Source organism: Epinephelus fuscoguttatus, linkage group LG24, assembly GCF_011397635.1.
Source record: "Epinephelus fuscoguttatus linkage group LG24, E.fuscoguttatus.final_Chr_v1".
NCBI classification, from domain to species: Eukaryota; Metazoa; Chordata; class Actinopteri; order Perciformes; family Serranidae; genus Epinephelus; species Epinephelus fuscoguttatus.
Window position 1 is genome coordinate 17,673,246 of NC_064775.1, and position 108,879 is coordinate 17,782,124.

Below are 108,879 nucleotides of genomic sequence, written 5' to 3' on the forward strand. Positions count from 1 at the left end.
TTTTTTTTTTGTGGTGTTTTGTCAGTGACAAGTCACAGAAAGACAGTGTATTATAATGCAATAAAGCAAGTTGATGCAACATGTTTTTTTTGTCTTACCAAAAAGTTGCCATTCAACAAGAAATATTTACAGATTTGTAGATATAGATTATATAGGTTACATTATGTAAGACAAATCTGCATTTTATTCTCTCCATCCCCTGTGAATTGAAAAAATACATCTGTATATTTAATGAAATAATTGTTAATTTTCTAATACATTCAGTTTTTAATTGCTCAGTTGTCTCACTCTAAACAAAATATAACATTATTTATTATTTTTGTGCTACAAAGTGTGACAAAATTGCAAAAACTCTGAAAAAAAAAATTATGGATCAAAGAAAGATTGGTATTTTTATAAAGAAAAACTTCATGGAGAGAAGTGTGATCTTTTAATAACCAAAAATTTCCATGCAGTAAGAATTATAGACGCATTCTTACCACACTTGATCACTGCAGCCGGTCCTTCACAAATAACCTCGGTACGCATATCTGTCAAAACATCAGGAGATGAGGTCAGATCTTCCAATCCTAAAATCACCCTAACATCTTTAATGACATCTGCAGAACTATGCTACTGTACCTCAGCAAGTCCTCTGCGGTGCTTAAAAATACTCACTAGCGTTTGTGTTCTTACAGATGAAGGTGATCTGAATAAAGTTATTGTCAGAGAAACGGCACACAAACATCTCAGTATAGGGCGGGGACGGACTGCTGCGCTCCATTCCGTCACAGCTGGAGAAATATTAGAAAAGGTCAAAATATTGATTGGAAAACTAAATTTTAACTTCAACCTCAGCTTCACCTTCAACTTCAAATTAATTGTCACTGAGGGAAATTTGTCTTGCAGCAAGGTGAAAAAAATACAGAACACAGCAACATAGGTACATGAACGAAGAACGAAAACATAATAACAATACATTCAAATGATAACAGGAAGCTTGCCTTTGCTTAAACCACTAACACAACACACGCACGTGGTTGGATTTAGGCAACAAAAACACATGGTGGGTACAGTCGTACGGGAAGTTTTGTCTTACCCTCCCTGGTGAAAGTCAATGGTTGTTGGACCCATGCGCCTAAAGTCACTGCCCTCATGCAGGATTTCATTGACTTCAGAGTAAGACCAGATTTAGGGATATTCCCTTCTTTAGGTATTGCAATCACAAGAATGAGACAAACATGAAGTTACAGTGACCTTCACTTTTGACCTTTGACCACCAAAATCTTAAAGGTTCATCATTGAGTCCAAGTGGACAATCATGCTAAATTTGGGGAAAAAAAGAAAAGGCACTGTTGAGATAACACGTTTATGATAAATGGACAGACAGAAGGACAATCCCGAAAACATAATGCCTCCAACAACGGGTATGGCTCAGTCACATACTGGCAGATGGCAATTATGCCTCATGCATTTTACAGTTCTGCATTGAATCGACGCCGTAGATGCAGTGTAGGCTCCACGTCGACATAGAGCCTAAGCCGTAACCTACTCCAAAACCTAAGCCGTAGCCTGACGTGCACCTCCCCAGAACTGTAACTACATGTCGCAGTGACGCAGACCTCCGGTCTGTCACTGTATACTAACACCATTTCCCTCAGGGGAAACGGAGCTTGTATTTACTTTTAGTTCACAGATAAGAAACAATAAATTGTGAAGACACTAAAGGCTCCACTAAAATAGCATTTTATGTCTTGTGTGTGATTTATCCTTAAGGGATTTATACTTAGGGATTTATCCAGGTTTCATATGAGAAGAGGAAATCTCCGCTCGTCGCAAGGCTAATTTATACAGTGTAAAATGCCATAGGCTTGTGCTAATAACGTTAGCATTTTGTATTTGTTTGGAAAATGTGTTTAGTGTGACAGTTGTTTTGTCGGTGAACCTTGTGCATTGTAATGGAGTCAAACTGTGTGCTGTTACCTTTGTTGAATGTTGCCATTGTCCCTGGTTTTATATGAGAAGATGAAAAGATTGCTTGCTGCTAGGCTAATTCATACAATGTAAAATGCCATAGGCTTGTGCTAATAACATTAGCATGTTGTATTTGTGGGGAAAATGTGTCTGGTGTTGTCTGTGAATGCTGCGAGTTGTAGTGGGGTCTGCCCATTGGTCCAACAGCCCATTGGTCCGACATCCCATTATTCCGACCATATTAAACTCATTGTTCCAAAGTCCCGTTGTTCCGAAGTCATCACGATGCCCTGTGGTTAAGGTCTGGTTAGGTTTAGGCACAAAAACCACTTGGTTAGGGTTAGGAAAAAATCATGGTGTGGGTTAAAATGAAAAAGAAAGTAGCAAACACATAAGCCGTGAGCCTGCTTCGCCTCAAGCCTTTTCCAGCTGACCCAGAGCCGGTCGCGGCGCACCATCAAGGCAGAAATACACCCGCCGGGAGCCGTTCAGCACCGCGGAAAGCTCCCCACACAACCCCAACCCCAGAGTTAATAACAGGAGGTTATGGTGTTTCACTTTCTTCTCTCTATGACACTTGTATCTCGACCAGTAGCCTACTTTTGTTGCTTTGCTGATCCTCTATGGTACACAAATACAGTATAGCCCAGTATAATCACATATCGGAACAACGGGACGTCGGACTAATGAGAGGTCGGAACATTGAGAGGTCAGAACAATGCTACGGCACCGTTGTAGTGAAGCCAATTTGTGTACTTGTGTTTGAAGTTGTCTCTATTAAGCCATGTTTAATGTGTGTTTTGAATCAACTAAACTTTACAGCACTTCACAGAAACCTCAGCTGCAACTAGTGTTTTGGAGGTGTAACTGCAGAGTGACACAGACATACCACTGCACAAGTAAAAATGCTCACAACGGCATAGGCGACATGTGTAGGCTACGTGCGTAGGGTCTATGCAACACCATAAATCCTTAATTCTTTCTCAATCTACAAACTGAACTACTATAATAAACAGAAAACAAAAATTCTTACACAAGCTTGACCCTTTCAAACATGTCCGGGTGTATTCAGTTCTTACGTGAGACCTGGGCTGTCAGCATACTTCGGCACACCATGCTGCATGGACAGCGCTTGAGTCACTTTTCCTCCAGCTGAACATACAGAAAACATGGATCAAACAGCAAAATAGTAATAATTGGTGATGGTAGGAGAAGGATGGGAATGGTCAGGGTAAGTGGATGTGATACTACTTTAAAATATGAATAAATAATAGATAACACATGGCAGTGCAGCTCGCGTCAAAGTAGAGTTGTCCTGCAGCAAAACATTGTTAGTCATTTGACACACTTAGTCACACTTATAGAGCAAAGGTTCCCAACTTGGATGGGTTTGAGGGAGCTGAGAGATAATTGACAGGAGAGGAAAAGAGAAGAAAAGTTTCTTTTTTTTTTTTTTGTCAAATACTGGATAATATTATTTTTTCAAAACAAAATTATGAATGGTAGTTTACAAAATAAAGTTTACAGAGATAGATAAATCTTGACATTACACAACATATAGTTGAACATGCACAAAAAAAAAAAAAAAAAAAGAAAGTTACAAACAATAGTAAATTAAGGAAAGTAATGATATAAATTGTAAGAATTTACCATCAGATGTCCAACACCAACTTGCAGCCAGGACTAAAAGATAAAAAAACAAACATTTAAAATATTATGGATCCTATAAAGGACACAGTTAAGGAGTACTAAAGACAACAACAGGTCGTGTACTCACAGGCGATGATTGTCAATCTTGTTGAAAGCATTTTGTCAGCCGTAGCAAGTGATGATGAGACAGCAGACCTCAGCTCTTTATACAACGTCTTATTCATTTGGTTCCTATGAGCTCATACATCCTGAAGTAGGAGCGTGCTAAAACCAAACAGTGAACAGCCCTGGGGTTAAACAGAATTGAATTTAATTGCAGATAATTCTATCTACAATTAAATGTAGATATCCTAGCGTGACTAATACTTCAAAATATTATCATGTGTGTGTGTGTTCCTGGAGCCGTTTTATTGTATCCACTAAAGACAGGCCTGAGAAAATAAGTTTAAAGTCTGTCTTATGGTAGGATCAAATGTTTAATTTAACAGTTTTAACAATTTCTATTTAGAGCAAATGGAGTAATGGAAAGCACATTTACTCAAATATAAACAATGAGGTTTACATCTTACATTTCTTATCAACAACAAATCTCACGAGAAGTTGAAAGTCCACCTGTCAGTTCTTCCTTTTTACAGTGCATTTGTTCCAACTGGGCAACAATGGAGCTCTGTGGCACAGATAAGCTATGGGCTTTGGCTACATCAATTCATTGTTCATTTTGGTCTTTTCATGGACTTTGTTGAGGTTAGAAAAATATATGGGAGCTTCTCCAGTCAAACAATCCTACATTTGATCCATTTTGTGCTGGGGTCTGATTCCTGACTGTCCCAACTCCGCTACGGATCAGCAAACTTTCAGTTGCTTCTCTGGGCACGCTCTCCTCCTGTGAACAGTGAGTTCAACATCTGCCAGGGTACCATGAGCTAACACAACAGCAGCGGCCAACATCCAGCACCGAGCTGCACGGTCTCAACAAACTCACACCAACATTAAAACTGCTCAAAGCTGTTGATAGGACACCTCAAACTGTAAGGTCAATTATGACTCTTTCTATCATGATTTTTTTTTTAATCCATGGATGTTTAATATTTTAAAACTTTCCATGAGCCATAAATATGGCTGACGTCATCACAATGTAAAGTCTATGAGCCAAGTGGGAACTCGTGGGCAGGGTTAGTGAGAGAAACACGACTGCACATATTCAGTGGGCTGCATACCACAGAAATAAACCCAGAAGCTAGAGACCTTTTTGGCATATGAGCCAGGCCAGCAACTCCATTGGAATAAATAGGCGCCATCTTGCCATCCAGTATCTGAGTATTATTAATATCTATGGTGCTGGAAGATTCTCACAAACTGTCCCCACTACTTAGCACACACTCCCACACCTGCAGCTACAACCCATTTAGTCTGTGGTGTGGTTAAGTCAACAAGTTGTCAGTTCTGTGTGCCGAGAAGCTACCAAATTATTTGAATGTCTGCACTACACGCTATTCCATTGAAGGGTTGCAAATTAGCATCAGCCAAATGCTGGTGAAATATGTATAAGTGGCTGCGAGACTTGCTTCACACACTCATTAGCCAAAGAAAAACAATGGTAATCTATCGCAGTGGTTCCCAACTGGTGGGTCATGTAGTTGACTCACAAGTATTAGTTCTGTAAAAACACCTTATTTTTAAGTCTAATGAATTTCTGGCACAGAGCTTTTATTTTGAAGTTCAGTTTCTTGCTGTAGAGTGAGTGATGAATGGACAGCTACTTGAGAGAGACAGCAAACTAACTCAATGACATGGCCAAATGCACGTATGATGCAAAGGAGAACTCTTAGGAACAGTGTTGGGGTAACATATTACAGTAATATATTACTTTTTTAGCAGTAATGAAGTAATATAATGTGTTACCAACAGAAGACTTGGTAAACTTTTTTGTCCATCTGCCACTGTGACTGGTGGATTCAAAAACAGCCACAGTGGCAGATGGACAAAAATGTTTACCAACCCTGATTCATTCACTTCATGGGTATTGAATGAAGGATACTAATACTGATTTAAGGCTACTGTCATTTGTGCTGGGATTCTAATTTTTAGCCCTAGTGCTGTGGAAAGCCACAAATGTCCCAACAAAAAAAAGAGCTGTTTAGTTTCTTCATTTTTAATCTCTTGTTTTGTTTCATGGTGTTTTATGGACACACTTCTTAATAATATAACACTTCTGAATACTATGAGGCTCATTTCTATGACTGTCCACTCTTCTCCCATGATCATGACCTGCACATTTCCTCCTGGGTGTAATTGCTAAAACAGTCAGAGTGATAGCTCTTCATTATCATGTGGACATAGGCATGCAGTGATACACTTTACTTAAATAATAAGTCATACCTTTTTTTGGAATTTGTATATTACTAGATGTTTCAAACTTGGCTGAAATAATTTTTCATTAGATATTTGGAAACAGTCACACTTGGAACTGCTTCCAAGAGTGCCTGTGCTAACAGGAAGCTCACACTCTTTTCTGTTGTAACTCCTGTTGATGTGTTGAAAGAGTTTAAAGTGTCATTGTGATAATTATTTGTTGGTATTACATGTTTTAAATTCTTTTTTTTTACCTTCTCAGAGGAATGTTAGGCTCAGTCAACATGAGAGCACTGCATACTTGTTGCCTCTTCACTCCCATTAGCTGTCCTTCCCCCAAACCAGGACAACAACAAGGATGAAAAATTCTGTTTACCAAAACGTCTCGAATAATACTAAAATATTAACAACATGTATGAAACTGAGATGAGAGGTAACAAAAAAATACTCACCAAGGTCTCTTTTCTTACACAGAGCTGAACTGGAGGAATTTGTGTGGAGAATATTCACAGATGAACAGCACTGAGGTGGCCTTGGGCAGTCTGCAGTACTCCCACTCATTACACCTGCAGAAATATTACATCATGTGACAAACTGCGTATCCTTGCAGCAGATAGGGAATTCACAAGATGTGCACCTTAAGGTAAGATTGTTTTTATATAATCATATTGTTAGAGATTATTCAACCGTAGTAACAGTAGTATATTCATATGTTTTAACATTATGATTTTAACATTATTTACCTTGTGTTGTAGTTTTGGAAAATAATAAGTCAAACAGAAATAGTTCGAATCTTTTGAAGTGGGGCTGTATGAGGTACTTTTCCATAGTCAGTGTACTACCTACAGTTGCTGTTAATCGCCCCCCACCTAAGCTATGTACACTTTAAAAAAAGAAAGAAGAAGAAAATCCGCACACTGAATTAAAGCTCCCAGTAAGTTTTTAATGACTAAAAAAGCAACGTTTCGACCCAAATGGTCTTCCTCAGGCAACTTCAAAAGAATTCATTCTTTTGAAGAATTCATTCTTTTGAAGTTGCCTGAGGAAGATTTTCTTCTTCTTTCTGCATGGACCCCTATTATCCAGCACCTGACCTAAAGCAGGATTAGATGTGCGCACAACTACTCTGTCTTCTGTCACTTTAAAAAAAGATACACGGGGTTAGTGGATAACGTTTAAGTTTAAGTTTATTTCCTTTATTAATCCCCCTGAGCAGAAATTCAATGTTTTCACTCTTGCTTGTCAATTACACACAGGTCCGAAAGACACACACATGCACAAACAGGACCTATACATGCACAAAGTGGAGAGATGTCAGAGTGACGGGGCTGCCCTTGGTGAGGCGCCCTGAGCAGTTGGGGGGTTCGGTGCCTTGCTCAGGGGCACCTTGGCAGTGCCCAGGAGGTGAACTCTCACCTCTCCAGCCACCAGTCCACGCTCCATATTGTGGTCTGGACGGGGACTCGAACAGGCGACCCTCTGGTTCCCAACCCAAGTGGCATTAGATGTTGGGAAGTGTGGTTTTTGAGGTCAAAGCAAATTGTGTTGGTTGTATTAAACAAATTGAGTTTGTCAGATTATAAGTAAGGCCAGACTTGGAACTACATTAAAAATGCATGCAAATTGTTACCTTAATTTTGTGAAGATGAACCAGTGGATTTGCATAACTGTTCTACTGTGAAGTAAGGCAACAGCAAAACACATTTTAGCCACTTAAAAAAAGTAAAAAAAAAAAATAGTATCAGTTAGAGTGGATGCCATAATTAGAATATTTTTACTGCTTTACCTTTAACTTGCCATCAGCTGTGATTTCCAACACAGAGCAGAAACTGTTATATCCCCCTCCTCAAAGCCAGACTCCATTAAGAAAAACACTAATTTAACACCCCTGAACACAGGAGCTGCTGGTCTACCACTGCCTCAATCAGTTAGTGTGTTTATGTTATTGTGTGACTCTGGCATTTTAAAGGGTTAGTTCAGATTGACCAAAGTCACACAATTGCTCAAACAAACCTAACTGACTGAAGCAGTGGAAAACCAACAGCTACCTAGTTCAGGGAGGTAAAATGACTAATTTTGTCAATGGAGTCAGGTGGCTTAACAAGGGCATACATAGATGGGAACTGAAGCTGTTAACAAGTACTACTGCTTGCTTCTCCAAATTGTGAGCATGCTGACTGCCATCTCATGTAGGTAATACACTGACTATAGATAAGTGCCTTATACAACCCCACTTCAAAAGATCCAAACTATCCCTTTAAATTTCAGTTTTGATAGAGAATGGAGCTTTTTCTTGGTCTTGGTCTTGGTCAGTGGCGTAAGGTAGTTAAAGGAAATGGCCACTTTAGAATGAAATTACAGACAGTACTTACTGACCCTCATACCGACAAGAAGTCCAGTGTAGTTTTTTAATCCACAAAACTTGTTCGGGGTATAGGAGGATAACAGCTAGCTGGAATAACAGCTACACTTGAAGTGCATGGAACCCACATTTTGAAAATGTAATAAAACTCAGCTAATGTATTTCAAAAACGTCAGAACGGCTTGTCCGTCGTAATTCAAATGCCCCGAAGCCACGACATGCAAGATTGACTTGAAAAGATGTAATTTACTCCACTTTCATAGCATAATTTCTTACCATGGTCAATTAGCCTGCCCTGCAGGAGTGCTATGTTTACATGGCAACTCGCGCGAGACTAACTGATGACTAGTGGTGGTGCTAGTTCTCGAATCTCGTGTGAGTTGCCATGTAAACATACCCCGATACCCTGAACGAGTTTTGTGGATTAAAAAACTAGACTGGACTTCTTGTCGGCATGAGGGTAAGTAAGTACTGTCTGTATTTTCATTCTAAATTGGCCATTTCCTTTAATCTCAAATAAGCAAAGGAATCTTTTTAGGTGTTCCACTTTAGGTGTTTGTCATGAAAACAATTTGAGATTTGAAACCTGTAAACAAAGCTCTAATTTCTGTTGTATGTATGAAGGTAAAGCTTGTTTTAATGGGGCAATCTGTAAGATTTCAGTCCGGGTCAATCTGGCGACACCTGTACTTAGTGGTGGTAACAGGAAATGCCAGGCACAGACTTCTAGGGGCAGCAAAACAAACTATTGTCATTTTAATAGACAGTCATTCTATGACTAAATGTTATCTGGTATTATGCTGCTCGTGGCATGAGTCTGCAGACAGCAGAGCAAAGTAAAGGGAGTTGGTTAATTTACCTAATTAAGTTTGAGGTTTGCAGCCTGTCGCCGGCGGCTCTTCATCCAACAGTTCACTGTGGCTACTCCTTCTTGTTCCATTACTCGCTGCAATATTTCAAACTGATCCCCCATCAGAAAAGGTCTACCTTGACAAACTTGACAACGTAAACATTCTAAACAGGTCCCTTTGTATTTCCTGTTGGTATGTTTGTTAGCTGACAGGAAGCAAACAAGGACCAAAGCTGTTGGCCTGGCAACACAGTGGCAATGAAAAGTAATGTAATCTGTGACTGGAGGACTTGTCACCACAGCAACAGCTCCTCAAAGTCAAACCTGCCAAAAGCAGGATAAAGTCTGGGTGATCTGAAGCGTGCCTGGGTCCTTTCAAGTTCAGTCATCCATTAACTCAGCTCCACATTGGGTGGCACTTTCACTCAAAGTGGTGTCAGTGGATGAAGGTGTTTGACTAAAGTTGAGAAATCTCTTCAGGGGGAATATTCACATATGTGCTGACACTATATGCATTCAAACAAATGAACACTGATGCTTTTATGTCGTAGTAACAAATGACATAGCCTTAATGTCACTATTTAAAAATGACCATGCTTAACTAGTTTAGTTTAATATAAGTGAGCCTAAAAAAACATGATAGAGGAACTGAAATAGAGCACATTATTACAGAGAGTATAAAACATATAGGTAAGGTATTGGTTATTTATTCACCAGAACATGGCTCACTGACAAAAAAAGACAAAACAGTGCAAGGAATATATTGTTTTGTTTCTTAAGTCTATTGTATAATACAGTATTTACTAAGCAATTGATATTATTTCCATGACCAACATTTTTTTATTTATAAGCTCAAGCAGGTCCAATTTGATGTAAAACTTCCTGGTATGGCAGCACCGAACTATGAAGATTATTTAATGTCATGGAATTTAGCAGAGTGTCTGAAATCATGCTGAAGGCAAAACTGTCTCTCGGTGTAATTGCTTTTAACACTCCCACAATGAAAAGACAAGAATTTGTGACAAAGAGTACTAACTGCACACTGTTCTCAGCTCCTACAATGTCTTTTTATTCACTGTTGCCGTGCAACGTTTCAGTCAATCAGCTTTTCCTCAGGCACTTTTGTTTTATAATCTGACATATCATAAGTTCTCAGAGACTCCAACACCTTAGGCGCAAAGAAAAACAACAATTCATTAATAAGAAGGGCTCTGCTTGAATCAGATCTTAATTTTTTTAATTTGCTGGGATATCTTGAAAAAGAGTATTCCAATTATTCCTGCAGAAACAAATAATGACATTACTGGGCAGTCGCATTAATCGTGTAGAACAAACGTTGCAGAGCAGCATATTTCAGCATATTTACACCCTGCTTTTGTTCTCTTTGCTGAGATAATATCAAGGCCTCGTAGGTGTTCTAATACTAAAGTGATGCTGTGAAGGTGAAGCAGGGATCCTTAGAGAGTTGCTGATACCCACTGGAAAGACTTTTTCCTGCCCTCATCTGCCAACCTCCTCAGGTTGTGGCTGATTGCAACCAGCACAGGAGGGAAGAGTCATACCATCCTGGCAATACACCAATTTCACGGAAGTGGTGAAAGGTTCAGCCAGACGACCAAGATAGATGCCAGACAGAGACAACCCCCGGGCTCTCAGAAACACCGTACAAGCTTCTGAGTGTCTCCTACAAGGAATATAATACTGACCCTTTCTCCTCTATCACCATGGAACTTGGAGAAACTCTGATAAATGACAGCAGGGAAGGAAAAAGGAAAATCTGAAAGGAGATGATAGAAAATACCAACATGATGAACAACAGCAGGAAAGCACGGGTCACAATCTGCAGCCTCCTGGAAGACCAAATCACACTTCCCATGAATACAATGGTCACAGCAATCTCTGTTGCATTACAGTGCTGGTGGCCAAAACTGCTCTCGATCCACAGAGGAACACCGCAAATATGTGTTATAAGACCAACCACAACCAGTCAACCCTCTCACCAAACCTTACAACACAAGAATTTGAAACCAAAATGAAAAAGCTGAAACCCAGAAATGCAGCAAGGACTGAAGACATATTGACAGAAATGATACAACACCTGGGGCCTAACGCAGACCTGGCTCCGAGAAATGCTGAATGCATATATGACACAGAAGACAATACCACTTGCCTGGAGGAAAGCTGAAGTTGTCGCACTCAAAAAACTGGGCAGAGACCCATCGCCCCCAAAGAGCCACCAAAGACCAAGCTGTCTTCATGCTGGGTGCTGCTGCACTGGACAGCTACTTAACCTCACCCCAACACATCGAGGACGGATTTGTGCATGAACTAATAACTGGAACACCATCCATAGCCCTCTCCGCTACCTACCATGCTCTTCAAAACCATACAGTTGTCAAGGAACTAATGACCATGACTGGTGACCTTGACTTGTAACAAGTCATCAACATGGAACTCTAGAAACAGACTACATATGAAGCAGGGGAGGTGCAAGACAGTGGCAACAACATGGAACTACACAACAGAGGACATGTGCAGCTGTGGATCATTGAAGACCATGTTCCACCTGCTGGACTGTGCTGATGCTCCCGGGTGTTGCCCAAAAGACTTTGCAGAACCCACTCCCTCAGCTGTGGCCTGTACAAGATATTGGCAGAACCATATCTAAGATTGCAATGGACTCGGAAAGAAAAAGTCTACTAAAAACTAATGAGTGAGCTCTGACTGAGCATGACTCCAGGCTATATTGAAAAGCCAGATACAGGCATGATTAGTGTAGTGACTGAATACTCGAGAGTCTGACTGTACAGCTTTGATTACAACAGGGGTCATCTTTGACGTGGGTTGCTCCAGTAGTTAACCGGGTAGAGTGCATACCATTATGGCTTTCTGCAGCGGCCCGGGTTTGAGTCTTGCTCACAGCTCTTTGCTGCCCTAGCTTCCCCTTTCATTATTTCTTCCACAGTAAACATAAAACATGTCCCAAAAATATATTGGAAACATACAAACAAACAAAAAAATAAAGCACGAGTCTGTGAAACTGCTCCCTGTCTATTGCATCGTTTTACAAATATAAATTCAGAATAACAACCTCATGACTCATATGTCCACAGTTACTAAATATTACTTGGTGACCTAAAGTCCAATATTTGTACAAGTGCAGTGTATTTAGGAAAATAATCTTTGTCTTTGCTCAGTGTTAGCACACCTCAGGGTACAACAGCCCTTTGCAGACAAGTCTGAACAAGTATTTCCTGTGGGAAAAGTCTGAGTATATTGGCATAAGCAAACACAAGTGCATTTCAACACATGATACACATTGATATTCTGATCTGATACAATCTGGACTCCTTTTTAACACACCTAATTACACAGCTGTAAGCTCTTCATCTGGAAATGTTTTGCTTGGGAGTATCTTCTTCATGTTATATGTGAAAAATAAAATACAACAAAATGAAACAGTTTTAGTGGAAAACAAATTTTGTAAGTGTTGATGCTAGAATGGATGTTCCGGAGGAACGTCTATGTTTGAATCCCTCTGTGATTGGTTAGCTCGCAAAACGTTGTTTGTCCAATCATAGTAAACAAATGTTCAGTAAACAAGGGCAAGAAATCTCTGGAAAAAAATGACTAAGTCCATAGCTCCACATCCAGGGGTATGTGGACACTGGACAAAAGCTGACAGAGGGCTCTTGGAGGAAGATAACTGAAATGTAGAGATGTCCTGATTCGATCTCAAACATCAGCTTTGGAACTGATTAAGGTATTTGTTTTAAGTGATCAGTATTTGCTGTGTTAAGCTATACTGAGCCCAGTCTGATTGTATGTTTTAAGTCAGCTGTCATACAGGTGTTTTTACTGGCAAAGCTTTTATGCGTAGCAGCGCAATGAGTGCAGCCATCTCTCAGACTCTCTGCTATCTGTCTGTCCTCCACTCCACTGATCTCCTTGTTTGTCTAAGAGCAGGAGCTGAGCGTCGCCTGTGGCGAAACACCACACACTACGTACAACACCAAAATGCAGTATGAGACTGTTTATTTATTATTCCGCAGGCAGGGTCCATGCAACTACAGGTGCAACAAAAGCCCTGCAAGCAAAATGCTAGTAAGATTAACATAATATGTTAATGTAATTCACACAAAAGGTGTCTTAATGACAAATACAGTTAATTCAGGGTAACCCAGGCAAAGGCTGCACTGAAGTAACAAACACTGCAGAATACTTTTAAAGGAGAGAACATTTCCTTGAGGCCAAAAATATTACAGAGAGGGTTTGTTTTTTAAACTTTGTTTCGTAAAAAGTAAAAAAAAAAAAAAAAAAAAAATAGATTTAAAGTACAATAAGGAAGAGCTTGGATGCAGGCATTTTTCCCTTAAAGGTCCAGTGTGTAGAATTCAGTGGCGTCTAGCAGTGAGGTTACAGATTGTGTGTAGGTCAACTATGGTGCCTAAGCTAAAGCCAGTGTTTAGTTTATCCCTTCTGGGCTACTGTAGAGATATATCAGACTCTATAGAAGAGGACCAGCTAGTTGAGATATAAATAGCTCATTCTAAGGTAACGAAACCATGGCAATTTTTAGTTTCAGGTGATTATACACTAATAAAGACATAGTTATGAATATTATATGCAATTTCTGCCAATAGATGTCCCTAAATCCTACACACTAGACCTTGCATTGCAGAGCTATTCAGTTGTCAAGCGTATACACTGGACTGAATTTAATAACTTAAATCCGGACTGAGTATCAGCAGATACTCAATATTAAATGACTTGGATCAGGGTGGGGGACAAAAAGTCATGATTGGAATAAACATATAAAAGTTACCAGCCTGCTGTGCCCCTGCTGCAAAGTAGTCTCCTAGCCATGGGACGAAAAAGGGAAGAACCAAAGGCAGCGCTGGCAAGCTAAATAAAGTTCTTCTCGTGGAGAAACAGAAGCTGGACAACAAAGTGATGGAGATGAAAGAAAGAGTCCAGGTAACACTGCATGGAATAAGATGAAACAGATGAAACATGGTCACTAATGGATCCAGTTTCCTCTCTTCTTCTTCAGGTGGCGGATCAGAGCATTAATAACCTTGAAGATCTGCAGGACAAGTGCGACTTCAAAGCCAACACACTGAAGAGCAGAGGTGAGAAAAAATATCTGTGTTTAAAGTGTTATTGGGTTTGTGAGAGGTTATAAATGAGAAAGATTCTGTGTTTTTTGAAGTAATGATTAATAATGACCCTTTCAGGGCGGATGTCACAATGGTGTCAGTTTGTTAGCTGGAGGCAAAACTCGCCACCACAGGGCTGTAGGCTACATCGTAGTCTTAAAATGTGTTGCTGTGTTATTGGGTGCTAGAGACAGCTTCTCCCAGTTAGAATGAAGACAACTTCTCCCAGTTAGAATTCCTTCAGTGTTCATTGTTCAGGAGGTTTTTTCCCGGGAGCCAAATTATCCACAGAGGTCTAGCTGTACGCTGAACAAAGCAGTTCAAAAAAGTTTTTCTGATGCTGTTTGGCTTGTTGCGGAGGGGCTGCTAACTACAGTGGTTGGGCTACCATTGAAACAACATGGCCGTCTAAATAGACGAGGACCCACTCCCTATGTATGTATGTATGTCCCTCATTCCAAGGTAACAAAAAGACAGCAATTATTGAATTATAATTTTTAAATATATACTCCTGAATGCTACACACTGGAACTTTAAACAAAATTTACCCATTTTAAATTAAAATAATTAAATAGACAATCACTATGTAGCAGCCAATGTTAATATAGTAACGGACCACTACAAATAAATCAGTGTGTGGGAAAGACAAAAGTTTTTATAAGAACACCACAAATGAACTTAAAGTGCATAAGTTAAATTAATGTATTAAGCATGACTGAAACAACTGCAATTGTTCCAGCCACTTATATTCTTTTGTATTGTTATATCACTGCCCTACAGTTGTATGAATCACTGTCACGTCTTTATTCTTAGACTTTCTTTTTATAGCAACTCCAACTGTCACACGCATGCTGTCTCTGCCTGTCACACACACGGGCACACACACACACACACACACACACACACACACACACACACTCACTCAGAGACTCACACACATATTGGTTGATAACATTATCTAAAGGGCTTGGAGTGAGGGAGCTTGTGTGTGTGTGTGTGTGTGTGTGTGTGTGTGTGTGTGTGTGTGTGTAGGTCATGCATGGCAGCCCAAGAAATGTGACCTATCCGTGGTGGTGCAGCTGTCGTTCCCAACCTGAGGGAGTTGGGGGTAAAGCAGTGAGATGGGAGGGAGAGAGAGACAGATAACATGAGCTGATTAAAGTACTTAGAAGCCTAAAAAGGTTAAAAGTGTGTTTTCTTACAAAGAACTCAAAGGTATTTACTGTAAACACACCAGAGCAGAAGGCCTGAGAGGTTTGACATTTAGGAAGAAGGATCTCTCTGTCTCGCTGTCTCACCAATCTTCAGCGGGGTTAAAGCTGTTGAAAGGGGCCATGGCAGTGGCTGCTAATGCTACATGATCTAGGGTGGACTTACACCTACAGCCCGTGCTCGCTAAAGGACACGCAGAGACACGGGCTTTAGCAAATGATTTGAGATGAAATATTTTGTTCCATGGATCTTGTTACCTTAACTTGGACTTTGTGGGGATGTCCAAAGGGATTCTTTTCGACTTTAATGTCAAAAGTGAGGTAAGATGCATTTCTTTCTATTATCAAATAATGTCTATTTTAAGCCATGACATATTTGTTTGGATATCATGAGGCTGCATACACAGAAAATCCAAATGATGTATTCTCTAAGTAATTATGGCATTCCATTGATTGCCATTGTTTGATATATTTTCCTAAATATTACTTAAAACGATGAATGAAATTGCCGGGAGCCTAAAACCTGTGATCCGATACCTCTGTCAGTATTGTTTTCAAAAATGTATTGATATATATTGATTTTGAATATTTGATACAGTCTTAATACTCATTTTCGGCAGTATCAATACACCGGTACCAGCTGCGTTTTCTGCATCTTGTATTGTTAAAGTTTACGACAGTCATTCTGCTGTTCTCTGCTATGAACCAAGAAAAGATACGTCGTTGGTACAGAATATTGATATTTCTTAAGGTACTGTACCAAAGTTAGAAATGCCAGGATTGTGACAACTCCAGGACAAATACACAGCAGTGGTAACTTGTTCGTCACCACGGAGAGGAACTACTATGGAAACGGTGATCAAAGATATTAGTGAGTAGGAGATGGGAAGTCCTTTGTAGGGCCTAGTGTTGGGTATGAATGGAAACAAATCCAACATATAGTAACATCACCCAGATGTGAACCAGAGACCAGCTCCTTATCCCTGCTGCTTTCAAGTAGCCTTAGGAAGCAAAAGCAGAACGGTATACAATGTAGACGTTGCAGGTATATGAATGAAAACAACACTGGTAGGACCATCCTTCCAACCTCCTTCTAAAGATTTCTATAATTTATAACATTACAGGTTTCAAAACAACCCTGGCTAATGTGGGACCAGACACCAGTGGCGTCTTGACACTTTTTTTATAATGGGTTGAGGTGTCAGGACATGCCCTCTTCACTCCTTGAATTTTCACATCCTGGCTACCGTACAGTGTCTTCATATGTCTGTGTGTCACATTAGTTGTGTGCTACTGCCATCAAAATGACAGATACACCTGGTGTGTATGAGAAAATTAACGTAATACCTTGCTTTGCTGAAGATTTTTCCAACAGTTTAGTTCCCCTCATATGTTTGGGGGACTTGCAAGAGACGGATAAAGACTCAAGCTTTGTTAAACACTCGTAGACTTCAAGCCAAAGCAGTGATACCACTGATGTCTTAAGTAATTTTCTCAGAGTTGACAAAGCTCTTCAAGAGCAACATAAGACTTGATGCAACTGTTTTCACAAGTTGTCATTTTTATGGCTGGGATGTTATTATTTGCATAGCTGCAAAAGGTTGTTTGTCATAAATGTAACTATGAGTTAATTTACGCCATTTGAGCATGTAAACAATGACGTCATTTTATCTGATGAGCTCATTCTCAAGTAAACAGTGTCTGTAGTCAGACTGTAAAATATCTAAACATAACTTTGATGTCATTCTGATTGATGTTCTCTGGTCATTAGAGTCCCCAGTGCAACAGTCCAGATCAAACATCCTCTGTACTCCTTGTGAGCCCAGAGATATCTGAAGCAATGGAGTCTTTCAGAAGATGCCTTCAGTAACTGCAGCTCATCTTGATATCCCTGTTAATTACAAGATAAAGAATACAGTCTGTAAAGAAGTCTGAAAGAAATCAAGATGGCAGAACGCCCTGGATCCAGTCCTAATCTCAGCATCCCTTCCAAGAGGCCCAAAGTCACCAAGGACCAGATAGTTCCAGACGATGGGGTTGCAGTGCAAGAACCCACGCCGCCTGTTTTTATTCGTAAACTCCGTAAAGCTGCAGTAGGAACAAGTTGTGATATCCGACTAAGGGTGTCGGTGGCTGGATTCCCAAAACCTTTGCTGACCTGGTACCACAACGATGAACTCCTCCCTCCATCAGAAGCCCAGGACTCAGGCGGGTTGTGGATACGAGATTGCCGCACGAGCGACGCTGGCTTGTATACTTGCATGGCGACCAATGAGCTGGGAGAGGCAAGCTGCAGTGCTGTCTTGGCCATTATGGACCTAGGAGAAGGTAATCACAAGTAACTCAAATTAACACTTTGGTAATAGTTTCTTTTAAGGGTAACATTTTGTGGTCCATAGATGGCAGCAACATGTAATGCTTAAGGCATTGGCATGCTGTAAACAGATGTCCACTAAAAGTGCTTGTTTTTGCAACTGGCATGTTCAGATTGTTATTCTAAATGTCTGACAACATTATGGAGAGGATTCCTACAGAGACAGACCTTTTTGTTAAAGAGTAAGTTCCTGTTTGTCTAACCAGAAAAGGTCCTGAAATTACAGTAGCCAAACTACCCAGACTGCATTTTAATAAATGGTAATTTTATCATCGTAAAACACACTTCACTCAAAGTCAACAGGAGCAAAGTAAAACTCATAAAAGCTGTCTTGCTTCATTTTTTTACTGTTCCAACAATTGCCAACCTTGGTTTAGTTAAAACAATCCCTTAATTCACCCAGTTAGATGTGAAAACATGCTGGATCTAAACATGCTAAAATTACTGTTTATTTGAATGGAGTCTGGTGGGTTTGTGAGCCTGCCAGTGTCAAAAACAAGCACTTTTAGTGGCTGTAAATTGACGTTGTTCAGTTGCCCTGAGTGGTTACATTGCAGCCTGTTTCACCGCTGCTGGCTGCAGCAGTCACTTTTAATACTGGACATTTTTTCTTTTTTTTTTTTCTTTTAGTTTTCAAAGTGTGCTCAAATGAGCCGATCACTCATTTACAGTTTCCTTTTGTGTACAGAATACCAGTTGATTGACAACAAGCACTGGTGCACCAGTATATTTATAGAAAAAAAAATCTGTTAAACTAATTGCCATTCCTAAAACTTTGTCTGCCCTACTTCACATTGGATCCCTTGAAACATGATCCCAGACAAAACAATTGTGAATCCAAGATGTTGTTTTTATTATCAGACGGTAACCCTGTCTTCCAAGTCTGCAGAGCAGAGCTGGGGGATGCTTAAAATTAGCTTGTGGATGTAAGTAGAGACTTGCTGGAGGCGAGGAGTGTCACCTGCCGTTGCTTTCGATCAGCTGCACAGCTGAACCTTTGGGTGTTGTTTGTTGTGTTTACTGAGCTGAGGAAATTGGGGTTTGGGCACCTGGTAAGAGCATTCCTACCATGAGGATATGTCTAATTTAAGCCAGGAGTTGGGAGATTCCCATAAGCATGGGAAAAGTCGCTTTCAAGACTTTAAAAGTCACTGGACTGTCTTTGGCTGCATACATGATTTAGTAGACATATCGGTATGCACTCATCATCGGTTATGTCATTGGTCAGAATGTTTGCAACTGCTGTATCGTGTTTCATAATGCAAACAGCATAATGATATAATAATAAGGTTGTCAATACAATACAAAAACTGTTAGATGACTGATTAGTTTTATTACCACAGTTCAAAAAGCTCATCTCATACCTGAAGCGTTTTATACGATGGTTTGAAATTAAGTTGAGATTAAGGTGATCATTTCATTGTGGACTGTTAAACACAGTGTCTGCTTCATTTTGGAGGAACAGTTAATGTTACGCTCACTAATACTGAAAAATAGTTACATTGAAAATGATCTTTAAGAGGGTTATGGTATGTGTATGGTTATTTTTAGATGTCACTGAGGATGAAACTTTCACGAATTTAACTTTGCATAAGAAAACATTTGTAAAATGATATGTGCTTAGTTCAGGATTAAGGTGTGAAAATTATCTCTGTGCTTAAAAAAACAACATCTATTTCTGCCATAGCGGCTCTGTAACATCTCCAGCATTGCACTTTGGTGGGACGCTGTCACTCTGGCTGGTCGTCCTGTCGGCATGAATTCACACAGCAAGGCATGCAAGACATGAATTATATTTTTTGAAAGGCCTCAGTAAGAGCAGTCCTGCCTGTCCATCCTCCGCATCATCATCATCATGTCTTACAGTGCCCTGCACAGACATTTTGCAGGGCAGGTGCTCAAGTGGAAAAATAGGAACATCTCTTCCATGATTTGTTTTTGCATGCGCAAGTGCTGGTGCTACTTCTCTCCTCATCTACACTCTTTACGCAGCCCCAAACCGCATGTCATTTTTGTTTGATTTAATTATAAGAGACGCTACATGGGAGATAAAAACATTATTTCAAACTGAGCTTTGGTTTTAAAAGACACATGAAAGAGGAAGAGGTATTCAGCATTGGTTATTGCCTACATTAGACTGCTTGAATTGAGATGTCATAATAGTGGTTTAATTTCACAACAGAGACAAAGAATGCCAAGGCTCAGGGCAAACACTATGCATGGCACACTATTCCATGACAGCAGATGAGGGGTATGTGATGTTGCTCTGCAGGGTGCTTTATTTACATGTGGCTGACACAAGGGAAGTTGAAGAGGGAGGGGCAGTGGCTCGAGTCAAATGCAGTTGTCTCGCAAACAATACTCTTTTACTTGATAATTGATGCCAGGGGCCAAATTTCAAAACTAAAGTGTAAAATTATGCCTGATGTCTTACTCACTTCTCTAGATCTTTAAACATATTATTTTTAGGTGCCATTTCAATGCACTTGAAATAATTGAGAGCAGGTTATGAAGTCAACTAACAAGTTAGTTTAAACAAAAAGTGAATATAGCATGTCTGGATTTGCTTAAGTGGTCTTCACTTTAGCATGATGGATTTGAATGGATTGTCTGTTATTTCCCAGTTTATCTTGTCACCTGTGCCTTATAGAGATAAGGGTAGCATTTGTCAGTGAAGCTCCGGTGGCTTCTTTGAGCTCAGCTCTCCTCCATGGCCCAGTAAGTAACTCTAGGATAACCATACCTGAGAGCCATATTTGTCATTCATCATTGTGATCTGTCTCTATTCTTCCTTTTTTGTGATATTCATATTGAATGTTTCTGAAATGGCTTACCTGAAAACAGTTTGAATAACCATATATTATTGTTGCAAAGGATACAACAAGAATTTTAAAGGCAACACCAGATATGCTTTCTTTTTAGATAAAAAGAGCAGCTCACGCACAATCAGGTATGATTGCACTGCAGTGCCATTGTGTTACAGTCTTTTGAAACTACAGTTAAATATATATCCAAACCTCAGATGCTATTGAGGGGTGATTTTCTCCTTTGTTAAGGGCCTAATAAGCAAGAATTGTTGAAACAATTTTTTAGAGATGTGAGGATAGTCACACCTTCGGTGGTATAAATACTCCTCACCAGTTTGCGTCATCTATTTCAGTGACGTACTCCCATGCATAGAATGCGGTATAAATGTCCACTTAGATCATTGTTTCACAGGATAGATTTGATCTTGGTCTTGTTGCCTTGGGCTGAGGAGAAAGTTGAGCTCACATGTCAGCAGCTCTCACACTATGAGCTGGCACACATGGTCAAGCTGGTGTATCACTCAGCACCTCTCTGTCTACACTCTCCCGGTTTTGATCTTCTCACTTCAAACCAGCGCCAGTTTCTACATTTTGACCTCTGTGCCTCATTACCTATTTCTGCTCTTTGGTTCGGCCTTTTTATCTGTCACACATAGTCTCTTCTTTTGACTCTCTCTGCTAATTTCAGCTTGACTGAAGTTATGGTTCAGATTTATCTCACAATGCCATAGGACAGTACAGATAGCATGCTTTTTTGGGTCCATTTTTATGTCTTTATTGTTCATATTTTAATTAAATCTGCTTGAATCCCTTTTTGGTCTCTTGTTGTACATTCGTTCTCTTTATGTCTAGAGCTGTAGACTTGAGCTATTTTCTCATATGAACTCTGCACAATGACAAGGAATCAGGTCCGGGCATTGTGCGGAGTTTCCCTTTCACATGTAGAGCATGCAACAGGAGAGCGTCTGTGCCAGACACGTTCTCACTTACTGAAAACAATCTGTGTGGTTTAGGTAGGAGGTGACGCCTGGGTAGTGGTGCAGGAGGCAGAATTCTATGGTGTAATCAGATTACACCATAGTCACATAGACTGTATGTAATTTGACCATAGACAACAGAGTCTGTTGCTGATCCTTGAATTTGTCATTTCGGCTTCGGCTTCGGCTTCAGCTTCTGCCCTTACCAAGAGAAGTTCTTGAATCTTGCATCTCTCCAATTAGAAATTCCCATCGCTGTCTTTGTGTAAATGACTCTTCTTCTCTACTCCTCAGGTGTTTGTTGTCATCTTGTTTTGCGTGAAACACATCATCAACACATTCTCTGAACTATTACCTGCTCTATTCACACATGGGCTCAATCTGACATGACACGGACATTGTACTAGGGAGCTGTCAATGTAAAGTCTGATTAATGTCTGATCCGACTGATGCAGACATTCGCGTTCTCACATTCAGCTACTCCGGGTAATGTTTAGATAATTTCAGGTGTGCAGTACATGTGTGAAAGGGGCTTTGGACTTGACTGTTGGGGACTTGAGACTCTGGCATCCAAACACTTGATCTAAAAGCAAAAACAACAAATTATTGCCCTTGTAAAATCCTGGAACATTAAAAAATAAACAAGACATCAACAGGCAGGGCTTGCATAGCTGTGAATATTTAATTCTCAGGCTTATGCATTGAATTAGTTATTTGTAAGAGATGTTTTTATAAGGCATGACATGTCATTTTAATTGTTAGTGTTTAGACTTGAAAATAATTGCTTATGGAGACTTGTGGCTCAACTTGGACTTGACTTGGACTTCCCCTGAAGACTTGTAAACAGCACTGTCTCTGTTTCTTGCCTGTCTTTTGATAGATTGATGTTAATATTTATATGGCAAGCAGGTAAAAGGCCACGAAATAACATGTTTTTTCCCCAGTATGTCCTCGTTTTTATCCACTTTCTCAGTTCTAGCCGTCTTACTATCTCTCTGACCTCTGCCTCCCTCCTACATATCCCCTCATGGTTATTTATGGCCTGGTATGTGCCGTGCTGGCCAGAGGGCTTGTGCTCTAGTGATGTGTGGATGCCGCCGGCCCCTTCTCCGATTGCACCAGCAGACATCACAGATAATTATAGCATCACCACGGTCAAGACGCAGCGCTGTCACACTCAATCACGGTCATGGTGATGAAAGAGAGACGGTGTGGGTATGCTGGAGTGCAGTGGGGGCAGGCAGCGTCAGTGAATGTGTATTTGTGTGGGTGCCTGTGAGTGTGTATTTGCACATGTGTGTGCGGTTAGTTTTAATGGCTGTTCTGGCTCCTTTGAGCATCACTCGGTGAGTCAGACAGTCAGTCAGGTCTGTCACTTTAAGATATCACCCTGAGTGATCAGACCAACCAGAAACCAGAGTAGTGCTGTGTCACAAGTCTAGACTATGTTATTGACGTCACTTTCTGGCTTTTGATCAACATACTGTCAGGCGTCTAAAGGCCGGATAAGCAGTTTGATGGGAGCTCTGAAGAAGCAGCACATCAGTCACCTGTGGTATTTTAAGCTACTTTTACAATAGCCGATTGTTGTCGTGTTGTGACGCACAAGCAAAAGCGTACCAGGCATGACTTGCAGTTACTCATAAGATAACATTTGTTGCATCTTTTTAAAGCAGGGGTTTCCAACCTGCGGGGCTGGACCCCAGCAGGGCCCGTAAGACAAATCTGTGGGGTTGCAACACGATTGATAGGATAGGAGAGCAGATACAAAGTGTATTTCTACTCCAGTTTTTTTTTTTTTTCCAGTTTTCAAAAGCCTTAAGCCCTATGCATCCAGTGATGAGGGTTTGCCGGTCAGCATTGTTTCATTTTAGGGGTCACTTGCCAAAATGATACGGAAAAACGGCTCTAAGGCACCTAAAAACATTTATAGTCTGAGATGCCTTTAAAGGTCTGTGCTCATGTTTACTTTGTGGAGTGTTACTGACATCACATCACAGCAGTGTTTGATTAACAGTTTAATTGTCTTATGGACGAATAGAACATTTAGGATGGATGGATGTGAGAAAGAGGGTGAAATTAGGAGGAGGAACCTGGTCTTGACATAATTTGTATGGCAGAAGTCAGGAAGGAAACTCAGTCAGAGGTTGTGTTAACTGAATATTTTCTGCCATTGACTGATTTTTTTTCATAATGATGTAAAAATCTTGGCATTTTGACAGATTAGAACACTCAGGATGACCTACTGTGACTTTAAGTATCTCACACTCTCTCCAGTTGGGTGCTGTGTGCATATTAATTAGCTATTGTCTCGTCTTTTGTTTGATCTCACATGCATGACCTTGTTGTCCAGCTGGCTTTAGCCATCGTATTGGTAGACTATATTGCTACATACCTTTGCAAAATGTGACAGCAGCTGAATGTCTGAAGTGTCTTTGCACAGACAGTGCAAGTTTACTTAGAGCTGTAATGCTGCCTGAGCCACCGGAATGATGCTCTGCCATTATTTTTCTTCAAGTGAAGAAACAGAATATTCGCAGCAATTCATTCACATTTTTTTAACACTTGACATTTAAGTGTGTGTCATGTATGAGAGACAATAAAAACTAGGGATGCATGCTGATATCGGCATGTCATAGGTATCTGCTGGTGGGCTATCACAATCAGAGTATGCAGCATAATATGATTATAAGTCCACTACAGGAGAGACTTGAGGAGCACTAAAATTAGGTAGGGAAAAAAGTGGATATATTGATATCGGTATAGGTTATTGGTCAAATGAGTAGTTACATATCAGCATATCGAATATCGGCAAAAAAATCCAATGTCATGCATCCTCAATAAAACAAATGAAATGGTCAACATTGTCAAATTGACATTTAAGGTGTGTTGATTGATTCACAACATCAACTCATGCACTGAGTAACATGCAAGAAACAATTCCACCTTAAATGTTGCCGGTACCTGCCAGTAGCTTTTGAGCAGCACAGTGAATTAAATGATTTTTTCCTCAGTCTATAGCTGCTAACTGTTAACTAGTAAAGATGACAAGGCAACAAAACATCCTCTCATTTTATAGCTATAGTTGACTTATGTATGTAAACTTGCCACTGTAAGAATTTTCGAAACAAGTTGCAACCTAATGGGCCTTATCCACTGTAACTCTTGGCCACGCTGAGTCAAGCCAGGCCGTGCCAATATGCATTTCCATTGTCAGTTTAGATGCTCTGTGCCACGCCGAGGTGTGCCAGAGATGGACCTTCTCTGCACTGGGCTGATAGCCCAAACTAAACCAAGCCAAGCCAAGCCAGCCCATGACTGTCAAAAAGAGGTATGGCTCGGTGGTGCATGCATGCTTGCAAGTTATAGGTGCGCTGTGGGGCTTAAAGAAATAGCACTACACCCTTGTAAATGCATCATCTATAAGGATAATCTGTATATTAATTATTAGAAAAATAAATAAATGAAAGTGAGATGCTGTTAAAAATGTCATATTATCGTTTAAAGATGAACATTAAGTAATGAGTAATGATAGTTTATGACAGAATTTATTCAACCCTGTCCGTAAAAATGAAGGACAACAAGAAAGTGCAACTTCTGGACTCAGTGTAGACGACCTGTTTTAGGTATTCTGTCCCCCAAGCCCCTTATGAACCCCAGACGGCACTTGGAGAAAGAAGAGAGGCGTGCGCAGAATTGAAAGACAGAGGGATTGACAAGAGGGATGGCAGGATGAATGGCAGGGAGGAAGGGGTGAAGTGCAAAGGTAAATAGATGAAGGAGGGAAGAATGGGCAAACAGGAGAGGATGGGTTAACCAGGTATAAGTAGGCTTGACAGGTGATTAGAGGTGTGATTGAGACACTGTCCTGGTCCTTGACCTAGTTAACTTATTTTTTTTCTTCTTTTTAGCTGAAGGTGATGTTGAAACTAGATCTGTACAGTATAAGCTACAGTATTCAGTCTTCCATGCCTTTTGCTGTTTTTCGCTGGTTCTCACTTGAACCCATTTTCATGTTCAGAAAAGCTGTCTGCATTCTTGGGATACTGCTGAAAGAGACTGTTGTGGTTTAGGCATGGATCCATTCACTGATGTTAACAGTCTGATCAGGTAGATTTAGGTTTCTGGGTCACAGCAGACTGTCTTCTCTGTTGCATTTGTCTCTAGTATAAAGCACATAAAGTTACACAGTCAACTTGAACAAACTGTCTTTGCTCTTTTTTCCACTTACATAAAGTTAGACGACTTACAAGAAACATTAAAAAAGAAAAGTCAAACTTCAAGCAGCAGTGACCAAGATATATTCAAATCTATCTCTGCTTGTGCAAATTTATCTCTATGTTTTTGTCAAGCACTCAAAAACTCTGGATCCTACATTTCCCTTAATACAGCTAATAGCATATTTTCATTAGACCCTCCATGTTGGATAAATGCCGATGTCTTTTACACTTCACGCAGCCTGTAAGGCAGGCTTACTGCTGTAAATCCTCCCTCCAGAGCCACAAAAGTGTTGTACAATTGTTTTCACAGGCTGAGTGTACTCCTCGAGTTCCTCTTTAAATATACAATAACAAGCCTCTGTGATGATGCACTTATAAACAGGATGATACATGGACTAAAATGGCTTACACGTCAAATAGGAAGTGATATTTGTACTTCAAACGTTACATTAGCTAGTGAGCAAATTAGACGTGGTTAGAGAATTCAACGCATTGTTTTTGGCAGCTGTATGAAGCCTGTGTACATCTGATTTTTTTATAAGTCTCAGTCATTGCAGCACTGGGTGCACAGGGACAAGCCTGATTTCCACACCCACAATTCCCCATAAATGGATGTAGAAATGCCCTTAAACATTTGTTTGCATATTGACATTTGTGGCCCTCCACCATTCATTAGACCTGTCAATGAGAGGTACGGTAAAGAAGGTGCAATTTCATCGACTGTGTCAATAATGATACAGTATTATCACAGTGACATTTGCCATGGATGCTCGTGATTCGTTCACAAAGTTTCATGCGACAAATCAATCAAAGTCATCAAATAAAATTAAAACACTGCTTCATTACCAGGCCGCTAGCAGTGCCCCATGGGCTAACGTTCGCAACCTGTCCTACCCCACTAGTCTGCACTGAGATTAGAGAAGCGGCAACAAGTGCATCAACTTCACTGCTAGATAAATGTTGTGCATCATATGTCATCACAGGAGGAGAATATGACATGGTACTGTGTCAAAATGCAGGACTGCTTTGCACAAATCAGTCATAAAAATGTAATGTTAGCTAGCTAGTTAGCTACTGAGAAATCAGCATGCTACTAGCGATTTTTTTGTCACGCCTGTTATAAAGAAAAGATTGCTTGTGCAGCCATCTTGCCGATGATTTCTTATAACATTCAGGCAGTGTGCCTCTGAAAAAACTCAGTCTGGAGGACCATGTAGCCCTAACAGTTGGCCCTAACCATCTATCCTAATAAGAATCAGGACACTCTACCCCTAGACGTGAATGCACAAAATGAAAGGTTAATAGCTGAGCGGTAGGGGCAAGAGGTGTATTGGGATTGAGCTCGAATCAATCAGATGACAAATCATCAGGTCAATCAAATAAATCACTGAAATGTACTTTTCCTGTTGAGGAAAGCTGTTCAGATGTAATCATTTGTTAGAGATGTTGTTCGCCGACAGCGTGGACCCCCAACATTAATGCCAGAGGGTCCATCACATCACCTGAAAGACATCTATTAAGAAGAGTGACAGGTTGACAGACAGAGTTCAGTCCTACAGTGCATGACAGTCAGCTCTAATAAAACATGAAGTCTTGACACGCTTAAAAACTGATCCATAATCACATTCATATTTAGATGCCAAAGAATCTGACACATGCAGAGCATGGGTATGAATACTGGTTTTCATGTATTTGTTTAGTCACACAGTCTGAATTTTATTTTAATGTATTCAAGGCGACAGTGTTATTTTCACCTCCAGCTCCAAGGTTTATGAGCTGTCTGAAATAGATCCACCTCACTTCGCCCAGTGTCCCTGTAGCTGTTCTATTGTGCCATAATGCATGTGCAGTTGTAGCATATCCTTAATTCTGTATTACAACATGTCTGCCTCATGCTAGAGTTTCAAAACTCCCCGTAGTCCAGGCAGAATGACCCACAGAGGACAGCAAAGGTTGTTCAGTTTCTGTGTAGCAGTGTGTTTAATCTCCTGCTATAACTGGGGGGGGGGGGTCTGTGAAAGGGGGTGCAAAGGAAAGTACAGTACAACTGAAGGGGTTGTACTATGCAAGACTCGAAATAGACTGCTGGTACTGGCAGTCAAAGTTAGGGAGCGCTGGGGGAAGACAGGGAGAGGGCAAAAAAGACATGGGCTAAGGTAGAAAAAAGTTTTAAGGTCCAGCAGCCATCTTGAGACGGCACATCTTTGCCTCACCAATTTCTCATTTCATGCTGCAGAGGAAGCCATTATAAAAAAAAAAAAAAATTGCAGAGAAGATGAAACTAGGTCTGTTGGAGTCATTTTGAGGAAGTTCCCTTGTTTATAAGTGGTGTGTCTCAATGGAAAAGACCTGTTGGAAGATTTGTACACGGACGAGAAGTTCTTTTGGGCCGAAGTAGCCTTCAGTTGTTTTTTAAAGGAGCATACAAAGGAAGACGAGTGCTATGTTGCGGAAAGAGCTGCTTGATGCACGGAAAGCCTTGAGGAGTGCTAGAGAAGGTGTGAGTGGGCCGAGAAGCAAGAAACAGAGAGGTGAGTGGGAGCTGGTGTCAGTATAAAATATGTACTATGACAGCAAGAAATGGTTTGTTGGGGATCCTTTAGCAGGTTGAAGTAAGAGAAGGATCGCACTGTAGCAGGGAATTGATAAAATGCATACTCAACTAAGCGGAACAGCTGTAATGGAAATGAAAACAAGGTAATACACTTGAGGCCGCTATTGCTGCTGCTTAATTGGATTCAGTTTGTGTCTCTTCTATGCCTGGCATTGTTGTACAAAGCCCCAGCTGTACATGGATAATGCTTTTTACTGCCAGCTGGACTTTAAGGTTTAACAATCGTGTTTGTATGAGTGTGAATATGGATATGTCTGCCCATAGACACTCAAGTTATCTGTTGTATTCTCTCAAAATTTCATGTATAAAATACTTAAACATGGGAGTGGCAGTGACATTTTAGGTTTCAAGATACAGAGGAGCTAGCTGAGGATTAGCAGGTACAATTTTGTTTTTCCAGAAAAGAGTAAATCTTGTGTACTTGTGTAAATGAGGAAACTGCAGATATTGAAGTCTCACTCCATGATTCAGACGTAAACAAAGGGGTCATCCCACTCCCAACGTCCAGAGAACAAGATTTGAAATCAGACTCCCAAAACTAATTTACAGGTGCCATGTTTAACAGAATGAAATCAAGATGTTTTGTAATGTGAAACTGCATTCTGCACTCTTAGGGCATCTTTACCCGCCTGAAAAATTACGAGGTCAGGCGCTCAGGTGAACTTTCAACAGCACATAGGCAGGTTGCGCCTGAGGTTGCTAAGCTACCATTATCAACACTGAATCATAGCCTACTTACCAGAAGTCCTGAGTGCAGAGCTGATCATCTTCCAGGCGTTGATTTGTAGTATGACAATATTTTAGCCCTTGACTAAAATGATTGCCTTCTCCAAATTTACCACAAACTGATATTTACAGAAGAACGGAGAGATATCTGCTGGCTGTAATTGGTTGTTCTTTGTCACATGACACCTTGAGCACACTACTGCATTCCAAAAGTTGAACTCTTTTAATCTCGGAGCCCGGCTGTTGCACTCTGAAAAATTGGTGCTTGGTAGCACTTATGCGCTGCAGCAGCGTCGCTCTGGCTTTTGAGCGTGGATTTAAGGGTGCAAAAAACACAGTATGTGTACGGCTCCTTATATATGCAAATATGCAAGATGCCTGAAATTTATGTGGTACAAATTGGAACTTGCTATATATTTAAATGTTCAGATGTGAAATTCAGAGCATTAATACAGCAGCAAACCACTCTCTGCTGTGTAAAGATTTAGTGGAGTAATGGCATGCTCAGCAGAGAATGATTTCACGCCACCTCTGTGTGTGTTGTAATTGGAGCTTCTCTGTAGTTTGTTGTGGTAAGTCGGTCCGGCCACGTGTACGTTAGCACTTGTGTGAATCCCACTGGCTAGCTTGTTGCAGCTGCTTTGCACAATGCAGTTAAAGCACCCACCATCTAGTTCCCCCGGTTAACAATATAAGCTCTGTCAGCACTGTTGCCATTGTTTAGTGCTGTTTATGTAGTTAAAGCCAAAAGCTGCAAGCTACTGGTTAAGCCACCTCCATGTTGAGTCCTGTGTCCAGACATCTCAAATGGTCTGAACTTTGTTTAGAGCCCCTTTAAGAGTTTTATATTCTGTATATGTCCTGCAGATGAACTCTATACCCTTTTGTCTGCTCACTCAGTGTTTGTTATGGATCACACAGCAGGCATTCCTGCTCTCACAGTTTCTTATCGACCCAGTCTTCTTGTCTGGATTGCAATCTGCTTACATCGGCATACTGGAGCGGAGAGGATCTATAGCTGCTTGATGATTTCACATTCTCTAAATATTATGTTAAAGTGGATTAAGGATACAGTACAATTAATTAGTTGCTCGATTCTCATGAGGCAGCTGAGGCAATATGTGAGGGTAAAGTCAGCACCGTATCTCTGGTGTTTGATCTGGCAAAGGCTGTGTTTGTGTTCCATCCCGCTGTTACACAGTCATTCACAGGAACCGTCAGGGATTTGGTGAGGATTAGGTGGTAGGATTGGGTTACAGTGTGACTGTCAACATTGGCCGCTGTCATATGTGAGTTCCAAACCACCCCACCACCATATGAACTGAACCGACATAGCACTCACATTTGCTTCTGAAGGGTTTTGAGCAGCAAATACAGAGACATCAGTTTTATTACAATTTTTCTCCTTTGTTTGGATGAATTGCTGCCAAATGGTGGTGTCAGTTGTCTACTTGCTGTGTGCTTTGGTCTGGAATCACAAATGTAGTGTGCAGGATCGTAACTTCAAATGCATTCACATAACATTTCAGATTAACTTCACACATTTCTCTTTTAATGCAACTCTCACATCCAAAGCAAGATTCAACACAAGTGCTGGCAGCGAGTACAGAAACTACCTGGGAGTGTTTATGATGTGAATGAAAATCTATGGCCTGATTTACAGCCAAGATTTTTTTTTGGATGTGGTTTTGTTGATTGTGTGAAGCATTACAAGAACACAGGAGAATTTTGAGCATGGATTTGTGTTTTGTCCCTAATGTTATAATATTTGCCTTTCTTTTCCAACAATATATGTGATCAATGGAGGAACACTGTATAACACATATTCCATTTTTAAGGGTGTGGAATAAAGGCTGTTTTGTAGCCTAAAAGTATAGCATCATTACACATAGGATTACTCTGCGAAATCACCCTAAATCAAAAAAACATTTTGTTCCTCTTACCACTTGAGCTATTTATTAGTCTAGATGGTTTTGGTATATGTTGCCAAGGGTTAGAGATATCGGCCATAGGGACGTCTATGAGTACACCCAAACTACTCTCACCAACCATGTCACCGTGGAGAAGGAAGGGTGCATCTACTCGTGAATGTGAGGCTCGTGACAGCGGGAGATGACAACATTAATGGCGTCCTCCTTGGCTGAGCTGTACCATTAGCTAGCTCAGTGGTGCTAGGTGAGCTAGCAGTAGATGCACGCTTCCTTCTGTGCAGTGATACAGTTGGCAGAACAGTGGATCACTGTATAACACATCATTTTAAGACTTTAGTGTGTTAAATATTAAATTTTTAAGGGTGTAGAATAAAGACTGTCTTGTAGCCTGAAAGTATAGCATCATTAGACACTAATATCACCAGATGGACTTGGGATTACTCCGCAAAATCACCCCCACATCAAAAATAGATATTGTTCCTATTACCTCTTGTGCTGTTTATTAGTCTCTATGATTTTGGTTTATGTTTCTAAGGATTAGAGATATTGGCCGTAGGCATGTCTGCAAGCTACACCTGCCAACCATATCACCGTAAAGAAGGAAGAGTGCATCTACTCAGGGACAAGAGGCTCCTGACAGCAGGCTATGGCAGTATTAATGGAATTCTCTTCGCCTGAGCTGTAATGTTAGTTAGCAGTAGATGCACGCTTCCTTCTGTGGCGATACATTTGGCAGGTGTAGCTTGGTAGAAAGAAAATAGTTCTTACATGAAACTGCTCACAACAAGGTCTGTGGATTATCTTTGATAAATGGGTCATGATTTCTGCAAAGAGACATTTTTTTTGAGCACTGCAAGCCAAGTGCCATCTAGTTCCATTATATTGGAGAGAAGGCAGACATCTCTATGGCTGATATCTCCAACAATCAGCAACTCACAGCAAAATAATCTAGACTGAAACACAGCACTATATGTAAGGGGAAAAATATGTACAGTACAGGCCAAAAGTTTGGACACACTCTCTCATTAAATGCGTTTTCTTTATTTTCATGACTATTTACATTGTAGATTCTCACTGAAGGCATCAAAACTATGAATGAACACATGTGGAGTTATGTACTTAACAAAAAAAGGTGAAATAACTGAAAACATGTTTTATATTGTAGTTTCTTCAAAATAGCCACCCTTTGCTCTGATTACTGCTTTGCACACTCTTGGCATTCTCTCGATGAGCTTCAAGAGGTAGTCACCTGAAATGGTTTCCACTTCACAGGTGTGCCTTATCAGGGTTAATTAGTGGAATTTCTTGCTTTATCAATGGGGTTGGGACCATCAGTTGTGTTGTGCAGAAGTCAGGTTAATACACAGCCGACAGCCCTATTGGACAACTGTTAAAATTCATATTATGGCAAGAACCAATCAGCTAACTAAAGAAAAACGAGTGGCCATCATTACTTTAAGAAATGAAGGTCAGTCAGTCCGGAAAATTGCAAAAACTTTAAATGTGTCCCCAAGTGGAGTCGCAAAAACCATCAAGCGCTACAACGAAACTGGCACACATGAGGACCGACCCAGGAAAGGAAGACCAAGAGTCACCTCTGCTTCTGAGGATAAGTTCATCCGAATCACCAGCCTCAGAAATCGCAAGTTAACAGCAGCTCAGATCAGAGACCAGATGAATGCCACACAGAGTTCTAGCAGAAGACCCATCTCTAGAACAACTGTTAAGAGGAGACTGCGCGAATCAGGCCTTAATGGTCAAATAGCTGCTAGGAAACCACTGCTAAAGGAGAGGCAACAAGCAGAAGAGATTTGTTTGGGCCAAGAAACACAAGGAATGGACATTAGACCAGTGGAAATCTGTGCTTTGGTCTGATGAGTCCAAATTTGAGATCTTTGGTTCCAACCGCCGTGTCTTTGTGAGACGCAGAAAAGGTGAACGGATGGATTCCACATGCCTGGTTCCCACTGTGAAGCATGGAGGAGGAGGTGTGATGGTGTGGGGGTGTTTTGCTGGTGACACTGTTGGGGATTTATTCAAAATTGAAGGCACGCTGAACCAGCATGGCTACCACAGCATCCTGCAGCGACATGCCATCCCATCCGGTTTGCGTTTAGTTGGACAATCATTTATTTTTCAACAGGACAATGACCCCAAACACACCTCCAGGCTGTGTAAGGGCTATTTGACCAAGAAGGAGAGTGATGGAGTGCTGCGGCAGATGACCTGGCCTCCACAGTCACCGGACCTGAACCCAGTCGAGATGGTTTGGGGTGAGCTGGACCGCAGAGTGAAGGCAAAGGGGCCAACAAGTGCTAAACGCCTCTGGGAACTCCTTCAAGACTGTTGGAAAACCATTTCAGGTGACTACCTCTTGAAGCTCATCGAGAGAATGCCAAGAGTGTGCAAAGCAGTAATCAGAGCAAAGGGTGGCTATTTTGAAGAAACTACAATATAAAACATGTTTTCAGTTATTTCACCTTTTTTTGTTAAGTACATAACTCCACATGTGTTTATTCATAGTTTTGATGCCTTCAGTGAGAATCTACAATGTAAATAGTCATGAAAATAAAGAAAACGCATTGAATGAGAAGGTGTGTCCAAACTTTTGGCCTGTATTGTATTTTGAAGTGAACTGTCCCTTTAAGCTAAGGCAGTGACTAATATAGTGCGGCATTAATACAAATGATTTGGTTGTTGGGGAAGCTGGTTTTCCACATTGTTTGTACATTTATATATGACTGCATGTTGTTTGTGAGTAAGTTGTTCTTGGAGGATTCTTCAGAGGAGCACCCCACTGTTTCACAGTCCAGTTCTTTCCCATACAGATGACTGGTTACAAATGTAAAGTCGGCACATGATATGGTAGGTCTGGCTTGATATGACAAGTCTGGACTGAAAAACAGAAAGTGTGATCAAAGGGTGATGTAACAGCAGCAGAATCTGTTTTCTGTTGCAGAGAGATTATGCCAGACTTGCTGCTGATAAAGCTGCATGCCTGGAAGGCATCCATCGTGGCTGCTCCACAGAAAGCAGCCTCTGTCACAAAATCAATGGGTTTCCGTGAAGTCTGCTTACTCCATTGTTGTTTTAAACTAATTAAACTACAGCAAGCTCAGAATTTCACCTGTCCCGAAATGTTTTTAGCGCTCATTTAGCGTCTCATGATTTCTCTATTTGTGTTGAGATCGCAGAAGCTGACTTTGTCAGATTTTCAGCAGGCTGAGTCAACAGAGACATTTAAATCAGACTCATAGAAAGAAATGCATGTGTTTTGTTTGCACAGGCATGTCGGAGGTCAATCATGAGTCTGTGTTTACTGCAGATTTAGGCAGTGCAGAGGACAATTTGGCCTTCTGAGCCATCAAACAAAACCAGATTCAGAGAAAGATAAAAGACATCCACGAATAAAATCTAATTATCTTTTCTCAATGGCTGATATTTGCTGATATCCCAGCCAGAGATTGGTTGAAGCTGAGTCGTCGTGGCTTTTAGTGAGCATAAAAAAAAACAACCTCATGAGAGATTTTTCCAAGCAAATGGAAGCTTTACCACCGTATCTGCCCTCTCATTGGATGACGGTCATGGAATCTTCTGTTATGATGGGCTTATTGATCCGGGGGCGTTTGAACTGTTACTTGGGGGTGTATCCCATATCACGCATAAAGCATTGGTATCGATTGCTGCACTTTCTGCTGGACCGAATGCCTCTCACTGGTGATGGATGGAGGAGGAGTGCGAGGCGGGCGGGGGTGAGGAGAGGGAGGTTTGTTAAAATAACAATTGGAAACTGCAATCCACCACATCTAGGTTTGTCTTTAGAGAACAAGGATGACTATGTAAATTTAGATCTAGTTTGAGATACTGTCAAGATGAGAAATACAACTTGTAGCTGGGTGATAATGATCAAATAAAAAGGGAAAGAGGAGAAAGAGATAATGACCATATTCCAAATCATTCAGTGAGCGACTCCCGATTCACGGCAAGAGTAAATCTCACATATTGATTCTGTGATTACAAGGCCATAAACAGTAACATGCCTCACTTAACAATGCTAAAAAGCACATTGTTCAGCGGAGCAAGTCAGCAGTCAGGGATAGAGAAGCTTTGCTGAAATGTGGACGAGGATTCTGGGCAGTTAGCTGCAGAGTGAGATCTGGGTCTGCCCGTAATTATTTTTAGATTCATTTGATGGAGGAGGTGTGGGGAGCACAGATGTGTCTGAAAGGACAATTAACGTGTGTCAGAGTGTGTTTTAGAGATGGAGGGAGACAGTTTTGAAGGAGGAGGTAGATGGATGGTGGGAAGCAGTTACGTATTCTCATCACGTTTGCTCAACAAATCAGACATCCTGGAGGAGAGTATTTTATAATATTCTCTTTGTCTGATTTATACAGGCCTCTATGTGAAAAAGGATATCAGTATTATATCAATAATGCTTTAGTGAGATAAAAATACTGTATGTAACTTCATAAGGTGACAATACATACCTATTTGTACCAGTTTCTAGCAGTGACATGGCATATATCTTTGTTTACTGTTGTCATCAAGACAAAATGACGTTCTGAGGCACTGGAAAATGAGCATTTTGCCATATTTTTCATCATTTAATAGTACGGATGTCACAAGAACCAACCCTTTGGTACCAAGGCATTGCCATAAATCTGAAAACGTGATAGTACTTGTTATTTTTCTTGCACCATCAGCACCATTGATGTAATCGGGGCTTTTCACACTGTGCATTCCAGGAGCGAGAAAAAACAAAGGGAGCAGAGACCTACATCTACTTTTCGCAGTTGAGTTGCAAAAGTCCCTGTAGTGTCCAGTATTGTTCCAACAACAAGCCAGTGCATCCTTTCCATCAGATGATGGATTGCTAGCTCACTGGGTTAGGATCTGATCAGAAGAGACGAGGGTGCCACATTCAAAATTCTTTGTAAGCTATGTCTGCAGTCTTAATTTCATAAGGAGGATGTCTACTCAACCCCGAAAGTCTTACGATGACTTTAAAATCAGGCTGTTCTGTCAGGTTTGTCTGGAACAACTGGGGAAGAAGCCAAAAACATCAGTGGACAGATGAGAGGGCCATTGAGCAACTTGATATCAGGTGCGGGTGTCAGGGGGATGTTGTCTCTGCAGGTGCAGGTATTGTCCCATGCCCTGACCATAACTACTGTAAAAATTCAATTAATAGCCCAGGCTATTTGCTTAAATCACTGAAATCAACAGGCCTATATTTGGGACAGGCCTTTAATTCATTCTCTCCTCACAAAACTGTGGCTCAGCAAAGATGGGAAATACAAACCAGTATGAATATTACTTCTTACTGTGACATCAGTCATCATAGTTTCGTCTATGTTCTTACCGACTGGCAAGTAGACAGAGGTCAGACTCCACTGCCTTTGCCTGCTTCTGCTCTTGGAAGGCACAGCGTGAAAAGCCTCTATTCTTCCAGACCTGACTGGACACCATATATGCCTACAAGTGTTCTAGTCTGCTGTTAAATGCCAAAGACGCCAACAACACGTGGAAGATGGCAACAAGTCCAGCTGCAGCGACAGCTCTGTCTTCACTTGACGAAATGTCGAAAGCGTTTATTTCCTGAGGCCTGTGTGTTTTTTTACATTTTTTGTAATGGGAAGTGTGTGAATTTACACTATGATACAAACATGATGATACAACTGGTTGCTGAGAGCATTCAACTTTAGGTCAAATGCTGTGCTCCTCACTCAGCATCAATATACCTATATATACTGTAGGTCAGTGGTTCCCAGCTGATGGGTTGTGGTCCAAAAGTGGGTCGTGGGTCCATTCTGAATGGACCGCAAGTGACTTCTGAAATTTTAAGTATAGTGAATTTCTTTTATTTTGAAGTGCTGTTTCCTGCTGTAGTGTGAATGAATAACAGAAAGCTACTTGACAGAGACAGCAAACTAGCGCGATGACATGGCCAAACACAAGTACAACACTGAATGTATTAAACTGTGTGGACATGGAACTGATGACTAAGGAGAAATCTGGACCCTGTGGCTGGACCAGTTGGGAACCAGTGCTGTAGGTTATATATTGATATATGTTCTCATGAACCCATAAAGACGAGGACTGTTGGAAGCAGATCATCAGGGACAGATAGTAAAATTTAATGTAGGTATTGAGAAACGTGGAATTTTACTGGTATCGACTACTTTTCGGTATCGTGACATGCCTATTTAATAGACTAAATGATTTATTTATAGCAAAGGTGTTTATTATGGCTGCTGCTTGCTGTGTACCTGAAGCACATGCATCGTGCTGTCATCCAGTAGATGGAACATATTTGCTCTTCCAGTCCAAACAGCCCTCGGCTGCTCGAGGCTGTGGTAACCTTGACCCTATCACTGGTTAAAGCTAACAGACATGGAATAGAGATAAATAATTGATGGCTCAAGGGGTTTGCTGAGGGCTGCTACCTTCCTTAGAGAGGAAAACAAAGAAAACAGGAGAGTGGACTGAGAGGCAGAGGGCATAAAAATGATGTCTGGATTTGTTTATGTTTGTTTTCAGGAGAGTTGCTCTAAGAAAGCAGATATATTTCACTCACCCTTCCCCCCCTCTTTAGCCATTTCAGTCCCTTTATCATAGCATCTGTGCCTCTTCCTCCAGCTTCTCTGCTTTGTCTCCTCTCTCGTGAATCTTTTCCCCACCAACCTCTCTTGCTCTCGCCTCCACTCTCTGCTCTCTATCTCTTCTTTCTGGCTATTTCTTTGCCTCATTCTTTCTCTTTGTCCGATCATCTTACACTCCTGCTTTTCAAAAGATATGCTCTGTTGAAGCCAGTTATTTTCTTCCTCATTTTTTTCTTCTTCCTCCTCCTCCTCCTCTTATTCACCACTCTCATCACTGCAATCAAGACCAACACACCCCTTCTGCTCAGACTTCCAACCCCCACCTCCTCTTGTACAGAGTGTGTTCTCGATTGAGGCAGAGCGGGCAGAGGGGGGGAGTTGGACAAACCAGCTGAGAATTGCCCCTCTAAAGGCAACGTCTACGTCAGAGAGGGACGCTGTTCACATCAGCGGATACACACTCAGACACAAAGACACCTGGCTCCAGCTTATTTGCATCCTCTCTCTCTTTCTCCCCGTCTTGCCGCCAGACTGGAGCGTAAACACACCCACGCACAAAAGGCAGCTGAATCCCGTTTTGAATCTTGATTTTTTTTGTGTGTGTATGTGTGTATTGTTGTTGTTGATGCCACACCCTGGGCTTTTTCGGGTTGTAGGGATGTTTTTGTGAGCTTATGCCACAGGTAATCGCACGCTTGATAGGAAGCACTACTTAAAGAGATGAAGAAAATCTGGTCCAAGAAGAGATTTCAGGTGAGTTTGCTCCTTTTTGAAAATAGAAAAAACAGCCTGCTTTTAATGTTTGTGTCATGAACGTTAATCCAGATTGTTTTGTGTAGAAATAAGAAGGTTTTTACATATTGGCACGTCAGGCCACACCCTTTACCTGATAATGAAAAGCAAATGTGTTGGTTTGTAACAGATAACAGTGTTAAATTAGGAATATTTTGCAGGAGATACAGTGATTACTACTTAGAAATACAATTTTATGCATTCAGTTCTGTTGGGAAAAAGCTAAAAGAGCAAAAGTATGGATAGAAGATGATGCTTGCTGTTTTCCACCTTTTGTTGTTTATTATCTGTTGATGAATTGAGGGCAAATCAGGACAACGTGACAAAGAAAGTCCGCTTAGAAAAACTGTGGTTGCCAGGTAGAAAAATGTGTTTTCGTACAGTATACGCAACAAAAATCATCTCTTCAGACGCTCATACGTAAACACTAAAAAATACATTTTAATGGCTTCAAACAGGCAAAATTTCTGCTGTTACACATTCTGTTTGTTAAATATGTATCTTGGTATTGAAGTCATGACAGTTTTGCGATAGAGTAGGTCATTCTTATAACAGGTTTCACAAATTGGGAGCAGATGAAAAGTGTGTCAGTAGGCTACACTCCATGGAGACATGAGGATCAGGGCAGCCAGTCAGAAGGGCTACAAAGTGAGCAAGGATAAAGCTGATTTCTGATGGCTCCTCTGAACGTATCAATATCAAACCCTTGAGACTTGTTCGTTAGCTCCCAGCAGCACATCTGTGAGAATAATGCTGGTAGGATTTGGATTATACCCATAGAATATTTTTTGAAGTACTTGCCAATTGCAGCCTGTTCAAAAGGATGCCAGTTGTGGCTGGCTTTTGCTGATATGATTGCCTTGAGGCTATAACAATGGAGATCACGACAACCGATGGAAGCTTCTAGCGGAGTCAAACAGCAGTTCCCACCAGGCAACAGTTAATCAAATTGCCTGACACAAAAACATTAACCAATGGGGAGTGCGCAGCAAACGCGGGGGGAAATGAGTGTGAAATGAGTCATTTCACTTCGCACTTTTGTTACTTTCGCTTTCCAGCCGCTGCAAAGCAGTGAGTCATTCTGAGGAGCTCTCCTTGGTGCTGATTGACAGACTGTCCAAGAAGCAGTTTTACCAACTGCTTTATCAGCAGGGACACTTACTGGAACATGGCCTCCAGAATTTGTCACATCTTTATCTTTTAAGAGATTCATCTTTGTTACAGATATGGCTGGGCGATGATTCCATATTATAATTTATCAACTCTCAGCAGAATCTCATCCTGATACGATCGGATTATGTATAGTTTTTCAGAAGTCTGTGGTCCAGATTGATGTTATCAAACAAAATTTGATTAAAAACTGACTTATTGAGTTACTGAAGGCTCCAAAGCATTGAATACCAATTAAATTATTTTAGACCAACTGACTGGTCGATCAAGAGAAAATAAATTGGGACTATTTATCGACAAAATAAGACATTTGACGGCGCCAGCTTTGACTGTAAGATATCAGATATGACCAGATATCATCTAGATTTTGATATTGTAAGATCGTAACTGGAGTTGATCCACTACCTTTACCGGTATCAGAAATGCCTCCAGTGCTGCCTAAAATGCTAGATTGGGTATAGGCAAATAAGCAAGTTCGATGCTACCTTATTTATTAATAAACTTTAAAAGCTCCAGAAGACCTTGACATGGTATTCTACATCAAAGTACTCTATTTACTATTTTTAAAATATGTCTGGGAGGCTGCAATCTAGAAACATACTCTCAATGGCCTCAACTTCGTCACTGTTGTACCTTTCCAGCAAGCTCTAGTACGATCATGGCCCCTTTGAGATGTTTTGTTATCCAGCATGAAACAGCAACATTTTTAGAAGCTTTATAAAACTAAATAATCTTACAATTAATCTCTTCTCTAAAAAACTAATCCCATTTATCAATGTTGATAGGAGGTTTTGTTGTTCTTAGCCATTAATTGAAGCCTGTTGAGCACAAGATGTAGCCCATGTTGCATTGGTTGAGTCTGCTGACAAATCAGAGGCTTTGTTGCTGTTGTTATTTCACTGTGTTACCAATGTTGTTTGACTTCTTGACATGGAAATGGGCTAGTAGTGTACAACTGTTAATTTTTTTGTTAGTATTATTATTTTATAAACACAAAGGCATCAGATCGGAACTCAATATCGTCTGATACGCAAGTATCAGAATTGGTGACACATGACACAATGAGACAGAGAAAGAGAGAGAGAGAGAGAGAGAGAGATGCAGGTAATGACAGTAGCTTACAACAACATTATTGAAAGTAATAATATTATAGTTATAGGCAAGCCTGAGCCAGCCCTTACTATAAGCTTTATCAAAGAGGAAAGTCTTAAGTCTAGTCTTAAATGTGATGACGGTGTCTGCCTCCCGGACCGTAACAGGAAGATGATTCCACAGGAGAGGAGCCTGATAGCTAAAGGCTCTGGCTCCTGATCTACTTTTGGAGACTTTAGGGACCACGAGTAACCCTGCGTTCTCAGAGCGCAGTGTTGTGGTGGGATAATATGGCACTATGAGCTCTCTAAGATATGACGGAGCTTGACCATTTAGAGCTTTATAAGTTAACAGTAGGATTTTAAATTCAATTCTGGATTTTACAGGGAGCCAGTGCAGAGAAGCTAAAACAGGAGAAATATGATCTCGTGTCTTAGTTCCTGTTAGTACACGTGCTGCTGCATTCTGAATTAGCTGGAGAGTTTTTAAGGACTTACTAGAGCTACCTGATAATAGAGAGTTACAGTAATCCAGCCTTGAGGTAACAAAAGCGTGGACCAATTTTTCTGCATCTTTCGGGTCAGGATAGGCCTAATTTTTGCAATATTACGCAGATGAAAAATGCAGTCCGTGAGGTTTGTTTTAAATGAGAATTAAAAGACAAATCTTGATCAAATATTACTCCGAGGTTTCTTACGGTAGTGCTAGAGGCCAGAGCAATGCCATCTAGAGAAACTATGTCATCAGATAAAGAGTCTCTGAGTTGTTTGGCGCCAAGAACAATAACTTCAGTTTTGTCTGAATTTAACATCAGGAAATCGGTGCTCATCCAAGTTTTTATGTCTTTAAGGCAGTTATGGAGTTTAGTTAATTGATTACTTTCTTCTGGCTTCATCGATAAATACAACTGAGTATCATCCGCATAACAATGGAAATTTATAGAGTGATTTCTAATGATGTTACCTAAAGGAAGCATATATAGAGTAAATAGGATTGGTCCGAGCACAGAACCTCGGAACTCCAAAACAAACTTTGGTACGTATGACGATTCATTATGAACGTGTACAAACTGAAAACGATCAGATAAATAAGATTTAAACCAGCTTAGTGCAGAACCTTTTAGGCCAATTAAGTGATCCAGTCTCTGCAGTAGAATTTGATGGTCAATTGTGTCAAACGCCGCACTAAGATCTAATAAAACAAGTACAGAGACAAGTCCTTTGTCTGAAGCAATCAGAAGGTCATTTGTAATTTTAACTAGTGCTGTCTCAGTGCTATGATGCACTCTAAATCCTGACTGAAATTCCCACAGCTGGTCTGCGACTACTTTCTCAAGGATCTTTGACATAAAGGGAAGATTAGATATTGGTCTATAGTTGGCTAACACCTCTGGATCCAGGGTGGGCTTTTTTAGTAGAGGTTTAATTACAGCTACCTTAAAAGACTGTGGTACATAGCCTGTTAATAAGGATATATTGATCAAATCTAATATATGAGTGTTAACTAAAGGAAAGACCTCCTTAAGTAGCCTAGTTGGGATGGGGTCTAAGAGACACATTGATGATTTAGATGAAGAAATCAATGCGGTCAATTCTTGAAGAGAAATTGGGGAGAAGCAATCTAAATATATATTAGGTTTTACAGCTGTGTTTGAGGTTAGATAGGTACTATCTGAGGACAGGAGGTCATGAATTTTGCCTCTAATAGTTAGAATTTTGTCATTAAAAAAGCTCATAAAATCATTACTGCTAAGGGCTAAAGGAATACAAGGCTCAATAGAGCTCTGACTCTCAGTCAGCCTGGCTACAGTGCTGAAAAGAAACCTGGGGTTGTTCTTATTGTCTTCTATTAATGCTGAGTAATAGTTTGCTCTGGCATTGCGGAGGCCCCTCTTATAAGTTTTGAGACTGTCTGTCCAGATTAAACAAGATTCTTCCAGTTTGGTTAATCGCCAATTCCTTTCAAATTTTCGTGATATTTGTTTTAACTTACGGGTTTGAGAGTTATACCAAGGAGCGAATTTTCTTTGCTTTTTTAACTTCTTTTTAAGAGGAGCTACAGAGAATTTGCATATTAGCTAAATATTTAGTTTCACCCAAAACATTTAGATTTAACATTTAGATTTAGATTTAATATTTAGATTTAACATTTATATTTATATTTAGCATTTAGATTTAACATTTAGATTTAGATTTAATATTTAGATTTAGATTTAGCATTTAGATTTAGATTTAATATTTAGCATTTAACATTTAACATTTAGGTGCCACATTTAATATTTAGATTTAACTATTTAATATATTTCTAAATTAACAAATATTGCTGTAAATGTGGTAAAAGGTGACGTTAGAAAAATCACAATACTTTTTTAAACATTGTTTGAAGCTAAATGTGGCAAAATGTTGATGTTATTTTCAGCGTGAGACACTTTACAAATGGCACCCCATAGTAATCGAGTAAAAAGAAATAAAAAGTAATCAGATAATGATCCGATAGCGAGGGATTCTGTGGAAAGACTTTTAGATTATCAATTTCAATTCCTTACGTCAGAACTAGATCGAGGGTATAGTTAAAACAGTGAGTGGGTTCATGTACACCCTGACTGAAGCCAATGGAGTCTAATAATGAGATAAACGCGGTAGCCAGGGAGTCATTATCAACGTCAACATGAATGTTAAAATCGCCTACAATAATAACTTTATCTGATTTAAGAACTAAACTGGATAAAAACTCTGAGAATTTAGATACAAATTCAGAATACGAGCCAGGAGCATGTTACACTATAACAAATAAAAGTGGCTGTGAGGTTTTCCAGGTCGGATGTAAAAGACTAAGAACGAGGCTTTCAAATGAATTATAATCTAGTTTAGGTTTAGGGCTGATTAACAGGCTAGAGTTAAAAATGGCTTCAACTCCCCCTCCTCGGCCGCTGCCTCGAGGAATGTGGGTATTATTATGACTGCGAGGAGTGGACTCATTTAGACTAACATATTCATCTGGACACAGCCAGGTTTCAGTGAGACTGAGTAAATCAATATGATTATCTGATATTAATTCGTTTACTAACACTGCTTTAGACGATAGAGACCTGATATTTAACAGTCCGCATTTAATTCTCCTGTTTTGTCTTTCTGTCACAGAAGAGGTTTTAATTTTTATGAGGTTGTTATGCACAACTCCTCTTTGTTTAATTTTAGATTTAAATAATTTAGGTGGTCGGGGACACCGTTTGTATAAAACTATGAAAACTATGGCTGGGTAACTGAACTAGAAGCTCAGAGAGGCGTATAGGACTGCGACTCTGAGTCCTGGTCTCAACTCTGGGTTGTCAGGGATTTAAATTACTAATAAAGTTTGCCAGGTTCCTAGAAATGAGAGCAGCTCCATCCAAAGTGGGATGAATGCCGTCTCTCCTAATAAGACCAGGTTTTCCCAGAAAGTTTGCCAATTATTAACGAAACCCACATCGTTTTGCTGGACACCACCTGGACAGCCAGCGATTAAATGATGACATGCGGCTAAACATGTCATCACTGGTCAGATTTGGGAGGGGTCCAGAGAAAACTACGGAGTCCGACATCGTTTTTGCATATTCACACACCGAGGCAATATTAATTTTAGTGACCTCCGATTGGCGTAACCGGGTGTCATTGATGCCGACATGAATAACAGTCTTACTGAATCTACGTTTAGCTTTAGCCAGCAGTTTTAAATTAGATTCAATGTCGCCCGCTCTGGCCCCACGGATACATTTGACTATGGTCGCTGGTGTTGCTAACTTCACGTTTCTCAGAATAGAGCTGCCAATAACCAGAGTTTTATCCTCAGCGGGTGTGTCGCTGAGTGGGGAAAAGCGGTTGGAAACGTGAACAGGCTAGTGGTGAGCCGTGGGCTTCGGCTTGAGCTGTGCTTCTGGCGAATCAGAACCCAACCTCCCGGCTGAACGGGAGTTACCGGAGGACAGTTAGCAGAGGCTAAGGCTATGCTATGTGGCTCCGCACCGGCTACAGGGGGCTGGCTAACTACCGCAGCTACTGAATGGTTTTCCATGGTGCGGAGCCGTGCTTCTAATTCACTAAGCCTCGCCTCCAACGCAGCAAATAAGCTACACTTGTTACAATTACCACTGTCGCTAAAGGAGGCAGAGGCATAACTGAACATTTGGCACACCGAGCAAGAAAGAGCAGAGGGAGAAGCCATCGCTAACTTTAAAGCTAATGTAGCTACCAAGGCTAGTAACGTGCAAACAACAGCTAAGAGATTAGCGAGAAAGTCGTATAAAGGAGGAGAGCTATAAGTGCTTAAACAGAACTAGTGTGGGTTAAGACTTGAAGTAGACGTTAAAGCAACTGAAGTGAGAAAACAGGCTACTAGAATTCACCAGAGCAGTACAGAGACGCTGTCACAGAAACACCGGAAATGACACAACTCGCTTACCGCAATATGTCAGCACGTCAGGCCATGTCATATTGAGACAGCAGTTAGCATGGCACTTGTAGGGGGTCAGTACATCTTGCGCGGAGGGATACACCGGTGAGCAACAGCTGCAGCAGGCTCTGGGACAGGTAAGCTAGGTAACTCGGTAAAAGCAAACAAAGAGACGACACGGACGATATTACTCACCCAACTGAAAGCTGTCCATCAGCTCCTGCAGGCCTGGGGCGTTTTTTCCAGTTCATCTTAGGAACATGAAAAAAAGTTTCAATCACGCCAGGATTAGTGATTGCTGCAAAGTTTTCATTCCTTGTGATGTACTCTCTGCGGCGGTTTTGCTCCTGATGATATATCTCCCCAACGATGGTAGCACCGAGGGAGTGGAGGATTCAGCCTTTCTTCTCGCCTGCTCAGCATGCAACACATGGAGTTCCTCATCTGTGTACTCCGGCTCAAACAGGTATGGCTCTGGATCTGTGTCCGCTACAAGAAACTCTTCAAAATCGCGTTCAAAGTCGTCCATTGCAGCTACTAAAATCCGGAGATATCGCTAGGCTAAATAAACAGCTGAGTTTTGTTTACAAGCTACGTCTGTGCCTGCTCACCGGTGTATCCCTCCGCAGATCACAGCTAAGGATGTACTGACCACCTATAATGCCCCCATTGCTAACCGCTGAGACCCAGCCACTGGACGTACAGACACAAAAAAGATATCGATCATGTTGTCTCAGTATGAAAATGACAGAGAAAGGGCATGACTCCCAAATGGTCAGAGTATTCTTTTATGTGAAGACACACAGTAAAGACATAACATAATCCTAACACAGCAAAGCTGTTACCTGCAGCCTTCGCTTGCAAAGCTAACGCTACTAACGTTAAGTCAGTCCAAGTAATTAGTGGAAACATGCTAACATGCTAACGTTACACACAAATTAGTAGTAAAGTAAGACCTGTTCATAAATGTCCTGGTGTAATTCCGAATTTCTTATAAACTGAGGACAACTGCCTGCTGTATATTTGTGTTCATGGTCACAATCACAGATAATTTTACATGATGCTCCTTCGTTATCCACCATGACATTAAAAGTACAACCAAGTCCTCATAGATACATCTCTGGTAAAACTGTTAGGTGTTATGTGTTCAGCAATGCCCGTTGCATACTGCTTACTCAAAGAACACTGTAAACACGGCTCCTTCTTCTGTGGTTTAATTGTTGCGGGCGAGCAGAATCGCTTCCGCCTCGGGTGCCGTATTCTGGTTTGCTGACTTCCGCTGTGTGTCAGACCCAAGTGAGGCTACGCTAAATAGCCATATAGAGAAAGGCTTTTTTTGTCGCTGTTGGGTTCAAATAAATATGCAGATCTTCAAGGGGGGGTGATACGAACTAGGGGCAGTTTTATTAATGGTAAAAAGTTCCGCACAGCTGCTTTAAATTCTTAAGGTAGCATGGACACAAACTTTTTTAAGTCAAAACAAATAGCTTCTTATCACATTTTATCATTCTTCGTTTTGGATAACATTTCTTCACACACAACGGTGATTTCTGAATGGTGACAAATCCAGCTTGTTGAAAGTCTTTACACTCTCCGCTACTTAAAGTTAAGGATGTGACAACAACAGTGCTTTGGGGTAAAAGGGACCCTTGCAGTTTGCACTCCAGTGTTTTGTGTATAACAGAATCTTTGGCTGTGTTTGCTGTTGAATAATGCATTGTACCTTGTATCTTGTTTCAGAGAACTGGGCATTCCACACGGACATTTGGCAGATTTACCCATGGTGTGTTGTCAGTATAAGCTTTACATCAATTCTATTGTAGTCTGTCCTTTTCTGTTAGTAGCCTTATGATTTTCTCAGGCCTCGTTTTCTGTTTGTTTTAGCCTCCAACAGCATGTGATTCACTTTGATTTATTCCTCTAATAACTCTTTTATATATGAAAGTTGCTGTAATAGAACATCTATATTGATATAGTGTATTTATATTTTTTTACTGCTTGACTGCTTACAAGAAGAGTGGGTTTTATTATTGTACATCCACCCCCACAAAGTAATATTTTTGTAATCACGCTGTTGATTCCCTGCATAAAATCCTTGAGTGAATAATGTGTGGCCTCAGTGGTTTATGGTATAATATTTGGCAATATTTGTGCGGTCCACGATCCAAGCCAAACCAGAGGCTCGCACGTACTCCACTCCAAATCATATTTACATTACAATACAAGCCATACGCTGTGAAATATATTCCCTCATAATTACATTGCTGAGTTGATTTCCCTCTCCTGGTGTGCAAGCTATTTAACTTCATTTGACACAGATGGGTGGATCTACATAACCCACACCCAGGAAAAGGCACACATGCTGCTAGCAATGTAATGAGTTAATGGTGATTGTTCATGTTACACTGGCTTTCTTATCATTAGGCAGACCTTCTGGAATTATCTAATCAGGATCTGACTTGATGGGAGGCGCAATGAGGTGCAACCTATTTTGTGGTTGTCGTCCTGCTCCTTCACGAGCTCTCTAACCAGTAAACATATCTGTCAGCCACCCAGCAGTTTGGCTGGTGATTTTAGACTCTAATGGGTACGAAGAGGATTGGTCGTGTGGGTGAGAGAGATGCTGGTTTCCATAGTAACGGTGCTCTCCCGTCTGCCCTCTCTTGCTGCCACTATGGAAGTGAAGTTTTCCGCTCCTGCCGAAAGCAAAGCTATGGTAAACCTGCCTTGTCTTGATTCATCTTCTGATGTTTTTTTTCCCTCTCCATCCGTCCCTCCTTGACTTCATCTGTTCACCCCGCTGATGTAATGTGATCTCAGCTGCAAAGATGTGGTTTCAGGCAGTTTGTTGTGACCCTGTTATATCTGTTTTATCTATCTCTCTTAGTCTGCTTTGTCTGCACCCATATTTGTGTCTCTATCTGCTTTTTAATGTTCCTTATTAAATCAAGATCTAAATAAAAATGGATATTGTCCCTGCACATTTTTGTGATTTGAGTTCCAGTTTTTTTGACTGTATCTCCCTTTTTTTTTATCATTCTATAAATGTTTGACATTTTCATCACGGCTGCACAGAAATATCACTGACCCTTTGAAAAGTTTACCCAGCAATCATCTCATAATTTTGTTGTAAAATGGTGATGATGTGAAAATTGGGTTAAAGGGATAAAGATCATTTTTAATACATGCTTTTCTGGCTTCATTTGGATTTTCTCAAGCCTTATTTAATTGCTTGTCTGTTTCGCTAAGAGGTACTGAATTTTAGAAAGGGTTAAGTAATGATTCTAGCAGGTGACATGGGTCAAATCAAATAAAAATAAAAGGAACAAAGTCTAACATAGGAAACTAAGCTCACCCTGCTGTTTTGTAACCCAAGTCAAACAGTTCCAGACCCAAGGAGAGAGCATCTATACATCCCCCTCCCCTCCATGTATCAGCCGTGTATTTTTATAAGCCGCAGCTGGCTTCATGTCATGCTCAAGCTTCAGCCCATTTCATTTCACTCTGGGGGCCCTCTGCGGCTTTTTCCAAGGACCCATCAAACTCTGTGCCGCTAAGCAAATCTGAAATGTCATTTTCACTGGGACTCTTGTTGTTTTCAGCCTCTTTTTCTCCTCCACCTCAATTTCTCTTTCCTGAATTTCCACCCCCTTTCTCCATCTTAACTCATCTCTGTGTTTTACTGCTCTTCATTTCAGACTCTGAGACCACAGAGGATGAGACCACAGAACCTCAGATGGAAACCAAAGAAGGGCCCGGGAGGCACCAAGACAAGGCTGGACGGAGAGGACCTTCAGGTATCTACAGTAAAATCTTGCCTACATTTGCTCTTCAAACATTTCAGCCATTTTTGTCTTTAGAAAATTGATATTTATATAGTTACAAACAGGCAACACTCACAAAAGATGATCCAGTAAAAAGTAAAGAGTCCAGAGTGCAGCCTGCACATATTCAGTAGCTCTTTAAGCCTTATTTATGAGGTGGTAGTCAATATGATTTACTGTGGCATCAACATCGCTGCCAAAAACACACTTCTACAAAATTATGATTCAATGCGGATTGATAGATTTAATGGAGGTTTGTTATCAGCTTGGCCCAAAACGTGCGTTGGATAAAATCCGATACGGCAGAATGCTTGAATCCCTCATGGTATGATGCAACAGTGTGACACACTGCCCTAGTTTCAGCAGGGAACCTGTCTCAGGTCTGGGTCTCACTGCGTGGCTCCGCAGGGAGCATACAGCCTAGAAAACTGGGACTGTTTCTGATAGATGAACGAGGTTGAAGCTAATGGCATCAATTATTTTACTGTTTTGTGTACTTTGCCAATTTAGTTCTGTGAGGATATACATGTAGAGCATTAGGCTTTTTCCCCTCCCAGCTTCTCCAGTTTGAGGCTTTGCCGCTTTTCTGTTTTTATCAGTGTAAGCTGAGTTTTTTTGCATGTTTGTTGGGTCTGACTTGGGAAAATGTGATAGGCTTTTTTTGTTATTGTCATATTGTGATATTATATTGACAATACAACTAATTAAGAAAATGATCAGCAGATAATCAGTGATAAAAACAGTTGGTAATTGCAGCCCTGTAGTTTTTTATTTTGTGTGATGTAATTCATATATATTTCTATAACTGCAGTCACAGGGTTTGGTCCATAGACTCTAAAATAATGGATGTAACCAGTGATGTCACCCATTTGTTTGTGGACTCTGATTTTGGCCGTCGCCATCTTGGTTATTTGGATACAGAAGTGACCGCATTTGGACATCTGGGTGGAGTTAACCTTAACGCTAGCTGTTAGCGTCTAGCTTCGTTAGGATGGTTCATTCATACCTGTGATTAACTGTAGTGCTAAAGCTAATTTTTGTTAGCGCAAAACAGGATTCAAACCATTAGAACAAAATGTACTTGCTGGAAAAACTGAACATCCCATCAACCATCCCTGGTTCCCAACCTTTCCCCATTTTTATTTTGTGCAGAACTTTGATGTTCTCCCTGTGTCAGCGTGGGTTTTCCCCAGGTACTCCGGCTTCTTCCCACAGTCCAAAGACATGCAGGTTAATTGGTGACTCTAAATTGTCCGTAGGTGTGAATGTGAGTGTGAATGGTTGTCTGTCTCTATGTGTCAGCCCTGTGATAGTCTGGTGACCTGTCCAGGGTGTACCCTGCCTCTCGCCCGATGTCAGCTGTGATAGACTCCAGCCCCCTCGCAACACTCAACGGGATAAGCCATCACAGAAAATGAATGAATGAATCTAAAACAATAAATTAAACTTTAAATGTAACAATTTCATTTCATTTTTTTTACTGAAATGAATGAAATGCTGAGATTTAGGCCAACTAGACATAATAGTAATAATAATTTCTTCACCCATTTAAATCAAGAAGGCCTCATGACCCTCTGTGAAACTTTGGCGACCACTTGTGAGGGTCAGGACCCCCAGGTCGGGAGCCAGTGCCTTTAAGGGTCTTAAGTACAACCAAATGCCCAACAAAATGTTTTAGGCTAAAAGTAAACTGTAACCAAAATGTTACAGTTGACTTTCGTAAACGGAAATAGCAACAACCACAGCTACGCCGATACTCTGTGAATATGGGGTTCTGTGATGGAGCCCATCTGTCACACAAATTGGCCCCGCCCTTAATTAGGCATCATTTTAAGCCCTAATATCATTTAAACTTCTGAGTCATATAAAAATTCACTTCAGTTTGTGTTTATTTCTGCTGGGAAGTTGGTCATTTTAACATAAGCGTCTATGGGAATTGTGACTTGATTTTGGCACTTTGGCGTTGGCTTCATTTTTCAGTCCCAGAGCTTGCTGCTTAGTTTTGTTACACAAGCACAGTCTTTCATTCATTCCTTTGAAGTCCATGTTGCTCCTAAATCAGGAAAGACTTTCATGTCAGTGTGAGTTTGAGCTGACTCCAGCAGATTTGTAGGTCAAAGTTCACTGCTGCTGACATTTTGAATTTTCTGCCAACAGAGGCAAATAATGTGTCTGATATTGTTTGTATGTGTCCCACCAACCCATTTACTTTAAAAAGACTGCTACTGTTTAATATTTCTTCTTCGGTTGAGGCCAAATCTGATTAAGTCCACAGACTGCACGTCATATTTAAGGGGGCAAAGAAAAGTTGATTCACTCAGTCATGAGCTCTTAATGCAAATGTCTAAAATGCGAATGTAAAAGTGATTTCCTTAAGTGGCATGTATTACCCAATTATAACCTAATGAGTCTTTTCCTGTCAGCATTGACATGTCAAATGAATTCCTGAAAGAGTATTTACTCATTTGCTAAAGTGGTGCTGGTGGGCTGGCGTCACAGAACCTGCATGCCCTCAGCACCCGTTCCTAACCGGGCAACAGGATGTCTGAATATAGATCCGAAATATTGACACCCTTCTCCTCTACCAGAGAGACATTTTATATTCTTCCCTCGCTTGTACACAGTGTTTGCACTTTCTAAGCTTTCGTGTTGGCGGGCTGACTACGCCCTCATCACGTCCCTCCAGAGACAAGCAACAAAAAAAATAAAAAATAGAAAGAGAATATCAAATGAGGGAGGGATGAGGTGATACATCATTTGTTCTCTTCAAGGAACAGATTCTAGTTGCCTCAGCTGCATACAAAAACTCCAATGCTTGCTTGTTAAACAACAGCAGGATGCATTTCCTTTCTAAGTGATGCATTTCTGAGGAAGATTCAGCTTTGTGTCACTCCAGGCGGACATTGTTTATATCCAGCGAGCATGTATGAGACAAGACTTTTGTGAGATCTCCATTAGTGTCAAAACACGGCACTTAAAGCGCGATGTGCCTTCAAATGAAAATGAAAGCTTCTGCAACACCTCGCAGAGAAATGAAAACACAATTTTCAAGCTCAAGGCCTTGAAGTGTATTTTCCCTCAGTGCCCCCTCTTTCTTATTTCCCTTTAAGAGGAACTGATATAGTTTATTTTCTGATCGTGGCGCTGACTCAGTATCATTTGTGATTGCAGCAGGACTCAGTTGTTTTATATCCCCGACACTATCACTGTTTCAAGGTTTCCGTCGTTAACGTAAGATGCTGACTGCTCTTTCTTTTCGCTGCCAAAGCATTCCTGTCTCCGTTGCTCATCACTAAAATGTCAATCATTACCAGATTTGCGATGGGGGAGGATCTTTTTAAGTGGTGCACGCTCCACAACGTAGCCCTCGCCCGTTCTGTTTCATTTCCTGTTCTCAGGCAATCGATAGGCTCTTTATCCGTCTTACCCTTTTTTTATGCTTAATGATGTTCCTGCGCTCTCTTTGACGTCAGTATCATTTTCTACCAGCTCAGGATTCTTGCTCTTTGTATTACTGAATCTCTCAGTTAATGAATTAATCTTTTTACATGCTTTTTTTATTTTGCATATGCAAGGTATAACATGCATAATACAGCAATTGAAAGAATATATAACCCGTGATTATCCATGCTTTCTAATACATTTTATGCTTTGAAATTTAAAGTCTAGAAATTGAAGTGCCAGAGAGTAAGGGTGTTCCAATAATAGTCAGTTCACAAAAGGTTCAGTATTAAACCAAAATGGACTAATAAGTTTAATCCATCAGTTAATTAAAAAACTGACCTTTCAGTTAACACTATTGAAACACTCAGTTTTCTCTGCCTGGTTTTCAAGTTGATGAGGTACATTTTTGTCGGGATGAGTCTGGTGATATTCTAAACCAACCAAGAACTGATCCCACTATCCAAGCACTGCCTGTGTAGCCACACTGCTGCACCTCGTGACATGTTCCTTAATTACAAACAAAGGCACTGTAGTTTATTTTGAGTCAATCCCACATACACTGCCCGGGTGCTGTAATTACTCACTAGACCACCAAATGTGTATTAATCCACAGCTTAATTTAGTCCCCAACAATGCACTATTTAGAGTAACCGATGGACTCTAGTGTTGTCTGCGCTGTGTTGATTTAAAGAGGCCCAGACTGTGGATATCTACAACAACTCTGACAGCAAGAGGTAAAAACAAAATCCTCTGTTAATTACGACTATATAACTCAAGCCACTGCACAAATTAAGTGACACAGGAATATGTAAGCATTAAATGAACTTAGAAACATAGCCTAACAGCGCTAAAACACAGAAATTACTATGAGAGCAATGTTACTTAACTCTCCCATGGAGTACAACAGCAGAAAGGGGAGAGGCAACCCCTTTATAAGTGGGGTACAAACATTTGACTTTGCCACACATATTACTGCTGTATTGACCCTGTTACATTATTTCTGTTTGAGGACAGACGAGTAGGCACTGTTCATCAACTTATATGACATATTTATGAATATGACAGCAGCAATAGTTAAAGGTTTCCACGGCAACGAGTAAAACAGTCTCGAGGGCTGTCTATCAGCTGCTTGCAGTGTCTGTCCTTGCAGACTTTACATGGTGACAATAAAAATGTCACACTATGTACAACAGAAGTCTGCGAGGGCTCAGTCATAGGGTGGACATTTGGATAGAGCCAATAACTACATACAGGACCCCAAGATGGCGCCCATTTCAGTCTAACAGAATTGCTCACCTGGCGCATACGGCAAAAAAGTTTCTAGCTTCCAGGTTTACCTCTGAGGTTTTGGCCCATTTAGGATGTCAGTGTTCTTCCCCTTGGCTCCACCCATGAGTACCTGCTCAGCTCATAGACTTTACATTATGATGACATCACAGGTTTTTATATTGCTTTTCTCAGCTCGAGGAAAGTTTTACAAATTGAAACCTCCATGGATCAAAACTTTATAATAGAGTCCAAATTAAGCTTCTGCAGTTTGAGGTGTCCTGTCAACAGTTTTACAGACCTCTCTTTTATAAATGTGGTCTATGGAGAAAATGATAAAAGTTAAGATAGGTCATATTACGGTCTAACATATTTTTGGTCTTTTCTCTTTCTCTTTTCTCTCTAGGTGAGGGAGGTGGGATGATGGACTATAACCCAGATGCTTCAGATCGCAGGGCCACCCTCCCTGGCGCCTATGACCCTGTAGTGGAGCGAGAGCTCCGCGCTCTGGGCTCCCGCCCTCCAGGACCCCATTTGGACCCCACAAACACTGCCAGGCAAGCCCTCGGTGGGGCTCCCGCCGAGGGGGCCCCCCCTGTCCGTCACCTGGGTGTGGAACCGCTGATCCGGGCTTCTCACGCTAACCTGGCCCGGCCTGTTCAGGGGTCAGAGGAAAGTGTTTCTGTAGGCAGCGACTACTATGGGAGCATGTTCAGCCTCTACAGAGGGAGGACATTTTCGATGCCATTATAGCACATGGCATTTTGTTTTAGGATTCAACTAAAAAATAAAAAAGACTGGCCACAAACTCCAAATTGCAAAGACTCTAAAGACAAGACGATACATCCTCCATAGACCCAACTCGCAAAAATTGTACTCCATCTGTTACAAGTCACAAAAGTTATTCATTTAATTTACTCTACTTTTTTCATGCAGTGTTGTTACCTCCCATTTTTATTTTGATGTCACACTTTCCTTCGACTCAGTGTTTTTCTTGCTGTGAGTGTGGTTTGGTTTCAATCTAACAATGATTACAGGACTTACAAAATATCATTGTTAATATTTCTTATAGCCATTAGAGAGCTCACAATGGTACAATCTGCTAATATGTATTATTCAGCACTTCTGAAAACTGTGATTACTCTTTTTAGCCACTGCATGTTTTCTAGAGCAGCCCCTCACTTTTGGATTAACACCATATCTTTATAAGTTTGCTGTGGCATGCATGGGTTGCTGGCTTTGATCCGAGCTAATATAAGCATGAATGTTCTCACAAATTTATAATCATGTGATTCACAGGTTCTTTTTAGGCATGTTTTTGTATTTAAAGTTGAAGCGGGGGATTTTTTCTGGCATTTTGTAAGAGTTCAAGTTGTAAAGCTGCAATTTTGTTGCTACAACATGCCTACAATACCCAGTTATTACTGTTTTAGGGTGTCTTCCACTTCACCACAGCTAGATTAAGTTTTTAAGAATGTGTGAAATCTTACATGTGGGCAATTTTACTTCTACTCCTTTCTCTGCCATTTCATTTTACACTGTCTGATGTGTTGCTCTCTGAAAATGAGACACAAAAAGCACAGACAAAACACAAGGAACTCAAAGACAAAATGACACAAATGGACCTGATCCTTTATTACTCTTCCAACGTCTACAGCAGCTGCACTAGAACTCTCATTTCACACCTCCATTTCCCCTTAATCCTCACCCCTCTAGGACTCAAACTGCTGACGAATCACAGGGGCTCTCCTCCCGTGTCCCCCTGTCTTCTCCCCAGCCACCTCCCAGGACACACAAAAACACCACCCCAGACCAAGACCCGGATAACACCAAACCGTCAGATCCCCAATCCTCTAAGACAGACCACGCGTCAGGTGTTAACAGCGTTGTCATGACACCCAAGCTAGCTCGTGCAGGGCCAAAAATCTTTAACAAAGTCCTCGCTTTTGAGGAGCGAAGGGCCAGTGTGGATCCGCCAGGAGGAGTAGGATCCGTATCGGGATCTAGATTGGGACGAGCAGTTTCCTGTGACTCAGACGACAGCGGAAAAAAGACAGGAGGCCCAAGCAAAGATGAGGAGCGCATCCTGCAGGGCGCAGCCCAGAAGCGAGCAGCGTTCAAGCAACGGGCTTCTTCTTTAGAGGACAAGACGAGCTACTCCCAGAAGGTCCAGAGCTACCAGAGCAAGTTTGCAGAAGAGCTCCAGAGGATCAAGAAACTTGTGGGGAAACCAAGCTTGAAGAAGGCGTATTCCACTGAGCAGCTATCGCAGAAAGAGAGGCTGACCACTGGGAAATTAGAGCCCATTCCTCCCCAAGTGGTTAAAAAGTTGGAGGCAAGGGAGCGAGCCCTAGAGGACAGAAAAGTTGCAGAGAGAGATGGGGAAGGCAGACTGCAGATTTCTCTACAGGCCCATGGCAAAGGTCTGGGGAATCGAAGTAACAACCCTGAAAAGAGTAAGATGACACAGCCAGATTCACAGGGGAAACCAGTGGATAGCTCATCACGAGGAAGCATAGGGAAAATCTCTGTTACCATGGAGACGGCACCAGTTCACCAGTTACCAGGGCAACCATTGCCAACAGCCACAAGGACAAGCCTCGCCAGGTTTGGAGAAGATTTTCTTTACTGATCAATTTGTGTGCTTTTTAAATCATAAATATGGCTGTCTTGTGTATTTTTCATTGTAAGATCTGTCAACAAATCTGGGCACATAAATTCAAATTCATTTTGCACAACTTGAAATGTAATATTGCATTGCATAACAGTTTTCTTGTCTTTGCACACAGGGAAACCCTACAAAGCTCTCCAGCAGCTGAAACAGACGCAGTTGTTGTCATGTCTGAAAAATCATCATCTCCCGTCAGAGATCTGGGGACGTATTCAAAAAGGGAGATAAAGATGGACAGTAGATCACCAAGCCCAAATGGGAAGAGAGTATCTCCAATAACTGTGAGGGAACCGGGGTCCCAGTACCCACCCAAGCCCCCCCGGCTCACCCCATCACCCACTCCTTCCATCAGCCCTCTCCAGAAGAGGAGGAAGGCGGAGGCCGGGCGGACTTCTCCAGCTTTGAAAGTGAACATTCCCACCATCCTGGTGGAGGATGAACCCATGGAGACAGAATGTGCTGCAGACAGGAGCAACGAGAGAAGCAGAAGGAGAGAGGGGAAAGTTCGCAAGAGCAAGAAAGGCCGCTCTGTTCAACCCAGCTCTCCAGAGGAAGGTAGGACATATTTAATGATGACTGGAGATAAAGGTCTTGGTAAAATGTAAATTAGGCCAAAACAAACAACAGCTACCAGAGATGAATGCCAATGCATATCTGCTCCCTTACTGGCCTCAAGTTGCTGGCTCTGAAAATACTTGGACTGAACCAACGTCAATGAAAAAAACCCAGTCTCTCAAAACAAAATCAAAGTCTTTTGTCTTTTGGGTTTAGCTTTTTGATTTTGGGGGTGATAGAGAATATTTTGGGCTATGTTTGACTTGATTAGGTCTCTCTGGCAATTTCACACAACAGTGATCACTGCTTGCATGGCCAGCCTGGACTGGACTGAAGTCGGAGTGCCATATTCAAAATATCCCTTCAGAAATCTTCTTTGCAGAAAGTATGTCCATGTTTTTCTGGATGTGGTGAACCCAGCTTATGAACCAACTTCCTTTAAGTACTGTATGTAAAGCGGTACTTTGGCTCTATTAGCTTAAGTAAGTGGTTCTCAACCTCCTGCAGGATTAATTTAAGAGGCTATGGGATGAATAACTAATTACAGAATAGGATAAACTTTTTGTGTTGTTGTTGTTGTTGTTGTTGTTGCTAAATACCTAATACACATACATTATTTAGGTCTGTCCAATTTAAGATTATATAAATTAAACACAAAACTTGAATGTTTGTGATGAGAAAAAATTAATTATTTTCTAAGAGTGAAAGAAGATGAATTTAATCGAATGTGGAAAATATTGATTAGGTTTAGGGATAAAGACTTCAGCACTGTATAATTTAATTAACAAATAAGCAAATAGTGACCTCCATTTTACAGTTGTAAGTTTGGATTTTTTGGCTGTGTTTGTACTTGTGTATGTACAAAGGCAATAATACCAGCCCCTAAAGTCCTGTAAGATGATATTCTCATGCATCTGTGTCGGCGCTCGCCATGGCTGAAGGCGACATGTTTTTGGGTCTGTCTGTTAGTCTCTCCATCTGTCCATTCTTGCAAAGACAATATCTCAAGAACACCATTATGGAATTTCTTCAAATTTGGTACAAAATCCAGTTCAACTTAACAATAAACTGATTAGACTTTGGTAGGCAAAGATCAAGGTCACTTTGACCTTGTCAGTCTCATTCTCCTGAATGCGATATCTCAAGAATAGTTTGAGGGAATTTCTTTAACTTTGGCATTAACGTCCACTTTAAGAATGAGCTGATTAGAATTTTGTGGTTTAAGGTCAAAGGTCAAGGTCACTGACCTCACAAAACATGTTTTGGGCCATCACTCAAGAATTGGCCCTTCTCTGAGCCCTGCCCCCTGATGTAGACTGGCCAATCATAGTGTTGCATCGGGCCAGCTCAGACCAGGGTCCAACAACAACATGGCTGTGCTCCATTGACTTTAATGTAATCGTTTCAGATTGCCCGGGGCAGTGTATTAATGATATTCATTACCTGGAGAGGTTGGAAGGAGATAGAACAAATAAACACAATAGCACTAAAACAGCCAGTACAGAGTGATCACTTCAAACGCATAAAAATGTAGATATGGATCTAAAACTTAACAAAAAAAGTAGTACAGGCATCTATTATATTGTCCACTATGGAAAATGAATCCAATACACAGACTTGCCTCAGGGCTCAGACTCATTGATAGAACTCATTTCACATGGGGACCCAAAAAAAGAAAGTAGCCCATTACTAATTTTGGGGCCTGACCCATTTATGAAAGCGGTTAACAGGACACAGGCAGTTAAAACTGACCTGTTGTTTTCAGGGGGCTCGTCCGATGACTCCTACTTGTCTGCTGATGAAGAGTCAGCTGAGGGCCCGAGGTTTGAGAGGCCTCTTGTGGACACCACCGGATGCAGCGGCTCGGAGGTCACGCTGAAATGTATTGTCACTGGGAGCCCGTCCCCTACAGGTACAACTGAGAACATGCTGAACAAAGTGTTGATTTGTTTTTTGCCTCTATCTTGTTTCCTTGTACGGAAGCTGAGAATGGCCATGCTCATTTCCTCTTACTACATATGTTGTTTATCAGAGATCAGGAGTGCCATGCCAGCATGCATAGATGGCGCCTTGACAACTGTAGCAACTGATTTAAGCTGACAGTGTCACATCAAGGCGTACCCCTCACTGATCAATACATCAGACTGCACTTTAATCAATAAAGCGGGCAGAAGTTGTCTCTCTGTTATGTTGTGTTCACACCAAACTCGAATTTTCATGTCATGTTACTTGCGCAAGTTTGAACGCTACAATATTTTGTGTTGACTCGCTTGATATGCCTGAATAACTCACATCATACACACATGGAATCACTCGCGAATAAAATTGAAAAAAGGAATTGCACTACTTGCTTAATGAATGGCTGCTTAATTTGCGCCATTCGTGTCACATCCATTGCGCCGTCCGGTGGGAATTTGCCCCTAATCGCGTCTTTACATTGACTTTACATGTCAATCAATCAATCAGTTTTATTTATTGATGTAATTTATTGAAGTAATGTAATTCACTCTCGCAAATTATTTTATTTAATCATTAATTAGACATAACATTCAGATCAATTCTTGTCCTTTAAGGTAAAGACTAGCCTGGCTGCAACTTCACAGGCAACAAAAGCCATTTTCTCCTGATAATTATCTTATCTAAAGAAACTGGCCATTTGTTTTCTTGTTTTGATAACTTGAGATACACAATAATTAAGTCATGACCCTGAGATAATGGCATAACCTGGGGATCATGGCGTTCTCGGCTTCCACAATTTTGTATGTGTTTGCTATATTTATGCTTTTTTGTATATTTTTATTTCTTTTTGAAAATTAGAAATAAAAATTGTAAAAAAAACAAGTTTAAACAGTCAATATTACAAAGTCCTAGGTAAGTAAGTTTTTTAAGATGTTGCAGCAATAATGATTGTAGCTGACAAAAGCTAATTAGCTGAGAAATGTTTTATAGTTTTATGAATAGTTTTTTGTGATAATCCACTGTTTTGCATTTTTTAATTACTATTTTCACATATGTAATCACAGTGTTGTTTGCAACCTCTTTTTTCTCTCTTTTCTTGCTTTTAGTTTTATAGTTAAACAAACCATGGCAGTAGTATAAAAGTGGGAACAGAATTTCTAGTACAAAAATATAGAAAATATTCAGCAAGTCAAAAATCAAAAATACCCTTAGAGGTGGTTCATCATACATGTATAGAAGGGTATCGTTCTATTTAAAACAATAAAAACAACATAAATGAATAGTTGTTTACAATAACTTGTGGGTAGAAACCCCCCACAGTGTAAAATGAAATGGTGCTGAGCACGTCTCAATTGGTTAGCTTTTTGACACCTAAAAACCATCTTACTTAAAAAACATATATATAACCCCTACCTCTGCATGCCTGTCGCCAGACTCCCTCTGCACCTTCACTTGACCCTACCTTGTGATTTTTAAAAAAAATGTTATTTATTTTTTGATAGTTGTGGTGGAGTGTTATGCAGTGAGAAGGAGGCACCAGACACGGGATTTGGGATTGTGGATGCAACCTTGACTGCATTTTATTTCATATTGTTTTAAGAAATAAATCTCAACTCAAGTAATAATTTACATTAAAAATAGTACATTAAATGAAAATAAACATAACTGTCAAAGCCAACTAAATACAACTCTCTCAAAGGAATAAATCACCAACATAAAACATTCATATTGTCAAATAAGCTTAACAGTTAGCAGAAAAGCTAATGCTCCATCACACTAGGCTAACACAGCATCATTGTCTACTGGCTAGCCACACTCATAGCCTCACCTTAATAACATCTTCAAAGAGTAAAAAAAAACGTATTTATAGTCAAACTCATGGTGGACTGTAGCCTGATATGTTAATGAACAGCGACAGTGAAAAAATTAACAAAATGTGTGGTTTTAGCACTAATATTGTCTTCTGTGTCTTTACTGTTACAATGCTAAAAACACAGCGTCCTAAACAGAGCAGATTCCAAAACTACGATGTCCTTCCAGGGACAAATGCTGTGATCTGCCGCATTTGGTGCAAAATATACAGCACAACAGCACCTCCCACTGGTTTAAACAGGTAGCTGCCTTACATATACATATGGTACATATGGTCAAGTGTATGCAATATTTAGAATATTTTCACAGCTTTACTTTGCTGTCAGACTGCCCGTTCTGACAGGGAACTGAGGCTGTAATTTAATAGTAATTTAATAGTAATTTGATTAGCAGAACACGGGTCTACCGCTGCATCAGTCAGTTAGTGTATAGAATAAGGCAGGAAAAAAATTAAATACAGCATACACTTAAGGTGATTTTGTTTTTGTTTTTTATTTTGTAGGTGGCTAAAATATGTGTTCTATCTTTAAATGTCATAAATATGGCTAAAAATGCCAAGAGATATAAACAAGTTTGCAGATTTTACATCTCTGCAACTGAAATCAAAGTGATTCAGTCTACAGCACTGTGTTTACTGAACAAATGCAGTGATTAGTGTCCTCCTGCAGCAGAAAAGACAACTACTTTTGTGTGAGGAGATAAAAATCTGTTTAAAATTGAGCTTTTTTAGAAAAATCTCGGTCTTTTTAAGTTTTAAGTTAGTTAGTTAGTTTTAAGTTAAAATCTGTATGAACCAAAACCTGTGAGCTTTATTCATTCCTGGTCTTGGTACGATGGAGTGTGCTGTGCCTGTTTTTCTGTGGGAGATTTATTATGTTTGTCATCTGTGTGAATGTGCTTCCCTCTGCCTCCTCAGTGACATGGAGGAAGAATAATGTGGAGATCCGGAGCGATGCCTTCCATGTGGCTAAGGCTCAGGGTGAGAAGCACAGTCTGGTGATAAAACAGATGAGGCCGAACAATGTGGGGTTGTACTGCGTCACAGCTGTCAACACAGTGGGCAGAGCATCCTGCAGCGCCACGCTCCATATCCAATCAGGTGAGACAAGGCCAAGAGATGGAACGATATCCCAACAGGCGAAGGGATTTGCTTTTAGATTTGGTGCTACAGTGACACATTTACAAGCATGTACCAGAAATTGAAATGAAGACAGAGTCGTCGTTGAGGCACATGGAAACATTGCTCTCCTTGAAATACATGAACATGTTGACTCACACACACACAAAACTCGCTTTAATCCACTGCCAGCCCTCCTCCGCCTGACATTCTGTCTTAATGACTACAAAGGCCTGCTGGAGCTCAGCATCCCGACCGGGGCTCCTCGCAGTGATAGTTGCCATGGCAACCCATTAATTCTTAAAGGCACTGAGCTTCCCCCCTCTGTACAGATTCAAAACGCAGACCTGTCACCCCGTCACATAAAGGTCCCCCGAGTCTTAAAGGCAGCCATGGCATTCAGAATCAGGAGTAAACAAAATAAATATTCCTTTTGGAAAAGGTTTCTGTTATAAATGTGCCTGCAGTGGATGTGTGTTTACATTGCACGGTGTTTGTGAAAAGCTTGTACCACTCCCAGAGTGTTAATTCAGCTCATGTAAATGCAACCTGCACTTCCCCGGTTTTGTCAACAAATGTGAGCGTACACTCTGGTACTGTCTCACTAGCAGCACGCGGCCTGTGTTGCCATATTAGGCCAGCGGAGTCTAACTTGCAGGAGTATTTTTAGCCGCCCTCTTGTTCTCTCGGGTAATTGCAGTCTGCTTTATGTCCCTGTGCGAGATTACTGCTGCATCTCTCTAGATTTCACGCTACAGGGCTTGGAGTTGGGAGATTATGTGAGTCATTTTAGTGGCCAACAGCAGATTTTTGGCAGGGCAAGCGAAATTAGAGGGAGAGAATGACTTGTAGGCTACAAAGGGTGTCAAATGGTGAAGGAGATTAACACTGTGCTCTTGTCATTTCTGCATAAAACATCAAAAGAGTTCCCAGCTGTTACATTTCACAATATTATTATCCTCTGCGGAGTTCAGTAAAACAAAAACACACTAAAAATGTTAATGCACATTTACTTTTTAGACTTTTTAGATGTGTGAGCTTCAGGACGTCAGGAGTGTTATACTCTATGGACATAACAGTGAGAGGATGAGACCGAAAAGGAAGGTTAGCAGGCTTGGACTGTGCAGCAGTTGTGCAAGAGTTGGCAGGTCTGTGTAAATACTCCTGGGACTGATCCCCTGGTGCACAGACGCCGCTCAGAGATGTGACTCTAGGTAGGTTATTTTGTTATTTTTGCTTTTTAATGCCAGTGTGCCAACAATTCCTCAGAACACCTGCCTACTTAAGACAAAGAATCTGTCATACATTGTTTTTCTGTGAAGAAGACATCTCTTAATTGTAATGTTTTATTGCTAAGTCAGCCTTATTTGTGTGTGCATGTGGACAAGCTTAAATGACTTCTTTCACCTGCAGCTTGCAGCAGATGACCCAGTTCCCTTTCTTTTTAGACTGTTGAGTTGGTTTAATAGCAGTACTCATGTGCTTTTATCTATCCACTCTGCCATTGTTTTCTCCTCAAAAGAGGACATGTCTTAATTCTGTTCCACGCATGGATATTATTCATTTGACAGTGTTATCTGCTTATGCCAGATGTCTGAGTTTTACAGAGAAAGCAAGAAGCAGGGAGAAAAGGAAAGCGACAGGGCAGAAAGCGAAAGACAGAGGAGTCTAAAGAGAGGTACTGTAGGGTGGCAGTGTTTTATATTTCTCTATCCAGTGGTGAATTAATTCTGACTTTAGCAGACACTGCCAGGAGTTGAGACACAGCGTCTGCTCTGGAACTCCATGGGAATAAGCGAATGATTGGGTCAGGGATTAAGGGATTAATTCATTATCTGTTCAGTTACGGTCACTTCAGAGAGGTCCCCGCGCTCTGTGTGTGTGCCTGTGTGTGTATACATGTGGGTGCACATGGCCCACTCATCTCTTAACTCACTACTCTATGTTGCCAACTGCTCATCCTGGCAAAGATGGTCATCTCCAGAAAAGCAAGCAAAGACTGTAAACATCAGAGGCCTGACAGATTGTTCCTATCCAAAGGTTTAACAAGCCACCCTGGTGCCATGTTAACCATATTTCAAAGAGATTTGCACTTAATTACAGAAATTAAGAAGCGTGCAAATCAGAGTTGATTTTTCCATGAACCCAAGTAAAAGTGAATTAGATGGAGCTGATGTCTGCTTGAAAGTCGATTATGCTTATGTCCAGTACCACTCTCCTTTTCTCTTAGAGCCAACCCACATGCAATGTGGGGAACCAGCCGGGGCCTTGGAAGTCAGCAGTCCAACCCAGCCAGACGAGGAGTATCTGAGCCCTCAGGGGGAGGCGATGGAGCTCGGGGAGTCACCTGCTCTGTGTAAAAGAGTCCACTTCAAAGAACCACCCTCATTTCAGGTAGCCCGGCACGATTTATCAAAATATTATGGAAATCACCACATGGCCAAGTGCAGTAATTAAATTGCCGGAGCAGAAGGGTAAAATGTGTCACAACATAGTTTTATAAATGAAGCATTGTGGTGCTGCAGAGACGCCCCAGCCTACAAATCATATTCCAGAGATCAGGGAACATACTTGTTTGGTACAGACCCCAGTAAAAATCATCATCTTTTTTTCCAGTGAAAATGAAAAGCAAAAATGACCATTCCCAATATCTGCTATAATAATCAAAATATGATTTTTTTTGCATATCATGCAACCCTAATATCAGATTGGTGAGTCTCAGAAGCAAAATCTGGATTTTTTTTTTCAAGTCTGGATACACACATCCCCCAAAAATCATGCAGTTTTTTTCAATTACAACTCAAAATAGTAACCTACAGGCTAGATGTTGACTTGGGATGAACTCCTTTGCTATTTGTACAGTGGGCATTTGTAATGGTACATGTCCACAGAGGCAATGGGGCACACTGGTTCCTGTACTTGCCACTTGACATGTGGGCTCAGCGATTCCAAGCCGTACTAACATGGCGCCCCGTTTGGAAATTGTCTCCTATTACAAAACTAGCTCACCGAATTGTGTTTTTGAAATCATCTGAGCTGGGAAAGAAGCCATGCAGTTCCTGAATAGTCTTCATTGTAGATCTACAACAAGTGGTTTTTTGTGGGTTTCCAGAGGCGGCGTGTCACGCTGGACGGCCCTGATTTGCATTAAGTAGCCTAGATTCAACTTCATGCAAAAGAGGAGCAGACACACAGTCTCTTGAAAAGCATTGGGGTGCTACCAGAATGCATTGCACAGCTGCTTACATAGACACTGAATGGGAAGCGTGGAAAAGACGGATCCTGTGGATATGTACCATGACTCTTTCATCACACTGTTGTTAGAACAGGAGGAGGTTGATAAATGAAGCCGTTTTAGGCACTGTCATCATATGATGTGACATGAAGGACAGTTTTGCATCCAGTTTGATTGACTGACTGCAAGTTTTTTTGTTGTAACTTGTAAGTTATTTTCAAATATTTTTTAATATGTTAAAGTCGGTGGCTTGGATGGTGCCGGCGCCCCATGTATAGGGGTGATGCCTCGCTGCAGCAGTCACGAGTTCGACTCTGCAACCCTTTGCTGCATGTCGTCCCACCACTCTCTCTCCCCACCTCACACTCTTCACTCTGTCCTGTTCATTGAAGGCAAAAAAAAAAGCCCAAAAAATAATCTTTAAAATGTGTATATATATGTGTGTGTGTGTGTATGTATATATATATATATATATATATATGTGCGTATATGTATGTATATATATATGTGTGTGTGTGTGTGTGTGTTTGAAATTGTTTTTTTTTTTCTTTAAATTAGGGCTACAGCTAACAGTTACTCATGTCACTCATTTTAGTATTTATTTTCATTATTGGTCAATCTTCAGATTATTTTCTTGATTAAAAAGTTTGTTTTGTTAGAAAAATGTCAAAAAATTGTATAGGAAAAAAAAATATTGTAACAATTTCCCATAGCTTAAAATGACCTTTTAAGTCCGCTTATTCTGTCCAAACAATAGTCCAAAACCCAAAAACACTCAATTTTCTATTATAGTTCACAGAAAAAAAGCTAAATCTATTCACATTTCAAAAGCTGCTACCACTATCTGCTTGAAAACAGACTCTAATGATTTACAGATTATCAAATTAGTCACAGACAGATTTCTTGTAGATTGACCTATTGAATAATTAAATCAAATTTTGGCTGCTGGTCCGAACAGGAACACCCTCAAATCTTATACAGGGTGTCTGCAGGTCCTTAAAAAGTCTTTAATTAAATTTTAAGTGTCATTTAAGTGTCCTAATTGCCACATATATTTTATCTAATTCACTTAATCCATCTTTTAATTTTTTTTTTTGACAAGATGAGTCAAGCCATGGGGCGGCACGGTGGTGTGGTGGTTAGCACTCTCGCCTCACAGCAAGAGGGTTGCCGGTTCGATCCCGGGCGTGGGAGCCCCTCTGTGCGGAGTTTGCATGTTCTCCCCGTGTCAGTGTGGGTTCTCTCCGGGCACTCCGGCTTCCTCCCACAGTCCAAAGACATGCAGATTGGGGACCAGGTTAATTGATAACTCTAAATTGTCCATAGGTGTGAATGTGAGCGTGAATGGTTGTCTGTCTCTATGTGTCAGCCCTGCGATAGTCTGGCGACCTGTCCAGGGTGTACCCTGCCTCTCGCCCGATGTCAGCTGGGATAGGCTCCAGCCCCCCCGCGACCCTCAAGAGGATGAAGCGGTTAGAAGATGAATGAATGAATGAATGAGTCAAGCCATCATGAAAATCTGCATTTCTGACTCTACAAATCTTTATATATACTACTGAACCTAATACTTTTTGTCTTGTCTCTCTTTTTACTCTATACTTACAATTACCTGTTAAATGTAGGTTAATCAAACTTGCTCTAATAGCCATCTTCCAACAAAAAACCTACCTCTGCACAGTACTACATACAGTGCCCTCCAAAAGTATTGGAACAGTGAGTCCAATTCGTTTACTTTTGTTGTAGACTGAAAACATTTGGGTTTGACATCAAAAGATGAATATGAGACAAGAGATCAACATTTCAGCTTTTATTTCCAGGTATTTACATCTGGATCTGATACACAACTTAGAAGATAGCATTATTTGTAATGGAACACAAAATTTTTAGGTAAGCAAAAGTATTGGAACATATAAACTTAAAATAGATAAAAGTGAATGAGACTTAATATTTAGTTGCAAATCCTTTGCTTTCAATAACTGCGTCAAACCTGTGACCCATTGACATCACCAAACTTTTGCATTCTTCTTTTGTGATGCTTTTCCAGGCTTTCACCATAGCCTCTTTCAGTTGTTGTTTGTTTTGGGGGGGTTACTCCCTTCAGTCTCCTCTTCAGCAGGTAAAATGCATGCTCTATTGGGTTTAAGTCTGGAGACTGACTTGGCCAGTCTAAATCCTTCCACTTCTTGCCCCTGATGAACTCCTTTGTTGTTTTGGCAGTGTGTCTTGGGTCATTATCTTGCTGCATGATGAAGGATCTCCCAATCAGTTTGGTTGCATCTTTCTTTAAATTAGCAGACAAAATGTTTCTGTAGACTTCTGAGTTCATTTTGCTGCTGCCATCATGTGTTACATCATCAATGAAGATGAAAGAGCCCGTCCCAGAAGAAGCCATGCAAGCCCAAGCCATGACATTACCTCCACCGTGTTTCACAGATGAGCTTATGTGTTTGGGATCATGAGCAGATCCTTTCTTTCTCCAAACTTTCGCCTTTCCGTTACTTTGGAAAAAGTTAATCTTTGTCTCATCAGTCCATAAAACTTTTTCCCAGAATTTTTGAGGCTCATCTCTGTACCTTTTGGCAAATTCCAGCCTGGCCTTCCTATTCTTCTTGCTAATGAGTGGTTTGCATCTTCTGGTGTAGCCTCTGTACTTTTGTTCATGAAGTCTTCTGTGAACAGTAGATTGTGATACCTTCACTCCTGCCCTCTGGAGGTTGTTGCTGATGTCACTAACAGTTGTTTTAGGGTCTTTTTTTACAGCTCTCACAATGTTTCTGTCATCAACTGCTGATGTTTTCCTTGGTCTACCTGTTCAACGTCTGTTACTTAGTACACCAGTGGTTTCTTTCTTCTTCAGGACATTCCAAATGGTTGTCCTGGCTATGGCCAATGTTTGTGCAATGGCTCTGATTGATTGTCCATCTTCTCTCAGATTCACAATTGCTTCTTTTTCACCCATAGACAGCTCTCTGGTTTTCATGTTGGTTCCACCTCTAAATGCACAGGCAAAATCTATCGTACCCAATCTGAAACTGAGCTCAGACATTCAGTGCTATTTATTGTTTGAATAATCAATGTAATTGGGAGACACCTGGGCAACAAAACACACCTGTCAGTGACATGTTCCAATACTTTTGCTCTCATGAAAAATGGGTGGGTTCAAACAAAAGGTGCTATCTTCTAAGTTGTGTATCAGATCCAGATGTAAATACCTGGAAATAAAAGCTGAAATGTTGATCTCTTGTCCCATATTCATCTTTTGATGTCAAACCCAAATATTTTCAGTCTACAACAAAAATAAAGGAATTGGCCTCACTGTTCCAATACTTTTGGAGGGCACTGTATATTGTACTTCAGTCAGAAACACTTTAGTCAAAGAAAACTTAATTTCCATTTACGGTATTATATTTGGCGCTATGGCATAGAAGTTTTTATTGGCTTTCATTTATTTGTGGATTATGGTACACATTTGTAGATTGTCTTGTGTGGGTTACAAATAATAAAAACTTCCACAGTATGACTCTGTTCTGGGGCCTCTCTGCCTTTCCTCAGCCTACGCAGAAAGCCTCTTCCACGCGCCTATGTGGAATGCCTCAGACGGAGAGAGCAAACCTCTCTGCCCTTCCACGTGCAGACAAGGAAAGCCTGTGGCAGAGAGAGAGCAAACCTCCCTGCCCTTCCATGCACCTACATGGAAAGCCTAAGGCAGGGAGAGCAGCAGCAAATAGCTCCTGGGAACATAACAGCATCAGTGACAAACAGAAATGACACTGATAAGTCAGACACAACATGAAAAGGAAGAGCTGGGGTGGAGGCGGGTTGCAAAGCAGTTTGCAGAGGAAGCAGCAACAGTAGGCAGGCCAGAGCAGTTTAAACAGGGCTCTGAATTAGATTAGTCAGTTGGGTGCATAGGAAGGAATCACGTGATCTATCAGCTGACTCCTTTCCATCAGTCAGCTGCTCCATCAGTTGATCGGGCTGTCTGAGATCAGCTGATATAGCTGAGATGTGAACTTAGCTTGACATCGTGTCCTGCCTGAACTAACTAACGCTATGCTCAGTTTGTACTTCATTGCAATGTCTGAATAAGAAAAATCTGATTTGTCCAAATATAGGTGTCTGATAACTGTAGACACCCTGTTAAAAGCCTTGTTGTGATTCTTTAAAAGGTGGCACCAGGTGACCAGGGGGTAACTGAGGGTCAAGATGTCGTCATCTCAGCGAAGGTCAAAGGGCAGCCCAAACCTATGGTTTACTGGTAAGACATCTTTCCTGAAAGCTTTATTACAGACAAAGTCTTTGTAGACACCTGAAGCTATTATCTCAACCAAGGTCACTTACCGCTCCCCTGTCAAACACACACGGCCCTCTATTAAACACCTGAGTGTAAACGACTGTGACAGCCACTTTATATTGACCCAGGTTGAAGGACAGAGTCACGGTAAAGACAGCGGGGCGTTTCACCGTGCGAGAGACAGATGACGGCACCAGTGAAATGAGAATCAGCTCAGCTCAGAGGTCAGACGCTGGGCTTTACTTCTGCAAGATCATCAACGAGCACGGGATCAAGCAAGCAGAGTGCAGAGTGGATGTCAAAGGTGAGTAATAAGAAATTAAATCTGTCTAGTTCAATCATGTTATGAATATGTTTTGATATTTCTTTGTTGTTTTTGTTCTTTTTATCAGCATCTGCAGCACAGACAGCACTGAAAATTACCAGGGAAGTTAAAGGTGTGGCGGTGAGGGCTGGAGAGTCGGCCATGTTCGAGTGTTACATTACAGGACCTCCGGACGTCGATGTGGACTGGCTATCCAATGGGAAGCTGGTCCAGCCAGCGCTGCTCAACTGCAAAATGCACTTTGATGGCAAGAGGTGGGTTCATGTGTGCTGTAAAATGTCTCTTTTCATCTTTATTTTATTAGTTTTGTTTAATTATTAACCAGTGTAAATAAATGGTTTTAAATATGGGAGGTTTGGAATTGTGTAAAGATGGATCCAGACAGGTAAAGCATTGGTTGCTGAAGTATTTTAGTCCAAAACTCCATTGTTCTAATGTCCTTTACTGTCAGTGAAACAGTGATTTAATCTGATCATCCATCAGTTTTTTACATGATGACTTATTTTGGGGTTTGTTTCTGTTTTGCTGGGTTTTTGAAAAGGCTGTTTTTATCTTACAGGTGCCGTCTGCTGCTAAATTCAGTACACGAGGATGATAGTGGAACATACACTTGCAAGCTGAGCACTGCCAAAGGTGAACAAACACTGTTTTTCCTGTTGTTTAAGACAAGTTGGAAAATACATATTCATATCCGTTCATATATCTGCCAAACCGACAAACAGTTTCTGTTTGTCGGTTTATCTTTTAGTCAATAAATAACTGTCAAATATGTCAACAGATTTCAATGAAAGTTAGGCCAGGGGCCAACGATGAAGTCATTGTTTTGGCACAGATCTGGAATCAATAACACAACCATGAATGAGTGAATTAAACTGAATTTTCTTTGTTCAAAACAAATCTATGGATATAGGCTGCATCAATTTCTGCCTTTCATACCATTTAAAATTTTGCAATCTTGACCCTGTTTTGTAAATGTCTATTTTTTGTTTGATCGTTTGTTTGTTTCTTTTTCTGTTTGTTGTTGTTTTTTTTTTATTTTTAGATATTATATATTTAAACATTTTAGTTTGATATATATTTAATTTGTTTATTTTTTGTTTCTTTGCTCTTTATTTATTTTAATTTAATTATTTGTTTATTTCCATGAATACATATTTAATAAATACTTTAGGGTTTTTATTTATTTTTATAATTTATTTATCTATTTTAAATTTATTTTGATTTATTTATTATTTATTTTCATATATAAACATTTAATTGTTTTTATATATATATTTCATAATTTGTTTATGTAATTTTTTTTATCTTTTTCTTTATTTCATTTTCTTTCTTTCATTTTTATATATAAACCTAACAATTTATTTATTTTATATTTATTTATTATATTTATTTGTTTATTTTTTGTTTTGTAAGGTCCTGTGTCATACAATGTTCTCTTCTGTTTAAAATTAAAATGTAATCAATGTTTTTACAGATTTTTATTCCAACTTTACTTGATTTTAAACACAACATATGTAATTGAAACTTAGGATGAAAGAAAAAGGAGTGATTAAAATTTAAAATAACTAAATCACGCTTCAGTGATGCTCATAAAAGCCTCAGAAAAACTTGTTACTAAGGAATGTGTTGTTGAATTTACAGAGGAGTTGACTTCGAGTGCCACCCTGAAGGTCACCCCGTCCAAGGAGCCTCTATTCACCCGTAAGCTTGACATCTTGGAAGTCATCGAAGGTCGCACTGCCCGGTTTGACTGTAAGGTGAGCGGATCACCTGCTCCTCAAGTCACATGGACGCACTTTGGTAAGAATCTCCAGTGATGTGTTTGACATTTAATGTATGTGATTTTCCAGATAACAGCTATGAACTTTTCAGAGGAAATGCCTTGATGATTTTTTTTTTCCACACTGATGTTCTTTCAGAGACAAGAGTGGAAGAGAGTGATAATGTTCGCATCCTTCAAGAGGGGGGTCGTCACTCACTTGTCATCGCCCACGTCAGCGGCGACACAGAAGGCTTCTACACAGCAGTTGCTCAAAACATTTATGGAAAGTCTGAATGCACAGCTGAGCTGTACATGCAAGAACCTCGGGCTGCCATCTCTTCTCACATGTGAGAGAAATAATTCATATGGAAAATATCTCTACGAGTCATTGTGTCATTTCAAAGGCTTTGAAGAGGGAAAATAAAACCAAGCTGTCAGTATAAAAGTCAAGTTTTGTTTTCAATGGCAAAGACAAATGCTTCAGGAGGAAGGCAAGAGTGAAGGCAAATGACAGAAGTTAAATAAACCCGTCAATCTTTCAGTGTACGTCCTCGAATTCTATAAATCAATCCCTCCATCTTTCCTCCAGGGCTAAGATGGAGAAGATGCCATCCATCCCTGAGGAGCCTGAGGTGCTGGAGAGTGAGGTGGAGAAGAGGACCATGCCAGATTTTGTCAAACCTCTGGCGGATGTGGAAGTGATTGAAGGCAAAGAGGCGCTGCTGAAATGCAAGGTGGCTGGCCTGCCCTACCCAACCATCGCCTGGTACCACAATGGCAAGCGTATTGAGAGCAGTGAAGAGCGCAAAATGACTCAGTGTAAGCAAAGAACCAAATAACAAACAAAGCTAAGCTACTTTTGGCGAAATGATGGTAAATGAGAAACTTTTTTGTCTGTTCTTCAGACAGGGATGTCCACAATATGGTCATTCGGAGTGCTTGTCATTCTCATGGAGGCGTCTACAAGGCCGTCATCTCCAATAGACTGGGCAAAGCCGCCTGCTATGCACATCTATATGTCACTGGTACGGATTGAGGCTTAAAGGAATGCTCCACCCCCGTAATGACCATCTGTATATTAGTTAACTCGTGTTACATGGAAGTCGTAAAGAGAATGTTCTTTTAGCATGCCTCTATGGTGAACAAAGAATCCAAAAACTGAGGAAATTCAGAAGCAAAAGTATATCAAAACATCTATTTACAAACTCTCACATAACTCAGTGCAGTATAATCCAAGTCCCATTTATTCAGTCGTATGATCAGTACTTCCCAGACAGCCCTTACTGATGGGGAACTGAACTAAAGTGAAACTTATCAATGCTCTCTTCTATACCAGACTCCATTGGCAAAAACTGTGATTTTATCTCGCTGAATGCGTGAGCTGCTGGAAAAAACAACGACATTCGGCCACAGTGGGAGCCACAGCAATCGGTCGCATATTAGCCATTTTTAAGCATTTTTCTGTTGTTATAGCACCACCCAGTTAAATTTCTCCAGTCACCTTGAGGTGTCCTGTTCTACACATCTACCAAGTTTAGTAAAAATCGATATGGCGGTTTGGCCTAGATAAGAAATTAGCTCTCTAGTGCCCCCATTTTGTTTGATCGGGTCAGTAATGGAGGGGTCCCCTCAGATTATGTGTGGTCATATGCCTACAAAGTTGCGTGGTGATCGGTGAAACCCTTGAGATGTTACACACCTTTATGTGATGAGCCACGCCCTCCGCAATATTCATCACCTTATAGAAGCTCAGTTTTAGTAAGTTTTTCAACTTTTGCCAAGAGCGAACTTTAGATATTGGTCCCTAGATTATGTTCACCGAGTTTCATGCATATCGGTCAAACTTCCTAAGAAAAGATCGATTTTAAGTATTTTTCAAAAAATTCAAAATGGCAGAAAATCCATATAACCGGAAGTTATGGGTTCTTGAGGCAAATTTGTTCCTCGTGAGGGGAGGCATCTCTGTGCAAAGTTTCATGTCTCTACGACATACAGGGCATGAGATATGCCCATTCAAAGTTTGCAATTTCAGTCGGTTGCTATAGCGCCCCCCTTTGGCCAATTGATGTAATATTGCTTCATTCACATCCTCCCATGACTCTGCCAAATTTCACATGGATTGACCAAGTCAATGAGGAGAAAAACATGGAACAGACACACACACACACACCCACAGACAGAGTTTTCATCATTATATCATAAGATTGTGTGACTTCGATGATTCCAAACTAACCTTTTAAAACACAAAAGTCACACAGTAACACAAACAAACAGACAGATGGAGGCAGCGGTAGACCAGCAACTGCTGTGTTCAGCTAGGTAAAATTATTGTTTTTGTCAATGGAGTCTGGCTTTGAAGAGAGGATTGGAAAGATTCACTTTTAGTTCAGTTCCCTGTCAGAGAAGACAGAGAGTTTCGATATAGTTTTGCTGTTGTTAAACGTGGACCCCTACAACTTCATTCAGATTTTTCTCAGTTTTTTGATTCTTCGCTTACCGCAGAGGCATGCAAGAAAAACAAACTTTTCTTCACAAATTCAGTGTAACACAGGGTGAGTTACTGATATACAAATGATAATGATTTGAGGGGTGAAGTATTCCTTTAATGTTTGATGCTATAGTTGAGAGAATACGGTGTTCCCCATGTGATATGTGTTTATTTGTGTACTTATTTGAATACAGATATTGTTCCTGACCCCCCTGATGGTCCTCCAGTGATAGAAGCCATCACAGGCAAAACTATAAGCCTCAGCTGGAAGAGACCAAAGAGGATGGACCCTTCATTTGGTGGGTTCATTAGGTTTCTATGATACCAATTAGTTTTTTTGCAATCTTGAGAAAGGCTCCAAGAAAGAAATGTTGAAATTAAATTTACATAAAACACTAGCAGGGGAAACTATTTCTAGCAGGCATGTCCTGGATGTTTGTTTGCTTTCTTTTCATTCCGAGATGTTTTTAAGCCCCTTTGGATTTCATGTGCCATCAGCAAAGATTTGAGAGGGAAACAAAATCCTTTTCTCTCTGCATCTTAAGCACCTCACTGTTGTTATCGTTCAGATTAAGTAACTAAACACTGTACGTGTGTGCAGATGCCGGCTCCTTGCTTTACGTGGTCCAGCAGCAGCCTCTGGGCTCTATCCAGTGGTCTGTGGTGGTGTCTAACCTGAGGGAGACCAACTACACTGTCACCTCTCTGTCCAAGGGAGTCCGCTATGCTTTCAGAATCCTGACGTCCACTGGGAAGACGTTAAGCAAACCATCACCGTCTACTGACCTGGTCCAGCTGCTGGACAGAGGTAACAAAGATGAGAAAGGCTTTAAAGGGTAACTTTGATATTTTTCAACCTGGACCCTATTTTGTCATGTTTTTGTGTCCAAGTGACTAATGGGAACAACTATTTTGAAATTGGTCTAGTACTGAGAGAGATGGCTGCAGCCAGCAGGCAGGAAACAGGCTGCAGTGTAATCCCTGTGGGCAATTAAGCATTGCCAATTTACGCCCAACTGGAATGCTCGTTTTTGCCACTGAAAGACTCAGATTATTATTTTAAGTGTCTGACAATATAATCGAAAGATCCCTACAGAGATTGACCTTTTTATTGAAAAGCAAGACCCTTTTTGTTCAGCCAGAAACAGTCTTGAAATAGTTATCGCTAAAACCCACCAATCTCCATTTAATTAAACACAACTTTAAGCCTCATAAAACACACTTCATTCAAAATTGACAGAAACAAAATAAAACTCAAAAAAGCTGTCTTAGTTCGTCTTTCTACTGTTCAAATAATAACCAACGCTAGTTTGGTTGAAATAAACCCTTAATTCACCCAGTTTAGGTGTAAAAAATAGGCTGGCACCATACACCCTAAAACTACTGTTTATTTAAATGGAGTCTGGTATGTTTGGCAATGGCGATTTCAGAGCTGTTTCTGGTAAAACAAAAAGAATCTTACTCTTCAACAAAAAGGTCTATCTCTGTAGGGATCCTTTCTATAATGTTTTTGGGCACTTAAACGAACAATCTGAGCCTGTCAGTGGCAAAAACAAACACTTTTAGTGGACGTAAATTGATAGTGCTCATTTGCCTGCAATGATTACATTGCAGCTGGTTCTTGCTCGTTGGAAAATACTAAAGTTTCTCTTTAACTTGCCGCCACTGGTCCAAAAAATGTCTTTTTTAAAGAGATAATATGTAGTTGATATGATGATATCTTTAAACATCTTTTACCCCTATAGGACCCTATTTGAGGAAAGCACCAGTCATTTTGGACAAACCTGACATTGTCTATGTGGTTGAGAATCAACCTGCGAGCATCACCATCACACTGAACCACGTGCATGCAGTTGTCAACTGGAAAAGGTTAGTTCCTCTCTATCTGTCTCTAGTGGCACAGTACAGCTTTGTATGTGAAGGGCAGTGTGCAGAGCGGATTTTTGGCTGCAAAAATAGGGATGCGAGGAAAAATGTTTTGACATGTGCTGGAAGCTTGTTTCAAACATAGACTGAAGATGTCTCTTAGGAGCCAAAGCACATGCTGTTCTTCATCCCAATTCTTTTCTCATCAGGGACTTCTTTTATAAAATTATTATCCTGTATATCCAGAGGAACAGGTCTGAGAAGCACTGCTGTGCAGTGGTTCACATTGATTTAATTTAGCACGAGACGTTCAGGCACATGTTCTCTGTGGGGCTCTGCAATTTCTTTGTCCTCCATCTGCATGGCCTCTGCTACCTGCTGCTAAAGAAGATCCCTGCATACACATGTCGACTTTTGCTGGTATTGAACTTTAAATATGATATATTACCTCTGTCTTCCCCAGGAGGGGAGTGGTGTTGGCCAACAGACTGGGGATGTATGAGCTGAGCATGCCTGACGATGATCAACACACCCTGAAGCTCCTGCGAGTCAAGAGCACAGACGTCGGTCAGCTGGTGGTCACGGCCAGCAACCAGTTTGGCAGCGACCTCTGCACGCTTCAGCTGGCAATGGCAGGTCAGATTAGCTGAGACAGAAAAGCACATGATAAATTTAGCATTTCTGCTCGAATCCAAAGAACTTACTACTTACTCCTGGCAGCGGTCAATGCCAACAAGGGGGAGCTGTGTGTAATTTAAATTGGGCGGCAGCTATATTTGAAGTTAAGGATCGTGAATTTAGAATAGCTTCTCTAAAAATGACTTCAGTGTTTTAAAATGAAGACTCTCCTTTCTTGTGCCTCTTTGTTGTTGGGATTAAGGGATTTAGAGTATAAAATCATGGTATCCTCAGAGGCGGGTTTGCATCTCTTAAGAGTGACCAAAATGGGAATATTTACAGCATAGGTAGAAAGTCACTTTAAACTGCATAGGGACAAGTGATTACTCCCCAAAGTCCTCTGTATCAGTCTGGACTTGCTACCGCCCCAACACTTTCCGTAAATTAAAATCCAATTGGGACAAATTAGGGATCTGTGCGATAGTTGACAAAGTAAGCAGCCAATCAGGGACTTCGCTGTATACTTTCTTACTCCTCTTCATCCCCTATGGGACATAAGGCTTCAATGCGCTCTTTCCATTGCATCCACAGGGTACCTTTCACGTTGTATCAGGACGTAGAAAGTCCATGACCAAATGTCAATATGTGACAAGATCGGAGTGAGAATGTGTTGGCAATGACAGCACTGCTTCATCTATTGTTACTATTTGGATTGAGAGACCCTTAGCAGCAGAAAATTACATATTGTACATTTAAATGTGTGATCACCTCTGATGTTTAATGTTTAAGAGGGATTTTCATAGCTTTTTCTTTCTCTTTTTTTACTTCTTTTTCTTTTGCAGTGCCTCCAAAGTTTGAAACCATCATGGAGGATGTGGATGTGCACATTGGGGAGACGTCCCGTCTGGCTGTTGTTGTTGAAGGGAAACCAGACCCGGATATTCTGTGGTTCAAGGTACAATTGTTCAAGGACAATTTGATGTCAGATAGAAAGTGTTCCCTTTGTATTATTTTCTGGAGTCAAAAAGCCAGAGAGCATGTGACACTGAAATTAACTGAATTATGAGTGTAATTTAAAACCACATTAACAGTTGATTGGTCTGTTGCAGGATGACGTGCTTCTCTCTGAGAGCAGCCACTTCACATTTGTGTACGATGACCCAGAATATTCCCTTGTTGTCCTCAACGCCCGCCCAGAACACTCTGGAGTGTACACCTGCACTGCAAAGAACCTGGCTGGCTCCAACTCCTGCAAAGCTGAACTGACAGTTCACACAGGTCTGCAGCCCAACAGAACATCAACAATACCACCTGTACAATTTCATCCCAGTAAAAAGGATTATAATTCTGTGAGACTCATCTTTTTACATTAAATTCTCAATCTGTCTTGTATTGAGAATCATTTAAATGGTGGTATAGTGGGAAATGTAATGGTTTACCATCAGGCTTTTTCCTCCATTTGCTGCTGATCTTCACCATTTAATTTAGATTATAGTCATTTACTGATGCATTACACCCCAATATACGCTAGTTGTTGTTGAAAATTGCACTTCTGAATCTACACCATATGGGCGGGACCACCAGGTGTTTCGAGACTACAATATGAAACCATCTGTCACTATGGCTCACATGTACAGCCAAACGCACGCACACATGCTGTTAAAAAATGCCTTTGTTGGTGCTCCCTGCAGAGCGAAAAGAAGCAGCGGAGCCAATGGAGGACGAAGGGACCATTCTGAGGAAGATGAGGCGTTTGATGGATTACTATGATATCCACAAAGAGATAGGGAGGTGAGTGTGTGTGACTGGCTGCACGTTCGCTCAGGCCATCTCACATCCCTTCACACACAACGAGTACATGGTGTTAATGGCTGTTTGAGCACCGAGGGTCGGGCTGTGGGAAGGCGGGGAGTCGCACCTGCTGAACAACAGTAGACAGGAGTGAGAGATGAGTCACCAGCCTGAGCGGAGTGAATACATAAGCTGACAGATGATTTGTTTTGGTCAGGCTCGGTGGAGACGGGCATTTACTGAGAACTGTAGAACAATAGGAACGTCAGGACGGGCAGACAGGACACCAGACGATGTGTTTTGGTTATTTAACAGAGCAGCAAATGGAATTCTGATTTCTTCTCCCAAACACCACAGAAAAACCAAAAGTTAATTATACAATAGCGTCCCCGTTTGTCTCTCTGTTCTCCTGTAGTAATGCAAATAAGAATTTCTATCTAAGAGAGTATTCTTTTGATTCCACAAGATCAATTTGAGAATTCTCTGTTCCTATTCCTGAAATATCTTTAGAGGTCTTTATTGCATCTGAAAGCTTTGAAAAGCTAAAGACTTGACATTTGAGTGGATGCTGTCTTTCCAGACATACTGTTCACAAAGGTCAAGAATGAACCTCTATGCTCTAATGGTTATATTGTGTTCTGTGCCCTTTAAGGAGGTTGCTTCAGCTGCTATCATCATGAAAAAACAGAGGCAAGCCCACTTTACAGTGTTTCTTTGGTATCAATTTTTAAAGACTTTTTAAAGAGCAGCAGTTTGTAATTTCTTCTTTGACTGTGGCACTACATCAGGGTTGTAGCTATAAACCTGCCGCTGGCTGGCAATTTAGGTTAGGATCATGCACTGAGGCCTGCTTGGTTCTTTCAGTGTATTCTTGTAAAAAATAATAATAAAGATAATAGTTTATTTGTACAAAGTGCTTTCTGAGGTGAAGAAAATACAAAACAAATACTAATAAAACATAAGCATACACATAAGCCTGTAAGCATGCATGCATATATATACAGTACAGGCCAAAAGTTTGGACACACCTTCTCATTCAATGCGTTTTCTTTATTTTCATGACTATTTACATTGTAGATTCTCACTGAAGGCATCAAAACTATGAATGAACACATGTGGAGTTATGTACTTAACAAAAAAAGGTGAAATAACTGAAAACATGTTTTATATTGTAGTTTCTTCAAAATAGCCACCCTTTGCTCTGATTACTGCTTTGCACACTCTTGGCATTCTCTCCATGAGCTTCAAGAGGCAGTCACCTGAAATGGTTTCCACTTCACAGGTGTGCTTTATCAGGGTTAATTAGTGGAATTTCTTGCTTTATCAATGGGGTTGGGACCATCAGTTGTGTTGTGCAGAAGTCAGGTTAATACACAGCCGACAGCCCTATTGGACAACTGTTAAAATTCATATTATGGCAAGAACCAATCAGCTAACTAAAGAAAAACGAGTGGCCATCATTACTTTAAGAAATGAAGGTCAGTCAGTCCGGAAAATTGCAAAAACTTTAAATGTGTCCCCAGGTGGAGTCACAAAAACCATCAAGCGCTACAACGAACCTGGCACACATGAGGACCGACCCAGGAAAGGAAGACCAAGAGTCACCTCTGCTTCTGAGGATAAGTTCATCCGAGTCAGCAGCCTCAGAAATCGCAAGTTAACAGCAGCTCAGATCAGAGACCAGATGAATGCCACACAGAGTTCTAGCAGCAGACCCATCTCTAGAACAACTGTTAAGAGGAGACTGCGCGAATCAGGCCTTCATGGTCAAATAGCTGCTAGGAAACCACTGCTAAGGAGAGGCAACAAGCAGAAGAGATTTGTTTGGGCCAAGAAACACAAGGAATGGACATTAGACCAGTGGAAATCTGTGCTTTGGTCTGATGAGTCCAAATTTGAGATCTTTGGTTCCAACCGCCGTGTCTTTGTGAGACGCAGAAAAGGTGAACGGATGGATTCCACATGCCTGGTTCCCACTGTGAAGCATGGAGGAGGAGGTGTGATGGTGTGGGGGTGTTTTGCAGGTGACACTGTTGGGGATTTATTCAATATTGAAGGCACACTGAACCAGCATGGCTACCACAGCATCCTGCAGCGACATGCCATCCCATCCGGTTTGCTTTTAGTTGGACGATCATTTATTTTTCAACAGGACAATGACCCCAAACACACCTCCAGGCTGTGTAAGGGCTATTTGACCAAGAAGGAGAGTGATGGAGTGCTGCGGCAGATGACCTGGCCTCCACAGTCACCGGACCTGAACCCAATCGAGATGGTTTGGGGTGAGCTGGACTGCAGGGTGAAGGCAAAGGGGCCAACAAGTGCTAAACACCTCTGGGAACTCCTTCAAGACTGTTGGAAAACCATTTCAGGTGACTACTCTCTTGAAGCTCATTGAGAGAATGCCAAGAGTGTGCAAAGCAGTAATCAGAGCAAAGGGTGGCTATTTTGAAGAAACTAGAATATAAAACATGTTTTCAGTTATTTCACCTTTTTTTGTTAAGTACATAACTCCACATGTGTTCATTCATAGTTTTGATGCCTTCAGTGAGAATCTACAATGTAAATAGTCATGAAAATAAAGAAAACGCATTGAATAAGAAGGTGTGTCCAAACTTTTGGCCTGTACTGTATGACTACAAATACATACACTCCCATACACACAATAAGTCTGTCAGCTGTCAGGAAAGGCCAGTCTGTGAAAGTATTCAAACGAGATTTAAAGACGTGAACAGAGTCAGCTGATCTGATGCTCAGTGGGAGGCTGTTCCAAAGCCGAGGAGCTAAAACTAAAAAGGCTTGATCACCCTTTGTCTTTAACCTGGACTCTGGAACAGTTAGAAGACCCAGACTAGCAGACCTGAGGGACATGTTTGGGTGGTACAGTGTGAGAAGCTCAGTCATATACTTTGGTGACAATCAGAGATTAAATAAAGATTTACAACAAATAAAACAACTTGTGAACGCATCTTGGAAAACCCCAGAAACCTGTCTCACAGGATTCTCATGCCTGATGTTGACCTGTTTTCTGATAATGGCCAATTGGAGTTGATTTGCCAGGGTAATGACTCGGACTTCACGAATGTACCGATTCATTCCTCTTCACAAAGGCTCCTGTGATATCGTCATGATAATATTCTGCTAGAGCCACATATAGCCAGCAAATCGTTTGTGGTTTTAATGGGTCCAGTAAGCTCCTCTAGAGCTGAAGTGTAGTCAAGCCTCACATCTTTTGTTTGTTTGTTTGTTTGTTTATTTGCACTTATGAAAAAGAAACATTACACAAATAAGAAAGAAAATAAGACAAGATGTGCAGGAGAGGTCATAAAAAACCCGAATGGGCTTACCAGCGGTCCCCCCTCCTAACAAATAACAATTATAAAACTATATAAGCTTCGGACATAGGCTTACGTCTGAGCTTATACACACACACACACACACACACACACACACACACACACAAACACACACACTCAAATTAATGCAATAAATGATATCTCAGAATCATATGATACCTCAGAATACAATTAAGTAGTCCAAAGATATATTTGAATGAAATAAGAATAAAAAACACAAATGTGTTAAAAAATCGTAAAACTCTGCTTCAGCCTTCTTTTAAATGCAGATAATTACCCAAATGCTTGGGTAAAGAAAATGGAAAACATATGACTTTGTACATCAAGATTCCTGTTTGATACTTATTCACATTGTACATTGTTAGTATTTGTAATTTTTTAAACAGAGGTGTGGATGGAGCTAAATATAGAGAGTTAGTGGCAATTCTTACAAAGGATTTTTGGAGTCTATGAATTGGTTGTAAGTAAGAAGGATAAGTGCTAGCCCAGATTAAATTGCAATAAGAGATATGAGAATAAATTAAGCTGTAGTACAAGGTTAATAAAGTACTTATTTTAAATAGGGTTTAACCTTTTTTATGATACCTAAGGATTTTGAGACCTTCTTGCACACAAATTCACAATGATTCTTAAAACAAAGTTTCTCATCAATATTGACACCTAAAAACTTTGCTGATGAAACATTGGAAAGTAAGTTGTTATTAATATAAATTTTAGTTTTTTCTGGATTGTAATTCTTATTCTTGTTCTTAAAGATGATGAAATTAGAGTTTTTGACATTAAGTGATAATTTATTTAACTGAAACCACTGAGCAAATTGAGTGAGCCCAGAATTTGCCTTATCAATAAGTGAATCAATATTACTGTCAGTAGCAAAGAGATTGGTGTCATCAGCAAATAAGATAGGTGACAAAATACTCAACGCTTTTGGTAAATCATTAATGTATATCAAAAACAACAAAGGACCCAAAATGGACCCTTGTGGAACTCCACATTTCAGAACATCCCGCTGTGACAGTTGATCATTAAAAATGACATATCGTTCTCTGTTGTGCAAATAATTTTCAACCCATTGCAGAACCTTATTTTTAAAACCATAACAAGACATTTTTGATAATAAAATTCTATAATTCACAGTATCAAAAGCTTTTGATAAGTCTAAGAAAATTCCTAGAGCGTATTCATTTTTCTTGAAAGCAGTTGAAATCTTTTCTCTTAGATGCAAGAGAGCCATATATGTAGAACAATTCTTTCTAAAACCATATTGGTGCTCATACAAAATATTATTGGCATCCAGATGCTTCAAAATTCTAGCATATACCAACTTCTCAAGTATCTTAGAAAAGCAAGGGAGAATTGATATAGGGCGATAATTCAAAAATACAGATGGATCACCGGCTTTAAACAGTGGGATGACCTTGGCAAGTTTTAAATCTTGAGGAATAATACCAGATTCAAGTGATAAAGAAAAAATAAATGTTAAAGGAACAATAATTGCGGGTGCAACTTTTTTAATCAGATAGGCTGTAATTTTGTCATGGCCAGCAGAGGAGTTTTTAAGGTTCTTGATGATTTCAAGTATTTCTGAAGGCTTTATTGGTTCAAAATTGTTTAAGGAAGGATAACCTTCATTTATAAAGTTAGAAGGAGAATCATGAACATTTTCAATATGCTTTGCAAGACGTGGTCCCACATTTATGAAGAAATTATTAAATTTATTAGTGATTTGTGTAGGCTCTGTTATCGTTAGTGTGCCATCCTGAAATGTAGCCTGGGATGGAGTAGAGGAGTTTTTCTTGTTGAGTAATTGTTTTAAAATATCCCATGTAGATTTTGAATTATTTGATGATTGGGTAAATAAATCACTATAACAATTACGTTTAGCATTTCTAATAAGGTGATTGTATTTATTCCGATAATTTTTGTATGTAGCACAATTTAGAGGACTAGGGCTTTGTAAATACCTTCTATATAACTTGTTTTTCTTTGAAGCAGATTTCCTAAGTTCTACAGTGAACCATGGTTTGTTAAGGTGTGCGGAGCTTCCTTTGCCTTTAGAAATAAAAGGAAAACATTTATCAAAAACAGAATAAAATTTTGCATAAAAATTGTTGTAAGCCATATTCACATCAGAAACTTCATCCACTGTTTCCCAGGACATCTTTGCTAATAAACTTGAGAAGTTGTTAATGTTATTTTCATTGAAATTTCTAAAACAAGTTCTCTTTGATTTCTTTGTAAGCTGTTTGTTGAGTATAGAAGAAAACTGAAAAACAGGAAAATGATCAGAAATATCTGTATAAAGGATACCAGATTTTATGACATCAGTCAAAGCATTAGTAAAAATATTGTCTATCAGTGTAGAAGATAGGCTAGTTATTCTTGTGGGCTTGCAGATAAGGGGATAAAAATAATTTGAAGACAATATATTTATAAGGTCATCTATGTGCTGTTTGTTCTTGTCCAAAAGATTAACATTAAAGTCACCTAATAAATAGCACAGTTTACCCTCTTTGTCGACAAGTTCCAAGATATCTAGAAGACATTCATTAAAGTTGTTGATATCTGTATTAGGAGGACGATATATACATCCTACAATCAATTTTCTTTTTTCAGATTGCACCTCAAGAAAAACACATTCAGTATAACACCCATGAAACTTCCTTTCCAAGTCAGATCTCTGTTTGAATTCAAGATCGTTTTGAACGTAGAGAGAGACTCCTCCACCTCTACTCCCTCTATATTGGTGAATGGCTGTGTAACCATCAAATTTAAAAAATGAATGGATTTCATCATTAAGCCAAGTTTCGGTCAGTGCAGTTATAGAGAAAATGTGGTTCAGTGATGAAAGATAGTGGAAAAATTTATGATAGTTTTTTGGAAGACTTCTTATGTTCAAATGGAGAGAAGAAAAGATTTTGGACTCTTTGCAAGATGCAGTGAAAGAGTTAAACTGGTCTTCAGAAAAATAACTACATGTAGAAGGATCATAAATATTAGACTGTTTCCTGTCATATGTGTTAGCATTTGTTGGTGCATATTCTAATGAAAAGAATAAATCAGGATTAAAGCAGGTATTAAAGACCTTGTCATTCTGTGGCTCAAAAGGATGAAAAACCAAGTTGTTATTGTTTGTTAAATTTGGATGGTCACTACCAGAACACAGATTAGTATACAATTTCAATTGTTTTTTCCTCGGTGAACATGGAGCATGTTCTGCCATAAGATAAACAGCAAACTGATGACATGGTCATGAGTGCCTGGGCAACAGATTAATGTTCATCCTCCACATTTGAACCAGTGAGCCGCTCTCTCATTGGACGCTCGCTCATGGGTCGCACTATAAGTCTATCATAATTCAGATAGGCCCATTCCCCCCTTGCTCTTGCAGCTCTCAACTCAGGTAGCAGTTCTTTTCATTTTTGACGCTCAGTCATCTTCGTTGATGTAGATATGTGAGCCTTTCATTTTGTTTGCTTTTGAAAGTATGAGCTGTTTGTCTTTGTGTCTGAAGAGTTTGACTATTATGGGTCTTGGTCTTTTATCACCACTCTTCAATAGCTTCCCAAGACGGTGTGCACGCTCAATTTCGATGTGCTTTTGGTCAATATTCAATTTGCCATAAAGAATTTCTCTGATTTTTTTCTCTGAGTCAGACCATTTTTCATCAGGTGATTCTGGGATGCCATCATCTACAATGTTGTTCCTCCTGGACTGGTTTTCCAGATAGTCAACTTTAGCCATCCATTGTTTGTTATCAGCTTTCAAAGTTTTTGTGTTGGCTTGAAGATGTTTGATGGTGCCAGATGTCAAAGACTCAAGAGTGGTTTTCAACTCATCAACTTCTTTTTGAGAGTATTCTAGGCTCCTTTTGAGATCCTGTACTTCTCTATTCAAGTCATCACAGCATTTATTGTTGGAGTCATGTATCATTTGAACAAAACCCTTAAAGCTGTTTTCTTGTTGTTTAATTAGGTCTTTATAGAAGGCTTTTTGTTGATCCAAGAGGTCAAGTACAGTTGAGAGAGAAACAAAATCCTCTTCACACTTTTTAGGTGGCATTTTTCAGATAAACAGTCAAAGATTAAACAAGAGAATCCTACCAGTCACGTTACCAGTCACACTGATGTTAGTTTGACAGGAGCTGGATCACAGTGTTGCAGCTGAAGATCCAGGCTACACACAGGCCACACTGCAGCAGAGGATGGATCACAGTGTTGAGGCTGGAGATCCAGGCCACACTGCAGCAGGGGATGGATCACAGTGTTGAGGCTGGAGATCCAGGCCACACACAGGCCACACTGCAGAAGGGGATGGATCACAGTGTTGAGGCTGGAGATCCAGGCTACACACAGGCCACACTGCCGAAGGAGATATACCACAATGGTTATTGCCTGGGCATTTGCTGGGTGCTGGGCTGCAGCTGGAGCTGGAGCTGGACCAGTATGGAAACAAGCTGAAGGTAGCTGGGCCTCAGCTGGAGTTAGGCCTTGAAGGCCTAGTAGCAGTGCTGCTTCTCAGGCTGATTCACAGCAGAGGTAGAAGGCCAGGCAGAGAAATCCACTGAATATCACAATTGTAAAAGCCATCCGCAGCTTTAGGCTCACTGACCACGTTGATTGAGGTGAGTAGTAAGAGAGTACCCAAAAATTAAAAACTTTTAAGATTTTAAAATATGCTATTATAGCTAAAAACAGTTGGAGTTAGGCAGGAGCTCCACACATCAGCTGCTCCTCTCAGCACTCAGACATGTCGCCAATCTAGGGCGCCGATTATCAAATTATTATTTATTTATTATTTTTGTTTTTTCTATTAGGAAAAGTCGACATAGTAGTAGAAGTAGATGGTAGAAGAACTAACAAACACACACTACTCATTTGGTATGTATTAACCGTCATCACATTGTCTTATGCTAGTCATCGAAACGTTGCAGCATTAAATCATTATTTTTGCAAGTTAGTCAGTGTGCGGGAGTCTTTTCTACAGGATTTATTCTTCTCGTCCCTCTCCTACACACCTGTTTGAAAACAGATGTGTGAAGTATTCCTTTGTTTCATGTATTAAACCCAAAAATTCTCCACTGTTTGATGCAGGGGTGCATTCTCCTATGTGAAGAGGGTGATTCAGAAAAAGGGAAAGGCCGAGTTTGCTGCTAAGTTCATTTCTGCGGGAGGAAAGAGGAAAGCCCTGGCCCTTAGAGAGATGGACCTGTTGTCTGAGCTGGACAACGAGAGGATTCTCTATTTCCACGATGCCTTTGAGAAGAAGAGCATAGTGGTGCTCATCACAGAGTTGTATCCTTTCAGAGTCATTTAAAGAAATGTTGTGCTTTAACATGTCGCTTTTATTATGTAGTTCCTATTAGTGACCTGACTGTTAACAACAGAATGAACACAGTACAAATTTTCAGTGAGGGAAAACATGTTCATACAGTTAAAGGGGACCTATTGTGCTAATTTTGAGGTTCATACTTGTATTGTAGGTAGCTACGTGTAGCAGTGTACTTGCAGCTGGGCAATGACCGTATTTGACATTACTTTCTCCTGTAAATAATCACTGAAAAAAACTTCTGAACACAACCAGACATGTTCCAGCAGGAATATGATCTGAAATGAGAGAGATATTAACAACATTGGCAACCAAGATCACCCTGATTGTTTCCCTAATGTTAGCGTGTAGCTACATGTAGCAGTGTATGTAACATGAACACTTGCAGTAGCGTTCCTAAAACAGATGACCATATAAAGAAACCTGTCTCAGGCTGACATCCGCTTGTCTCCAAAGTAGAAAAAACGATGGAAACAAGAGTATTCAGAACTGACTGAAGGCAGAGATTTTGCTCTCAGGGATTATTTTTACACACATTTACCACAGTATTTTAAACTTTGGCCACATTTAATATGAACACCCAACATTGTAACATTATATACAGTACAGGCCAAAAGTTTGGACACACCTTCTCATTCAATGCGTTTTCTTTATTTTCATGACTATTTACATTGTAGATTCTCACTGAAGGCATCAAAACTATGAATGAACACATGTTATGTTCTTAACAAAAAAAGGTGAAATAACTGAAAACATGTTTTATATTCTAGTTTCTTCAAAATAGCCACCCTTTGCTCTGATTACTGCTTTGCACACTCTTGGCATTCTCTCCATGAGCTTCAAGAGGTAGTCACCTGAAATGGTTTCCACTTCACAGGTGTGCCTTATCAGGGTTAATTAGTGGAATTTCTTGCTTTATCAATGAGGTTGGGACCATCAGTTGTGTTGTGCAGAAGTCAGGTTAATACATAGCCGACAGCCCTATTGGACAACTGTTAAAATTCATATTATGGCAAGAACCAATCAGCTAACTAAAGAAAAACGAGTGGCCATCATTACTTTAAGAAATGAAGGTCAGTCAGTCCGGAAAATTGCAAAAACTTTAAATGTGTCCCCAAGTGGAGTCGCAAAAACCATCAAGCGCTACAACGAAACTGGCACACATGAGGACCGACCCAGGAAAGGAAGACCAAGAGTCACCTCTGCTTCTGAGGATAAGTTCATCCGAATCACCAGCCTCAGAAATCGCAAGTTAACAGCAGCTCAGATCAGAGACCAGATGAATGCCACACAGAGTTCTAGCAGAAGACCCATCTCTAGAACAACTGTTAAGAGGAGACTGCGCGAATCAGGCCTTCATGGTCAAATAGCTGCTAGGAAACCACTGCTAAGGAGAGGCAACAAGCAGAAGAGATTTGTTTGGGCCAAGAAACACAAGGAATGGACATTAGACCAGTGGAAATCTGTGCTTTGGTCTGATGAGTCCAAATTTGAGATCTTTGGTTCCAACCGCCGTGTCTTTGTGAGACGCAGAAAAGGTGAACGGATGGATTCCACATGCCTGGTTCCCACTGTGAAGCATGGAGGAGGAGGTGTGATGGTGTGGGGGTGTTTTGCTGGTGACACTGTTGGGGATTTATTCAAAATTGAAGGCACGCTGAACCAGCATGGCTACCACAGCATCCTGCAGCGACATGCCATCCCATCCGGTTTGCGTTTAGTTGGACAATCATTTATTTTTCAACAGGACAATGACCCCAAACACACCTCCAGGCTGTGTAAGGGCTATTTGACCAAGAAGGAGAGTGATGGAGTGCTGCGGCAGATGACCTGGCCTCCACAGTCACCGGACCTGAACCCAATCGAGATGGTTTGGGGTGAGCTGGACCGCAGAGTGAAGGCAAAGGGGCCAACAAGTGCTAAACACCTCTGGGAACTCCTTCAAGACTGTTGGAAAACCATTTCAGGTGACTACCTCTTGAAGCTCATGGAGAGAATGCCAAGAGTGTGCAAAGCAGTAATCAGAGCAAAGGGTGGCTATTTTGAAGAAACTAGAATATAAAACATGTTTTCAGTTATTTCACCTTTTTTTGTTAAGTACATAACTCCACATGTGTTCATTCATAGTTTTGATGCCTTCAGTGAGAATCTACAATGTAAATAGTCATGAAAATAAAGAAAACACATTGAATGAGAAGGTGTGTCCAAACTTTTGGCCTGTACTGTATATATGACAGAAAATAAGAAAAAGCATAAGCGGTCTCCTTTAAGTCAAAAGGGCACTACCTTTCCTGCAGTCTGTTTCAAATTTTATCAGCTTCATTGCCGAACAAAAGTGCTCTTAAACGCATCTCAAGGACACTAAAGATCCAAAGCATTAATCCTAATGTCTTCTGCAGTCCCCTGGAGGCATGAATGAAGCGCAGCACAGCTTTTTCTCTCTCTGACTCATCGGCGATGAGTGGAATTAGCAGGAGATAGGATGTGTGGGAGTTTTTGCTCATTTATAATTCATTCCTCATGCACCTACCACTTGGACTGTGCAGTCAAGTCACAGCTTTTTATTTTTTATTTTTCCTCAACTGTTGTGTGAAGATGTCACGAGGAGATGCTGGAAAGAATGGCCAAAAAAACAACAGTCAAGGAACTGGAGGTTTGTGTGCTTCTGCTGACTGCACTGCGCTATCATTATGTAACATGACTGTTAAGTTCATTCCCTTATTTTTCTCCACAGATCCGCAGTATTGTTCAGCAAGTGTTAGAAGGTCTTCAATATCTTCACCAAAAAAACATTGCCCACCTTGACATAAAGGTATCTGCCCGTCCTACCTGTGGTGCTGCAATTATTTCATCAAGATTGTCATATTCTTTTTTAAGTACCTGACACTGCTGTTTTCTGGTACAACGCCTCTTTAGCCAGAAAACATCTTAATGGCGAGTTCTGGGAGTGACCAGATCCGTATTTGTGACTTTGGTAATGCCATAAAACTGGACACCTCTGAGGAGCACTACTGCAAATACGGCACGCCAGAATATGTTGCACCAGAGATTGTTAACCAAACTCCTGTCTCCACGGCAACAGACATATGGTGAGCCACCTGTTCTCCAGCGTGGAGAAGTGACTACACAGTGCAGACACTGCCTCGTTATGTGCAACAAAAAAAATCTGTCTTTTGTGTGCATTTATGTTGCTCCTGAAACTTTACTTGTTACTCATCTGTCCTGCTCTCCCACAGGCCTGCTGGTGTCATCACGTACCTCTGGTATGTTTCAGCAGTTTGTTACTATTTGTTTTGTTTTTTTCTCTTTACTTTTATAGTGTATTGATTTGCTATTTGTTACTTGTTTTACTTTTTATAGTTTCAGTAATTTCTAATCACAGTAATTACATGTTTTCTTTCATTAATAATTATGTTTTTTATTTTATTAGATATGTGTACTTGTTACATTTTTTTTTTAAACTTTTTTCTTTGAATAAATCGTTATCAAAATAATTGCTTTTTTGTAATTATGTTTGTTTGTTTGTTTTCTTTTCATTTAGCCTGACTGGTGTGTCTCCTTTTGCTGGTGAGAATGACAGAGCCACAGCCTTAAACATTCGTAACTACAATGTGGCGTTTGAGGAGAGCATGTTTGCTGACCTCTGCAAAGAAGCGAAGGGATTTGTCATCAAGCTTTTGGTGGTGGACAGACTGTAAGCATCTTGATAACTCTTGTATTTTTTACCATAAATCTGTATATAAGTATGTAAAACATTAACGGATTATCATTTCAATTCCTTTCCTAGGAGGCCCAGTGCCGTTGAGTGCCTTCGTCATCCTTGGTTCAAGGTGAGTTATCTTTCAGAAAATACATCACCCAGCCTCAAAGCATTTAATGTGTCACAGGATTTGTCTTTATGTCTCCACTAAGGTTAATGGTGACTCTGCTATTTTTGTCTTGCAGTCACCAACAAACAAAAGCATCAGCACAGCTATGCTAAAGCAAGTTTTGTCCAGAAGGCGATGGCAGGTAAGCCACTGTGGATGACATTCATTTTATATGTGGAAATGAAAGAATGATTTCAAGATTTCTCTGACATTGTCTGGAATACTCCTACATCCCAGATTAAATAATCAGATTTACCAGTGGAAGATTGGTCTAGGACTTAATTAAGGCTTTGATTAAACCTCCAAAGGCAGCAGGATATAATGCTTTCTGTCATTGGATGCCATAGTTTTTTTAGTCTATGTCAACAAAAACAACCAACATTATCTGTTTCAGTCTGAAAGGTGTATTATTGACTCAGACTGGAGCATATGAAATAGGGAAATTCATTCATTCATTCATTCATTATAAACTTTCTCACGCTGTCCTCTATTGTCATTCTTTTCAGCGTTCCCTTATCAGCTACAAATCCAAGATGGTGATGCGCTCAATCCCAGAGCTTTTGAATGACTCATCCAACCATGTCTCCATTGCTGTAGCCCGGCATTTAAAAGAAGGTTCCCCACCTCCATCCTCTTCCTCTGACTCAGATGCAGATGTGGATGAGCTTCCCTTCATTCCTATGCCACTGTCCATGGTCTTTTCTGGTTCCAGGGTCTCCCTTAACGAGATCCCGGGGGACGAAGACGTCACTGTGCATCCCAGTGTTTCAGCTGATGGGACAAGGAAAAAGGACACCATGGAGGTGGCAAGTACAAGAGATGGGGCTCATAAAAATGTGAAAGATGAGGAGGAAAACCTAGATGAGGAGTCAATGGAAAAGACAAAACGAGCTCCTCTTAAAAAAGGATCAAGTGTGGAGTCGGACGAATCACAGACGAAAGCCAGGCGGGCCACCATGAGGAGAGGCAGCTCTGCTGATTCAGCACTGCTTCTCCACATTGACCCAGAAGAGGAAAATGCAAACAAGGATTCAGAAGCAAGTAATAAGAGCCTGAAAAAGGCCATATCTATGGAACTACCCAATCGTAGCCCAAGCCCTGGGGCGACGAAGTTAAGCCAGGAGGATTATGCCCTAAAACTGGAACTGATGAGACAAAGGCTGCTCAGAGGAGGAAATGTGGACAAAAAGATGAGTGGCCTGCGAGGGCCCTTGTTTGAAACACTTGGCATGGAAGATGAGAGGCGGACAGGTTCTCTTGATCGGAACTTGAGGAGATCCAGAGCAGGGCCATTGACACTCACCAGAGCAGCGTCTTCAGAGAGTACTGGAGAGGAACATCCAAAGACCAAAGTTTTTCGTAAAAGCGCCTCCTTCACTCAGGGCGATTCTGAGCCCATGCCCCTGCACCGCAGGTTCGGAGCCCCCTTAGAGATCCCATTGGTGGGCAATGGTAGCATACAAGGGAAGAAACTCCAGGAGGCATCCTCAATGTCTGCACTCACAGAACAAACAACACTGGAGTCTACATCTGCCTCACCTATGCAGAAGACTTCCTTTATACTCCCCACACCAGGAAGATTGGACCAACAGCAAAAACAGAACAATGTGAAAGAACATGAGGACATGCAAAGTATGAATGAGAGAAACATGGATGAGATAACAGAGAAAAGGACCAAAACCCAGTTAGAAAAGCTAGATAATGTAATATCTGAGTCTAGATCACCCTCTGTAGTTACTCCAATAATTGTAATAGAGGAAGATGATGATGAAGAAGAGAGGAAAGAGAATCAGGAGTTACATATCAACGAAAAAGAGAAAGAGGGAGATGTTGCAGTGCCATCTCAAACATCTGATGAAGCCCAATCCAAGCATCCCGCTGCTATAGCCAAACCAAATGGTACAAAGTCCACCGAAATCCCTGCATCACCTGAACATACAGCAGTATTTGCCAAAGTAGCAACTGCTGATCGATCTCCAGGTTCTGTTTCCACATCATCAAACCCTGATCTTTCTGCCACCCCCCGCCAGCCTGCGCTCAGAACAGACATCAAAGACATCGACTCAGAGGAGGTCTTTGAAGCCAGGTTTAAGAAGCGGGAGTCCTCTTTGACCCGCGGCCTCCGAAAGCTGACCAGAAACAAATCAGAGGAGAGATCACCTGTACTAAACCGGAAGGGCGGCGAGGGGGGTGAAGAAGTTTACAGGCCAGGGCCAAGGGGGGCACCACTTGAAATTGTATCTCGAGGACTGCAGGAGAAATCCAAATCTGTTCAAGATTTAAGAGAAGACGATAAGGAAACAGGCCTCAGCCTGACTGGGAGGTTTTCCTTGCGGGCCAAGAGATCATCTATTGATAAGAAGGATGAGAAACCAAAGGATGTGCAGGAAACAGCTGTAGGCAAGAGGGTTTCATGGGCTATGGGTCGCAGTAAATCCCTGGATACAAAGGAGCTGAACAATGCACAGAGGCAGCTAGACGAGAGAGAACAAAGAAAAGCTGAGGAGTCATCAGTTTCTGCTATGAGGCGCAAGTTTGAGTCCAAAGTGGCTGGAATCTCTGCCAAAATAAGGACCCAGTCAGAAGAGAAGAAGGACAAAGATGCTGGGGGAAGTCAGAAAGATCTGGTACAAAAGGATTTAAAGAAAGTCTCTGATTCCCCTGTTCTGGCAATGCGACATAAGTTTGAGAACAAAGTGGCAGGAATTTCCTCAAAAATCCGCAGTCAGTCTGAAGAAAGAAAAGAGGGTGAAGAGGGAAAGAGGACACCAATTTTTTCCCGCCATCGTCATTCCCAATCTGAGGGGCGAGGACTCAAAGGAATGGGTATCCCCGAGAATCAACTTGCAAAACAGACCAGTGCTACTGCATCCAAGGAATCAGTTGAATCCACTTCTAGCATCCATTCCGAAAAAGCCTCAGAGAGTGACAGGCGATCGCGGTGGGACAGGTGGGGTTTGACAAGAAGCAAGAAAGACAAAACTCCCTCGCAAACTGATCTGCCTTCATCCAACCACAAAGAGGAGAGTGTGTCAAAAAAACAGCAGTTTATCCGCTCTCCTTCAGATTTTGCCCCAGTGTTCCACATCAAACTGAAGGACCACGTCTTACTGGAGGGGGAACCTGTCACTCTGAGCTGCCTTCCAGCTGCAAGTCCACATCCAGAAATCACATGGACAAAAGGTATCTTACTTACTTAATTTACCACCTTTATGTGAGTGTCCCATCAGAGTTGATAGTAGATATTGTCAATTAAAGTAATCAGTTCCTCAGTGCATGCTATATTGACCAGGAAAGTGGAGTCCTCCTGCTTGCGGAGCCATGCCAGCAGTGCCTACATGTACAAGGATGCATCGTACATGAGCTGCTGACACCCAGCCAAAAGATAGTGTAGCCTGCTTATGTAGGTAATAAAGTAAAAACGCAGAAGCTCTGTAGTCCAAACCAGCATGAACCAAAACAGCAACAACTCCTTATTGTTCTCCTCACTGTCAGCATCAGCGCTTGACAACAAAGGTCTCCAGCACTCGTCTGTCCAAGTGAGGAGTAAAACCTTCATGCATAGTGCACACACGTTTCCACACTCTGCTGCTCACATTACTGCACAGTCAGATTAGGCGATTGTGGAGACATAAAATCTTGCTGTGACTTGGCCAGCGGACATGACAGACCACACGCTGGTCTACGACCAATCATCCCTGGTTGTCTTTCATGACTTGCATGATGTCATTGGATTATTCTTGTCCTAATTTTATTATTATCACTACTATCATGCAGTCACTGTGGCTGTTCATGTCCCAGCCAAAATGTTTTCTAGTACCGTAAAATGTGCCACCAGATGGCACGAGCTACATTTGAAGTACCGCATGAAAACTATGCAAGTCACTGAAACCTCCACAAGTTCCTGCAAATGTTTCACAATAAAAGCCTTTTTAGAAAATGAAGGGATTTAGAAGGTGCTGAGTTTGAAATGACAGCGTGATGCATTAACTTTAATAAGGCAAAAGGAGCAGATTAAAGTAAAAATAGAAAAATACAGAGACAATATTAAATAAAGGCCCGTTTCTAATGTTTCAAATGAACCTGGTAGCCTCTGCAGTTAAGGTGAGTAAAAGCCCGGCCACTATTTTTTGAATTTCATTACTTTATATCCTCCATTACGAAGAAATAACATCCTTTGCTAGCTTGATGCTAATGGCAGTACTCACCGGTTGATGAAGCGCCTCTGCTGTTTCACACCATAATTTTCACTTTTTACTCTGTCGTGGTAACGTCCCTACAGGAAATATCAAAAGGGTGGAGTGTTGTTGTGGTACAGTTGTTCATGACAGCAGATCGCTCTGTGTTCCTAACGACAAAAAAAAATCAGACATGCTAGACTTTCTGTTGGGATGTCGTGAGGCGTCCCAGATGTGGCGTTGGTTTTCGTCTACTATGACACACTACATGAGATAAAACGATGGATTGTCACGTGTGACACTCATTGTCATTCACAATCTGACCCGACACTGTATGATGCTGCATCAGGCGATAATCAGGCTGATATCATGTAGTGCGAACCCAACATCAGCCTCTCTCTGCTGCATTTCTTTGTACTTTCTTTATCATCCTTAACATAACACTCATATCTTTGGATGCCATTTTTGCTGTCAGAAACATAGCTAGTGTATGGCCCCTGTCTAAGCTTAAATAGCTTGTAATTCTTCATCCTTCCAAATATGTCACTGTTGAGTCAAATCACTTAACTGGAAGAAGGAAGTACAACAAACTTTGCAGCTCTCTCTGTCAATATAGCACACACTTAGGATTTAATTGCTTCAATGGACTACATAAACTATCAACCCTAATTTGATATCCATATAACATTATATAATGTTCTGTGGTATTATTCAGAAACTGCCATTCAGTTGCTCAAATTTTTTTGTGTGTTCCAGATCGGAAACGGCTGGAGATGGATGACAAAATCAACCTGATGTCCCACCCAGATGGCAGGCAGCTTCTTATGATCATGAAGACCAGCCGGAAAGACGCTGGAGTTTATGAATGTGTAGCTACCAACCCCATAGCTACCATCACCACCTCCTGCACATTGTCCATCGCTTGTAAGTAGTGTATTTCATCCATAGCTATTCAGAACCTCTTTTAGTTAATGTTGTTATTGTATTGAATGGGGAAATAGGAGTTGAGAAACCTTATTCATTAACATCAACCCTGTGAATTACAACATGGAGCAAGTTCTCTCACCAGAGGCACAGCTGCTCCTTTGTCTTTCATGGACATACAGTAATTATCACCATGATGTATTTTACATAATTTAATTTTAATTGCAGGGAGAATGGTATGAATATTAATACAGTTGAAATGAATATTAATGTCAAGAGATTAACTTTACAGTAGATTAACTTAATGGATTTTTGGCTGTTCCGTTATTCATCATGTAATGGGAGCAAATGATGCTTCCTGCAATTTGAAATTGTCTGCGGTGGATCACATTCAAGACTCCAGTCATGCCTTTGCACAGATATTGTGTAATGAGAGCAACAGTTCCTGGATTCTGCCAGTGCCGCTCACAAATGCAACAATAATAATGAGGCTTTTGAGGCTTCAGTGGGAAATATATTTCTCAGACGTCGGATGCAATCGATTACATTTCAACTTTATTTGTTATGGCTTTGGACATGGAGTATTTCTAATCTCAACCGCTGATGCTATTTGTCTCCCCTTGGATAATCTATCAGCAAGGCGAAAAATACTTCAGACAGCTTATCTCGCCCCAAGCATGGCTCCATTGTTCATGCCGGTGCACAGCTTAATGGGAAATGCAGTTTGAAATTAAGGAAGGACACTTTCTGTGTCAGGTTTGGTTGGTCTGGCAACAAAACTCAAACCATTGGCTGGATTTGTTTTGTCGTCTGTGCTCCAGAGAGTGAACATTAGTCTTTTCGTCTTAGTTATGTTGAAACTTGGAGTGCTGAATGTGATATTTTTGTAAATAAATGACCATATAAAGTTCAGCATACCTTCAGTCAGGAAGACTTTCTTTATGCTGTATCCATTCACAATTTTCTCTCTATCCTACTTCACTAGAAGCTGCTCTGATCTTTAATGTGTGTCTGCATGCCAGTAATTTGTTCTATTTCACTCTCCTTCTTTTCCACCCTTCCATCTTGCCCTGCTCAAGGCGTCCCGAAACGACCAGGGACCCCTGAAGTCCCTCAGACTTACAACAACACAGCCCTGGTGCTCTGGAAGCCAGCAGACACCAAATCTCCATGCAGCTACACCCTGGAAAGAAAAACAGAGGGTGAGTGATTACGAGTGACATCTCCTCACTACTTTTTTAATTCATCATTTTGTAGCATTCAGCTCATCGAAAGACATAAAGTAAGCTGTGAAATGCTTTACTGTTATTTGGTTTGTTGGAGGTTTTGATGGTTTTATAACTGCGCTCCCTTTGTGTATTTTTGTCAGTGTGCTGTGTTATAGTCACATGAGGGAGAATGAAATTAAACTCAAGGTGTCAGGCTCCGAGGAGGTAGCTGTTTGAAAAGCTCTGACAATGTTTGGCTTTGTACCGTCTGTGGAAAATGCTCGGGGAAATAAGTTTCCAAATCCATAGACACCACTTAGACAGAGAAAATGAGTCAGCCCATGAGGGAATAGTGACTGTACCAGTGCTGCTGTCACAGCTTTATGTCATTACGCACCATGAATCATCATTATCTCATAATGTGGTGCATGAAAATAAAGTCACACACACTTGGAGTAGCAGAGTTTCTGAATATTTATGGAAGTTTTTGGTCTGATAGATTTCATTCAGGCATGTGCTACCTTTGTGTCTCATTCCAAATTTCATCTCTGCCAGGCAGCACTGATGTAGGTGCTTACAGAGTGATGCGTCACTACCTGATTTACATTTTAATTCACTTAGCTTTCATCGTGCCTGCATTCTGTGACAGGTGATTTTTCAGCAGGTAAACTGAGCATTAACTTGTTTGTATATGCATCACATTTTACTTTGTGCATGTCCAGATTTTCCATCAGTTTAACAGCACCGCCATCTGGTGTTTAGTGTGTGAACTTTAACAAGCCATCTGCTACCTCAAGAGAATAAAACTGAAGCTCAGGCTTTATCGTCAGATTACCCTGGGCCCCAATGGGAGGAGGGCCTTTGAAAAGCTTTAAGAAAAGAAGTTTGGTTTTGTTTGCAAGTTTTTGTTTCTCAGTAAGGAGTGGCTTAATTAAATAAAAGTTGGCTGAATAAATCAGTTTATATTAAGAAAAATAGTGAACGCTCTCTGAGGCCCCTCTCACCCCTTTGAGGTACAAAATGGTTTAGTCCACCCGTGCACAGGGATTTGAATGAGTGCTGCTGGAGCACCAACCCACACTGCCATGCCAGAGAAAATCAAAATCAAAGAAAGGAAGGAAGGAAGGAAGGAGGAAGGAAGACAAAGAATGGAAGAAAGAAAGAAAGAAAGAAAGAAAGAAAGAAAGAAAGAAAAGAAAGCCAGGAAGGAAGGAAGGAAGGAAGGAAAAGAATTGAAGAAAGACAGGAAGGAAGACAAAGAATGGAAGAAAGACGGGAAGGAAGGAAGGAAGGAAGGAAGGAAGGAAGACAAAGAAAGAAAGAAAGAAAGAAAGAAAGAAAGAATGAATGACAGAAGGACAGAAAGGAAGGAAGGAAGGAAGGAAGACAAAGAATGAAAGAAAGGCAGACAGAATGAATTAAAGAAAGACAGACACAAAGACAGAAAGAATGAAAGACAGACAGAAAGAATTAAAGACAGAAAGAAAGACAGACAGACAGAAAGAAGGACAGACAGAAAGAATGGAATACAGACAGAAAGACAGACAGAATGAAAGAAAGAAAGAAAGAATGAAAGAAAAACAGAAAGACACAGAAAGAATGAAAGAAAGACAAAGAATGAAAGACAGACAGACAAAAAGAATGAAAGAAAGACAGACAGAAAGAATGAAAGAAAGACAGAAAGAATGAAAGACAGACAGAAAGACAGACGGAGAAAAAAGAAAGACAGACAGACAGAAAGAAAGCCAGACAGAAAGAATGGAAGACAGACAGAAAGACACAGAAAGAATCAAAGAATGAAAGACAGAATGAAAGACAGACAGACAGAAAATGAAAGAAAGACAGAAAAAATGAAAGAAAGACAAAGAATGAAAGACAGAGAAAAAATGAAAGAAAGACAGACAGAAAGAATGAAAGAAAGACAGAAAGACAGACGGAGAAAAAAGAAAGACAGACAGACAGAATGAAAGACACCGAAAGAAAGACAGACAGACAGACAGAAAGAAAGACAGACAGAAAGACACAGACAGAATCAAAGAAAGACGGACAGAATGAAAGACAGACAGAAAGAATGAAAGAAAGACAGAAAGAATGAAAGACAGACAGACAGAAAGAATGAAAGAAAGACAAACAGAAAATGAAAGAAAGACAGAAAGAATGAAAGACAGACAGACAGAAAATGAAAGAGAGACAGACAGAATGAAAGAAAGACAGAAAGAATGAAAGGCAGACAGAAAGAAAGCAAGGAAATGGAGAGAAATCAGTCTTACTATGGAAAAATAAAAATTCAAAAGGTCCATGAGAGAGACATTGAACAAGAGAGCAACGCCAGGCTGCCCACGGAGACCGCTTATGCATAGGGCCCAGAATTCGGAGCTACGCCCCTGTATACAGTGGCCCAGGACAGATGAACCAAACACTGGCTCTAGATGTGGCCACTTGCATTTGTGCATCGGCCACTGTCGTTCTCCTGCAGCTTGGCACACTAGTAATCTGCAGTGTATTACATTGAAAAAGTAACCCTTCAACATATGAAATGTCTGAGGTGTCCATCTTTTGTACCTGATCCAGACCTGGTTGCCAAATGTGTGTAAAAGTTGATAGCACAGCCTCTTGTAGCATCACAAATTCCTTTTAGGGTCAGCTGATGCACAAGATTGAAAGTTGGAGGAAATCTTTTGTTCTATTTAAGTGGTTTAAGTCTCCTGATGAGGCAATATGGACACTTAAATATTTACAAATATATATACAGAATTTGTTTGCCTTATTTATGACTCTATGCTCTGTCCATAAAGATCACAGCAACATCATGTAAAACACACTCATTTCTTTCCCCTCTGTCCTACAGGTGATTCTAACTGGGTCACTGTAGCCACTGGAGTTGTTGACTGCTACTACAACGTCACAGAGCTACCACCAGGTGGCACCTTCAGGTTCCGCGTCACCTGTGTGAACAAGGCAGGACAAGGACCATACAGCAACTGCTCTGCTCCTGTCAGCCTGGACTCAACAGGTAGTTTATACACGGTCAGAATGTAAATTAAAAAAGAATTACAGACAGACTGGAATAGTACTGTATATTTTCAGGTCATTATTTATGGTTGTATGTCTGTTTTCACAGCTGGAGGAGCTTCACCTGTTGTGGCAATTGTAAAAACAGCCCCAGCTCCACCAGTTGTCACCTCCTCAGTGACCGTGCCTTCACTCAGACCAGCCCAGAACAGCGCTCCCAGGATAACTGTCTCCACCATCACCTCCACAAAAGACGCAACCTCCCCTGCTCCTCCACCTACAGCACCTAAACCAGTGGTCACTCCCACCCCTCCACCCTCTCTACCTTCCAGCCCAGGCACAACCATGGAAGACACTCAGAGGCTAAGCTCCTCTCTTCCCTCCTCACCCACTGTTAAAGCACCTCCACCTTTTGTCCTCCCCAAACCCCAGAGTCCAATAAATGTTGTGTCTCCTATGACCCAGACCCCACCAGTATCACCGCCACCCATTCTTGTAACACCACCATCGACCCCGACTAAACCAGTGTTGGCTTCCGTGCCCACATACATCCCCACAACCACCATCACTGCACGTGTCACCCCGACACCTGTCTCCTTTTCCCCACAAGTGCTCCAGGCCTCTAGCCTGAGTCCCATTGGTGACAGGACCAGTGCCCCCACCGGAGGCACCCCATCAGGACGCGCTATGACCTCCACGGCTCTACGACAGGGGGTGCCACAGAAACCGTACACTTTCCTGGATGAGAAAGCCAGGTGAAACACATACTGACCTTTAAGGGAAAGAACAAAATGGCTTTAAATCATAGAATACATTGTGGTTAAACCAGTGTTTAAGGCTTTTTTCAAGTAACGTTTTTAGGTTACGGTTTTGACCTGAATTGCTATATGATGAAAGCAACGACTAGTCCAAGTTGAACTGATTATTTTTTATTTTAGTTGAACAATTTGTGCACTGGAGGATTTTACTCAACAGATTTGATGTTGCGAGTCTGTAAAACTGGCAATGAAACCTGCACTAAGCTGATTCACATAAAAGAAGCTAATTATTCCTGCTTTTTATGCACTGTTTTATCACCAGATGGTCTGAACGCACTTTCAGAGCTCCCACCATGCTGAAACTGTTATTCTGGGGAAATTTGCATGGGTTTGTGTCACTTAAAATGGTTGAATTTAACTTATAGTCAGTGTCAGTACAAACTTTTGGCTTTTCGGGACTTCAATTTGAAAATATGCACTTCCCAGCAACCATTAAAAAAATTCTATGCGTCAAACCCTGGTTCATATCATACAGAAAGATAAAGAATAAGAATGATATGTTGAGGTTGTTTTGTTGTTGTAATACTTTCATATGTTTTTTTGCCAGGGGTCGTTTTGGAGTCATCCGAGAGTGCCGCGAGAACGCCACAGGCAAAATCTACATGGCCAAGATCATCTCCTACAACCAGGAGAACAAGCAGGAAGTCCTGAAGGAGTACGAGATCCTGAAATCCCTCCACAACGAAAAGGTCATGGCTCTGCACGAAGCCTATGTCACGCCGCGCTACCTGGTGCTGGTGTCGGAGTACTGCACCGGCAAAGAGCTGCTGTACAGCCTCATTGACAGGTACGAGGGTGGACATGTCACCTTATACTGAGACACAAACTCAGACAGGCTTACATAGCAGGAGGGCAGAGAGGAGACCTTGATCTTCTTAGATGCAGTTCATTTGGTGGGTTGAATCAAAATGACTAGTTTATAGAAAGACTACTTTAATTAAACTTTTCTGTTGATAGTGAAACCATGTTTTTACTTAAGCTGCTTTAATTTAGTGTTTCAGTGAAACTTTATTGATGTTTATGATTTTTAATGATTCGAAATTTTGAATTCAAGTGTAAGTGCACATATAAAAGCAGAGTGTATTCAAGATTTAAGATGTTTATTTGTCTCTCTGGTTATACAAGAACAGTTGTGTGAAATGCTTTTTGCAGATAAACATAAAAAGACACAAAGTATAATAAGAAATATATAATAACAAAATGTAGGAAGCAATAGGAAATATATATATATACACATTCAAGGCAAATAATAATTACAAAATTAAGATCGAAAAAATATATATGATGTGTTCAATTATTCCCCAGGAAAATTCAAAAATATGAATTTTAATTATATTTATATATTATGTTGACTGTATGGTTGGATGAAGTTGGTGATTATAAGCTGTAGTACAATTATTTTCATACAGATTTTTAATTTATTTTTATTTCTATGTATTTCTTTTTTTTGTTTAATTTTTTATTTATCTTGTCTATGTTTTTACAAAAAAACCCCCATTTTTACAGTAATAAATAAATCACAAATATTGGGAGATGTAACCAAAGAAGTATTAATGTATTTAGGGAAAGCTGCCACAAATATATTGCTCACACTTTTCCAGTTTGAGGAAATATGAAAAAAAAAATAATTAAATTAGAAATGAAATATGACACTTAGGGTTTAGTTTTTCTTTAGCTGAGGAAAATCTCATAAAAGCTTTCCTTAGTCAAGGAAAGACGTTAAGGCATTTACTGAAAGAGATTTTACAGCAGTAAAGTTCCACTGTTACCATGGAGACCATTTGTTTGCTTGTGATAGCGCAGGCTACCTGTTGTTGCACCTAAGTATCCTCTCACAAAGTCGACCTGATAGTAAAAAAAAAAGTGGCAGAAGATAAGAAACCATGAAACCAAATTGGTTGGAGGAAGAACAAATCATACTTCTGGAGGAATTCAGTGAAAGAAAGAACAAACTGAAAAGTAAATTTGACCTGAAATTAACAGCAAACACGAAGCAACGAATGTGGGTGGAAACTGCAATTTCAGCACCTCTTTTTTTCCTCCTCTTGATAGGTTCCGTTACTCCGAGGATGACGTGGCTGGTTACCTGGTCCAGATCCTCCAGGGAGTCGAGTACCTCCACAACCGCCGCGTCCTCCACTTGGACCTCAAGCCCGACAACATCATGGTGACCAACCTCAACGCCGTCAAGATTGTAGACTTTGGAAGTGCTCAGAACTTCAACCCCCTCAGCCTCAAACACCAGAATTCAGGAGCAGGAACGCTGGAGTACACGGGTGAGGACGAGAACATTTGCTGACTAATCTGACTTCTTTGATGCACACACATTGTTCATTGTTGTTTTTTTTCTAACTCCAGCAGTTAGGCAAACTCACTGTTTATGTTCCATAGATCCACTAACCCCAATATTTAATATTTCTAAATTTCCAACCTTAAATGTGATCCAAGCTCCTGAGATGGTGAAAGGTGAAGTGGTTGGTCCTCCTGCAGATGTTTGGACTGTTGGCGTTGTCGCCTACATTATGTAAGTGTAACGTTCCTTTGGAATTCACTTCGCTTTATTTCACATCACATAAGTAACCTTTACCTTTAGGTAATGGAAAGAAAGTAGACGAGCTGGAGGTGGCAGAGTTGAGGATGCTAATATTTTCATTACGAGTGATGAGGATGGACAGGATGAGGAATATTAGAAGGACAGCACAGGTGACACGATTTGGATACGAAGCAAATGAGGCGAGATTGAGATGGTTTGGGCACATGCAAAGGAGGAATGCCAGGTATATTGGGAGACAGATGCTTAAAGATGGAGGTGCCAGGCAAAAGGAGAAAAGGGAGGCAAAAGAGGAGGTTCATAGAACAGGAAGAGATGGACTGATGATTTGCTGATGATTTGTTGTGAGTATTACATCTTTTAATTTCCCTTTGGAACCTTGTTTTTTTCTGTGTTTACAACCAGGCTTAGTGGTCGACTGCCTTTTGAAGATAAAGACCCTCTAAAAGTTGAATCCAAAATCCTGATGGCGAGGTATGACCCGACAAAACTGTACCCAAATGTGTCCCAAAGTGCCTCCGCCTTTCTCAAGAAGATGTTGAGCAGTTACCCATGGTGAGTGTCAACAAACTTAGATTTTAAGCCTTGTGTAGCAAAGAATATACAATGTGTATTTCTGCGTGTATTCTCAGGGCCCGTCCGAGCACACGAGACTGCTTCACACAAGCCTGGCTGCAGGACTCCTATCTAATGAAGCTGAGGAGACAGACTCTCACCTTCACCTCGGGCCGACTCAAAGAGTTCCTGGTGGAACAACAATGCCGCCGCACAGAGGGTGCCACCAAGCACAAGGTGCTGCTGCGCACCTACCAGAGCTCACCCCAGTCCCCGGCGTCTGGGACTCCGCCGCATGTTCCCAGCCCGAAGTGAGATGCAGCAGCACACATGAGTTTGAGTTACATCTGCCATATAACCCCTCTGTGAACCACTGCTGCATGAAAAACGTCAGCCGGCCTAATGAAGCACAGGTTATGGCACAGGGGACAGACAGACAGCTGGATATAGATAAATATCCAAAGAAAAGACAGGAGTCCATGTGTTGTCTTGGGAGACTTCAACATTCAACACTAATAGGATTCTGAGAAGTAAGAAAAACACAAACAGAAGTAGAAGCAGACCGCCGTGACGTGTGTATTGAATATATGATAACTGCTCAGAAGCTTTTAATCTACTGAAAGGACACGGGATGTTCTTTGGTTTTCTTTGATTGATTGCACCATTTCTGTGAATTCTGAAATTGCACATTAATATTTGGTTTCGATAAACATCCGTCTCCACTCTGCACGATCAGCCTGGAACATTATTAGCGTTTCTACTGCGCAACCTTGTTTTGTCACTAAACTTAGTAGTAAACAACTCATGTGAATGTACCATGATTTAAGCTGCTAACTTATTTTTGCATTTACTTACACATTTTAAAACTCAAAACCAAAAATATTCTTTTTTTTTTTTCTTGAAATTGTTTATTTTTTTCATGTTAATTTATTTGCATGTGTGTGTGCGCGCGCGCGCGCGAGCATTTTTGATTCACTTTTCGGATTAGCACCGAGGCAAAAAAAATTAAATAAAAATAAGGAGTGTCTTTGTGATTGGTGTTAAGATTCACACGATAAAAATGAACTATTTTAAGCTGAGCTAGGAATTTTTGGTACTTCTTGTTCTGTGGTTAAAACTGAACTCTTAACTGTAATAAGCAGTCTGTAATGTAGATAACATTTTACTTGGAAAAGTCATACACTGGTAAATTGCTGTGGTTTCTCAGTATTACCCATCGGTTGGTCAGGTTGCTTCAATCATGATCACCCAGTCAGTGCCTAAATCGGATTAATATCCAAAATATTTATCTTGTAAATGTGTCTCCATTGGTACTTATTCACAATTGATTAATTATTTGAACAAAGCAAAAATTTGACTGCAATATTTGGACTTTACAGCAACACAGATGCATATAGATTCTTACATACACGCAGACATTTCTACATTCATACACACAGCACATGCAGTCCTTGTAATATTAGAACGTCTTGTGTATTGCTCTATCACAGTGTTCCTTTTTGTATGAATTTGGATGGTTGAAGATTTGTAAATGTACCAATTTGCGGTGTTTATATGTGGAAAAAGTTGAAGATGTTTTTATGAGATAGTATGTAATAAACTATTGATACAATTGAGAAAAGTGCTTCTCTCTCTGTCAGATGCAGTTTATGGCTTGAGTTTTCAAATTTCTCCTGAAAACTTGACCTGCGGCATTTTGTTTTTGGGTTATTTGTTCATCCATCCCATTGTTGACAACATTGGGCTCATTCTTGAGGAAATTACTTCAAATTTGGCACAAACATGCCAACAAGGTCAAGGTCACTGTGACCTTGTCTGTCTTATTCTCATGAACGCATATCTCAAGAATGCCTTGAAGGTATTTCTTCAAATTTGGCTCAAACGTCCACTTGGACTCAAAAATGAACTGATTCCATCTTGGTCCTCAAAGTTCAAAGATCAAGGTCACCGTAACCTTGTCCGTCTCATTCTCGTGAATGCAATGTCTCAAGAATGCCTTGAGGGAACTTCTTCAATTTTGGCACAAACATCCACTTAGACTCAAGAATGAACGATTGCATTTTGATGGTGACGGTCAAAGGTCAAGATCACTGTGACCTAATCCATGTCATTCTCATCAACACAGTATTTCAAGAACACCTTGAAGGGGGGCGCCCAGTAGCTCAGTGGGTGGAGCGGGTGCCCCATGTGCAGGGGTGGTGCCCCCACCACAGAGGCCATGGGCTTGATCCCTCCACACCCCAAGCTGCTGAGGTTTCCAGGGGATCCTCAGCTCTCATTAAAAGCAAAATGAGAACGACGAATGAATTTCTTTAAATTTGGCACAAACATCTACTTTGACTCAAAGATTAACTGATCAGAATTTGGTGGTAAAAGGTTGTTGAAGTTTTTGGGACCCTAACGCTTAGGATAAAATTATGAAATGAGGACATTATATATCCAAAAGGTCAAAGGTCAACTTCACTGTGACATTATTAAGTTTTGCAAAAACACTTTTCTGGCCATTATTCAACACCATAACTCAGGCGTATACTGAAGATACTGAATCTGTGACACTAATCTTGGGTGTCCACATTGAAACTGTGCTGACTGTATAGATCTTGTGTGCTGCTGAGTTGAAGATGCAGAAGCAGTGGCGCGCTAAGAAGCAGTTGTCACAGCTATGTATAAGTCTGGACAGACACGGATGTAAACTGTGATTGCGACTTGACTGGTTTGCGGAGGCATACAGCCAAAAGACAGTAATTCTACATTTTTTGGAGATATTTGCTGCTAAAACAATTCATTCATACAGGGCTTGGGGCTGTAAACAACACAAACACCATTGCACAGTTCCCCACTTGTGTTTTTGTGCAAAACTTTACAGATTGTTTAGCTGAGGATCCCCTGGAAACCTCAAGGACCCCGGATGGCACCTAAAGCACTGTAAAGGAACCTCTTAACACAAGCAGAATGGCTAAAGCACCTTATTCAAACCCCTGAGTGTTAACTCCTTTAATTTGTTTGCTTGCAAAAGATGGAACAATGCGAGTTCAACACAGGTGGCAACAAATATTAGCCTGAATATGTGAGTGTCCCCTAACATACAATTCTGCTTGATTTTTGAGTGGTGTTGCAGTGTTTGACTCGTCAAGCACATGTGTAATTAATAACAGTAATTCCACTCAGGTGTGCCAGTTCCTGGATGCTGCTGTTGTTCATGCTGGATCAATGGCGTGGTTGACAGGCACCCTTTCATTAAACAGTCAGCATTAGAGAGGTATCTTTTTTTTGTCATGTATGTAATACATAACATAAATGAAGGAGCTATTCACAGTAGGAAAAAGAAACAATGACAAATGTGGGATGGAAAGCCTTCAAAATAAAAGGTAAGCTTGCAACAATATTTATATTTTTTTGGCAGTACAGTATAGAGTTGTGCAATAAGACAGTGTATACTGTAACACACTAATAATGTGCCATTAAATAACAATAACAGTATGGACAAAGTTACAAATCAATAAGACTTTTCTGGCAATATTGTATTTTCATTATTTTCCCCCCACTAAACTTATTATATTAAATGACTAGTGACATAAAATTACGTGTACATTTATCAGGGGAAGCTGTGGCGGTGACAGCCCTCACTGTAACCTGCCAAAAGCCTAAATTCTTGGCAAGGAAATCAGAGTTGTTGGATAGATCGACACTAATGATGTCGGCCTGAGCATCAGTTCAATGTCATATTGACTATGCTGCCACCTCCTGGTACAATATGTGACACTACATTTAAAAAAAATAAACTTCAGACTGCCCAACACAAATTAATGAAGAGGTCATTCAAATCCAGTTGGGATTACACAATAAATTGTTAATCATCATGTCTCCAGATATCTTTCCAAATACTTTAATCACTTCAGAGATAATCACAACTATCCAACAAGTCACAGATAGTCACACAAATTTTATTCTTTTTAGATCCAAAAGCTCAGTGTAAACAGACACCTTTATATACTGTATGTCTCTGAAACTGAATGACGCAGGCATCTCCCTCATATTAAGGAAGATCGGGAGTTAGATCTCAGTGAAGACATTACAGAGGAATTATGGCAATGCTTCTTAAAAAGAATTCATACCTCTTCAGTCTGTGCTAGTCTGTGCTAGGCATTGCATAATGCAGTGCAAAATCCTGCATCACACCCGCTGAATAAAACAGAAAATGTCAAAATACTTCCCGGATGTCAGTCCCTTATGCAGTCATTGTAACTTATCTCCCACTACTTGTGCCCATGTGTTCTGGTCCTGTGCTAAGCTTCAAGAATGTTGGTCTCTCATCTTCAACACAATCTCTGAATGTCTGAACATAACTACTGACCCATCGTTGGTGCCCCTCCAGACGCCCCCGCACTATGTAAGACTGAAGGCAACTGTATCACTTTTGCTACTTTATTTGCCAGATGCCTAATTTTTCTTACATGAAAGGATGCACACTATCTACCTTTACTCACCGAATCAAAGACGTATTGTTTTTGTTTTCTCAAACTAGAGAAAATAAAACACTTAATAAGGGGCCCCACAAAGACCTTTTACAACATATGGAATCCATTTCTCTATTATATCAAAGAGAAAATCCAGTTGCTCACTGTTGTGTAAAAGGAAAAAGTCAGAACCAGACACAGAACAAATACAGCTCTCCCTTCTCACAAATAGGCCTACATATCTGATAGCCTGTTTTTTTCCC

General features: G+C 40.7%; 1 protein-coding gene across 6 annotated transcripts; it reads left to right on the forward strand.

Moving 5' to 3' along the window:
- Positions 1 to 15,272: 15,272 nt before the first annotated feature.
- On the forward strand, positions 15,273 to 105,773 carry spega (striated muscle enriched protein kinase a). Of its 6 annotated transcripts, none has more exons than XM_049570265.1 (43): positions 38,082 to 38,544; positions 47,014 to 47,056; positions 47,960 to 47,989; positions 48,972 to 49,070; positions 54,214 to 54,364; positions 55,524 to 56,414; positions 56,597 to 57,033; positions 58,799 to 58,945; positions 61,781 to 61,963; positions 64,212 to 64,375; positions 69,386 to 69,474; positions 69,639 to 69,814; positions 69,903 to 70,089; positions 70,395 to 70,468; positions 71,477 to 71,635; positions 71,755 to 71,944; positions 72,187 to 72,416; positions 72,503 to 72,622; positions 74,280 to 74,384; positions 74,687 to 74,893; positions 75,831 to 75,954; positions 76,415 to 76,587; positions 77,412 to 77,524; positions 77,679 to 77,847; positions 78,261 to 78,360; positions 86,810 to 87,010; positions 89,640 to 89,697; positions 89,779 to 89,856; positions 89,961 to 90,133; positions 90,281 to 90,307; positions 90,586 to 90,738; positions 90,832 to 90,874; positions 90,990 to 91,055; positions 91,420 to 94,096; positions 95,848 to 96,015; positions 97,095 to 97,217; positions 100,072 to 100,236; positions 100,345 to 100,990; positions 101,601 to 101,840; positions 103,106 to 103,329; positions 103,502 to 103,577; positions 104,010 to 104,159; positions 104,237 to 105,773. In XM_049570265.1, the coding sequence occupies exons 1-43, from the start codon at positions 38,512 to 38,514 to the stop codon at positions 104,472 to 104,474; spliced, it is 9,900 nt and encodes a 3,299-aa protein (XP_049426222.1). In that variant the 5' UTR covers positions 38,082 to 38,511; the 3' UTR covers positions 104,475 to 105,773. The 6 variants fall into 6 exon arrangements, with proteins under 6 accessions (XP_049426220.1, XP_049426223.1, XP_049426222.1 ...); XM_049570264.1 differs by lacking the exon at positions 38,082 to 38,544 and adding an exon at positions 46,541 to 46,721 and having other exon boundaries at positions 47,822 to 47,989; XM_049570263.1 differs by lacking the exons at positions 38,082 to 38,544; positions 47,014 to 47,056; positions 47,960 to 47,989 and adding exons at positions 15,273 to 15,858; positions 17,309 to 17,865.
- Positions 105,774 to 108,879: the final 3,106 nt, after the last annotated feature.

Coding starts and splice junctions, on each gene's coding strand:
- spega (XM_049570263.1), top strand. CDS start 17,484: ATGGCAGAACGCCCTGGATCCAGTCCTAATCTCAGCATCCCTTCCAAG. Junction 89,698..89,778: donor CAACAGTCAAGGAACTGGAG/GTTTGTGTGCTT, acceptor TTTTCTCCACAG/ATCCGCAGTATTGTTCAGCA. Junction 90,134..90,280: donor TCCACGGCAACAGACATATG/GTGAGCCACCTG, acceptor GCTCTCCCACAG/GCCTGCTGGTGTCATCACGT.